General features: G+C 38.8%; 2 protein-coding genes and 2 long non-coding RNA genes across 8 annotated transcripts; 3 read left to right on the top strand and 1 right to left on the bottom strand.

Annotated features, from left to right (window-relative positions):
- Positions 1-31,842: 31,842 nt before the first annotated feature.
- Positions 31,843-32,478, top strand: PLAC1 (placenta enriched 1; the record flags this gene model as incomplete). The annotated part of the gene is made up of 1 exon (XM_081278216.1): positions 31,843-32,478. The coding sequence occupies one exon, from the start codon at positions 31,843-31,845 to the stop codon at positions 32,476-32,478; it is 636 nt and encodes a 211-aa protein (XP_081134342.1).
- Positions 32,479-51,012: 18,534 nt separating this feature from the next.
- Positions 51,013-121,609, bottom strand: HPRT1 (hypoxanthine phosphoribosyltransferase 1). 5 transcript variants are annotated; one of them, XM_081278195.1, is made up of 10 exons: positions 121,405-121,609; positions 110,200-110,306; positions 108,415-108,598; positions 101,204-101,269; positions 97,083-97,100; positions 93,835-93,917; positions 83,474-83,520; positions 83,227-83,303; positions 52,348-52,500; positions 51,013-51,300 (listed from the first exon to the last, which is right to left on the bottom strand). In XM_081278195.1, the coding sequence occupies exons 1-10, from the start codon at positions 121,429-121,431 to the stop codon at positions 51,271-51,273; spliced, it is 792 nt and encodes a 263-aa protein (XP_081134321.1). In that variant the 5' UTR covers positions 121,432-121,609; the 3' UTR covers positions 51,013-51,270. The 5 variants fall into 5 exon arrangements, with proteins under 5 accessions (XP_081134321.1, XP_081134322.1, XP_081134325.1 ...); XM_081278196.1 differs by having other exon boundaries at positions 51,013-51,288; XM_081278199.1 differs by lacking the exons at positions 51,013-51,300; positions 52,348-52,500 and adding an exon at positions 81,765-82,195 and having other exon boundaries at positions 121,405-121,606.
- Positions 51,346-61,993, top strand: LOC308639869. Its single transcript, XR_014020126.1, has 3 exons — positions 51,346-51,603; positions 53,492-53,570; positions 54,342-61,993. It is a non-coding gene; the product is annotated as an uncharacterized lncRNA (long non-coding RNA).
- Positions 121,610-123,657: 2,048 nt separating the features above from the next.
- Positions 123,658-127,780, top strand: LOC308639764. The gene is made up of 4 exons (XR_014020117.1): positions 123,658-123,905; positions 125,316-125,368; positions 126,375-126,904; positions 127,125-127,780. It is a non-coding gene; the product is annotated as an uncharacterized lncRNA (long non-coding RNA).
- The last annotated feature ends 16,399 nt before the right edge of the window (positions 127,781-144,179 follow it).

Here is a 144,179-nt window from a genome sequence, read left to right as displayed (position 1 = left end):
TGGAGAAGCTGTGTGGTACAATGGCAACAACCACGAGGAGCCCTGAACTCTGGTCCTAGCTCTGTTAGCAATTAGCTGTCATTCCAAGTGAGTCTTTTAACTAATCTATGTCTTGCTTTCTTCGGCGGCTATAAAGAAACTGTTTATATTGGGAGCAATGGTGCATGCCTGGAATCCCAGCAACTCAGGAGACTAAGGCAGGTCTGCAAATTCAAGGCCAGCCTGGCCCATTGAGTGAGATTGTCTCAAAATTTAAAAAAAAAAAAAAAAATTAAAGGGCTGGGGATGTAACTCAGTGGTAAACACCACTGAGTTCAATCCCCAGTACCCCAAAAAAGAAGAAAAGGAAATTGTTGAAGTTGGTGATTTTGTCCCTTCCAGATTTAAAACTCAAAAATATAGTTCTTAGCTTCATGTTCAACAAAGAATCATTGTGGTTATGCAAATAATCTAATTTTATAATTTTCTTTAGGTGTAAAAGGGATAATAAATATCATCTCATTCCTTTTTCATACAGATGTAGAAACCAAGACCTAGAAAGGAGAAGGAATTTGCTCAATTAGTGCAGAATCGGGGTTAGAGATCAGGTTTCTTGCCTACTAATCCAGTATGTTTTCCACTACATTTATTTTTAAATCACAGTAATACATGAACATAGTTTAAAAAAATCAAAAAATACAGAAGAGGTTCTAATTTAAAAAAAAAAAAACAACGTTTTCTGCCCCATCTCTCTACACCTCTAATCCCACTCCTCAGAGGCAAACATTTTTAACAGATTCTCTTTTCAATTCATCTGGTGATTACTTTTATATCTCTAGTATGTTTCTACTGCTATTTCTTGATTTATCCATTTCAGACCATATTTGTTGACTCTATGCTATAAAAACTAAGAACAGTATTCCCAACCAACTTTTTGTTCCACCTTCCTATGTTTGATAATATTTTTATGAGACTTTTTGATTCACTTTTAAAAATAGAATCCAGTAAAATCTACGTTTTTGGCATGCACTTCTATAAGTTTAGGCAAATGCATAAAATCATAACTACCACCACAATCACTATATGGAACAGTTCAGTCACCCCCAAGGAATTCCCTCATGCTGCCCTTTGCAATCAACTCCTCCCTTTTGCCCAACCCCTGGAAACCACTGATGTGTTTTATGTTCCCACAATTCTGCCTTTTCCAGAATGTTCTAAAAGTGGAATCATACAGTATGCAATCTTTTGAGACTTGAGATTCCCAAGCTATTTGTTGTGAAGTAAACACAAGGCAGTAGGTAAGGCAGGCTTCAGAGCTGGACAGATCCCTAGCAACACACACACACACACACACACACACACACACACACACACAAATATATATATATATATATATATATATATATATATATATATATATATATAGGCAGAAAGCAAGATTGAGTGGGAGACTGATAGAGGGGGCGAGGGCAGAAGTTAGCGAACAACTGTTTGCTGAGGTGCATTCTTTCACCCAGCATAACTTTTGATGTTCATGTATCATTAGTTCATTCTTTTGTGTCGCTGAGTAGTATTCCATTGCTGGGATGTACCACAATTTATCCATTCATCAGTTGAAGTATTTTTGGGTTTCCAGTTTGATAGTATTATTGTTAGTTATTCCATAGATTACTTTTAACTTGAAATCATATACTTAATCCTCTGTATCTTACACCATCATCTACTACATATTAAGTAGGTCTTCCTTTTCAAAACAGTAAATGCTTTTGACTGATTTCAAAACATGACTCTGTTGTTTTTCTAGTTTCAGTTTTAGGTGGATTTGGGGATGTGACTTTTCATGGGGGTCAGAAGGCTTGATTAAATGCTATCCAGCAGTCCTATTGAGGGCTGCAGGCATTGTAAATGACTCCTTTGGCATAGGGGACCTTCTCTAGTACCAGACGTGCTTGTAGCTGGGAAGAAATACATGTACTTTCTGTTCTGACCGTTGCTAACTCAGGCAGTAATTTTTGGGAAAAAGACCTTTCTTCATGTGGATTTAAGCTTTTGTCTGTCATGCTTTTTCTGTTCCAGCTGCCTTCACCAGCGAGCACAAAGCCACATTTCAAGAGACTGACAAATTATCCCCAGCTGCCAGAAGGAGGTTAGTTTTCTGTGTGTTCTGTGTCCCCTTCTCTGATAACCAACAGGTTAACTTTCTAAAGGGAACTAACAAAAGAAGAAATTGTCCTTTCACCCAAATAGAGTGTTTTTGCTTTTTTTTTTCTTTGAAAGATGTGCATTTGTAATATTCTTATCCATTCCTGCTCCAATTTACATTAGTGAACACAGTGTAAATGATCATGACCCACCCTCTGTTTTTTGCAAGATTCACATTAACCATTCCCTTTTTAAGAAGTGCTTGTAAGATTGAAATTATTTGTTTAATTAGCTAGTATGCTGTCTTCCCTCAATGAGTAGCCATTTAAAAGCTGAATGATGTCAGCCTGGTCATGGAGATTTATGTATAGTTATATTCCGCTTGCATTTTGAACTGTCTTTGTGTATGTTTTAACTGTCTAGCACTTACATAGCATAGCAGGAGTGAATCTAATGCCTAGCATAGTACCGTACATATACTAGGTGTTCAGTAAGTGTCCTCTTAATTAAAATTATACAAAATAGTATCATGTATACACAATGGAGTATTCCATGTTAATGAAGTGAGTCAGGCCTTCTCAAACACTAATGGGAATGCAAATTGGTAAAACTCTCCCACAGGGCAACTTGGAAAAATATGCCAAAGCCTTAAGAATGTTATTATCCTTTTACCCAGTGATTCTTTCCCTAAGGAATTAACCCTGTTTTAAAAAATACAATTACTATGTGTTAATCAAAATTTTTTTCAGTATGTATAATAAGCCAAACTACATTCTACTGTCATGTATAACTAAAAAAAATAAGAAAGAAAAACATTTTCATATTAAAGGGGAGGAAATGCTAACTACCCTGATCTAATTATTACCCTTTTATGTATTATCAAATTATCACACTATACCCCATTGGTATATGTAAAGTTAAAATGATAATTTTAAAGATAAATAATTAAAAATAATAAGAGAGTTCAATCCCCAGTATCAAAAAAAACCCCAAAACTAATAATAATAATACTAATTAGACGCACTAAATCTATACTAGAAAATTCACTGCAGCATTATTTAAAGCAGAAAAAAAAAGTGGAAACATCTTAAGTTGTCCATACTATGAAATCCTAGGAAATAACATTTATGTTACAAAATTCTACATAGTTATTTAAAATCATGTTTAGAAGAGTATATAATGACATGAGGAAATGCTCAAATTAACTGGAAGAAGGGAGGATATACAAATGAATGGGAGATATGATCTCAAGCATGTGTGTACGAAGAAGAAAAAGACTGGAAGGAAATAAATAGAAACAACAATAGTTATCTCCATGGGTGTGATCATGAATGATTTTCATTTTCTTATTTTTCTCTTATTTTAAAGTCTAAAAAGTTTATTTTTAATTTGAAAGAAATAAGTACTGCTTTTAATAGATGGAGGACATATATTCATAAAATGTAGCATTGTTTCTTCAACCACAGTTTTAAAAAAAAACAACTCTTCACATGCTGTGTGGACAGTCATACCAGTGTTCAGTTTCCAGAAAGACAAGACCCAGAAGTCTTTTCATCTTTAAGTGTTCTGAGTTCCAGTTCGATATTGAAAGACAATCGTGTTCATCCTTTTCTCTGTCTAATTTCATTTTCACCCTTCCCTCTGTTCCTTCCCAACCCTTTTAAAAATATATTTTAGTTGTAGATGGACACAATACCTTTATTTTATTCATTTATTTTAATGTGGTGCCAAGGATCAAACCCAGGGCCTTACACATGCCAGGCAAGTGCTCTACCACTAAGCTACAACCTCAGCCCCCCACCCCTTTTTAAACTGTCCAGATCTGTGGAACAAATGTTGAGCAAACTGGAAATAAATAAACTCCAGTGGCTTTAAGATACCACAAAGCCCTCCCTTCCTGTGTACTAATGGCTCCCTGCCCATTATACTCCCCAGAGTAGAGTATAGCATGAAAACTGAACACGTTCAAAACAGAGAAAAACTTAGGAAGTCTGGAAAGATTGAGGCACACTTGTATAACTTTCTCTCCCCTACTTAACTTCATGTAGTATAAACTGATGGACTCCATTAGGGGGAAAAATTCTAAGTAAAAAGCCAGTCACTGAAAGCAGATATATTAAGAACTGTTCCTGATTCAAAGAAGTCACAAAATCCTAGGCCTTTTAAAGCAGGAAAGGAAACATTCCAACATGTAGAGGGCTCCTTCCAAATACCTGATACTTATGTTGATCCAAGTGTTAATTCGTTAAAAAAAAATCTACCAATGCACCCCATTTTATAGATGAGGAAACTAAACCCAAAGAGGGATTAAGAATTGTTTTAAATCACATAGTTTTTCAGCTGTAAAGTTTAAGACTGGGTTCTATATCTTCTGGAGACTGTCAGGGGAAAAGATGGTGTTTTCTGGAATAATCTTTCTCTCAACTCTGAATATTCTAAATACTTACTATGCCCTTGTACTTGAATGTTTTCCTAATAGCTCAAGCTCATCAGGCACAAAATCAAACTCATGGTGTTCCCCTTGTTTTCCTGACATCCAAGATTTAAACCAAAGTCTGTTAGATTCCCCTCCAGCACTTTGGTGGTACTGAGGATTGAACCCAGGGCCTTGCATATGATGGGCAAGCACTCTATCACTGAGTTACATCACCAGTCCTGAACCAGAGCCTGCTTGGCTTTTTATTCACTTTAACCCCTAAGTATTTTACAAGTCCAGTCAATTTTCTTCTAAAAAATACCTCTAGATTTTACCCTACTGACAAGACAGCTCAACTTGTACCTCCTTAAGAAAACCCTTCTTGACTACTTTGCCCATACTGTTGCCTCTTTTCTGGCTTTATATACCACTTCTAGCATACATCACACAATTCAGTTCAACACTTGCTATCCAGGGGCAATTAGCAGCGTTCCTTCACCCAAACAAGTATCTTCTGAGTGTCTACTATTTGCCAGGCCCTGAGATGGAGAAGTCATTTTTCTTGTCTTCCCAACTAGATATTAAATACCCTGACAGTTGAGGCCACATCTTTATTCACAGCCTCTTAAATATCCAGTCTAGGCAATACTGAAGACTTATTAATTCAAGAGCAGTACAAACCCAAGGAATCTGTCACCAGCTCAGCAGCTGAAAAACTCTGGGGATACTTTAATCTGTGGTTATACCTCAACATCTCAAAAGCTTCATGAGTATGATCCACTCAATCAACAAAGACAGTATATTAAAATGTGGGGTTTTAACACTATACCTTCAGGGCTAAGTGAGAAGATTTAATAACTAATCTGAAATGTGAAATCCTAAAAGTTAACTACATTCTGCTTCCAGGAAGGTGGAATAGATATGTTTTTCCCTATTTCTCTCATTAAGTATAACTCAAAAAAAATTAAAAAGTACAACTCAAAACCCTGGACATTATATATAAAATAAATACAATACACACTGCATGCATCTATACAAATGTCACACTGTACCCCCTTAGATACATATAATTACTAAATGTTGATATTTAAAACAAAAGAGAAGATGACTAGCCAAGGATCTCAGGACCCAAACAATGACATAGTAGTGAGTTTCTTGGGCTTTCTTTTTGATTTATATACCCCAGACTGACTTCTGGGAAAACCAGAATTTAAAAAATCACTAATAGGAGAATATTTTTAAAGGCCCAACAAATGCTTACTCATTATAAACAAAGAACAAAGACAGGAACAACCTAGACAAGAAAAATTTTAGACAAATACTACTCTATTGTAACCACACCACATGAAAATCTGTGCTGCCCCTAGGCATGGTAGCAACAGCTGACTAAAGAACCTCAATTTGTGTCCAAATCAGTCAGTAACAAGGTAACACCTCTCCTTTTTTTATTTCTAGAGCATGTAAAAAACAAATCAGCTAAAACAGGAGATTTAAGTAAAACCCAGAGTCTCATAATATAATTTCCAAAATGGTCAATATTCAGTTGAAAATAATTCATCATACCAAGAATCAGGAAGATATCAAGCTGAATGAAAAGGACAGACAATATATGCTAACACTAACATGACTAGATGTTAGGATTATCTGACAAAAATTTTGAAACAGCTATCATAAAAATCCTTCAATGAGTATTTACATGCATTTGAAACCAATCAAAAGAACAATCTCAGCAAAGAAAAGTCTCAGCAAAGAAAAAGATATAAAAACACATAAAGAACCAAATAAAAGTTTTAGAGGGTTGGGGTTGTGGCTTAGAGGTGGAGCGCTCGACTAGCATGCGTGAGGCACTGGGTTCAGTCCTTAGCACCACATAACATAAAACAAAGTTATTGTGTTTACCTACAAATAAAAAATAAATATTTTTTAAAAAGTTTTAGAACTGAAAAACACAATGACAAAAATGAAATCTCAGTGGAGTGACTGATTCAGTAAAAGAATGGGGAGGACAAAGAAAAAAATCAGTGAACTTGAACATATAGCAATAGATGGTAACACATAGAGAAAACAGACTGAAAAAATTAACAGAAATTTAGGGAGCTGTGACTCTGTTACAAAAGATGTAACATTCATGTCATTGGCGTCCAAAATGAAAGGAGAGAGTGGAGCTGAAAATTATTTGAAAACATAATGCTGATATTTTTCCAAATTTGGCAAAAGATATAAATCTATTGATTCAAAAAAACTTAGAAGCCCAAAGAAGTCCACACTAAGACACATCATAGTCAAACTTCTAAAAACTAAAGAAAGAAAAAAGTCTTAAAGGAAGACAGAGGGAAACAATGATTTGAATGACAGTAGATTTCTCATCAGAAATCACATAGGCCAGAAGGAATTGGCACATTTTTCAAATACTGGAAGAAAATAATTGAAACCCATATACCACAAATATATCCTTCAGGAGTGAAAGGGAAATCAAGACATTCTCATATGAAGGAACATTAAGAAAATCTGTATCAGACCTACACTAAAATATAGCTAAAGGAAGTTCTCTAAATAGAACAGAAATTATAAAAGAATAAATCTTGAAACATCAAAAAGGAAAAAGAACACAGCAGGCAAAAATATGGATGAATACAATGGACTTTCCTTTCCCTCTTGTGTCTTCAACATTTTGTTTGATGGTTGAAGCAAAACTAGTAACCCTGTCTGATGTGGTTCCAAATGTATGTTAAGGAAATATTTAAGACTCAAAACTGGGAGATAAAGGGACATTAATAAAGATAAGATTTCTACAGTTCACTCAAACTGGTAAAAATAACACTACCAGTACATTGTGATAAGTTATGTATATATACACTATAATACCTAGAACAACCATTAAAAATCTATACAGAGAGACACACACTCATAACCAGTACCAATTAATCAAAATAGTAGTCGCACAATATTCAAGTATCCATAGGAAGACAGGAATATCAAAACAAAAAAACAGGAAACAAAAAATTAACAGGCATACTTACACCCTAGCATATAAATAATTATGTTAAATGTAAAAGATCTAACTATACTAATTAGAAGACAGATTGCAGAGTGAGCAAGAAAAAATGACTCAATGATATGCACTCTATAACATATTCACCATAAACATAATTATATAGGGAGGTAAAAGTAAAAGAATGGTAAAATATGGAGCTGTGTCTGTAGCTCAGTGGTAGAGTGCTTGCTTGCACATGTGAGGCACTGAGTTTGATCCTCAGCACCACATACAAATAAATAAATAAAGGTATTGTGTCCATCTACAACTGAAAAATTTTAAAAATAGGAAAATATATGTCATGGAAACAATCATAGGGAAGCATGAATGTCTACATTAATGTCAGATGGACTTCATAAAAAGAAAATTACCAGAGACAGAGAGGGACATTATATAACAATAAGAGTCAATCCAGTAAGAAGATATAGCAACCCTAAATGTATATGCACTGAACAAAGAACTGTTTGTAAGGAAAAATATGTGCAGCAAAAACTGAGAGAACTGAAAGCAGAAACAGACAAATCCTCCATTGTCATTGGAGATTTCAACACTCCTCTCAACAGTTGATAGGTCAACTAGACTGAAAGTCAGTAAAGAGATAGAACTCAACAATACCATAAACTAACAAGATATAATCAACATTTATAGAGTACTCCATCCAATACCAGCAGAAGACACATTCTTTCCAAGCACCCATAAGACATACCCTAAGGGAGACTACATCTTGAACTATTAAAAAAAAAAGAATTGATCAAGATCATTGTACTGTCATGTGTAACTAATTAAAACAAATAAAAAAATAAAACATTTTTGAAATCTAAAAAAAAGAATTGAATAAACCTTAAAGAATTGATATTGTACATTGTATGTTCTATGATCATAATGAGGTCAAGGTAGAAATTAATAACACAAAGGTAACAGGAAGATATCCAAATACCTGAAACTGAACAATAATATGGGTCAAAGAGGAAGTCTCAGGAGAAATTTTTTAAATACGTTGAACTGAATCAAAACTAAAAATACAATATTTCAAAATATGTATACCACAGCAAGAGCTGAATTTAGAGGGAAATTTATATTACTAAATTATACATTAATGAAGAGGAAAGGTATTCCACTGGGATAATTTCTACTTCCTTGGTAATTCCCACTTCCTTAAGGCCTTCAACTGATTGGATGAGGCCCACACACATTATGGAGGCTAATGTGCTCCACTCAAAGTCTACCAATTTATATTGCTAATCTCATCTCAAAAATACCTTCACAGCAATATCCAGACATGTTTCACCAAATATCTGGGTAGTATGACCTGGCTAAGTTGAGACATAAAATTCGGCATCACAAAGCTCAGTTTAAGTTTCATAACTTAATACAAAAATTAACTGAAAATGGATCATGAACTTAAATGTAAAAACTATAAATTTTTTAGATAAATAGGGGTAAAACCTTCAGAATGTAGGATTTGGGCAAAAAAGGACTTAGACTTTATTGCTTTCTCTTTTTGTGCTTTTAGCATTAACTGGACCTGATCCAGTTTTTGAAATGTTAATATTTTACTTTGTGAAAAGAGATGAAAAGACCCTGTTAAGAGCTGTAGCTCAGTGGCAGGGCACTTGCCTAGCATGTGTGAGGCACTGGGTTCGATCCTCAGCACCACATAAAAATAAACAAATAAAATAAAGATATACTGTGTCCATCTATGACTAAGAAAACGGGGGAAGCATTTCCACCACCACCCCTTTTAAAAAGAGAGAGAGGTGAAAAAAACAAGCTAAAGGATGTGATAAAATATTGGCAAACCATGAATCTGCTTAATGAGTCATATCCAAAATACATGAAGAACTTTTTAAAAACTTAAGAGTAAAAAAGTTCAATTAGCCAGGCACAATGGTGCATGCCTATAATCCAGCAGCTCCGGAGGCTGAGGCCGGAGGATTGGGAGTTTAAAGCCAGCCTTAGAAACTTAGTGAGGCACTAAGCAAGTCAGTGAGACCCTGTCTCTAAATAAAATACAAAATAGAGCTGGGGATGTGGCTCAGTGGTCAAGTGCCCCCAAGTTCAATCCCCAGTAACCCCCCACCCCCCAAAGTTTTAATTAGAAATTTGGCAAAGAACATAAAGATATGTTTTACCAAAGAGGAAATATGGGTGGTAAAGACACTAAAAGATGCTTGCCGTCATTAACTATTAGGAAATGTGAATTAAGATCACAATGAAATATCACTACACACTTATTCAAGTAGCTGAAATAAAAAACAGTCACAATACCAAATGCTGACAAGAATGTTGAGAAACTGGATCTCTCAAACATTGCTGCTGGGAATCTGAGATGCTACAAAAACACTCTGAAAAACAGTTTGGCATTTTCTTACAAAACTAAACATGCAATTACAATAGGACCTAGTAATCATACTCCTGGGCATTTATCCCAGAGAAATGAAAACTATGTCCACATAAAATCTCATATATGAATGTTTATAGCAGCTTTATTTATAATAGGAAAAAAAACTAGAAACAACCAAAATTTCCTTTGATAGGTGAATAGTTAAACTATGGTACAATGAAAGAAATGGACAACAATTTGGATGGACCTCAAGGGTATTTTCTTGAAGGACAAAATTATTTGCACAATCTCTGCCTCTGGCTCCCTCATCATTGCAAACATTCTAGATTCAATTCCTTAGGATTCAAAAGACAATTTGGCAAAAAGAAGCACCCCAGGTGATTTCAATTTTGCGGCAGTGTTTAAGAAGTGTTGATCTCTAAGGCGATATTTCTTAAGTACTATCACCCCCCATCTACAAGACACACATGCACACACATTTCCAAGATGACAGAATTTTCATGCAATAGGACTCCTGACCCTTGACTCATTTTCTAAGATGAAAGATAAAGACATATTGAGCTGTGCTGTGATGAGGGGGTGGGTGATGGCTGATAGCAGTACAGGGGAAAGAGTAGCAGGGGAAAGAGAACAAGAAACTCCACAGAGATACAGGGAGAGCACTGTTTCCACCTAGACTCCAGCATTATAGCTCTGGCCTTGGCCATTCCAGTGGCATGTAGTTTACCCCCTTCCCCATCTGCAGCCCCAACACACAGTCTGACAGCTGATGCAGAAGTGTCTCTTCCTTTGGGAACCCTTGCCAGAGCCCAAGAGTAGGTTAGATCCCTTCTGTTATACTTTTTTCTTTCTTTTCTTACTGTACCAGGGGTTGAATTCAGGTGCACTTGACCACTGAACCACATCCCCAGCTCTATTTTGTATTTTATTTAGAGACAGGATCTCACTGAGTTGCTTAGGGACTCACTAAGTTACTGAGACTGGCTTTAAACTCAAGATCCACCTGTCTCAGCCTTCCCAGCCACTGGGATTACAGGCGTGTGCCACTGTGCCTGGCGCTTATGTTATATCTTCTTATACAACTTTTGTAGCATTTATTACTACTATAATCACACATTTTTTAGATGAACTATTTACTGTTAAATAACAGCATTCGATTTTTCATTTCATGTCTGTGTCCCATTCGGGACTATAAGGTCCATGAATGTGGGAAACTGGTCTTTATTCCCTTTTGTATAACTATTAGGAAATAGTTATACAAAACATAAAGTACCAAACCAAACATAAAGGTGCTCAGGACATGATTGTTGGATGAATGAAGGGAGGGTAGCAAGACCCTGACTCAATTAAGCACACTAACTCAAAGTCATATTAAGGAAAATAAACTTTGATTTTTATTTATTTTCTCTCTTACAACATTAAAAAAACATTTTCTATCCCAGTTATTACATGGAGCAAGCTAAATAGATATGTGGACATCCCAGAATAAAATGTATTGTTTACCTACACAGGCAAATGATAGTAAAGCAATACCTTCCTACCCTCGGAGTCTGGAGGCCCATTATATGGGTTTTTTTTTTTTTGTAATTTTTTTAGATGTTGATGGACCTTTATTTTTTTCATTTATTTATATGTGGTGCTGAGAATGGATCAAACCTAGTCCCTCACACATGCTAGGGAAGTGCCCTACCACTGAGCCACAACCCCAGCCTACCCATTATACATTCTTTAATATATGGAATTTCAAGTCCTGAAATGCTGCATATAAAATGGTGGATATTAGCATTTATGTGTCCATCATTGCAGGGGGTGGGGGGTCTTTCCACCTACCAAGGATTCCTTGAAATCAGCCAGTAGAGGCCACACATAAGTTAATGGAAACATTAGCTAGGTTTAAACATTGGTATGTATCAAAACTCATGGTTTCCATTACCTATATTTATTTTCCCCAATGGAAAACTGAGTTGGGTGAGCAGAAAGAAGTAGAAAGCAGACTTCACTTCAGACTTTGATCTTGGGGCCCAAATGCTGGTCCTCATACTCCTACAGGTTTTCCTGTCCCTGTCACTCATATTTGGATTCCTCCCTGTCACTGAACTAGGCAACACAGATTCCTCCAGTGGGACAAATGGGGAGAGGGTGCACATATTATGAGTTGGTACATTTCAGGGACAAGTCCAACCTGTTTAGCCCTTCACACAACAGCTTTGCCTTTTCTTCTCAATATGTCATGATTCAGCCCCAGGCCACCAAAGCTCCCCCCACATCCTGACTCCAGTCCCTCAAAGGGACACAAGGTCATTTCTGGCTGAGTTCCACACTCAATCCCCAAGTGACAATGAAAATCACTCTCCTCACAGCCACCTGATACCCAAGTTGTTGCTCAATCCTCCCTGTTCCCACACCCAGTGTTGCTTGAATTAGCTTTTCTCCCTGGGCCCCAAGTAAGTCAGCTTTTCCGCAGCTGCTTTTCTGCTTTCTGCTGTTCTTGATTGAATCAATCCCTTCTCCCAAGTTTTTCCTTCTCACTTCCTCTCGCTTGTGTTTTCTTCATCCTTAAATCATTTATGGGCTCCCTTCTCCCCTTTCCACCATGTCCTGATCTGATCCTTTTATTCCTCGTGCCCTCACCCTGCATCAGCCCTGGTCCTGCTCTCTACCCTGGTCCTTTACCCACCAGCAATTTGCATTGGATTCCAGAAATCACCTCAGTCTCCACTGCACAGAGGAGCAAACTCCAGAAAACACAGAATAGGGAAGAGGTTTGGTACTTATTATTAATGACTGTAGGTTATAATTTATTATATATTTTATAAAGAACAGGAATATTTTTATTATATGTACATATACTTATTTTATTGTATATATAATAAAATCTGAAGTTTGCCAGCACACAAAAAAAATGATAACTGTTTAGGGAGATGGAAATGCTAATTATCCTAATTTGACCATTATACATTCATACATGTGTGGAATTGTCACACTCTACTTCATAAATACGTACAACTTAAAAATAATCAATGATAAAAAAGGTTTAAAGTGCAAAATACAAATATTACCAAGATTTTTATTAGTGCATTTGAATTATACAGAATAATGGATTTCATTGTGACCTTTTATACATGCAAATAACAGTCTTCCATCCTATCCACCTCCCTCCTTCATTACCCTCCCTTCACACCCTCTCCCCCTTCCCCCATTTTACCAAGTTTTAAGGTGAAGAGTAGTTTTCAGCAAAACAGCTAGAGCTGGGGGTGGCTAATCAAATCATAACCAAAGAAAATCTATTTGAGGACATTTTATAACACTTTTTGTATATGAAACTTATTGAAAGTTCTCCAAGAAAGACTTCAAGTACCAGAATATTATAAATTGGGCTTTCTATGGTCAACCACATCTTTTCTAAGTGTGGAAGAAAACTGTCCCAGTTCATAAAAACAAGAAATACGTTGACAGTTGCTTTATTCTACATGACACTTGTACCCCATTTTATAGCTTAGAAAGGAGAAGAAAAGAAAAACAACCTTTATTTTAATCCCCATCCTCTCCCCACCCTGACCGCCTCATTGAAACCTGGCAAATCTCATAAATAACCTGAGGATGCCAGAGAGCCATGACAGAGGAGGCCATCCTAAGAATCACATGAATGAAAGTTGGTAGACATTGGCAAACATCTTGTGGGCACTTCCCTCCCCCCTTAACTATTTTCTGTGCTGTGCCTGGGCCCTCTCTTCCTGAAATGGTTCAGGAAAACTGAGAATTTAAAGGGCTTATCCACATAGCTCGGTGGAAAAGAGCTTGCCTTGCATGGGTGAGGTCCTGGGCTCCATCCCCAGCATCACAAATAAAATAAAGGGGTACCCTTCCTGAAGTATCTGGGCATTAACAGGGTCCACGGGGAGAGGCCTTATAAGAGAATTTATGTTTCTTTGGGGAGAGAATAAACTCTGGAGTCCACTGGACTGGCCTCAAGTCCTAGTCACTCCCTAGGGTGTGACCTATGTGGGCAAGTCATCTAAACTTCCTGGACCTCAGTTCCTTCCCTCTGGTAGGGGTAGTAACAATGCCTACCTTTGTGAAGTGTAAACTGGGTGAGACCCAGAAACCCCTAAGTACAGTGCCTGGCATATTGTTTGTGCTCCACAAACATCAGTGAAGAGAAAGAGGGAAGGGAGAAAGTGACAAGATGACCTTGGATTCCCCTGAAAAGAAGGGACCTGCCTGCCATGCCTTTTTCTCCTGCCAAGGCTTTTCCTAGCCCAATCCCAGGGCTTTTTTGTGGCCCCTCAGGGTTAATGCTGGCACTTTGTTTCCTAAATCACAGGTGTGCTGTTCTGGGCACCTGGGTGGAATGTCACTGTCTCCTTACTGCAATTACCAAATGGCTTTAAGGGTATTGCTGTGCATTTTTTCCCCAAATGAAGCCTGTGCTTCTATTTGCTCACAGTGAATTTTAAAATATAGAAGATGATGAGCTTGTTTACTAAATAAATATGCAGGTTTGGATCCATCTGTCATCTCCTCCCTCAAAGATGCCCTTCCCCCCTCCTCTGGCTGTGGGCTTCAAAAACAGGGCGGGCAGTGGGGTAGGAAAATGCGAGTTGTTGGTCTTCTTGGACCCACAAATTATTTACAGAGCACAGGATTTACAGTCAGGAAGGTTTTTTTTTTGTTGTTGTTGTTGTTTTTTTACAGAAATGGGCAAATCCTAGATGCTCTCTATGTATACAAACCTCCTTTCCAACATTTATGAAAGGACACTTTAAACTTTAAATGAGAGCCCTGTTCACAGTACATTCTCAATACCAAGTTCCATCAACATTTCATATTGAAGGGGAGGAAGGAGGTCACATGGAATTGCCATCTTTGGGTCCCAACTTTTCCCCAATAATGTGTGACTCAGGAAGTAGGCAAAGGGCCTTTCTTTGCACTCCTGGTTCTCCCCCTCAACTCCTGTGCATCTGATGTCGAAGCATAAGCTAGTAGCATATACGGAGGAATACAATTCAATGCAAGGTCAGGTCAACTTGGACACTTCCATAAGGAAGTTCAAGTTTAAATGCTACCCTCCGTAGAAGTAGTCCCCTTCCAACTGCTGTCAACCAGCTACCTAACTAGCTGACCTTAGGCCAAAGTTACCCCCACTCAGGGTCTCTACCTCAGGACATTATAAACACACTCCCTGGGGCTTATTAGCTGGGCAATTTATAGATCTCCCTCCTTCTCAGCACATGTGGAATGAGATAAAGCAGAAGTTTGCTGAGTCAGACCCCAATACCAGATCCAGCCAGAAATGCTGCGAATATGAAACCAATCAACAAGTTACATGTGTTAGAAAGCCCTGGCTTAATGGCTCCCTTTAAAATGATTTTACTACAGCATGAAGGATACAATCCTCACCCTCTTTTTCCAATTCCTTGTTGTTTTTATTTGACGAGAACGGGGATGTTTTTGTCTATTTTGTGTGTCATTTGCAGAATTTGTGGGTAACAGGAGGTTGGGTGTGAAATCGAGGCCAGAAGCTTACAGAAAAATGAAAGGTAAAGAATTGAGAGTTCAGAATCCAAATCATTGTTGCTTCCATGGTGAGAGGTTGTCACACAGGCAATTAATCGGATGTATATTAATTTTCTAGCAGTGTAGTGTGAAAAATCAGCACATCAAATGAAATATTTAACACCCAGGAAAAGCCAAATGCATATTCTGCTTGTGTGTCCTTCAGTGATATTTTTATGGAAGGAAACCTTATTTGAAACAAATGTCTGAACAGAAGTTGGGTTTATGAAGGGCACTGAGAAACCATGGCACATAAAGTTTGAAAATGTTGCCCATAAAAAGCATAATCCTCAGCCCCAGATCCTTTGATGGTTAGCATGCACATTCAATGTCCATGTTCATTCACCTTTGTGTAAAAGTGTTGTTATTCATTTGCAAATCTTTCACGGTAAAATCTGGTAGACCCAGTGATGCACGCCTATAATTCCAGTGGCTCAGGAGGCTGAGGCAGGAGGATTGTGAGTTCAAAGCCAGCCTCCCCAAAAGTGAGGCACTAAGCAAGTCAGTGAGACCCTGTCTCTAAATAAAATACAAAATAGGGCTGGGGATGTGGCTTAGTGGTCGAGTGTCCCTGAGTTCAATCCCCAGTTAAAAAAAATCTGGTAGTCATATTGTTTACATGGTGTTGAATAAGAAATGGTAGATGACTAGTGTATGCATTGTCTGGCACCCCTGCACGGTCTCAGGACAAGAAGGAAACCTCAAATTGAAGGATGGGATTATATCTGTATATCCCTTGAGGTGCTTCCTGAGACCAGCATTAGAATGAAGCTCTGTTTTCTGTCCCCAGTTGAAAAAGTCAGGTGTTCTGAGCCCAAAACCGGGACGCCCCCTGAAAGCCTCTGTCTAGGTATCTTGAAGGGGAATTGTAGGATGTCACATGTGACCTTTGCAAAAGGAAGGAGAGAGCTGGGGTTGGCCACAATCCAAAGCCAGGGAGGCCCCCAAGGCAGATGTCATGGAGGCAGAAAAAGTTTGCCACCACTGTCATCTCTGTCTCTCTCTTCCCAGATGCCTGCCCGCCGTCTCTTTTTTCATTCACTTGTACATACATTCCTCAAGTATTTACCGAACACCTATTTCAGGCATGAACCAGGGCAGGAGTATACAGAAGACGTTTGTTTTCTCCTCTCCCTTTCAATGGGTCTTCTCTCCTGCTCTCTCTCCCCATAATTCAGTGGTAACAGGGGTGGATGCAAGAATATCCAAAATTTGTCCCTGTAGGAGACATCTGTGCCAGGAATTTCCAACAACCCCCAAGGAGAGTGGCAGATTGATGGCACTCTAGTTGGGACTAACCAGGGAGTGGAGGAGGTGGGGGCAGAAGGAGCTCTGTAGCCAGGCTGTCTGCCTGAGCCTATTCTATAGCTTCCATTTATGTGACCCTTGCTCTGTGCCAGGCCCTGTACGTGCAGTTTCTCATACCTTCTTCAATATCCCAATCCTATGAGGTTGCTGTTGTTAACAACTGTCCTCTGTTTTATATGAGGAAACTGGAACCAGGAGGGGTAAGTGACCTGCCCAGGGTCACACAGCTAGGAAGTGACAGAGCTCCAATTCAAGTTTAGGTCTATATATCTAATATATCTGAGTTTTTGAATGCCCAGGCATAGAAAGGATAGTCTAGTAGCTCAGAGCCTTTGTGTGTCAAGAGAGACCCGATAAAACTGCACTGTTTTTATTAGCTATGTGGCCTTGGGGGTTACTTTGTAAGCATTGTTTTCTTCTTGTGTATAAAAGGGCAATACTAATAATAACAATAATACTTTATAGGGTTGTCGTGATTATTAAATGCAACAATAAAACCAGACACAGTGGCACACTCCTGTAATCCCTATAGCTCGGGAAGCTAAGGAAGGAGGATTGAGAGTTTAGAGCCAGCTTCAGCAAATTAGTAAGGCCCTAAGCAATTCAGTGAGACCCTGTCTCTAAATGAAATATAAAAAGGGCTGGGGATGTGGCTCAGTGGTTAAGCACCCCTGGGTTCCTGACATATAAGTGCTCAATCACTGTTAGTTATGATTTAAAGTATTATTATTTATATCCCTAGTGCCCTGACATTTTAAGAATTCAGATGTGGGTTTTTTAAAAATTTTTATTAGTGTATTATAATTATATGTAATAGTGGGAGTTGTTATTACATATTTATACATATGCATGATCAGATGTGGTTTAGGTATAAGAAAGAACATGTTGTGCATGCATGTAATCCCAGTGACTCAGGAGATTGAATCAGGAGGATTGTAAATTTGAGGCCAGCCTTAGCAATTTTGACCCTGTCTCAAAATTTAAAAAAAAAAAACAAAAGTGCAGGGGATATAGCTCAGTGGTAGAACACCTCTGGACTCAATCCCTGGTACTATAATTTAAAAAAAAACTCCTACTTAAATATAAAATACTTAAAATTTAAAAATAGAAGGAAAAAATAGAAATAAGCAAGAAAATAGATTAAGAGCTTCTAAAAGGTACTCCGAATGCTGTTTCTGTAGGCAGTTTAGCTAAATTTCTATGTTCAACAATAACAATTTGAATCATAACTAACACTGGTTGAGCATTTATATATCAGGAACTATATTAAACAATTCCACACTCATTGCCTCATTCCCAACAAATTTATGAAGTATTATTGTTGTAATATTATTCTCATTTTACAAAGGAAGGAAACAATGCTTACAAAGTAACACCCATGATTACCCAGCTAGTGAAAAAACAGCAGTTTCATTCTAGTCTCTCTCTTTTTAAAAATATTTTTATTTTATTTTTTTATTTATATGTGATGCTGAGATCGAACCCAATGCCTCATGCATGCAAGGCAAGTGCTCGCCCACTGAGCTATAGCCCCAGGCCCTCATTCCAGTCTCTTGACACAATAAAATCAGCCCACCAGGACCTCATTATTTCCAAAATTTTTCCCCTAGAATTTCTTCTCACCATTTTTCTGTTCATCTAAATTGCACCTACTTCTGCCCCATGAGGTAAGCTAAGTCACTATCTCTTCCATAAACTTTCCTTTCCTGTCCTCCTCACCAAGATCACTTCTTATCCCCAACATCCAGTTAGCCAAATCTAGGAGTCCTGAGGACATGTCCATATAGGGGCACTCAGAACCAGAATACTACTAGTACCAAGTTTCCAGCCACCCTTGTACATTCAAGGAAACTTAAGAAGAGAAAGTCAAACTCTCACCCCTTGTACTTAGAAATAATAAATCTACTTAAAATGTTTTTTAAAAGATACCTTCCAGTTCAACAATCTCCTTACAAAAAAAAATCTCTAAAAGAGGCTTAAAGAGAAGTTGTCCTGCATGAAAAATCAGGTTATTTTATAAATAACATTAAGGTGATCCTTTGAGCTGGGCATGGTGGTACTCACTTATAAACTCAGTGACCTGCATGGCTGAGGCAGGAAGATGGCAAGTTTGAGGCCAGCCTGGGCAACTTAGTGAGACTTTGTCTCAAAACAAAAAAAAAGGGGTGGGGGGTTGGGAGGGAATTTGGGGTTGTAGTTTAGTAGAGCTCTTGCCTAACATGCATGAGGCCCTGGGTTCGATCCTCAGCACCACATAAAAATAAATAAATAAAAGTAAAGATATTGTATCCATCTATAACTAAAAAGATTTTTTTTAATAAAAGGGGGTTGGGAATTATAGCTCAGTGGTAAAGCACATCTGGGTTCAATCCCCTGTACTGCCACCCTCCCATACACAAAAAGGTGATCCTTTTGAGAGTGTTTTTAGATTTAGATCACTAGTGAAGGTGTATTTAAAATTCCATGTTCCCTGACAAATTCAGTCCTTCCTATTTCTTTAGTCAGCTCTTCCCTACCTAGTTCCATAGCACAACCACCAAAGAGCCAGGGCAGCTGCCATTTTGTGCCAAGTCTCCTTCCATTTTCCAAGCAAGCAAAGGAGAGAGAGTGTCTGACTTACTTCCCCATCTCGTATGGGGTCATGCTCTTTGAGGACTTATTCTATTTCACTGTCTACCTCTCACCAGTCAGAAAAATGAGTCTGAACAACCCATAGAATGAGCACCTGCTTCAGTCATTGCCCCAATGTGAACATGCTAATCCCTGGATTTAGGAGATGTTTGCCTTCCACACAACACAGCCAGGCCCTTCTAATGGAACAGCACTTCTGGTTTTAATACCCCAGTCTTGATTTCTAACAGGTGGGTGCCACAGTTGTTCAGCTCTTATTATGAGCCAAGTTCATGGCTCAAACAATATAGGATTCTTCATAAAGAGCCTGAGAAACTACCAGATGGTATTACAAGGGGAAATAAGCTCAATTCCTTTCTCTAGTACCTCAAGCCAGTGGTTTCAACCAGGAATAAAGAACACCTCAGTCCTGCTGTTTTCTTCAAACTCACTAAGTGGGTCCTTTTTTTTTTTTAAACGAGCACTAAAGTCTGTAAAAACGTAACTAATTTCAGAGCACAAGGGCCGCCTAGCTCCAGCTGTTTAAAACATGGCACTAATGAAAAAAATCACCCACTGAATAGATCACTGGCTATCTGTACTCCCCCACCCCCACTCCACCACTCCCATCCGGGCTCTGCCTGCAATGTCACAAACATTCAGGTTTAGTAAGTAAAGACCAGCATTTTTTTTCAAAGAAATGATGAAATCAGAGAGACATAATCTCTGTCCTCAGGGTGGAATTAGGAATATGTGATTCTCCATTTCTGCAATAAGTGTAAGACTTTGAGAATGTGCGGTACCCTTTTTTTCATCAGGAAGATTTACTGGGTGAGATGGCAGGCCATTTTTCATAGTTTGGAGTTGCTGTATCTAGTGGCTTTGTGCAGAAGCCATACATATTTCCCTTGTCAAAACAGATTGGGAGATGTCCCCAGGTTCATCATACTCTAGATATGCATAAAGCTCAAGGAATAAATGATGTGTATATTGAAATAGGGAATGGCAGTTTGCTTTCATAAGTCTAAAATATAAGGGGTGATATACAAATGATGATCTAGAATTATCTACTCTAAGTACCTCTGAATTTCTGTCCTTCATTTATTGCCTCTTTTCCCCTCTATTTCCCCTTCTTGAAAAGCTATTATCTTCCCCACATCCGTCATCACCCTAGATTCAAATTCCTTTAAACAGCCTTTGCCTCTTTTTTTTTTTTGTACTGGGGATTGAACCCAGGAAAATTTGGCCACTGAGCCACATCCCCAGCCCTTTTTATATTTTATTTAGAGACAGGGTCTCACTGAGTTGCTTAGGGCCTTGCTAAGTTGCTGAGGCTGGCTTTGAACTTAGGATCCTCATGTCTCAGCCTTCCAAGCCTCTGGGATTATAGTCATGGGACACTGTGCTCAGCTCTTTGCCTTCTTTTGAACATTTTCTCTGTGTTTACTTTCTACACATTGCTGTGTACCAGAAAAACAGCTCTGCAAGCTCCATGAGCATAGCACAGGCTTTTTAATCCTGTCTTTGCCATTTACTTAGCTTTGTGTGTTTAGTGAGTTTTCTCACTTTTCTAGTTCTCAATTTCTTCTTCCTCAAAATGCCTCTTGTAATAGAAGTTCCTATGCACAGAGTCAGAATGAGGATTAAGTGAGATACTGCACACACAGGCCTTGATACAGTGCCTCCATAAATATTTATCTCCTTCCTTCCTTCTGCATGGGAATCTCTGTTTCTACAATCAGGCAACTGCCTCTGAGGAGTAGCCTTATCTAGTGCAATGACTCAGTTTTTGTCTTTGTTCCCATTATTTAGAAGTAAAAAAGAAAACTTTTAAAGTGTTTTTTTTTTTTTTTTTTGTACCAGAGATTGAACCCAGGGGCACTTAACCACTGAGCCACATCCTCAACCCTTTTTATATTTTGTTTTGAGACAAGGTCTTGCTAAGTTGCTTAGGGCCTCAATAAATTGCTGAGGCTGGCCTTAGATTTGTGATCCTCCTGCCTCAGCCTTCCAAGCCACCAAGATTATAAACGTGCATCACCATAGCCAGCTGAAATTTTTGAGGGCACATGGAAAAGTTCTTCATGTCTTTGTACAAGACAAAATATTCAAGTTTCAAAATATCCTAATGGCTTATTTACCTTGAGCTTCCTTTTGCTCTTTCACTGCTGAGGACACTCCAACTTGGTGGAAGGTGGGCCATGTGGGAAATTAAATGGCCCTTCTGTATCTCTATATGCCAATATGTGTTTTGGGATGGATTTAAGCACTGGCAACTTGGCCTGAGGAATGGCTGTTTGGTTGAAGCAGGGCAGGTTCATAAATAGGTGCCCAGAGCTCTTAGAATATGGGGATCATCTGATCATCTTGGAAATGGTATCCTCCCAGGGTTGAGCATTTGTCCTTGCTGTCCTGAGTTTCATCAATGGAGCCTTCCATTCTAGAGTATTTGTTTTCTACCTAATCAGGCTCCACTTTCTGGAAAGTCACAAACTATACACTAAACTGGTGTCTCCCTGGGTCTGCCCTTCCAAGTGTGTGATGAGGGCTTCATATGAGAGCTAAGGATACACTGTACTTTGTCTTGTCTTTTTCAAAGTTTAGTTTAGAATAGAAGTTTTTGTTCCCGCCCCTCAGTGCCATCTTACAGTTTCTCTCATCTTTCTCCAGCAATGGGAAGTTGCTCCCAGAGTCCCAGTGTGCTTTGCTTTGCTCCTAAATAACACAGCCATCAGACACTGAAGCAGATTTCTCCATGCATCTTGAACAGTAATCCATAGGCCAAGCTACTTCAGGACTTTCCCTTCCTTTCATAATGATCAACTCATAATAATGTCTTGTGATTGAGTATGCATTCTAAAGGGAGAGAGAAACTAAGCAGACTCATGGAAAAGCCTGAGGCCCAAATTGACTCACCCAACCTTGATCTTGGCCAAGACTCTCTGTCCTTCTGGGGCCCTATTTCCACAGCTTTAACATGTGACACCTGCCTTTGGGGACTTTATAAGACAGCTGCAGGCATTAGGAGGGATAACAGAAGGAAGTATACTCTATTGGCAAAGGGAATATCTGTACAAATGAAAGATATCCAAATTAAGAGAAACAGGCCATATTTTTGAGATTTGATGCTATACATAACCCAGATATGTTCACAAAAGCTTTTTTAAAAACCCTGAATTTGGGCTGGGGTTGTGGCTCAGTGGTAGAGTGCTTGCCTAGCATGTGTGAGGTTTGATTCTCAGCACCACATATAAACAAATAAATGAATAAATAATGGTCCATCAATAACTGATAAATTTTTTTCAAAAAAATCCCTGAATTGGGGCTGGGGTTATAGCTCAGTGGTAGAATGCTCACCTGGCACATGTGAGACACTGGGTTCAATCCTGAGCACCACATAAAAATAAATAAATAAAAATTGTATTGAATCCCCTTACAACTAAAAACGATTTTTTAAAAATCCCTGAATTTTGTAATTGCTTAAAACATTTCAAAGAAGCATAAATATATTTTTATTTTACTTTATTTATTTTTAATTTATTAAAGATGGAGAGTCACAAGTTTGAGGTCAGACTCAGCAACCTTGTCTCAAAATTAAAAAAGGACATAGGATGTGGCTCAGTGGTAGATCACCCCTGTGTCCAATCCCTAGTTCCCAGTATCAAAAAAAAAAAAAAAAGAGGGAGAGAGAGAGAAAGAATAGAAAAGAATGGGTGAGAGAAAAGGATAGTGATATTTACCAGGAAAATTATCCATCGTGTGTGGAGATGGGATCAACTGTAAAACACTTTTGGGAAAACTCAGGATGGAAGATGTGGAAATAAGACCTGAAGTTGGCCTGGATCTCTTAGTCGAGTTGCCAGAGTAGAAAACCCAGCCCAGAGTACAAGGAAGAGACAGAGAGGGAAGGGTACAAGGAGTATTAGCTCTATTGGGTGTGGCTGGCAAAGAACCAATAAGAGAGGGTAATAGGTTGGGCAGATGTAGAACCCTTGGCATCAACGAGCCCCACAGACTAGAATCTGGGCCTGAAATAGCAAAAAATAATATTTACTGATTACTTATTAAGTCAAATATCATAGTAGACCAAGACCCTTTTCCTTAAGGAAGTTACAGTCCACAGCTTAAAGAATGGGAAGAGGGCTGGGGATGTGGCTCAAGTGGTAGCGCGCTCGCCTGGCATGCATGCGGCCCGGGTTCGATCCTTAGCACCACATACCAACAAAGATGTTGTGTCCGCCGAGAACTAAAAAATAAATATTAAAAATTCTCTCTCTCTCTCTCTCTCTCCTCTCTCACTCTGTCTTTAAAAAAAAAGAATGGGAAGAAATAGTAGGAATCAGAGCAACAGCAGCAAACAGATTTGGGTTCCTTCTTGTCAGTGTGCATGTTTGTGTCTGTCCATCTATCGCCCCCTCAGTGTGTGCATGCATGTTATTCGCTGGTCTCACAGTATCCCAGCCACATAACAATCCATCTTTACCTACTCCAATATGGATGCAAGCCTCCCAAATTGTAGGCTCACTAAAAACGACTGACAGCCTTCCCATCAAAGGAAACTTTTCTAAACTTTTTCTGCCTCTCGGGAGCCAAAGGATGGTGAGTGGCCTCAGTCAGGGTGTATACACATGCACCAAGTGGCCACACTCTGCATGGAGTATATGCACAGTAGCTTTGGATTAGAGAAAGATGCATACTGGTCAAATCCGTTAAAAATCAACCACACAGCGTATAAAGTCAACTGCGGTTTGATTTGGACTTAGGCCACCCATAGGGGATCATATATGTGCACCTCTCTTTAAGCAAACTTGAACCCAAGAATCCCAATTTTGAAAGGGAAAGAGGAATGTGCCTGACCATTTTTGGAAGCCATCTAGAGCCCTCATTTATTGACACAGGTGCATCAAAGAGATGGTGAAGTCCTGGAAGAGCATCTGAGCCAATCCTCTGCCTCCTGATGGTAACACCCTGAAATCATCTCAGGCAAACGGGTCTTTATCTGGTCTGGGCAGACTTCCAGAGACTTCTAATGGGTTAAAAATGTGGCGGTGGTTGCTGTGCAGATGAGAGCCCTGCACAGACACAAACCTGCCTTGTCTTTTAAAATGAGAAGGGACTCTGGGGCTTTGTGGCAAAGGGTGTAGTTTTCTGAAAAATCAAATTCAAATAAATGATTAAATTAAAACATAAACTGAATTAGGGACATGCATTTGGGATTTTCCGTACGTTTTATGGAAATTAGGGAATACATCCCTTTGTTCAAATTTAAAATTCAACCAACTTAGCTTCTCTACATGAAAGAAAAGGAGTTCCCATGACCTGAAATTTGCAATTTCCCCTAAAGTATAGCTTTCTGAATTTATTTAGAAATATTTATGTTCAGCTAGGGCATGGTTTACCCTTTTCATGTAGGCTTATTATGGTTTGCCTTCACATTGGACTACTCAACTTTTAGTAACCAAATTTGTGACCCAACGAAAATGTCTGTCTCTTACAAGGAGCTCGGACTCCTATTTATTTCGCAACCTTTATTTGTGTATGAGATGAACCATGACATTTAAACTATGCTTGATAGCTTAACAGATTATAAGAACAAAACCAGATGGCCCAAACAAAAATAATGCTTTGATTGCTTTCAAATTCAATGTCAAAAATTAAAAACAGCTTTCAAAAAGCCTTGACTTTTTTTTTTCCAGAAATGACTGAAACATATATATGTACATATACCCCCCCAAAAAAAAACTAGAAGGATGTAAAACAAAAATTTAACATCAGTTATTTTGGGGTTGAGGAGGAATTGTTCTTTTCTATTTCTCCCAAATTTTCTACAGTTAGAAATCCCCACCCCAAAAAAGAAACTAGAATGAGAAAAAAAATTTAATGACTGTGAAAAGTTTAATTTTAATGAAGTCTTTTTTAGGATTCAGTCAAGGTGTTTTCCCCTGTTGAGAAAATGGGCATTGTTAAGCATTAGCAGTTCATAATTCTTCTTCCACACAAAATGATGAAAAACGTGCAGTTACTTTAACACTGCTTCATGATGATGGAAAACTGAACCAGTCCCAGAGTCTTTAGAATGAGTGTGAATTCTACAAAAGCAGTTATTTCATTTTCAAACTCACTTTAATGTACCTTCAATATGATTAGTATTAATCACAATCCTCTCTTTCCTTGAGAACAGTGCACATGCTAATTCTTTAAAACTGGGCTATAAAAGGACCTCAATTTAAAAATGCTCTCGAACCTTGAAATAGTTTGTAGGACAAAGTGAGAATGTGACTCTGTGAATTTCTAAACTACAGACTTTACCAAGTGTTGGGATTCTTTTTTGCCATTCTTGTTTTGCAAAAGAATATTCCCACTCAGATTCATTTTTTCTTCAGATCAGCTGCAAGAGTGGACGAACTGCTACAAATCAAAATCCTGACAGTTATATTTCCCTAAGATAATTGCATGCTGCTTCGGAGTTTCCTTTTCCCCTCTGTTTCCCTTTGTTTTGACAACAAGATTCTGGGAAAACAATATACAAATGATAACTAGGCTGTCACGAGTATATTGAATTTTAAAAATAAATAACTGTCGACCCCAAAAGCTTCCAGGAGCCTATGGAGTGAGTTCTTTTTCCAAACTGTTACAAAACCAGATGTGGAAATGTTTAGCTAATTCCCCTCCCCATTCTCCATGCAAAGAGTTTATACGTGTCTGGAATGGCATTAGAAGCGATGAGGAGGTAAGGATCTTGTCTGCTTTCAAAGAGATTTGTGTTCAACTTCTCACTCTGCTCATTAGTATCCCCAAACTGATTTGGATTTCAGTATGTGTCTATTTTAAACTGTTTTAAAAATATTCATTTTTTTTTTAGTTGTAGCTGGACACAATATCTTTATTTATTTATGTGGTGCTGAGGATTGAACCCAGGGCCTTGCATGTGCTAGGCAAGCGCTTTACTGCTGAGCCACAATCCCAGTCCCTATTTTTTAAATATTTTCTTCCCAAGATTAAAAATACTATGTTTAGGCTAATATTGAACCCTTTTTTTGTTGTTGTTTTGTATCAGGGATTGAGCCCAGGGACATTTAACCACTGAGTCATATCTAGCCCTTTTCTATATTTTATTTAGAGACAGGCTTTTTTTAAAAAAAATTATTTTTATGTTTTTAGTTGTAGATGAACACGATATCTTTATTTATTTTTATGTGGTGCTGAGGATTGAACCCAGTGCCTCACAAGTGTGAGGCAAGCACTCTACCACTGAGCTACAGCCCCAGCCCCTAGAGACAGGCTTTTGCTGAGTTGCTTAGGGCCTCACTAAGTTGCTGAGGCTGGCTTTTAACTTGTGATCCTCCTGCCTCAGCCTCTCAAGCCACTGGAAATACAGATGTACACCACTGTGCCTGGCATAATATTCAACCACTTTCTTGTAAGACATTAAGACAGAGTTCCTAGTGAAAAAAATTAAAATCTATTTTTTAGCAATTTTGAAATATACAGCACATTATTATTAATTATAGTCGCCACACTGTACAATAGATCTCACAAACTTATTCATCCTAAATGAGTCTTTGTACCCTTTGACCAATGTCTCCTCTTCCCATTCACTTCTCTCACCGCAGGTCTCTAGTAACTATTATTCTTAACGCTCAAGTTTTAGAAGTATGTGAGGTGTAGATATGTCAATTAGTTTGATCTAATCACTTCACAATGTACATTTGTATCATAATAACACATTGTTCCCCACAAATACTGTGGGTCCTCAGTATCCATGGGTTCCACATTCACAGAAGGAATTTTGTGTATGTGAGTGGAGGGCAATATAGGGGATTGAACCTAGAGGTGCCTTACCAATGAGCTACTACACCAGGCAAGTTTGATTTTAGATTTCACATTTATATATTTGATATATTTTAATTTAATTTTGTTTAAACTGTGAGGTGAGGTCTGAAGTCCCTTTCTCACAAATGGTGTTGGAGTATGGGGGTGAGTAGACATGGAGCTGTTTACAGGTAGAGTCGGTTTTGTAAGATAAAAATCATTTTTTATTTTTGGTATTTTGTTTTTAGTACTGGGGACTGAACCCAGAGGCACTTTACCATTGAACTACATTCCCCAGCCCTTTTTATGTTTGGTTTGGTTGGCTTTGAAGTTGCGATCCTCCTGTTTCAGCCTCCTAAACTGCTAGGATTATAGGCTACCACACCCAACATGGAAATTTTTTTTAATCTTACATCTGTACTGAAAACATACAGAGATTTTTCTAAAAAATGCTTTGGGGGTGGCTTTTTCCCTCTTTTTTTCCCCTTCTTCTTTCTCCTTCTTTCTTTCCTGAATATCATCTCACAGCCTGGACCTCTCTGTCCTGAGTGAAAACATCCTGTAAAGGCCAAGGAAACAACCCTTTCAACCCATTTGGGGTTTCTCTAAACAATGCAGTATCAGGACTACTTACATAGCATTTAAATTGTATTAGGTATTATAAGAAATCTAGAGGTGATACAAAGTATACTGAAGGATACATGTAGTTCTTTGCAAATAAATGCCATTTTATATATATAAAGGACTTGAGAATCTGTGGATTTTGATATCCTTGAAGTTCCTGGGAAGAATCCCCCATGGGTACTGAGAGATAACTGTATATATGAAACTATCTGTCAATTTTTTAAAAATCAGTGCTCAACTTTATAAACAACATTTTTAGCATAAGAATATATGATAGTTAAGTAGCAACGCTTCGTTCCTCTTAACTTTGTTTGTGCCAGTCCATTCCATTTCTATGTATAAGAAGAAAATAGAACTGGATGTGGTGGTGCACTCCTGTAATCTCAGTGGCTCGAGAGGCTGAGACAGGAGGATCACAAGTTCAAAACCAGCTTCAGCAACAGCGAGACCCTGTCTCAAAATAAAAACAACAAAAGGGCTAGGGATGTAGCTCAGTGATAAAGCAGCCCTGGGTTCAATCCCTGGTATCACAAAGGAGGAGAAAAAAGAAAAGCAGACTGTTTTGTTCTCATATCCAAGATCTTGAATTTTGCTAATCTGACTGGTTATGACTCAGTGATACAGTGCTCGCTTCACTTGTATTTATTCTCAGTGACTAATATGGGCATCACTTCAACATACATACTTGGATTTTTCTAAACTTAATTTTTTTCATATTTATTTTTTAGTTGTAGTTGGACACAATACCTTTGTTTTTTTTTTTTTTTTTAATTTTTATATGGTGCTGAAGATTGAATCCAGGGCCTTGCACGTGCTAGATGAGCACTCTACCACTAAGCCACAACCCCAGCCCTTTCTGAACTTAATTTAAAACACAGATTTGATTGCAGGGGAATGGAAATAGAGTTTATATTACCAAAATGAAACATTTCATGATTTTTTAATGTAAAGGATTTATCAACAAATAGGCTTATTAGGGAGTTATTAAGGGGAGAAAAAGGAAGAAAAAAGTCTGCTAAAGGAACTAATGGGGAATGTATATGCATCAGCCACATTTGGAAAAACAGAAAGCTGCTTGTACTGTGTTGCTGCAAGGAAAGTAAACATTCTGCATCCAGGTGCTATGAGCAGCTGTGGGTCTGCCCAGCCTCTATAGCTCTGTTCAGGACTGTATGTACCAATGGTTTGAGCCCTGCTTGGTTAGACAAAAGCATCTCAGCTCGATGCAGGGCAAATTTGCAATCAACTCAAAATGGGGCTCTGATCATACAAAACTGAGACCTGCTTTCTAATGGCCCTGACACCAGAAGCTGCACAGTATTTCCAAGGTGAGCACTCCTGTCTTTGAATTTATTTCTTCCCCAGTCCCCAACTTCCCCTCAGTTCCGAATATTCCTGGAGACTAACTAGAATTCTGTCCACAGCTCCCAGACTGCTATGCCTAGCCCCACCTAGGGTTAAAAATACCTTTCAGTTTGGTGACCTCACAGAGCCCTCTCTTCTGGCTTTTCCTTCCCATCTCTAGCCCCTTGGCCTTCCTTTTCCTCTGCCTCCAGTAATCAGAGGTCACACTCTCCCTCCCTCCTCCAGGTCCCATTCTGCCAGCACATCCCAGCTAGGTGTTAGAAAAGCCAGCTGATCTGATCAATTCACACAGTGTTGTGACAGCCTTATAACCATCCCCCAACACACAGATACACAGCACAGCGCGCACACACACACACACACACACACACACACACACACATCCAACCTCCCCTTCTCTCGGAACTGTAGGCAGCTGGGGAAGGGAAGCTGTGTGTTTTGATGACTTATACTTAGCAAACAGGAGCCAGTCTCAAAAGTGAGCTAAACATTAGCAAGCTCATTAGCAAGTGCATTGCACTGTCCTTCCCATCTCCCCTTCTTCAATCTCACCTCGGAGTTGCACAGCCTGAAATGTGGATGCCATTGACTTCTTCATAAAGTTTTTTAAATATATTTTTTAGTTGTAGATAGACACAATACCTTTGTTTTGTTTATTTTTATGTGGTGCTAAGGATGGAACCCCGTGCCTCACATGTGCTAGACAAACACTCTACTACTGAGCCATAGCCCCAGCCCTGATAGTTGTTTTTCTGAGCTCAAAGATATGTTGTCACATACACAGGAGTCTGTTTTTTTGCTTGCATCACATAGCAATCCACTCCAGGCTTTAAGAAAATCAGTGGAAACAGATTCTATCCTGTCCTGTCCAAGTTTGGAGATTTGGCCTAAATGAATCCCCAAACTCAGTGATGTCACCCAACCCCTTCCTTCAGCCTGATTCAGAGTAGGGAGGTAGTCTAAAATGATTGCTTGGGCGTCAACTGTCTTGTTTCTCCGAGAATCTGGCCATTTTGTACCTTTATTTGAATTATCCATGAGAGGGAGAGGGAAGAGAGCAATATAGGAAACATGCTTAAAGAGGGAGAGGAAATTGATGGTTTAACTCCCCAGACAAGAACAGCCTTCACCTTAGGCCTCAGTTTGAGTGTTTGAACAACAAAAATGGGTTGAAAAGATTGTTTCCTTAGTCTATTCAGGATGTTTTCACTCAGGACAGAAGGGTCCAGGCTGTGAGGTGGATGATTAGGAAAGAAATAAGGAGAAAGAAGATGGGAAAGCTGGGGATCTAGCTCAGTTGGTAGAATGCTTGCCTCGCATGCACAAGGCCCTGAGTTTAATCCTCATAACACCACACACCAAAAAAAAAAAAAAAAGGGAAAAAGAAAGGGAGAGGGAGAGAAAGCTACCTGTAAAGCATGCTTAGGACTAAGTGGTCTCCTTTAGATCAAGACAATGGTGTTAGTAATGAAGAGGTGATTTTCTTAGCTTACCAAAGAAACTTCAGCAAAAATCCCACATCATAAGTGGTTTGTTGCTTTAACTATTGAGTCATCTAGGACTAGTTAGGACTAGTTCCCATCAGAATTTACTTGTTTTGTTGTTTTATTTTATTTGTTTTGTTTTGGGGGGTGAGGGGACAGGGTTCTTGTGTGTGTTGCTGCTGTTCTATTTTTGCTTTGTGAAAAATGAAAAAACTGCCCAAGAAGAGTCATGAATGAACAAAGGGGAAAGGAAAGAACTGGGCAGAGTCTTTTGGCTTCTCTTTATACCCCAACACCCCCAAGAGAATGAGGAGTCATTAAAGAGAGAGCCGAGAGTGAGCTGTCCTCATAAACAAAGCATTTCATCCAGGCCAGTGTACTTTGCTAGACGGCCCCTATGCTATGGTTTCCCTTAAAGAATGCAGCAAATCCATCACTAGCAAATGAAGAGAAAGAGCTGCATTTTTGAAACTGGGGAAAGAGGAAGAAAGAATGTTTGGAGATGCTTTTTATCCCAAGACTTTTTTTTTGCACATAGTAGGCACTCAATAAATATTATAAAAATATGAATTATTTTAAGCAAGGGTTACTTATCTCTTCTTTACTTAACTGCAGCTGGGAACAAAAGTGGAGCCCTGCCCTTATGCATAGAAATTTCCTTCTAAATTTTAGGCACTTTGAATTTGATATATCATTTCCACTTTTAAAATGAAAACTGAGTTGGACATTTGATGTCCTTTCTTCCTTATTTCTTCCTTCTTTGCTTTTCACCTCTTTCTGACATCATATCTTAGACACTTATTATCTTTTTGTGTGTGACTGGGGATTGAACCCATGGGTACTTAACCACTGAGCACATCCCCAACCCTTTTTAATATTTTATTTAGAGACATGGTGTCACTGAGTTGCTTAGGGCCTTGCTAAGTTGCTGAGGCTGGTTTTGAACTTGCAATCCTCCTGTCTCAGCTTCCTGATTTGCTGGAATTACAGGTTTATGCCAGTGTACCTAGTTCTTCTTAGTGTTTTAGGAACAACCTTTTGCTTAAAAAAATCATATTTGAATGTTCAATAGAAAATAAGCTGTTACCTCTTGTGTTTTTGTGTGTTCTAGAAATCCTTGTTGGAATCCTCCTGCTTCCTGTGGATTGTCACCTGACTGGCTGCAAAGATGAAAGTTTTCAACGTGGTCGGGGGCATGATCTTGTTTGCCTCTCTGTTTTCAGCCTGCTCTGGGCAAAATCCCATGACTGTGCTGTGTTCCATTGATTGGTTCATGGTCACGGTCCACCCCTTTATGTTGAACAATGATGTCTATGTACACTTCTATGAGCTGCACTTGGGCCTGGGTTGCCCCGCCAACCATGTTCAGCCACACTTCTACCAGTTTACCTACCGTGTTACTGAATGTGGCATCAGAGTCAAGGCTGTCTCTCAGGATATGGTTATCTACAGCACTGAGTTGCACTATGCTTCTAAGGGTACCTCCTCTAAGTATGTGATCCCTGTGTCATGCGCTGCCCCCCAACGGTCCCCATGGCTTACTCTACCCTCTCCCTTGAGAACAGCCAGCGATAGTGCAGCCGCAGCCAAGAATGGTGACACGTACTATAGCGTGTTCAGCTTGTCACAGTCCAGCGAAAGGCCCAACTGTGACTGTCCACCTTGTGTCTCTAATGATCGGCGTACCCCGGCCTCACATAACCAAGCAGAGGCTGAGGAGACCCATCCTGTGCGGTCTTCTTACTTTCTAAGTGTTTGTGAAGACTGGTGTCTTCCCTCAGATGATCTGATTGAACCCATGTGATAAGTATGGGGTCTCTCCTGAAGATGCCATTTCTAGAATTAGTTTGTAGTATTTTCTGATATCATATAAATAAATGCCCTGTGATCCTCTTAAGAGCAATTTTGAGAAATGGCAACTCATGATAACTTCTTGATTTTGTATTTTTATACCTTTATAAAGGAAAAAAAAATAAAATTCTGGTAGAATGAAAATACCAGTTGGGCATTTTTATTTAACAAACACATATACAGTTTTACTACAAGCCAGGCACTATTTACATGGTTTACAAATATTAGTGTCTGTTCTCTCTAGGATGACTTCTCTCTTATTTAAGTTTCTCCAGGAAAGCTTTCTCCATCTGTCTCTCCATCTGTATAGTCATTTTTCTTATTCTGTGTACCAGTAACATAACTTAGTGACATGCCTTTTTAGTTTGATCATTAGCTATATCACTTTTCATGCATGCAAAGCATGTGCTATGGTTTGGATATGAGATGTACCTCCAAAGTTCCTATGTTAATAGAGGAATATTCAGAGGCAAAATGGTTGGATTGTGAAAGCTGCTACCTCATCAGCCCATCCTAGTTTGAACGGACTAATTAGTGGGTGGTAACTGTAGGCAGGTGGATCATGGCTAGAGGAGGAACGTGCCCTGGAAAGGTGTATCTTCCCTGCCAAGCCCTTTGGCCATGATATTCTACCTTACCTTAGGCTCAGAGCAATGGAGTTGGCCAAACATGAACTAAACCTCTGAAACCATGAGCCAAAATAAACTTTTCTTCGTTTAATTTGTTCTTATGTATTTTGATCACAGTGACAAAAAGCTAACTCAGCATAGGTTGCTCTGGTGATTTTCACCAGTGGTTCTAAGAATCATACACATCACATTCCACTAGCTAAGTGGTAAGTCCCTGAAGTTCAGAGCTAGGTATTATACTTTAGACACAACCTGATAATACTTTGAAAGTTTTTGTCCCCAACATATATGATCATAAAAATTTCACCAAAGTTTGGATTCCATTAGCTTTCTCACAGGCTTGGGGGGAATAAGTAAATTTTTCAATAAATATTCATTTTTTCAGTGCTATTACATACTGGGCATGGCTCTAGACACTGAGAATATGTCATTGCTCAGAGAAAGACTCAGAAATTGAAGTCAGTCACACTGCTAGTAAACAAGTAGGTAAACAAAGATAAATTCAGATAGTGACACATGCCATGGAAAACTTTAAATAAAGAGAAGAAAACTGATGAAAGGGCCAGAGTATGGTCAGATGAGTGTGGTCAGGCAAGGCCTCTGAAGACTCGTCATTTGAAATTTTTTTTTTCTACCAGGGGTTGAACCCAGAAGCACTTTACCACAGAGCTATATGCCCAGTACTTTAAAAAATATTGTGAGACAGGATCTCACTAAATTGCTGAGGCTGGCCTTGAACTTACAATCTTCCTGCCTCAGGCTCCCAAGTTTCTGGGATTACAGGTGAATTGAATCTTGAATGTGATGAAGGAGTCAGTCCATTGATGATCTAAAGAGAAAACATTCCAGATAGCAAAAGCATTTCATTGAATCCTTACTACAACTTATGAGAAAAGTACTCTCATCACACCTATTTTACAAATAAGGAAACTGAGCCATAGAGTGATTAAGAAACATGCAACTATTAAGAATCTGCTTTCACAATATCATTATTGTACATTACAAGTGCATTTAATTTTGATTTGTCAATAAAAATTTTTAAATAAAAAGATGACATTTTAGCACAACATTTGCACTTGTTAACATTGGCTAAGTGCATTCGATGAGTAGATATTAGAAATGCAGTCAGGATAGTTGAAGAAACACAGTGGTTCATTTTAAAATCCTGCCCCTTCTGGAGGAGATCCAGGTAATGATTCCTGAAAGCAGTGAATTCATGGAGCAAGTATTTCTCGCACCTTTCCTTTCTGCCAGGCACTATGTTAGATGCCAAGGATGCAATGGAAAACAAATCTAATCAGGATGGGGGACTAGGTACAGAGTCTAAGGAGCTAGAGGCTATAGAGGCTATTGCAATCCAGAGAATGGGCTTGTGAAAAGACATGAGAAACTGGGCCAAGGTCATCAGACAACGTACAAGAAGCCCAGTCCAATACAATGGAGGCATGGTGGAGGGACAGATGATGGTGGTGAGCAATGGGGCCAGAGAAGCAACAGTAGATGAAACTATGAAGAAGAGAACTAGCACTTCCTGCCCCATCCTCTCCTCACATTATAGATCATTAAACACTAAAACAGATATATGCAACTTGGCAAATAATACTAAGCACATCAATACTACTATGTTCGAGTTAAGATTATTGTGTGCAAATAGAGCATTTCACAAGTACAAAGGACCATCTTTGCAGCAACACCCTGGAGTTGTGTGTAGTATATCAGCCTTGCAAGACACTCAAGACGACCTTGGTCACAATAGTAGTTCCCATGTGCCAGATGTGTTATTTGCAGGATCTTATTTAGTCCTGCAACAACTCTGTAAGGTAAAGTGATTTTTCTGTTTTATAAATGAGAAAACTGAGGCTCATAGAAATTAAGCTTGTACAGTGAGTAAACATCACTGGGACCCAAATCCAGGTTTTCCTAGATCCAATATATATACTTTTTGCCTCTATACTCAACACCTCGTCACACAGAAGAGAATCTTCCATGAGTACTGGAAGATCCAGGAATATTGGCTAGTTAGAAGTAGGCAGTGGGCCTGCTCTTAGAAGATGAAGATAACTTAGCTAAGCAGAGAAGAGGGAGAAGAACATTCTCTATGATCATAAGCATTGAGACAGGGTGCACAAGTATGCTATGTTGAGGGAGGACACTTAGGAGGCACTGGTTTTCATCTAGGTGAGGAGAGATGAGGAGAGCGGACAGGGGAAGGAGTTGGAGAATAGGAAGAGAAGAAAGGAGAACTGTTTCCAATGAAGAACAACAAGACTTCATTCATTTTAGCCTACAGGAAACAGTCAAATGTCATATTCAGCTCCACTTCTGATATAAATTGAGTAGAACAGGTGAATTTGGAGCATGAAAAGCTCCAGATAAGGGAGCAGAGACGTCTTCATGAAGACGTAAGATTTAAATTAAGGTCAGATCTGTCTCACTGGATATATGTAAAAAAGAAAAAGATTAACTCAAAGAAGTCATTTAGAGTCCTAAAGTCTCAGAAGACATGACCAGCTCTGGATTTAAATAAGGAGACTGAGGTGAGAGTAGAGAATAGGGGTGAAGATGAGTTTGAGGTGATAGTGACATCCAAGTGGATATGTCCAGAAATCAGCTTGAGAAATGGAGCTACAACTCAAATAAGGGGTAGTTATTAGAAGATTAGGCCTTGGCGGGGGGGGGGGGGGTCATACAACGCAGGTAATTAAGACCACAGAATCAGAATTCCCAGATATTTGATCCTCCAAAGAGAATTTCAAAAAAGGTTGGAGAAGAACAGACATGAAAGAAGACAGAAGAGAAGTACCAGAGAGAAGGAAGGAGAAGTATCACTCATGAAATTCTAAGGAGTGGGACTCTAGTCTCCAGTCCAACAGACAAGCCAAGATGGGGTAAGCCTCAGATTCATAGAATTGGGAGCCTTTGAACTGGCCCTTAAATGAAAGTCGAATTTCATCAGGTGAGGCAATGAGAACAGTAAGAACAAACATGCAAATAAATACTGTGGTCAAGATTCATATTGGAGGTCTGGGGTTGTGGCTCAGTGGTAGAGTGCTTGCCTCCCATGTGTGAGGCACTGGGTTCAATTCTCAGCACCACATAAAAATAAATGAATAAATAAAGGTCCATCAACAACCAAAAAATATTTTAAAAGATTCATATTGGAAAAAAATCATATTTTTCATGAGTTGACATTCATTCAGTACAATTAAGCATGATTTCAAAATTCAATAGTAATATATGCACTTTTGTCTTCAATGTCTCTTTACTCAGTAAAAGTGCATTTTGACCATTTCAGGTGCATATTTGATCTACTCAATTGTGTGCCTCTTGTACCTGATCCCTGGCTCTTATTCACTTTGTATTTCTCTTACATAGTAATTGCTGAAGATATATAGCAGGTGCTCTATCCAGTTGGCTGAATGGCTGACTAGTACTAAGAAAGGGCCTGAGAGCCTATAAAAAGGGAACAATTCTAAAAATTCGAGGATCAAAATATCTTAAGAAAAAAACTGTACTTTTTAAGGCAGATTCTCACTAAGTTGCTGAGGCTGGCTTTGAACTTGCAATCCTCCTGCCTCGATCTCCCAAGTTACTGGAATCATAAGCATGTATCACTGTGACTGGCTTTAAAAAACTGCATAATTTTAATTGACTAATTTATTTGCTTTTTGAAACACCACTTCAGAACAATGGCTCCTCTTATTGTGGTAATGTTCATTTAATTTTTTAAAAATTTTTTCCCTGTTGTAGACAAAAACAATACCTTTGTTTTATTTATTTATTTCTATGTGGTGCTGAGGATTGAACCCAGTGCCTCACACGTGCTAGGCAAGTGCCTCACCACTTAGCCACAACCCCAGCCCCATTTAATTTTTAAGGTGACATGATTTATAAATATCCATCACATAGTGTTCATCATATTTGCAATCATAATAAGAAATGTTTTTGCCATCAGAAGAAAGGAGCATCTTCACCTATCAATCTCTGAGAAAGCCAAAACTGTCTAAAACCATTTGTTATGCTAATTGCTTGTCAAATATTTAAAAATTAGAGCCCTAATGAGGTTTCCCACCCATGAAAGGAGGCTCAAAATCATGTTCAAAATTGTGTTCTTGTAGCCTAAAAATAGCAAACCAAATTAAAAAAAAAAACTGCGTAAAATATATGTCAATGTTAAGGAAAAAAGTCTTTTATCCCTAAATTTGACTTCAATGTATAACCCATTTTTTAAATACTTTATTTTATTTATTTATTTTTAATGTGGTGCTGGGGATCAAACCCAGTATTTCACACATGCTAGGTAAGTGCTCTACCACTGAGCTTCAACCCCAGCCTTGTCTAAGCCATTTTTAAGATATTAAAAATGCCCTCATCTTTCTATTCCTCCACCAATAATGAAAGCCTAGTCAAACATTAACTAAACACAGTGCTGTTCTCTCTCTCTCTCATCCCCCTCCACATACCATGTTCATAAGAAATACATTATCAAAGGACAAGTGTTTTTTGTAAAGAGAAGGCTGACTTTCACAGAAACGTCTGTTAGTTCTAATTAGTGTTAATCCCTATGATGGATCTCAACAATATCCTGTTTAAATTGTAATTATAGTTGTTTATTCCCAAAAAAGAAAGAGAGACTTTGAGTCCTGTGATTTTTCTACAGCATTTTTTTAAGAAGAAAACAAATGAGGTCAGATTTCAGCTTCTAAACTCGAATTGGTTATACAATTACAAGACCTCCAGTATTAGTTATATATTGATGAATAACAAATTACCCCCAAACAACAAGGTTTCATTGTCCCCCAGGTTCTGTGGGTCAGGAAACCTGACCATCTTAGCTGGGTGCCTGTGGCTCAGGATCTCTTGTAAGCTGCAGTCAAGTTGTGGGCAGTGGTTGCAGTTGTCTCAAGTCTCATTTGGAGCTGGAGAATCCACTTCCAAGCTCACTCAAGTGGCTGTTGGCAGGAGATGTCAGTTCCTCTCTTATGGCCTTCTCCATAGGCTGTTCAGGTGTCCTCATGACAGCGTGATATGAAGAGAGAGAAGGAAAGGGGAAGGGATGACAAGAGGACCTGAGTCAGAATGCACAGGGTTTTTGTAACCCAATCTCAGAAGTGACATCCCATCACTTCTGCCATATTCTATTTGCTAGAAAAATCTCTAGGCCCTTGTCCACACACTAGGGGAAGGGATTATGCCAGGGTGGGAATACCAGGAGGTGGGAGTCAATGGGGACCACCACACACATACGGGCTGCTACCATATCTTCAATCTGATTATTTTTTTAAAAAATATTTTATGTTAGTCATAGTTGTATATAATACCTCTATCTTATTTTTATGTGGTGCTGAGGATTGAACCCAGGGCCTCGCTCATGCTAGAGGAGCGATCAACCGCCAAGCCACAACTTCAGCCCTTTCAACCTGATCATACAGGCAAACTCCACAAGCACAACATTCTTCAAATGATTTACGTTTTTTTTTTTTTTATGAAAAGTATTTATATAAATGCAACACTGTTTCAATTTGTTCATGTAAATACATATGGCAGGACACCGACTGAGTGGGAAAATATATGCTATCTCACTGCTGCATCTTTGCCTCAGTTACTTTTTCCTTCTTTAAGGAAATTAAGTCCTACTAGCTGCAAATTACAGGACTGACTGGTGAAAATCATTCCATAGAAAGTTCTTATTGAGACTAGGACCTGTAATCCCAGTGACTCAAGAGAAAGGAGGATCACAAATTCCAGACCACCCTGGGCAATTTAGTGAAATCCTGTCTCAAGATAAAAACAAAAGTTCTGAGGATGTAGCTCAGTGGTAGAGCATTTGTCTAGCACATATGAGGCCCCCCTCCCACCATTCCATCCTTAGCCCTGCAAACAAAACAAAACAAAACAAAACACTCCTACTTAGTTGTTTTGTTTTGTTTTTCTGGTACCAGGGATTGAACTCAGGGGAACTTAACCACTCAGCCCCACCCCCAGCCCTTTGATATTTTATTTTGAGACAGGGTCTTGCTCAATTGCTTAGGGCTTTACTAAATTGTTCCAGCTGGCTTCAAACCTGCAATCATCCTGCCTCAGCCTCCTGAGGTGCTGGGATTATTGCCATGCACCATTGTACCTGGCTCCTGTTTAGTTTTGTAAGAGGATAATTGATGTAGCTATTGAAAGCCAAAATTTAAAAAGTGTACAACAAAGTGAAAATAAACACTATAAATAATGATACTGGGAAAAGCTCTAATGTTATTTATAATGCTACCCATATTGGTGATAATAGAAACTCAATAACCCTCTACTGTAGAGGGCAGGGGATATGGAGCACTTGCCTAGCAGGAGTGAGGCCCCATGTTCAATCCCCACCATTGCATAAATAAATAAATAAATCCTGTCATGGAAATGGAATTAAGATCAGGCCAACAATCCTCTAAAGTAATTCACAGTGGGGTGGGGGTGGGGGGCGGAGGTGAGGGCTCCATGTAATTACAAACCAATGTGCCTTCCAAATCTATAGTTTCTATGTCCATGGATCCAAACAACAATGGATCAAAATATTTGGAAAACTTTGAATCTGTACTAAACATGTACTGAATTATTTGTTCTGGTCACCATATCCTAAGCAATGCAATATAACAACTATTTACATAACATTTACATTATATCAGCAATTATAAGAAATCTAGAGATGATTTTAAAATATATGGGAAGCTGGGTGCGGTGGTGCACACCTGTAATCCCAGCAACTTGGGAGACTGAGGCAAGATGATTGGGAGTTCTAAGCCAGCCTCAGCAATTTAGCAGAGCCCTAAGCAAGTCAGTGAGATCCTCTCTCTAAATAAAAAATAAATAAAAATTAAAAAGGAAGATGGAGATGTGGCTCCAATCCTCAGTACCAAAATAAGCAAATAAATAAATAAAATAAAACATATAGAAAGATGCACATAGGTACATAGTCATATACTATGCTATTTTACATAAGGGACTTGAGCATGGAGGGATTTGGGTAGCAGGACGGACTGGGGTCCTGAAACCAATCCCTTGTGGATACTGAAGGGCGACTGTGAAATGTATGTGTATACATAGGTATGCACATGTATTATGTATATTTACATATTTTCCAGTGCCTAAGCATAAAAGACAGAGTCAGGGAGCTTTGCTTATTGGTTTATATGTAAGTATTAATACCATGCTCCTTTCTGCACTCTACTTCTCCTTTTTTTAATTTTTTATTTTGCTTTATTCTTACCTAATTCAAAACCATCTGGTTTGGACATTGGTGAAGTTAGTGAGACTTAACTAAAGGGTAATAATGCATGAAATAAGAGTGACTCACAGAATTATTAAACACCAGTAGCTGAGAGGGGCTAACTTGGCATAGGCAGGTGGTGGGATAGGGGGGAGGGAGCAAGTTGCCAGAAGGGAAGTGACAAGCCTGAGTGGGCTACAGAGCTTTATCAGCATTTATTTCTAGATGTTCTCTGATCGGCATGGGGAAATTGTTCTGAGTCAGACAATTAAGTGCTATTCTACAATTATTAGCAAGAATATTTAAATTGCCCAAGTTATTTTTATGTTGTTTTAACTTTGTCATACACACCTTATTATAGAAACACTGCATTAATGTAAATGATTCACCTTTTAAAGTAATTTTTAAATTTTTGACTTTTAGCCAAATTCATATTTCCGTGTGTGTGTGTGTGTGTGTGTGTGTGTGTGTGTGTGTGTTTGTTTGCTGGGGATTGAACCCAGGGCCTTGTGCATGTAAGACAAGCACTCTACCAACTGAGATATATCCACAGCCCTAAATACATATTTCTATCAAGAATTGTCTTAAGAAATATCAGTACAGTAGAGAAAGAAGAATAGGGGGAGGGAGAAGAGTAGGGAAGGAGGGCAACAGGACATGGATGATTTTCTCAAAATGAACCCAACTACTGTGTATAAATATAACACTCTAGTAAAAGAATATTTTTAATATCTGTCTACAACTTAAAACACCACACACAGACATCTTAAAAGTGTTTTTTCAAGTGATGCCCACATAATATTTATTCTATTTTCTAAACTACATTTGCACAACAAAGCACAAAATGAATCTCAGTTGGGGAGAAAAGAGACACGTTTTAAAGCTATAGGGAGGCTGGTTTCCTTGGGTCAGAGAAATTCTGGCCCTTCTTACTTCCAAGGGTGGGTCAGGTTAGGAACAAACTGACCCCAAAGTAAGCCTCAATGTCATTCCTACACTGACTCCCTGTAATAATTTATAGTTTATAATCAAAATAGAATAATCTCTCCAAAAAATCTTGTGCTTTCATGGTTCAAACTACAAATGGATTATCATTTTAATTTCATATTTCATCTGCTGAGTTTTCATTCTACTAAGGCGAAGAAATTCCACTGTTAGGAGAGATGTACTTAAGCTCTAAATAAATGGTGATATTTGAGTTACAGCAAGCACAGGGAATATCTAAGTTGCCCAAGTTATTTTCAATGTTGTTTTAACTTCATGAAAGTATTTAATAACAATTTTTTTTAACAACTGCCCATGAAAAAGAACATTATCCAGTCAGAAGCACTGCCACCACCACCAAAAAAAAAAAAAAAAAAACAAAAAAAAAACCAATTAGGCTCAATCTAGAAAACATACACTTTCAGTCCTTTGTTCCATCAAATTAGCACATGACAGTAAGTTTCTGGATTTTTCAAATTAATATTTTTTGCCTGATGTTTACTGGCATTTTAAAACATATTTTATGAGTAGCTAAAGAGGAAATAAATTAAAGGTCAATTAAAATCAAATCCTAGTGGAGACTTTTCCTGTGTGCATGTGCAGGTGTGTGTGAGAGAGAAGAGGAGGGCTCGGGACAGGGGAGGGGAGGAGGGAGAGAATAGCTGGAGGGAGGGTCTAGCACATTCCTGATACATAGTTGGCATAAGTAAGTAGTATTTTTCCACCATTTCTCTTCCCAAATTACAAAATTCATTCGTGTGTGCCATGGACACTGGGATATTTCAATTATTGAGAAGTTTACCATCATTTGTAGTTCATAGGGTTACCATTTAAGCTAAAAGTTGAAAACATTGGTTTCTTACACCATACTCCTATGTAAGGTCCTTTAAATGTTCCATATATTCCTACAACTGAAGTCAAAACTTCTCTGCCAACTTCCAGTCCCCCCCCCACATACCATTATCTGACCTCACCCTATTTGCCCAACTGATTCCCTAATAGAAATTCTCGGCCCAGCTAGGTCTATCTCCCTTTAGCTTTTTTAATACCAGGCCCCTAAAAATGTTCTTTGCCCTGTTCCATCCAAATTCCACCTTCCCTTCTAGGAACAGCTTGAAATTTAAAAGTACAAAATGATGGTGATAGTTTTTCAGGAGAGGGTTTATATAGTAGTGAGAAGCTAATTTAAAAATACATGAATTCAATATTATTGCAAGTGATACATTCCAAATGTCAGTCCCAGATGGACTTCTCTTAAGCCAACATGTTTGATGGGGTTAAACAACCTTTGTTCAGTACCAAAGGTTTGGAAATTCACCAAGCCAATGATTGAGGATGTTTGCCATTATCTGAGTATCAACAACATCACAACTTGTTCTCATTCCTTCTGTTTCCTATGTATTTAACAAATATGTATTGAACATCAACTGATGGAAATTATTGCACCTGAAGTCCTGAGAAGATACCTTCAGATAGACATACCCCAACCTCTAGGAACTCCTGGCTGCTAGTAAGACCCTCTCAACACAACTAGCTTCATTGAAGTTCTATGACAAGACAGGATAGAGGCAGTTAACTCCAACTGTGAGGCCATCTAAGAAGCCATCTGAACCGGGCCAAGGAAGTATGAGGAAGGTGCACCTGGAATGTCTGGGATGCAACCAGGGAGGCTGATTAGAGCCAGGTTGGAGAGGGCTTTGAATACCACATTATAGAGTTAAGCTTTTCAGTTGTGCAATTTTTGTTCAAAGGATTGATATGATCAAAAATGCATTTCAGGGGCTGGGGATGGGGGTCAGTGGTAGAGCACTATGGCATGTGTGAGGCCCTGAGTTCCATCACCAAACGCCGTAGAAAAAGTGTTTTCCAGGCAGAACTCAGGAATACACTGAGGTGCAGAACTCCGTTGAAAAATCAGTGGGGCAGCATAAAAGTGTCACCCTGATGACCTAGTAGTGACAAGTTGAGGGTTTGAACTTGAAGACAAACATTGGAATGGAGGGGAAGGATTTGGTATTCTTTTTTTCTTTTAGCTTCTCTCTTTCTCTTTTGCGTTGGCCCTTACTCTCCACCTAGTTCTTTTTATGATGCCTATGGCCTAGGCATTCCTGGGGACTGTACAACAAAGAAGCTGTTGAGCCCTAGGGGTTTAGGACAAATGCTAAAATTAAAAACTAGATCCAGAGCCAGGGTGTGGTGGCACATGCCTGTAATCCCAGTGGTTTGAGAGACTGAGACAGGAGGACCATGAGTTCAGCCTCAGTAACTTAGCAAGGTGCTAAACGACTCAGTGAGACCCTGTCTCCAAATAAAATACAAAATAGGGCTGGGGATGTTGCTCAGTGGTCGAGTGCCCCTGAGTTCAATCCCCAGTACCCCCCACGCCGCCCAAAAACACAACTGGTTCCAGATTTCCATTTCCTTTCTCATACCAATGAATGAAGCTTTTTCCGGTCGTTAACTACTGTAAATCCTACCCAAGATTTATTACAAGGATTGGTGGTGTACCTCAGAGGAGTTGCCTAGCATGTGCTAGGCCCTGAGTTCAATTCCCAGCAATGCGAAAAAGAATATTTTAAGAGACAGGAGGTAAAAGAAATGACGTTTTCCACCAGTCCTGTAAACTCTGCTAATTAAGCCCCCCACCCTTTCTAATACAAGCAGTCTGTGATGGCAACAAGAACAAGAACTTCAAGTAAGTTCTGGATAGTTCAGTGTTAACAACTTTCATGGAAATGTTTCAGTTATCTATATTAACTTTCTCTCCTATGTTTCCATAAAGTAGTTTATGCTTTGGAATACACACAATTGCACCTTGGTTTTAAACAAACATAGCATCCCTCATCAGCCTTAATTTCCTGTTCCATCTTCTTTTTTCTATCCAGTAAGATATTATTTGCCCCCAGGAACATTTTCCCTTTACATAGCAAGATCCTGAAAGTGATGTCATTCAGTCTTGGCAGAGCACTGTGCTTTTTACTGGACCTCTTTGGGCTGGTCACTTGTGGGTTTGTTTGTTTGTTTGGTATTTTTTTTTTCAATTTTTAAAATTTAAATGGAGAAACCAACTGTCCAAATATTCTTCAAATATTTCAAATATTCCCTGAACATGAGTACATTTGATATGTTGACATTAATACATACTGGAGTTTCTTTTCTTTTCTCTTTTTCATAATTAGGTAAGACTCCAGGAAAGTGCTAGAAGTATAAAATTAGAAACTGATCACTATAATTTTATGGAGAAAACAAGCAACCAAATCTAGCCCACGAGTACACCTGAAGTTCTGTTCTAGACACCATGTACACAAGAGATGGATTTTCCGTCTCCAAGTCCCTGTCATTGCATTTTGCTCTGTCAGTTCACATTCTGTGCAAAGGACAGCAAATCATGCCCACTTAGGACAGTCACACTGTAGGGCCAGTACTGTGTTAAGAGAGAGGAAGGTTATCCTATACCCCTATGTTGTGGCCCTCTTTTGTGCAAAGTCTGATCATTTCTGTCATTTGAGACAGTCTTTGATTTAATGGGCAAAAATCCAGAAGTAATTAAGACAGTAATAGTACACACCCAACAAGAAAAACATGCCGTGTTTAAAGTAGAAATCCCAGCAGTTGAAGGCTGTGATTCTGCATTTCTGTGGAGGGAAAAGAGATCTTGAGATCAAAAGCAAAAGCCATCATTGACTTACTAAGCTCCTTTTTGGCAGAAAGGAAAAAATTACTAATTCACTCTACATTTTTCTGGTGAGATCATGGTGGTGGGAGAAGATATGAAAAATTTCCTCAAAGTTTGAAGGTTTGCAAATAACTATTTTTTATCATGATTAATTTAATAAAATAAAATAAAAATCACCAAAGGGCACTATCTTTTTGGTTTAATCTTGTAGTAGGTCAGGCAGTATTATATAGTCACTAGTCACTACTAGCCTTTGCTTGAACCCTGAAAAAAAAACTTTATAAATTACACAGTAGAAGCTTCATAACACAATTCCAGTTGTTTTCTTTCTGTTAAATCTGTAACTCTATCCTGATTTTTATCTCTCTGAAGACTTCTGGATATTTACAACATAAGGAAAGTCTTGTTTCCCTAACTCAAGGCCTTGGTGAAAACATAATCATAAAAGGCATTTCTATTTAAACTAAAAACTGCTAAGTTCTAGAAATTTACTTTGTAATTTCAAGAAGTTTCAATTCAACTCGATTCTATAATATTTATTTCCAAAGATTCATTCATAATTGTTTTGCAAAAAAAATTCCCAAAATTATTCCAAATTATTTGTTATTCATAACCTCCTTATTGAATATCTCCAGTCTAGAACTAATTTATTTTTTCTCATCTGTGCCTTCAGACTATTCAAAGCTATTGCTAAACTCCTTCCCTGGCTTACTATAATTTTTTGTTATCAAGGTAATTTCTGAATCTTACGTGGAAGAAAATGGAAAAAAAAATATGTGCTATTTTCTTGAAAATACTCAGTTCTAAACAGTATTTCAGAAGTGACCAAAAAACAAAAACCAAAACAGTAGATGATGTGTGCGATTGGTTTGGAGCTCTTAGCGCTCTGTAAAAAGTCTCCTGCCTCCGCAGTTGGAGGCCTCCTTAACACCCACGTTGGTGAGCTGTGTCCCCCTTCTAATTCCAGGATGAGCTTCTGGACACTTTTTAGGGCAATTTATGTCCTGTGAATTTTCTGAAGTTGAGAAGGGCCTAATAAATGAGAAGCCATTTGCAAAATCAGGGTTTGTTTCGGAGGTCCTAAGAAAATCCTCGAGACACCATATTTGAAAATATTTGAAGACTGTTCACTTGAGTAAATACTTAAGCCTGCCCTCCCTCACTTTCTCGGGCCTGTAGCCATATTACTCACCCTCAAAGAATTCATCAATATTCAACTGGCTTGCTAATTTGCTGATGTAGCAAAAGGAGTTTAATAAAGAAAGCTGTTGCCATTTTTCTTTAGAGGACATGCCACAAACTCAACTTTCATCTTACAGCGGGAGAATTTTCTGAATTTAGGTAAGGTAATGAATGCTTACATGCAGCAACCCAAGTAAATTTGCACACCAAGCTGAGCCTTAAAAAGCCCAGAGAAAGCCTTTCACCCCAAGGACACAGGGACTTTATAAATGATCTATCTGAGGATTTAGAAGCTTGTTCTGTCACGTCTGGCAGCCCGGCAAACTTTCAGCCATGTCCACGAAAAGATTTTGAAGATGTTAATAGGGGAATTTTAGCTCTTAGTATCAGTTTTTAGCGCCCGCCGAAATCGTACACGTTATCAGCCGTTTTAAAACCTTTCCTGAAAAGAAAATCTTGGTCTGCAAAATCTTTTTGCTTAACTTCTCAAATCAACTTTGCAGACCCTAGAAGACTCCACTCTTCTGCCCTCTAGCCCCTTCGCATCCAAAAAAACCCCACAGACGCCGGCAAAAGGCTGCGGGCGGATTGCACGCCTTGAGTCTTCAAGATCGCCCTTGCAAAGGAAGTCAATAGAAGTTTTGACATCAGTTCTACAGAAATAGCAGTAAAATGCATGCGAGAGTTAAGTAGCCCAAGAAAGAAGAACGGAGCACCGCGGAATCCGTGGTTTTATTTTTGAATACTGATTTGGTGTGTGTGCGTGCGTGCGCGCGCGCATTTCACTGTTGCCGTTTTCTTTCGGCACCTGACTTTTCTTCCCACAGCCCGCACGCGGTTCTCGATTATCTGGTGAACAGTCTACCAGCTGCGACAACTTCGGCTTCCCTGGGGAAGCGTAGGGGTTCCTGGCCACTGCCGCAGCTATAAGCGCGCCGCTCAGTTTCCTGCGGTCGGCGAGTTCCCTTATTAGTCCGCTGGCGCAGCAGAGCCTATCCGGTCAGAGTCGGGCCCCCGGGCAGCAGAAAGACTCCAGAGAAGCAATCCCCAGCCTGGGTCTCCAGGCAAGCAAGCTCCGCAGCTCCTCCGCAGCTCCTCCGCTGCTCCTCCGCAGCGCATTGTGCCCGGCTGCCCACCTGTCTGGGGTCCCCATGGCCACTGCGGGCCTTCGTCCCTTGCTCTGGGCCTTGTCAGCTTCAGGCCAGCGCTACCCATTGCTCTTCCCGTCCAGATCCCACTGAGTTTGAGCGCTGCTGGCTTAAAGATTTGTCCCACCCGGGACAGGGGGTAAAAAAGAAGCCGCGTTCATTTTCCACGACAGCGTACAGGCACTGTTTTATAAGGGGTTTTTCTCAAAAATTTTATTGTGACATTTTGCAAATATACAAGAAAATTGAAAGAAGAGTACAACGAATGTCTGTTTACCCCCCCCACACACACACACACCAGGTAGCAACTAATGTTAGTATACTGCGACTTTCTCTCCCCCCCTCCTCCATGCGTGTGTGTGTGTGTGTGTGTGTGTGTGTGTGAATGTGAGCGGATGTTAGCTGCATCATTTGAAAATTTCAGACATCGTGACGTTTCACTTCTCTACACTTTGGTATGTATCTTTTGCGGATAAGGACATCATCCTACCTTCAATGCCATTCTCACACCCATTAAATAACATAGGTCCCTAACAGTATCTAGCATCCCAGAATAAGGGCTCGCTTTCTCTCCTGTTTCTAAGTTTCAATTCCCTTCAGTTTCCCTTCTTGGACTGCACACATGTATAAAATATTGCTCCCTTCCTCCGGGACGTGCCCTCAAAATGGACCATCAGGACCTAAGGGGGCTCGTCCAGTTCCAGGGACTTTTCTAAAGAGAGCTTTGTAGCGTGATCAGGTCAGGGGAGTCCCAACAGATCGGGACTCAAACGCGTGGCGAGAGCGTTACGCTCACGCAGTCTGAGGTCCCTTGTTTCATCTCCCAAATCATTTCAGACATACCCAAGAAGCACAACTCAAGAGGCTTCGCTCAACCACCCAGCAGCGCCTTCCTGGCAACTCAAAGGACACCATGATAGGACCAGTGAGCGCAGGGTGGCTTCTGTTGGGTGGGTCTCTGGGTGTGCCCTTGGCTTAGCCATACTCTATTTTCCCTTTTTTTTTCTCCCTGGACCCCTGCTATTCTGCTCTGCATTCGGTTATTATGGGCGCCCTGTGTCCTTCTTGGCCCTCACCGGCTTGGAGCCAAGGCTGTGGCGCTGAGCGCCTGCATAACTCCCCCTTCCCTACCGCTCCCTCTTTTCCCCTCCCCCCTTCCGCCCCCGGGCCCCAGGGAGGAGCGGGAGAACTGGGGGGCGGGGAGCTTGAGCACCGCGTGGCCACGCCCCCCAAGCCGGCTTTTTCTAGGACCGCTCCGGGAGCCTCTCTGCTGGCTGCTCCTGCTCGCTCCCTGGGTGCGCACCGCTCCTGCCCTGCGCTCTGCTCAGCTCTGCTCGGCTCCGCTCCATTCCGCGTCCACCACGCCTCTCTCCGAGCTTCGGCCACAGCCAGCGGAGCGCGCCCGCGGTGCCGCCACCCCAGCCCCCGGCTCTGGGTGCCTGTTGCTCCGTGCCAGGCACCTCGCGCCGTGCGATCCCACCGTCTCCCAAGTCCTGTTCTCTGCCCTGGCCCTCGCCCTCTCTCGCTGTTTGTCTGTCGGTTTAGCTGTCTTTCCGCCTCCCCACCCACCTTTTCCTTCCTCCCTCTCTCGCTTGCTTGTTCCTTCGCTAGCTCTCAGACGCGGCGAAGCAGCTTCGCAGGAAAATCCCAGAAACCTTTGCAAAAAGCTTACAATGAAATTTAAGAAGTTCTTCGATTTCGGCGCCATTTTCGAGTGGAAAGAGAGGTGACATGCGATTTTTTAAAAAGGGACTTGTTGGCTGGCGTTTTTCCCCAATTGTAACGTTGGTTATGGGAGACTGAAACAAGTCTAGTGATAATTCTGAAAAAAGTTTTGTGTCGCTTTGGGGTGGGAAAACACGTTTGAGGGTTGGGCTTGGGGGGTAATAGACCTTTAAAGTGTTCATCAAGTGAGCGTGGCCGGGAAAATTCTCAGGAAACGGGCTGAGAAAAGTTAACATTGGGAGGGGCTGGGAGAGAAAACTGAGTAAGGGACAGTGACCGACTGTCAACCTCGCCCGGGTTGGAAACGACCTGTTTTGACGGAATGTAAATGGGTTTTTGGTGACTCGTATTTGTAAGCAGTAAAATATGTCTTGGGAAGAAATGTGAGAATAATTTTGCATTGCCCTTCCCGAATTACAGCTTTCAAGATTGTTTAGTTTTCCCTGTAGGAAACTTGACATTGGGAAAGTTTGGCCCGAATGCGCACAGAAAAAGCGCACCATGTGTTTGGGGTGTGGGGAACAAGATATTTGCAAATTTAAAAGACAGAACGTTTTAAAATATGAACAGAGGAAGAGGCGTATTCTTTGGCTCTTAAATCATTTGGTCAAACACGTTGCAGTTCAGAAGGGGGTGGGGCTATGGCAACTCGAAAGTATCGATTCTTTGTCTATTGTATCAGCGAATGACCCTCTCCTGATGTGACAAGACTCCTCTTTGTACTCTCTTTTCGTAAGTAAATTTCAGTCTCAGGGGAAATTCATAAACTAGGGGATCGAGGTGGCTTTTTTTGGATGTAAGTCGTTGTACAGTCACTGAGAGAGAAGAAAGGGGTTAAGAGGAAAGTATTAATGAATTCGATTCCAGTGAGTTCACGAAGCAGTGTGGAAGGACCTTCGCCTTTGATACCTATGTTATTTCGAAGGAACTTTGCTTTTCCTAAGGAAATGTTAAATTAGGAGTGATTTTAACCTCTGATGGGATGACTCACATATTTGTGCAGGACATAAAATATTTAATTGGGAGAAAGTTATGGACTTATACAGTATAATCGTACATTTGCTAAACATGTTTTTTTTTTCTTTTTAAGGGCAACCAACGACGTTTTTCCTCCATTAATCCCAAAGGTCAATGTAAAAATCGTTAATATAGCCAAAGCAAGATGGAATTTAGAGATGCTTAATTGTCCCAATTTAGGAAGTGGCATTAAATTGTAATTAATGACTTTGTTTATCATGATGAAAAAAGTGTATTTGTTAGTAACACATCTCAGGCTGTTGTTTTATGAATTTTGTACCTAATCTCATTAAGTACTCTGCATATTTTATTAACTAATAAATAGGACACAACATTCATTATACTGGTTTTAAAAAACCCACATAATTTTAAAATGAAACAAAAACACATAGCAGATTTGGTTACTTTAAATATCTACATTTATCTACTACTTGTACTTAAATGTATTTTGATTTTCAAAGCTACAATGGTTTTGTTCTTTTAACTTTTAGGTTTGTGATTCCAGGTTTAAGGGTATTTTTTTCCTTATGCTTACTTGAATATTTTGTTTTAAAAAAGGAGAAGAATGCATGAATTTATTGCTAATATATGTCCATTTTGAAAAGAAAAAAAGTGGTATCTAATGAGTTAATCATTAAGGAGCATGCACAGTGCCGGCCATTTCAGGACGTGAGTTTCTGTGGAGCTGCTTGAGACAGGAAGGAGTGATTTGACATCAAGAATTTAAACTTTTTGATTTGTGTTTTGATGGGTGACAGTGATAGGTGTAAATCACTTATAAATAAGTTTGAGTCCCCGGTTTAAAAAATTATCTCTCATTCTTTGCCATTAAAAAATAACTCAGAGTGATTATTGCCTTTAAATCATCCGTGTTTATTTTCAATAAATTAAAACGGGGCTTTTTAAAAAATGGGGACAATTAATGAGAAATAATATGCAGCAGGAAGAAGTTTCACCAAGACCTTGAAACTGGCAAGAGTTATGCTGATGTTGCCAAATTGTCTCGATTTATTTAATCTTATCTTTCGTGTATTTTTCAGAGGTAAGATTCTCTTCCATCCTACCATCACCCATCGCTCTGCATTTCAGCACTGTATTCATCCTCCGAGGGGAGGGAGGGAATCGAGAGCCACACCCTTCACTTTGCCTGCAGATCCTGGAAATCAAACTGCGAAGTTATTAAAAGTACGTTAATTGGAGGGCCGTGTCTTAGTCCTTTACTTCATCCTCCCAATTGGGCGGGGCAGGGTGGGGCTTCTTTCCTGTCACCCATTCTTTCTTCACCCGCAGGTATCCCACAGTACTCCCCCTTCGTTGACTCCGAGGGGATGCAGCAGCAATTCATGTTTTGAAGTGCTCTAAATGGTTCAAAACGTGAGGCGCTGCTATACCCCCTCGCGGGGAAGGTTGAAGGTGGGGATCTGCTGGATATGACCAGGACCCGTTCCCTGCAAGGCAGCTTTCAGAACAGGTAGGTGGGGCCGGGGGGGGGGTCTTCTGTCTTCTTTGTTTGTCTGCGCCCTTTGCTGCCCAGGCAGCACCGCCTTAGTCGCCTTAGAGGGGGAGGGCTACACTGTTCTGCCAGACTGGGAGGGGCACCAGGTCGGGGTCGCTCGTATGCAGGCAGTTCACATTGAAAACGAACCTGGTGCCCGGCACTCAGCACTCAGCCGTGCCCTAGCAGCGGGAACAGTACTGCAGTGATCCATTGGTGCCCTGGAGTATTGTTCCTGCTGCCAGGATAAGTCTGGGACTTTTCTACGGCCCACCACCCAGGTAAGTCGCCTGCAGCATCTGCCCTGGGAGCAGCGACACACTCTTGGGACTAGCCAGTTTGTCCTTCAGGAAACGTTTGCCTGCCTGTCTTTGAATACATGACTGCGTGTGACAAGCTTTATTTTAGTAACCTTTTTGCCTGCCCAGGTAAAGAAAGCTGAAATGATGGGGGGCGGGGGGGGGGGGGGAGAAAGCCCTTTCTGATGACCTATTAGAATGCCACCCACTGGACATCGAGGAAAGCTCATCTTAAGTCCCCAACAAGGAAACAGGTGGGGATGTGGGAAAGAAGTAAGGGGAGGCAGAAAGGAGGTTGACTGCCAGCTACCCCTAATTCTCTCAGCGATTCCTGGTAAACCGGCTCATGTCCTTGTGTGGAAAGCACTTTTGACTTCAGGAAAGATTATGGGGCCCTATTCCCGCATCTCCCCTTCCTTACCTCTACTGTGCTGCGGGGAGCTTTCCTGGACTTCAGGTATCCAAGAAGGATCAAGCGAGGCCTTTCTGGAGGGCAGGTGAACCCAAGGCGATGTGGAGGGCAATGACCCTTCCCTAGGAATCTGAGTCTGCGGCCAGCAGGGACTGCAGTGACCTGAGGACAAGGCCCCGCAATGAGGCTCTGTGTTTCTAACTTCTTTTTTCCGCCTCTCCCCAAATCGGGCCCCAGATTTCTACCCCGAAGGTGCGACCCCAACCACACCTTTGTCACTCTAGAAAAATCACAGAAGGTCCCACTGGAAAGGCATTAGCTTCACAGCTCAGGACAGCACCTGAACTGTCAATTCAGGGGCCCTTCGTGATTCCAAACTTATGGGCAGGTGCTATCGCTAATTAATGCTGCACATCTGCACCTCCACCCCTCATTTGACTGGCCCATTAAGCCTTTGGTGAGAAAACGGGGGAGGGGGATTGTCGCCTAGGAACTTCACAGTTGACCTAGAAAAGAGGACTATCCCTATGAAAATCACTTTAGATCTGATTTTTTTTTTTTTTTTTTAAATCTGAGGCCTGGTCAGGTAAATGACTACTGGCAAACTACTAAGGGAGGTGTGGAATCTTTTCCCACGTCTTTTTGTCATCTTAAAGGACAAAACCAAAACTTGCACACGCACACACATAACCCTCTTGTTGCTATGAGACACCTTGTACTAGTCTTCTCGAGGGGCCGGGCGTGGGACCCTAATTTCCAGTTTGTGGGGAGACCCGAGGTTCCCAGTAGTCTAGAGCGGAGAGTCTGGCTCCAGCCGCGCGAAACATTTGCTCTCCCAGACTCCCTTGCGCCTGAGCAATGCAGTGCGCGAGGGAGGCTTGGGTCCCTTCCAGCCAGCGGGGTCCCTCAGGCTCCCAGGGGCACTGCGACTTTGAGACCTCTGCAGGCTCTTGACTCCCTAGCCGCTGCGCTGCTATTCCCGCCCCCAATGGCCAGGGCCCCTCCAGCCCGCAGTCCCCGGGCGCGAATGGCGAACAGGTCCGCCTTCCATTGCACTGGGGGTTGGAATAGGGCCACCATGAGATTCCCCTTCTGCAGCTAACCAGCTTCCCTTTTTTTCCTTCCCGTTCTGTATGGTTCTCCTTCGAGCCAGGAGAGAGTGCCGCCCAAACTTCCTGGAGGACCTTGTCCACGTCATCTGGCTCCCTCCAGAGGGCGCCTGCAGGATCCAGGTGAGGCACTGATTGCGATTGATTGCGTTTTCGGACCAGGAGGGGAGGAGGGCAGGGGAACGAGGGATCCTAATTCGGGGGCGTTACCTTCCAGAATCTGGGCGGCCTCTCTCAGGGCTCCCAAAAGGTGCCCAAATTGAGCTCGTCCACACAACCCCCTGATAGCATGGTGCCCTTCTGACTTAAAACATTCCTTCCACCTTTAATTACACAAGGTTGCAGTATGCCTAGATTTTCCTCCAAGGACAAAATTCTGAATAAAACAATATTTTAGCCGAACATTTCTGTGTCAGTTAAGAAGATGGCAATTCGTTCCAGACTATAAATTCTCATTAACAACTCCCTAAATTATTTTTAAAAATTGTTTTGTTTTTCAACATTGCTAAATGTGCAACATAATGTATGGGAGACATGTAAAGTGAATCACTGTATAGTCAGCTGATTAATTGATCCAGCTTTACCACCCTCAACTAGACACCTTTCCACTGTTTGCCCAATTTTTCCCAACACATGGTATTTGTTAGTGAGGAAGCTGCTGGACATAAGGCATTGTATAAAGTTCATTAGACAGATGTGCTTCTTAAAACAGGAAAAGTTTGGCCTAACTCTAAATCTAAATAGACATTTCTATAAGTTGGGGGACAAGATATACAGGTTACTTTGATAAAGTAGAATTAAACATAATTTTGTAAAAACTTTAATCACAAGAATATTTTTTGAAGACATCCAACATCTCCAGTTAGCAGTACTGATTTTTTTTTTCCAATCAAGGAACACTACATCAACACTCTTGGCGGGGATCTGGACATGGAAGACTCCTGTTTCAAGAAAATATAATCATCTTTCAAAGGCTGTAACTTATATGCATTTCTAACTCACTAGGTATTGAAAACCACCCAAGTGTCCCACCATAGGGGAGTAAAATAGAATCAATCACTCAGTGTAATATTATACATCTTTAAAAATGTTATTGGAAAATGTTATATGATCTGTAAGTTAAAAGAATCCTCTCCCACCATTTCTTCCTGCTGTTCCCCCACACCCATGCTTCTTTGTAAAGTTGGCATGTAAATTTGTTTTTCCCACCAAATGAGTCAGTCACAATGGGAATGTCAATTGATTTGAACAGATGTGTGTCAATGTTACGTGGAAAAATAGATGCCAATAACCAGGGCCACAGGAAAATGCAGTGGTTCCAACTCTGTAACAATTATACCTACACACAAACAAGGACAAATGTGGAACCCCAAACAGGAAAACAGTTGCATATTCTCCAGTGTGGGGAGATGGAAGGATTGTATACTGCTTTTGATTTCAGTTAATACAGGCAATGTCCAATTAAAAAAAAAACCCTAATAAGGACTCTGCATTGCAAATTATTTTGCTGAATGTTTTAAAACACCATGCCTGTCAACCCATCAAGGCAGAAGGAACCACAGGGGATTGGGTTTGTTCCATGAATCCTGGACTGTAGAGCTCAGGGCAACATTGGAAAAAACATGATCCTATTAGATGGGAGTTAACAGGCAGCTTTCCTGAGAGACTGTGCAAGAGGAAAATAAAAAGAGGTTCAAAAAGCATGCTTGAAGCCAGACACAGTGGCCCATGCTTGTAATCTCAGCAACTGGGGAGGCTAAGGCAGGAGAATGGCTCTTTCAAGGATAGTCTCAACAACTTAGTGAGACCCTGTCTCAAAATGAAAAATAAAAAGGGCTGGAGATATAGCTTAGTGGTAAAGCACCTCTGGGTTCAATCCCAGTAAAACACACACAAACACACACAGCATGCTTGGGGAAGATCAATGAAAGTTTATTGACATAAGTTAAAGTCTAGGACTATATCCAAGTTGGCATAAATTTCTAAAGATCTGTCTTTCCGTTGGCCTGCAGTATTAGTCTCATAACCCTAAAGCTTCATATACACTTTTATACTTTAAGTTATTACATTATTCTCAAATGAAAAACAGAAAATGTGTATCTCCCTGCCTCTGTACCCCCACTCATGCCCATCCATTAGTTAGTTACTGCTTACTAAATGAAGAAGGATCTCTGGATTCTTTCCTGATAACCACCTATCCCTGGGTCCACAATTGATCTCTTTAGTAAATTCAAAAGGGCTTAAGCCCCATGAGAATAGTAAATTGAGTCATTAGGGAGGAGCCCAGAAATAATTCTGCTTCCTGTGGTTGCTGCAGCCCTGGAGCTCTCCCCTTAAACTATTGAGCTCTAGAATCTGAGCAACTGGTGGGAGAGTGGGGTGGTGGCCCTGCCTTCAGCACTAGAGTCAGGAAGCCAAAAACAATGCATGCAGCAGGCTGCGACTTGGTTACTTTGAACTCTGGCTCTCCTGAGGCAGCACCCTCACCTGTTCTCAGTCCCCAACTCCACTCCTGGCCAGACCCTTGTGGCAGAGATACAATCTTCAGATTCATCATAATTCCAACATCTTGCTTTGTATGGTGCTTTTACCTACTTTTCTAGATGCTTTCCTATCTGTTATTTGCGGCAACCTTGAAAGATAAGTAGAGTAAGGCAGAGAAAAACAATTACAAACAGAAAACTAGGATTCCTAGAGGTTAAGGACACATCAGAGACTAGCTTCTAGGACCTCTTCCTCTAAATCTATTAATCAGAACTGACTACACAGTAGTGACTGGAGTTGAAGTAGTTAGTATGTTTTGTTAGAAAATTTTCAGGTTAAGCTGATTAGTCCAGGTGAAACTGATGATCTGGACACTTTCTGGGTGAGGCCCATGATTAGCCTCAGTTATCACTAACTAATGATTGTAACTTACCCAGCTGTGTATACAAGTCAATGGGCACAAGCCAAAAAAGTATGATTTAAATTCATTTGAAATCTTTAGCCTATATTTAATATTTTCTATAGATTCAGCCAAATTGAGGGAAAGCAAATGGAATGCCCAACCATAATTGTTAATTTAGTCCCTCACTCAATAGTACCTTTTATGGCTGTGATAACTGTAAAAATGACCTAGAAGCCTGGAAAATGCTTACAAGTTTTAAAAATCAGGGCCAGAAAATCCCACAGACTCCATTAACTGAAAACTAGGAGCAAAAACTGGAGGGAACATACAAAACAAATATTCTTGTTGCTTAATGGTGGTAGAATAGGACCAAAAGTTTCTCCTTTCTGTACTTTTCCATGTATTTTTTGTTGTTGTCATTGTTGTTGTTATGCTATGTTTTTTTTTCTTTACACTGTCAAACATAATTCTCTAAAAAGTCTTTAGGGGTCATGGGCGATACAGCAATTTTGGGCGAACGATGCAGAGACCTCAGACATCTCGGGGATCATCATGTCACGAGATACCACTGTGCACTTGTGACAGATTGATAACTGAAAGGTCTGGGAGCCACTCATCTTCATAGCAATATGTATTGTAAGTATTACAAGATCAATCTATGAAAAGATCAGGAGGAAATTGGGTGCCATGCAGTGGGGAATTGAATGGTATTCTCATAGGAGTTTAGTGGAAGTGTCTTTATCTTTTTTTTTTTTTTAAGAGAGAGTGAGAGAGGAGAGAGAGAGAGAGAGAGAGAGAGAGAGAGAGAGAGAATTTTTAATATTTATTTTTTTTTAGTTCTCGGCGGACACAACATCTTTGTTGGTATGTGGTGCTGAGGATCGAACCCAGGCCGCACGCATGCCAGGCGAGAGCGCTACCGCTTGAACCACATCCCCAGCCCAATCTTTTAAATTTTTATTTAGTGAATTGAAATTTATACAGGGCATGTGATTTTATATTCAGGCTGGGATGTTAAAACGAAGAATTTAGGCTCAAGAAAACAACTGGAAATACATTAGCTGTAAGCATTATAGACACAAGGTCATCTTTAATGTGTTGACTCCATACAAGTAGCCAAGAAAAATATGAAACTGCGTGAATAGAAAGTCATAAAACCAGAAAAATATTTTCATTTCAGTATTTTTAAGGATGGAAATTGAGACCATCCTGAATGGCCAACAACAGAGGATTGACTAAATAAAATACAGTGTATTTAATACAATGGAATAGGGTGCTTTCATCTAAAATAATATTTCTGAAAATAACTTTTGTGACATAAAAATGTACTCACGGGCTGGAGATATAGCTCAATTGGTAGAGTGCTTGCCTCACATGTACACAAGACCCTGTGTTCAATCCCCAGCACCACCAAAAAAGAAAAAAAGAAGTATGGTAAAATGTTTAGTGATAAAAGAAACACTTTTTTTTTTGTTTTTTCCCTTCTCTGAAATATAAGTACATACAGAGCATTCTATCTTCATAGTTTTGTATCAATCTCCAGATAAAAGGCTAGGGGGAAATACATCAACACTTCATAGTGGTTATCTCTGAGTTATGATCTAATGTGTGATCAAAAAAAAGATGTGAGGGGCTCAGTGGTAGAGTGCATGTGTGAGGCCCTGAGTTCAATCCCTAGCATGGGGAAAAAAAAGATGCTGAACTATTTTTGCGATGTGTTCCTAATATGTAATAAGAATGTATTGGGAACATTTTGCATTTGTAGTTTTGTATCAATAATATGGAAAAAAGGCCAGGAAGAAGTAAACCTAAAGTCTGAAGGTGGTTACCTCTGAATTGTAGCACTATAAGAGATCAAAGAAAGATGCTAAACTGTTTTTGCGATGTGTTCCTAATATGCACTATGAATATATTGGGAACATCTTGCATGCATAGTTTTGTATCAATATACAGGCAAAAGGATGGAGGGAAGAAACAAAAAATAAATCTAGTAGTAGTTATCTGTGGATTGCTTTCATACTAAAAGTAAGGTGCAGAATTATTTTTGCAATATGTTCCTGAATATGTAATATAAGTATATATTGGGGACATTTTGCATGCATAGTTTTGTATCTCTCTATGGAAAAAAAGGCTGGGAAGAAATATAACAAAATGTGAACAGCAGTTATGCCTGAGTTTCTAGTATCATAAGTGATGCTTGTTTTTCTTTTTATACTTTTATGTATTTTCCAAGTAATTCTTGTATAAACAAAATGTGTTACTTCTACAGCAATAATAAAGCTTATTTTATTTTTAAAAAGAGTTTGTATTAAGTTCTCTTAAGAAGTCTGAATCCTTGACCTGGGGATGGGGGGAAAATTCCTGTTTGAGCATCAGTGAACCTAGAATACATTTTCAACCTATCTTGGAAAACCTTGCAAAGCTTCAGTTGGATTTACAAGTACAAATGTGTCTTTCCATTTGCTCTTGGCAAAAGAAAAAGTCTACTTTAAAAATATAACCATGACAGAATAATAATAGTAATATTGCTAAACAGACTGCTATCTCCTGTCTAATCAAAGGAACACTTTAAGAAGTAAAGAAAGTTGAAACAGGCTCCTTTTCCTCTAGGAGCAATTCAGGAAGGCGGTGCTTGGATACTTGCCCAGGGTCTCATGACACACTTGCCAGTTTGGTACACACCTGCATGCCCCCTGCATTTCCCCACAAATTATGTCAAGCTCAATTAAATTGGGTTGGAGGGCACATGTGAACTTGCCCCCACCCCACCTGCCCATTTTAAGCAGTCCTTGCTCTGGTAAGAGATGAGACAGAACTATTTGGTAACATACCCAGCCCATGATCTGACAAGGCACCTACCAAAGGTTTTAATATCCCTCAATTGTACCACATTAGAAGAGGAACTAGGGTTCCCCCCAACCTTCTAAAATCACTCTGGGGGAACTGTTTTCCCCCAAAGAATCATTCCTACTCTAGCAAGTCCATATCACTAGACATTATTTTCAAAATATATCTGTCATACTCCTTAAAGCTGAAGTCGCACTCGTGAGGCAAAACTATTCAATTATAAAGAGATATTCAGGGGCTGGGGCTATAGCTCAGTTGGTAGAGTGTGTACCTCACATGCACAAGGCCCTGGGTTCAATCCCCAGCACCAAAAAAAAAAAAAAAATTCAGACCATTCTTCCTGTGTCTTGATGCTATATGCCCTCATTCTGCTTAGCAATAAATAACTACAGCTCAACTTGTCCTTTTGCTGAAATGTGTATGCTTCTCTTTTAAGTTTTTCAAAAGCATTTTTCCTTATCACATTATATTAGAGCATATTGACTTGGTACCTAGCTCTGTACTCCTTAACTTGTGGGAAGAGAGAAGGATGGGAGAGAAGAAAGGGTTAAGGCAATCCTGAGCCAGAGAGGCCTTGAACAGTGGAATTCCTTCCTCTGTCTGCCACCTGGTACTGAGCAGGAATCAGCTGGGGCTTTGACCTTCTTCTGAGCCATGTCTGATCACACAGAAAACTTGCTTTGCTAAGCTCAGTGATCCAAGTGGCCTCCTCTCCCCTAGGCCTCAATCTGGTTACTGGTAAACAAAGTGTGTGAAACAGGGTTAGAGTATGGGTGGGACCCTTTCCTAAAGGACAGATCTCATTTCCAGGCCTGAGAAAGAGAGAAATCCCCTGATTTGAGCACTGATCTTAACCCTTCTCATTTACCAGTGAAAAAAAAGATCCAGCTCCTGAATTTCTGAATCAATAAAAATTTCTAGAATTTGGTCAGTGCAGAGTGCACTCCTCCTAGTTGGGAGTATTCCAAGAGAGGCTGGGGGTGGGGGAGGCAGGGAGGGAGGGAGAGCTTCCCTTTGCTAACAGATCAATCCGACCCTCATTTTACAGAAGAGGAAATCGAGTTACAGAGAGGAAATAACTCACAGAGAGAAGTCATGCAGAGAATTGAGGGCAACGATAGAACGTGACCCTTCGTCTTCAGGGCTCTTTCCAGTATAATACACTGGGTCTAAAGGACAAAGGGAGCGACCCAAGACAAGGATGTGGGACTTGATGTGGGATGCGAAAAGCAGAGAGGACAGGGGAGAACAATCCAGGAAGGGGGAGCATAGCATGAATACAGCACAGGCAGAAATGGATGCTATCTGTCACCAGAGTAGTTAGAAGATAGCCTGGAGGAAACTGTCAAGATCAAGTCTTGCTTCTCCTCATGGCCTTTGCATACTTTTAAGGGTATAACAGGGTTTCAAGGGGTGCAACAGCCCCTCCTCCCCCAAATATGGCAAGATTTCTTAGGGCACAGGTTTAATTCAGTAGTGAAAATTTTAAAGCATTGCTTTTCTGTTAAAGTGAGCACAGATTTAAAAAGATAAAACCGAGACCTTAAAATCATTTCAAGCTTGTTACAGGCTCCTCCAGGCTGTCCTGGGACTCACACTCCAGTCTCATGCTGACGGAATATTTATGCACTAGTCTCCAGACATTTGGCTTTTTGTTTTTCCTGCCAGTACCAGATTCTCCTTGTCTTCTGATAACAGCACCCCTCCTGGGTTCTTTCCTTTTGGGGAACTGCCCCTCCTCCACTGCAATCAAGGGCTTTTGCAAGGGCTGCCAATCAGGCTCCCACCAGGCAAGAGACCCAAGGTTGACCAATCATAATATTCCATCCTCCTTTCCCTGGTGATTGCCCTAGAGAAAATTCACGTGACCCCAGCCTAATCAATCAGAGTACTTGCCTGGGATTTATTTCTTTTTTGAAATACTGAAATGGATGGAGTCTCTCTTCTGAAGTTTCTAAACCTGGTGTTGCATCAAGCTAGGCCCTCCCTTACCCTGTTCTACCATGTCCACTATGGGAGGACCCATACCAGGAGAGGGACAGAGACAGAAACACAGGATGATGTTGTTTGTGTCCCTGGACCCACACTGTTCTGTGTCCAGCTCCTCTTCCTTCCCTCTGTTACCAGAGCACATGTTTTCCTTTTTAAAATTTAAGCCATTTTATTTAGTTATTCCACAAATACTTAACCAAAGTATTCTAAGTGCCAAGCACCATTGCTGGACCTGGAAATAGAGTGGTGAATGAAAGAGGTGTTTGAAGACCCTGCTCTCCTGGGTTCAGGTGCTAGATTGGGCCATGCTTCTGTCACTTGCAACTGAAACAATGCTGCCTGCCAGATCAGGGAAGACTTAACATGCTAGCTTAGAGACTATTACAAGCAACAGGAGTCTGAAAAACTTTTGAGCAGAGGAATCACATGCTCTAGATTTGAGGCTGAGCCAGGTTGGAAGGAGTGACTACTGAAGGGTTGAAATGTGGTGGTGGTGGGGATTCTGATTTGCTCAATTAAAAAAAAAATATTCTCATGAATCAAGGTATCTGGTGTGAAATCTAATTCTGAAGGAAAAGAAGCTCTCAGGAAGTGTTCCAGCCTTCCCTGGTTTGCTCCATTTTCTTGTCCTTTGCCAGTGCCCTGGACTGACACTGGGCTTTGGGGCCCACTCAGCACTGGATTCCCGCCCCCAACACACACACACACACACACACACACACACACACACACCCCTACACCTATCTGCACATGGAGTCCATGTACCACTGACAGTAACTTGTTAGCTGAGGGGAAGGCTGTTGTCTCCCTGCCCCAATCTACTTACTTTTATGACCCAGTCCAAGTGCTTCCTTCTTCTGAACCTTCTTTTAACTCTTGCCAGTGTCCAGTGTCCAGGCATTTGCTCAGAGAATATGATTTTTTTCGGGTGTGCTTTCTGCAATTCAGTAGGGTTATTCATACTAGCCAAAAGGTAGAAGCAACCCATATATCCACTGATGGATGAACAAATTATATCTACAATAGAATACCATTCCGTCTTAAAATGTGCTATGGTTTGGATAAGTGTCCCTCAAAGGCCCATGTTGCTAAAGGCTTGGTTCCCAGCCTGTGGTACTATTGGGAGGTGGTGGAGGCTTTCAGAGGGAGATTCTAGTGGGAGAAAGTTAAGTCATTGGTGGCATGCCCTCAAAGGGGATTGTGGGGCTCACAGTCTCTTCCTTCTTCTCTCTCTACTTCCTGTTATGAGGCAAACAGCTTCATCTGCCACCTAATCCAGCTATGATGTGTGTGCTCCCTCACCACAGACCCCAAAACAATGGGGACAACCTACTGTGAACTGAAACTTCCCAAACTATTAGCCGACACAAACATTTCCTCATTTTGAATATTTCAGGTATTTGTTACAGAAGTGGAAACCTGACTAACACAAAAAGGGAGAAAAGTCTGACACATATACTACAAATGAACCTTAAAGACACTATGCTAAGTGAAATAAGGCAGACACAAAAGGACAAATATATAATTCTACCTATATGAGTTTTGTGGTTGTATGAGTATTCAAACTTTTACAGACAAAAAGTACAATGGTGTTTGCCATGGCGGGGGGGGGGGAGTAGGAGAGAGAGGGGTGTTAGTCATTATGCACAGAACTTCAGTTTTGGATGATGAAAAAGTTCTGGAAATGGATAGTGGTGATGATTGCACAACAGTGTAAATGTGTTTAAAGCCCCTGAACTGGACACTTAAAAATGATTAAAATGGTATTTTTTTCAGTGCTGGGGTTTGAACCTAAGGCTTCATGAATGCTAGGAAAACAAACACTCTACCACTGAGCTACATCACCAGCCTGAAAATAGTCACTTTTATGCTATTACGTGTATGTTACCATAATGTTTAAAAAGCGCAAGAAACTCTCTGAGATAATAATAACTAAACTTGGGGCAGGGAGGGCAGATGTGGCTTAGCAGTAGAATGCTTGCCTAACATGCATATGAATAAGGCCTGAGTTCCATCTTTGCACTGCAAAAACAAATAATAATAATAACAATAATTTAAGAACTCATGTTTTCGTGAATTTTTTTCTACACATGTGTTTTTTCTGATTTTGTCCTATAGATGCCCTATTAATTTAAAAATATTTTAAGATATTTTGAACATAAAGCATATAAAATAATAATGCAGATGTGTATAACTACTCAGCTTTAACAACTTTTAACTTTTTTCCACATTTGCTTGATATATTTCAAGTCTTTATTATGTAATATTTTGTATATACAATATTATTTAATTTGTATGTAACATTAAAATGCACACTTGAGAACCCTTCATAACACCCACTTCAAATGTAGGGTCCTATACCCATATTTTTGAATGTACTTGCGTCCTTCCCCAGGTCACTCCCATGCCTTTTGCTATTTGCATCTCCCTCCCCAAGAAACACTATCCTGACTTTTGTGTTACTCTTCCCTTGCTTAGAAAACATATTCAGCCACACTTGTATGTACCTCTATTCTGGCTACTTATTGCTACTTCAAAACAACCTCAAACCCAGTCGCTTCAACAGCTATTTAATTATACCTCCTGATTTTATGGGTTAGGAATTTAGGTAGTGTTCTCAGCTATGCAATTTTGGTATTTCACAGGGCAGATGGGCTGGGCTGGATTGTCTCCCTAGAGTCCTCTTATAGGTCTGGAGTCTTAATGGGGAGGGTGAAAGGTGGAGTTCAGCTGAGACTGTTTCCTGGGTATAGCCCCCACAATGACTGGGTGGTACAACTTCTTTTTTGGTAGCTCAAGACTTCCAGAGTGTTCTAAGAGAGCTAAATAGAAACACAGAGCTATGTATGACTTTACTCCAGAAGCTCTGGAACTTCACTTGTGCTATTATGTATTGGTTCAGCAAGATTCTTAGGCCAGGATGGATTTAAAGGGAGGGGACTTAGCTCTGCTTCTTAATGGGATGAAAGAATTTCTGGTCATCATTATTCTACCACAGTCCCACAAAATATGTTTTTGATGCCAGATGGTGACAGGGGCCCTGTATAGGCTGAGCATTCTATGACAAATGCCACCTCATTTAAGCTTATCCTGATATCTTCTTTTTCTTCTTATTCTTTTTTTTAACTTTTTTTATTATGGAAAATCTCAAACATAAAAAGAAGAGTGTGTGAACCTCACATATCTCACATATACTCATCACTTCAAAAATTACCCATTGATGGTTCCTCTTGTTACAGCCATATTCTCACCTACATCTCCCATTCCCATATTATTTTGAAACAAATCCCAGGCATTAAAGCCATTTTATCAATACATTTACTATGTGTCTTAAAAAGAAAAGGACACTTTAACAAAAACATAACCACAACACTACTATTATTATTCCATATTTTGTAAAACACAATAATTCCTTAATATCAGTGGAGATTCAACTAGTGTTCAAATTTCTAATCATCTCTCAAGTGTCATAGATGTGGTCATATTTTAATGTTTGTTTGATTGGGATCCAAATGAAGTCTAGATATCACTACTAGTGGATATTTCTTTAAGTCTATCTTAAACTATAGGTTCCTCCTTTATGATATTTTTCCTTGCAATTTATTTGTTGAAGATATCAGGTTTTCTGTCCTGTAGAGTTTCCCCCTAGTCTGGAATTGGCCATTTGCATCCCTGTGAAGTCATTTAACTTGTTATTCAGTCTCATTCATTGCCTGTAAATTTTTACTTGACTGTATGGGTTCGAATAAATTCCTGTTTGATTTTTCTCATAGGTAGAATATTCTGGGCTGAATACTCTCTCCAAAAGTCATGTCCATCTGAAACCTGTGAATGTGACCTTATTTGAAAATAGGGCCCTTGCAGATAAAAATCAAGTTAAAGATGAGGTCCTATTGGATTAGGATTCCCCAAATCCAATGACTGCTATCCTTATAAGATGAGGGCAATTTGGAAACAGACACATATGGAGAGAAGACCATCATGTGAAGATGGAGACAGAGATTGAAGTTATGATGCCATCAAGGAAATCAAAGATTGCCAGCAGTTGGGTTGAAAGTGTAGCTCAGTTGTCAAGTGCTTACCTGGCATGCACAAGGCCCCGGGTTCCATCCCCAGTGGAAGGAAGGAAGAGAGGAAGGGAAGAGGAAGAGTTAAAGAAGGATCTTCCCCTAGAGACTTTGAAGGGGCATAGACTGTGAGCACCTCAATTTTGGATTTTTAGCTTCCAGAACTGTGAGAGAATAAACTTCTATTGTTTGAAGACACTCGGTTTATTATACTTTGTTACAGCAGACACAGGAAATTCATAAGGTGGTAGTTTCTTTGTCCATCTAGAAGCATTTAATAGACAAGCATGGTGGTGCATACCTGCAATCCCAGTGACTCTGGAGGCTAAGGAAAAAAGATCTCGAGTTCAAGGCCAGCCTCAGCAACTTAGTGAGACTCTGTCTCAAAATAAAAATAAAAATGGCTGGAGGTATAGCTCAGTAGTAAAGCACCCTGGGTTCAATCCCCAGTACCAAAAAAAAAAAAATGCACATAGTATCTGGTTACATCTCTTTTTGTGATGCTGCCATTGATGGTTAATTCTATTATTATTTTCTTATTTATTAGTCAAAACATTTATATAAGGAGAAATATCTCCTCCTGTACAAACAGTGCCACTGACTATTCAAGTAGTCAGTGGCGCTGTTTGAATAGGAAAAACAGTACAAATGCTTGCTTTTCTTATTTTTCCTCTTTTTAAAAATCAACAATGAATTGCTTTTCTAGTATCCTCCAACAGTGAATAATAAACTGAGTTTGTTTTTATTTTATCCTTTTGGTACAACAAAATGTTCCATTCCAGTCTCTTTTGTATACTTCTTGACCCAGACCTTGAATTAGCAATTTCTCCAAGGAGCCCTGTTTCTTGCAATGGGAACTGATGATTTCAAGGTCACCATCTGACCCTTGCATACCATATTTCAAATTACAACCAGGCCCTTACATCTGCCTCTCAATCCCCTTTACCTTGCTCTGTTTTCCATAGTACTATTCTCCTCATGATACACTGGATAACATATATATCTATTAGTTATTGTACACACCACAAGAGTAGAGATTGTGAGCCAGGCTCGGTGGCATGGGCCTGTAATCCCAGTGTCTTGGAAGGCTGAGGCAGGAGGATTGCAAGTTCAAAACCAGCCTCAACAAAAGTGAGACACTAAGCAACTCAGTGAGACCCTGTCTCTAAGTAAAATACAAAACAGGGCTGGGGATGTGGCTCAGTGGTTGAGTTCCCCTGAGTTCAATCCCTGGTACCTCCTCCCTAAAAAAAACCTATTTGCTATGGAACTTTTTTACAATGCATAATGAATCCCATGTATCCAGTACCAACAATTAATCATAATATCATAATCATAAACATAAGGGCACTGTAGTTTATTCTGTATCTGCCCTATTCTTCCCATTTCATTGGATTATTTTCACAGAAATTTCAAATGTCAACATTTTATAATACATATTTAATATGGCCCTCCCTCATGTTTGCTTCATGAGGGCATGAAGGACTGTTTTCACTTTACTGTTGGATTCCCAATCTCTAACTGTGCCTGGCACACAGTAGGTTCGGTAAGTACCCATGGAGTGAACAAATGAATTGGATATATAGAAACGTAAGTGAAGGGGAACAGGAAGGTATTCAAAATACAGTAAGATAAACTGAAATCTATTTCCATGCATGTATGAGCTTGTCAGGGTGAACAGAACTACTATATATAACTATAAAGCTCCAATTTAAAAATGAGAAGCTGGTGAATAAAAAAAAAAACAAGTCAACAAATTTAAGAAACACACAATAAGATTCCTTATTTTCAGATACAGACTGCAGAGGAAATATTTAACTGAATTTTCAACTTTTCTCTCAGGATTCAATATGAAAATATTGTATTTACTATGACACATATTTTTGAAGATTAGATTTCCCCCCACCCAATGCTAGTGATGGAATCCAGGGCCTTGTGTGCTAACAGATACTCTACCACTTGGCCACACCCTCAACCCCCAAAGGATGATTTTGGTTCCACCTTAAGAAGCTAACCCTAACAGCATTTCTGTGTGTGAGTGTGTGTGTGTGTGTGTGTGTGTGTGTGTGTGTGTGTGTATGTGCATGCTGGGGTTTGAACCCAAGGCCTTGTGCATGAGAGGCAAGCACTCTATTAACTGAGCTATATCCACAGCCCCTTTCTTCTCTTTTCTCCCTGATTTTAATTAACAAATATTTGTCAATGAAATTAATGCAGGAAGGAACAAAGTAGGAAGTACAAGTCCTGTGTACCTGAGGTTAGGGACAGAGGAAGGGCAGGCACATTTTCACTGGGGCAGCTGTGGCACACTGATACATCATAACAGCTGGGTTAATAGGGCTCCTTCTAAATGTCCCCAGGGATATCTTGGCTACATCAAAGTCTCGCATCCTGTTTATGTCCTTTAGCCTATTATTTTTCTAGGAAAATACCTTTGCATATGCATTTTGTTTAATTTTTAAAGCTATTCATGGCTCAGCACAGTGATGCACACCCATAATCCCAGTGACTCAGAAGGCTGAGGCAAGAGGATCATAAGTTCATGGCCAGCCTCCACAACTTAGCAAGACCTTGTCTCAAAACAAATTAAAAGGGCTGAGGATATACTTTAGTGATAGAGTACCCCAGGTTTAATCTCCAGAACCACAATAAATAAAGAAGTAAATAAGTGCTCTTTGTGTATTAAATTTTCTTGCTTGTCAAATATGTAACTTTTTTTTCCTCCAAGTTATTGCTTGTGTTTCCAATTTTGTGGTGATTTCTGCCATTCTGGAGTGATCTTTACTGTGGTCAATTCTATCAATACTTTGCCTGTGTTTCTGCCTTAGATATCATGCCAAGAAAGGTCTTCCTCACCCTAGGATTGTAAAAATGTTCACCTGCATTTTCTTCTGGGCTGCTTTGGTTTGATTTTGTCATGTTTAAACTTTCAGGGCACTATCAACTTTTTTGGCAATAATACACATTTATTGAGTGATTATAATATGCCATATTCTGTTCTAAGCACCTTACTTTGAGCATCTCATCTGAAAGTGCAGTAGCTCCAGAGGTAGGGGCTGCGGGAGCCTGTTTCACAGGTAGAAAACGTAGGGACAAGGAGTTTGTGTACTTATCCAGAATTAAACTGCTGGGGAAGCCCAGTCATCTAGTGTTGCAGCCTACAAGGGTTAACTGTAAAGGTTTAAGTCAGTATATGTAAAGTATCTGGAGTAGGACAATCAATAGAAAGTAGCAGATTCAAAATTATTACTGCATTGTCCTCATAAACATGATTTCCGATGGCTACATTTATTTGAAAAAATGCATCTTTTAAAAGTTTATTTATTTTTAAAAATATTTTTAGTTGTATATACCTTTATTTTAGTTATTTATTTTTTATGTGGTGCTGAAGATCGAACGCAGTGTGTCCTCACATGTGCTAGGCGAGCGCTCTACTACTGAGCCACAACCTGAGCCTATTAAAATTCATTTTTAAATTTGTGATTCCTTCACAAGCACAAAAAGCCTTTAGAATCCCATGAGAATACATAAAACCATTAAAAAAGAGTTATCAGTGAATTTTGGAAGGACATACACCAACATGTAAAAAATTTTGTTGGGTAGTGGAATTCCAGAGTATAAAACAACCTTTGTCTCCATTTCTAGTTTTCTAGAAAGAGTGTGTCTTTATTTCCTGACGAGAAAAATAGCCACAGTAACTGCTATATGTATGTTTTTAAAAGGCTGTCAATGGGAGGAATCAGGCAGGATCTAGAGGGTGACACAAGGTTAGAAGAAAAATTTCTTTTTCTTCCTTCTTTCTTTCTTCCCCCTTTGGTACTGGGGAGTAAACCCAGGGACACTTTACCACTGAGCTCTATCTCCTGTACTTTTTACTTTTTATTTTCAGACAGGGTCTCATTATGTTGCTGGGGTTGGCCTCAAACTTGTGATCCTCCTACCTCAGCCTCCTGAGCCACTGGGATTATAGGTGTGCAAAACCATGCCTGGCTCTTTTTCCTTTTTCTTTTGATAACCTGGGAAGAACACAAAGCTTATAGAAAGGGTCAATAGAGAGGGAGATTGTGGCTCTCAGGAGCAGCAAAGGAGAGTTGGGGAGGGAGCAAGGTCTGCCAGGAGGCAGCAGGTAAGATGAGATATACTCTGTATCCATACTATTATATGAAACAGAAAGATTAGAAGATGTAAAAATGTTAATACTAGTGTTGGCTGCATTTTAATTCTGTTCTGTATTTTTTTGTCTCCTTGATTTTTCTTTCTATATATTCCTTTGCTCTTGATATGTGATTTTTAAACCTGGAGGAAAATGTTTTTTAACATGAAAACAAAAATAGAAAATCTGTTTCCTAGTGTAGAAGCATCATAAGTTGGAGGTAGCTGATGGAGGCGTGAGGCACCTGATTCTAGGCCAGAGGCCACCCTGGAAGAACATGTGACATGTAACACACAAATTCTGGGGCTTTCCACTCTCTAGTGTTCTATCTTTCCAGGTGAGAGGAAATACTAAACTAAACTCTTAACTTTTCTCTCAGGATTTGAATATGCAAATATTATATTTAATATAACAAAAATTCTGTATAAAGATGATTTGGGTTCCTGCTTAGAGGCTCACTCTGTCCAACAGGTTTATTCTTTTTTTCCCCCTGATTTTAAGTAACATGGTTATAAAAGAAGATTAAACAGTGCAGAAAGGAAAAAAGTAGGAAGTAAGAGTCCTCCAGACTGGAGGCTGCTGCTACTTTCTGTCATGCCCACCATTGAATAATTTCATAATTTTATCCATTTCTTCTAAGAGGGACACTTCCATTTTAGTTTCTCAGATATTGGGATACCCATTACAATTAGTGGTGTGGTGTGGTAGATTATCTGCCCTGTCACCCACATATCCCCTTCTAGAAAGATCTTTTTTCCATGGTGGCTGAGAATGTTGCCAGAAAATGGCCCTCTGTGAGTGGCCAACTTTCTTCAGAATCACCTCTATTGAAAAAAGCCACTTCAGCAGAAGAGATACCCCAGTCAACACAGGGTTATAATATGTCAAAATACATTCTACTGTCATGTATATTTAAAATGAATTTAAAAAGAACTTAAAAAAGAAGCAATGCACTCACAACAATGTAGAGCTATGCTGAAGGCATGTCATCCTAACTTCTGGACTTTGCTGAAGGGATGGGGGAAGTTTTTGGTGCGACTGCTTTGCAGCTCAACCCCTAGATGTGCCTCATCAACCCTACTTCCTTCTGCCCTCTCAAAAGGATCAATTTCAAAAGCACTTTTTTGGTTCCAGTGATTGAACCCAGGGGCATTCAACCACTAAGCCACATCTCTAGCACTTTTTATTCCTATTTTTTTTTAATTGCTGAGTCCACCTTTAAACTCACAATCCTCATGCCTCAGCCTCCCAAGCCACCAATGTGCCCGGCTCCAAGGGTATTTTCTTTTTCTTTTTTTCTTTTTAAATTTTTTTTAGTTGTTGATGGACACAATACTTTTATTTTTTATTCATTTTTTATGTGGTACTGAGAATTGAACCCAATGCCTCACACATGCTAGGTGAGCACTCTGCCACTGAGCCACATCCCCAGCCCTCCAAGAGCACTTTCTAATACACTTCCGGCATCCTCACCTTCTCAGTGCTTCCTGCCCAGAGGACCCAACCTGCAACATATCCCAAATTAACCGGCAGCATTTTTCATTTTTTTTATTGGTACATAAAATAATGAGGGGCTGGGGATATGGCTCAATCGGTAGCGCACTCGCCTGGCATGCGTGCGGCCCCGGTTCGATCCTCAGCACCACATACAAACAAAGATGTTGTGTCCACCAAAAACTGAAAAACAAATATAAAAATTCTCTCTCCTCTCTCTCTCTCTCTCTTAAAAAATAAAAAATAAAATAATGATATACCATGTGATTGATAATATCTTAGATTTGATGAAACATGGAGATATTTAAACTAAATATGTGAGTTTGTTAAAACTATATTTCCCCCACGATCCTCATTTTTACCTTAACAAGCACAAAGCTTCACATTCTTGGCACTTGAGAGTAGACGTTATATCTGGCTGCTTCCCCAGCACCAATTTCTCACTTCTTCCTTCCTCATTGAATCCTGATTTTGTTCCATGTGTTCCAGGGGAAATGGGCTCTAATCTTAGCTCCAGCAGTGGGCTGGACTGGGCAAAGGGCAGTCCAGCCCCAGTTGCCAGTGACAGCTTAAGGAATGGGCATGTGAGCCCATTCTGTCCAGTGAGACTACAGAAGAGAGTTTCACCACTTACAATAGAGTTGACAGAACTGGGCATGGCAGTGCATCCCTGAAATTATAGCTGCCTTAGAGTCTAAAGCAGGAGGATCACAAGTTTGAGGCCAGTGCCAGCCTCAGCAACTCAGCAAGATTCTGTCTTAAAATTAAATAAAATAAAAGGGCTGGAAGTGTAGCTCAGTGGTAGAGCACCTACCTAGCATGCACAAAGCCATGGGTTTCATCCCCAGCACTGCAAAAAATAAATAAAACAGTTGACACAGAAAGCCTTTCTTGAGGAAACCTTACACAGATTACTACTAGTTGTTCTCATCTAACCACAAGAAGGACCACCCTTTGTTATTTCCTTTTTGCAGAGGTGGGCCTTTGTGCATGCTGTGCACGCACTCTACCACTGAGCTGTACTCCCAGCCCAGGACCAGCCTTTAAAAGAAGAGGGCACTCTGGACAGCAGAGCCACAGGATGGCAAGCGCATGGGTCCCTGGCTTCATATTGAAGCAGTGGATCAAACTGATCAGGACTGAGCTACCTCTGGACATCCTGCTTATGCAGCCAATAAACTCCTCTATTATCCAAGCCAGTTTGAGCTAGGTGACCTGACTGGAAAATCTGTAACATCCTAACTGGCAGAAAGATCCTTACAATAACCCCAATCTACCCATCTAGCTTTCTCCCTTATCACTACATCTCTGTCACAACCAAATGAGGCTACTCACCATTTACCCCATTGCCCTGTGATTTTTTTACACCTATCTGTTGGCCCAAGTAGACCTGCTGGCTGAAAGCTTTCCCTTGCCTGCCTTCCTGTCAACCTTTCCTAAAGTCTCCCTTGGAATGTTGTTTCTTCCTGGATGCTCCAGTCTTCCCCTTCCTGTTCCCAGCAAGCACTAGCCGTGCCTTTCTCTTCCAGGCCTGAACCTCAGCTTTGTCTTACATTAGAGTCACTTGTATACTTGACCCCAAGCCCCTTGAGGGCAGGGACAGTGTGTACTCATCTTAAGCCTGAGACAACCAGCACAGAGCCTGAGACACAAAATTATCTACCAAATTTAGTCACTCCTTTAGCCCATGTCACCCTAGACAATTAGACAATCACTTTCTATTCATAGAAATGTGACCCCACATTTTGAAAATGGAGTCAGAGACTGACTGAAGGCTACATCTCCCTCCAGGTTCTAACCAAAGATCTGTTGGTCCCTTGTGGACCTTTTGTAACCACACAGAACACCTGAATAGCTAAAACAAGGTTCCCACAGTTATCAGAATGCTTGCAGAGAGGTGACTTCAGAAGTGCTGAGCTTCAGGAAGACACAGGTTGAGGAGGGCTTTGACAATTTTAAGAAAGAGGAGGGGGCTGTGTAGGTCAGTGGTACAGTGCATTTAGCATGCACAAAGCCCTAAACTCAATTCTCAGCACCAAAAAGAAATAAGAAGGAAGGAAGGAAAGGAGGGAGTGAAAGAAAGAGAAAGAAGGAAGGAGGGAAGGAAAGAAGGAAAAAGAAAGGAGAGGTGAACAACATGGTGGTTTACACACTGACCCTAGCATCAGAAAGATCTTAGATGGAGTACTGGTTGTGTACCAAATACATCTGTTCTCTGGGACTCAGCTTCTTTATCTAAACAATGGGGGTAATAACAGTACCTTTCTCAAGGGCTTGATGTGAACCCTGAATGAAGCAATATATACAAAGTGCCTATAGGAAATACTTGGTCAAACTATAACTGCCATTCAAAATGAGCCTAGCACTGTGGTGTATACCTGCAATCCTAGTGCCTCAGAAGGCTGAGAAAGGAGGATTGCAATTTTGATAGCCTCAGCAATTAGTGAAACCTTGTCAAAAAATAAAAAGGTCTGGGGATATGGCTCAGTGGTTAAGTGTCCCTGAGTTAAATACCAAGTATCAAAACAAAACATAGAACCCCCCCCCCAAAAAAAACCAATAACAAAACAATAACAAAAACAAAACAAGGAGAATGAAGCCCATAAAATGGATGGAAAAAAGACTGGAAAGTAGGGGTAGTGAGGAGAGGATGGGAAGGATAAGGAGGGAACAAAACTCCTCTGGGTAGAACTTTCTGTATACCTCTTATTTATTATACTTCACTGTAATAATGAATGAAAACTAGGATATGGAGAATGGGGGCCTAATTGAAATACAAATGCTAACAAACCAAACTGCACCATAGTACCATAGCCACTTTAAAAGCGATAAAGAAGAAAACAACAATGATTTTGAAAAACAATGTGCTTGATTGGATACTGAAAGCTTAGGACCAAAAGATCTGTGTATAATGAATTCTGGCTAAGAAATCTGTTACAGGTAAATGTAACTACTTTATAATACTAGAGTTAAACAATAAGGGACAAAAGTGCACATAATGAGAGCCACTTTTTCCACTGTTGAAGAAAGAAATTCTTCAAGAAGAAATAAGGAAAAAGGGAAGGCTAGAATGAAACTGTTGGTGTGAATTAGAGTGGATGGCAGTATGAACTCATTTGTATGTTAATGTTTATGATAAACAGGCACAGAAACAGAGATGCATATATGCATGGCTTGGTATGCATGCTTTTATTTCCTAGCTTTATCCCCTGGGAGGACCTAGAAGCAATGACAACCCAATAGCAATGAGCACACTCAGTGCCCAGATCCTGGGTTCTAATACCATTCCCCAAGATTCAGGACAAGAAGTTCCAGGCAGAAGAATCCACATGCAAAATAACTGAACCTTCGATTTCAGCATTCTCAAATATTATATAATTAAAGAAAAGAAAAAAATTTAGGAAAGGAAGTTCTACTGAAAACTACCAAATTTGAAAGTCACTTTAGCCCTGAATCATAATAAGGAAGTCCATTAGGAAGTATGTCCTTATTGTACAAAGAGAAAACTTGAAACTTAATTTGACAGTTTATCAATAATGTTTGAAGTTACAAATAATAATGAAAAAAACATTAAAATGTCATTATTTTAGCTGAATGCAGTAGTGCATACCTGTAATTCCGGTAACTTGGGAAGCTGAGGCAGAAGGATGGCAAGTTCAAGACCAGCCTTGGCAATTTAGCAAGACCCTGTCTCAAAATAAAAAATGAAAAAGGAACTGGGGATGTAGCTCAGTGGTAGAGTGCTTATCTAGCATGCTTGAGGCCCTGGGTTCAATTCTCAGCACACTAAATGAGTAAATAAGGGCAAGAAATGTAGCCCAGTGGTAGAATACCTGTGGGTTCAATCCACAGTACCACAAGAAAAAAATTCACACTTTAAAATGGTAAAGAGTGCGACCACTCTGGAAAGCAGTATGGAGATTCCTCAGAAAACTTTGAAAGAACCACCATTTCACCAGTCATCCCACTCCTCGGTCTAAACCCAAAGGACTTAAAATCAGCATACTACAGGGTCATAGCCACATCAATGTTTATAGCAGCTCAATTCACATTAGCTAAACTATGGAACTAACCTAGATGCCCTTCAGTACATGAATGGATAAAGAAAATATGGCATATACACACAATGGAATATTACTGAGTCATAAAAGAATGACTTTATTACTTTTGCCAATAAAAGGACGGATCTAGAGACTTGTTCTAAGTGAAATAAGCCAATCCCCAAAACTCGGTCAAATGTCTCTTGGATTTGCGGATGCTAACATATAACAAAGGGGGGAAAATAGAAGTCCAGTGGATTAGACAAAGGGGAATGAAGGGAAGGAAGAAAAATAGGAATAAGAAAGACAGTGAAAACAGATTTTTAAAAAGGTAAAGAGTACACACAATCATTCATGCTAAAAAGTCTTTTTTTTTTTTTGTCTAAAGTTGCCCACAGGATTATAAAATAAGTCAGAAAAAAAAAAAAGCAACCTGAAAAGCACATTGGAGAAACTCTGCAATAAGTCTTCACAATGTTGTCTAGTGCCAGAGGAAGGCAATTTACATTCTTAAAGATCAGTTGTAACCTCAAAAAGCTGTGTTTAATATAAGTCATTTGGAATTATTACCTCCAATGAGCCTAGTGCTTTCCTCAATGTATCAGTGTATGACTTTCTACACAAGACTTGCACATTACAGGTTAAGTAGAACTGAACTAAGAGGGCAGATTCTGGAATAAAATTGTCTCAATTCAAATTCCTCATCTGCCACTTATGAGCTGTATGATCTGGGAAAATTTTGCAACCTTCTGGACCTGCTTTTCTTAATCTATAAAGATGGGACAATTGAAAAAACTAAAACAAAACTTCTTTATCAGAGTTCTCTTGAGGATTCAAGTGTTTAGTACAAGCCAGGCATGGTGATACACACCTGTAATCCTACTGATATTGAAAACTTTCATCTATGCGGGTAGTTTTCAAACTTTCAAGTGTACAAGAATCAGTTGGGGGCTGGGGATTTAGTTCAGTTGGTACAGTGCTTGCCTCACATGCAGAAGGCCCTGGGTTCAAGGTTCAATCCCCAGCACCACACACACACAAGTATCAGTTGGGTTGGGGGTGGGGCATACATCTATAATCCCAGTGACTTGGGAGGCTGAGTCAAGAGAGTCACAAGTTCCAAGGCCAGCCTCAGTAATTTGGCAAGGCCCTCAGCAATGCAGTGAGACCCTGTGTGAAAATTTAAAAAATATTAAAAGGGCTGGGGGTGTAGTTCAGTGGAAAAGCCCCAGAATTCAACCTTCCGTACCTGCCCTCTCAAAAAAAAAAATTACATCTGTAGTAGATCTTTTTATCATTATTCCATAAACAATGCAATCTAACAACTCGTTGTGTGGCATTTTTGTTGAGCTAGAACTAGGCATTATAAGTAATCTGGAGATGATTAAAGTGCACAGGAGGATATGCCATGGATGTCTGCACATAGGCCTCGTAGATAAGGTCAAGTACAGCCTGGCTTGTCTTGGAGCAATGCTCCATGATCTTCACCGAAACATGATAACATGAACAATCTTGTGAGCAGCTGTCCCAAGGCCATTTGTCACCCACCTCCCTATCTTGTGGGGGCTGTCATGAGGCAGTTTCTCATCTGTCTCCCAGGCTCTGAAGGTATGGAACTTTTGACCTTGCCTTTCCACATAGGGTACAGCTGCAGGCCATAAAATCATTAAGCTGGAGTCTAGAGCTGACTCCCCCATGACAGAGTAACCCACCACTCTCGTGGTCCTCTGGGACTAGAGATATGGGGAATTGACACCTTGCTTTTCTTGGTCATGCTAAGTAGTAAACCATCTGTATGTACTTGGGCTTGTTTCTTTCCCAACTAAATCTATGGCAGAATGGCAAGTCCAACTGAGGAGCTATAGATGTTGCTAAAGACCACTTGATGGTACTAAAGACTATTAGGAAAATTAAAGAGGCAATTAATGGAGAGAGACTTTGAGGCTGTTAGAGAGGGAGGTCTGGACAGGGTTCACCAAGGTGACATAACTGTGATCCAGCCATGTTGATGGGGGGAAGAGAGGAGATTGGAAGGAGCAGTTACAGAGGCCCAAGGCAAGGGGGAGATTGGCAAGTTTAAGGCACTGAAAGGATGGCAGTGTGGTTGAAGTGAACAGGAGAAGGATAATTAGTTGAGGATTATAGAGAAGCAAGCAGGGGCTAATTAACACATGGGTCTGCAGGCCATATTTGTTTTTTTCAGTTAGTAGTTTTCTTAGGTGTTAAGCAAGTGATGTGATCTCATTTATATTTTCAAAAGATTATGCTCCTCCCAAAGGAAAAAAAAAAGTTATTAAAAATTAAAGATCACGACCACTGCAGGGCAGTCTGAATAGTAAGGAAGAGTGAAAGGGGGACCAGTTGAGAGTGCTCTGGCTAAAGCTGTGCAGTGAAAGAAAGTAAGAGGAGGGATTACAGAGCCTGCTCAGCAGGCCTGTGGGGCAGTGATGTGACCAGGGTGAGAGGCGGGGAAGAGCAGATTCTCCATCAGTGAAAGGACTTTGTAGTTGGGCACGGTGGCACACATACCTGTAACCTCAGTGATTTGGGAATCTGAGGAAGGAGGATTACAAGTTCAAGGCCAGCCTGGGAAACTTTACAAGACCCTATCTCAAAACAAAACAAAAAGGACTGAGGATGTGGTTGAGATAATGTGCCTCTGAGTTTCATCACCAGGACTAGAAAACAAAAAAAGACTTTCCTTGCAAAATGGGGAGCTATGAAAGCAATTCTAGCCAAAGAGTGATTCAAGTTTGACCATTTTAAAAAAAAATTTTAATATTTATTTTTTAGTTTTTGGCGGACACAACATCTTTGTATGTGGTGCTGAGGATCAAACCTGGGCTGCACGCATGCCAGGCGAGCGTGCTACCGCTTGAGCCACATCCCCAGCCCTTGACCATTTTTTTTTTTTGAGATGGACACTTGCTGTGCTATCCATGCTATCCTTGAGCTCCTGGGTTCAAGGGATCCTACTGCTGGAGATCAGGACAGAGGCCACTATAACAATCCAGGTAAGAAACTATGACCAATTTTTCATGGCAGCTTCGCTTCACTAAATCTCTTCTCTCCACTGATTTGGTCATTAAACATGTAAGATGGTCTCGACCTTCTCTGGGAAATGTGCTGTAAATAAATTAATGTGCATAAAGCACTTAGCATAACATGTGACATATATTAAACATATTAAATAATTATCACTGGTATTACTAATATTTTGAAGCCCTTGCTTTCAGAAGAGCTCTTAGAGGTTCTTATGCCTTAAAAATGCAAATAAATTCTGCTTAAAACCCCCAGGGCCTTCACATTGTAGAATGCAGAAAAGTCATACTCTGCCATAGCCTTCAAGGTCACCCATGGTCAGGGTCTGGACTTCCTCTCTGGTCACAGGTTCTACCACTCTCCTGTCAAGTACCTCAGATGGCTTGTCACTATCTCAGCTTCTTTTGCTTGGCTATTCCTACTGCAAGGAACTCTTTTCTCCTAGCTTTTCCCTATAGCTGGTTTCTTCTCTAATCCCTTTCAGCCCAACCATGACCTTACCTAATCACTCAGTTTAAGGAAAGATGCCACTCTTCCGGACTTAGCACATTGTTTTTATAATTTCTTTACAGCCTGTCACTATTTGAAATGCTTCTGTTTACTATTCCTTTCACCAACCAGACTTAATCTCCACAAAACCAGAAACTTGCTTGTCTTCTCTAGTACTTGGAACACAAAGGGGGCTGTGTGTTTCTAGAATTTCAGATGCAGGGAAGGACATCAGTTGATTGACTTTCCAAGCTAATGGTAGAGCAGTAGGTCAGGTTATCACAAATCATTTATACCTGGAATTAAAAAGGAACCCACCAGTATGTACTACAGGTCGTCTTCTCTCTTTTGTTTTCTTTCTTTTGCAGTACTGGAGACTGAACCCAGGCATGTTTACCACTGAGCTACATTTCTACCTTGATGCAGGGTCTCACTAAGTTGCTGAGGCTGGCCTTGAACTTGAGATCCTTCTGAGTCTCCCAAATACCTGGAATTATGGGTGTGCACCACCCATGCCTTCCTACAGGAATGATTCTAAGCATTCAAAATAAAGGAATGCACAAAGGGTGCTACACACACAAATTTTCCAGATAACTAAGCATTAACACTTTTTTAGATGGCGATATTCCTAAAATGTACACTTTTCTATCTCCCTAAATAGACTTAAATGGAATTTCATTTTCCTTTATTTATGAACACTCCTTCTACAGGGTTGTAATGAAAGGGAAGCCCTGAGGGATTACTAAGGTGTGATGTTTTTAAAGGGTTTATTTTATTTTATTTTATTTTGGTACTGAGGATTGAACCCAGGGGTGCTCAACCACTGAGCCACATCCCCAAAACTTTTTTTATATTGTTTTAGAGACAGGGTCTCACTGAGCTGCTAAGTGCCTCCCTTAGTTGCTGAGGCTGGCTTTGAATTTGCACTCCTCTTGTCTCAGCCTCCTGAGCCACTGGGATTACAGGCGTGCGCCACCATGCCTGACTCTAAGGTGTGATATTTATGACCATTTGCTCCTATATTAAATGGCCCTGGGAAAATAATTTTTTCTAATTTTACTTTTTCTTTCCTCTGGACTATCAACCTGAAAATGACTCTGGCTCTTTTCAGCATGTCCTTTCCCCTAATTTATAAATTTGATCTGTTCAAAGTTGATTAAAGAAGCTGGGCATGATAGAGCATACCTGTAATTCTAGCAACTCAGAAACTGAGGCAGGAGGATTGCAAGTTGGAGGCCAGACTGGGCAACTATCAAGATAATCTTGAAATAAAATCAGCTGAGGATGGAGCTCAATGGTAGAGCTCCCCTGAGTATCCGTAGTACTGCAAAAAAGGTTAAAAAATAAATTATTAAAATTGTATTCCTAAAATTCATGTTAAGAAAAGGTCTGAGGTGGACATGTGATGCATGCTTATAATCCCAGTAGTTCAGGAGGCTGAGACAGGAGGATCACAAATTCAAAACCAGCCTCAGCAATTTAGCAAAGCCCTAAGCAACTCAGTGAGATCCTGTCTCAAAATAAAAAATAAAAAGGGCTGGGGAGGTCACTCAGTGGTGGAGTGCCCCTGGGTTTAATTCTGGTATGAAGAAAAGAAAAAAAAGGAAAGGAGGTCTGAGGAATGGTGTTTTGATAAAAAGGGAATTCATAATGGTTTGGTAAAGATGCTTTTCTTCCTGGCAGTTACATGCATTTCAGGTTGGGTTGGATTGGGTCACCAGTTAAACATTATACTTAACTACAAACTAGAGTTTGAATCAGAAGGGGAAAGTTTAGCTTCTTCATGATATTGACCCAAGAATGAGGCAAATTGAGGTTTAAATCTTGGTGTTGCCACTTGGTAGCCATGTACCTAACATCCTGGAACACTCATTTGATTTCCAGCAGAGATCAATGCTGATGAAGCATTTGCTATGTGAGGCCACTGTCCTGTTTTACCTGCACTGTGGCAACTAATTAATGATCAGGTATTCACTGTAGCAGGTAATTAATCCTTTGCTATTCACTCATTCAATAATCCATGAGCTTCTACTAGTCGCAAAGCTCTGATCAAGGCACTAAGTATACATTAATGAATAAGACATATGACAGTATCTGCTTCTCTTATGGGACTTGCATTCTAATAGGGGTGAGAGTGGAGTATAGATAGTGAACAATAAATGCAAATGTAAATCATATGCCATATTATTGGGTTATACCACTCAAAACTGCCAATAGTTTTTTATCTACAAAGATGGTAATTTCATATGGTTCAACACAGTAGAAGGTAACAGTATGATCAAAAGGAGAGTAAGGAGGCTGAGCAGTGGGAGCAGGATGCACTATTAATGAGGTGACATTATTAATGAGTTGACACTATTAATGAGGTGACATTTGCAGGGGGAAGACATAAGTCAAAAGTTATTTTGTGTATTGCCATCACATTTCTTAGATTTTTTTAAAATTTTGGTACCAGAGACTGAACCCAGGAGTGCTTAACCACTAAATTACATTCCCAACCCTTTTTGTTTTGAGACAGGGTCTCACTAAGTCTTTAGGGCTTCCCTCACTAAGTTGCTGAGGCTGGCTTTGAACTTGTGGTCCTCCTGTCTCAGCCTCCTGAGTCACTGGAATTTTAAGGTGTGCACCACCATGCCTGGTTGATTCATGTTTTAACATTGACCTCAACCTTAAAGGTTATAAAGGTCAAATAAGATAATAGAATTGAAATATTTTCTCAACAAAGAAGTTCTATGACTAAAGAAAATTGTTATTTAACATTATTTAAAGCTCCCTACTTTATTGCTGGGAATTACAGCAAATTTTGAAAGGAATAAATATAGCCAGATGGCTCACAAGGTTGCTAGTTCATACCTCACCTGCAATAGAAAAGCAAGTAGGAGTTCTGGTGTAAAACTATTCCCCTGCTCCCAGAAAACAAAGGAGATTTTGTTGTTGTTCTCTAGTCAATGATTATGATTAGGTATAATGATTAGGTTATAACAGGACATGTCTAAAAACAATCTGTTGAGATGTGGCTGAGATCACAGTCTGAACAACTTCAGAATTCCAAGAGAAAGGCATGTTCTGTTGGCAGAGTCAAATGTGTCAGAAATTTAGTCTCTGAAGGAGGTAGGAACTCTGCTAGCTCCACCAACCCATTCCATCATAATCAATCAGTACTTGCTGTTTGGGAAAGATAACCATTAAACTAGCTACTAAAACTTAAAAAGGTAACTAATAGAAACTATACTAAGTTAATCTACAGAGAAAAGATAGATATGTATAGGTTATCTTAAAGACAGTCCTTGAAAAATTAAAAAGTGGTACATTTTTAAATTCATTTATTTGCATTTAAAAGGAACTGTTGACAAAGATTCACCAGAAATAATCTGAACAGGCGGGAAGATATAGTCAACACTACTGAAACAGGTTTATTTGACTGAACAAAGCCTCTTAGATGCTGTCATTGATGTGAAAACTGCTTCTTACTTTTCTAATATACATATGGTAGTATAATTAACAATATTCAATCACTTCTGTTCTTTCCTGAATATATAAAAATTAAAATACCAATTAAAAAACTAATATATCTTCTCTTTCAATGTTTCTTACAGATACAATTTCAATATTCTCATTTAATAGTGGTGTAGTTTAAGAGATTTTTTTCATTCACAAGTTAAACAACAATCCATCAACCGATAGTCTCTAAGCCCATAGTGCAAATTAAAAGTTCAGGAATGCAGCAACCGAGATTTCTAAAAATACAAAACAGATAAAATTCATAGAAGGTTCATGCAAAGAGCTTTACTAAGCAGATGGCCACAGAACTAGAACATTTGATGATTTTACTAGTGATGTCAATGGGACTCCCGATGTTTCTGGACCCAACTTGAACTCTCATCTTAGGCTTTGTATTTTGCTTTCCCAGTTTCACTAATGACACACACATGCTATAAAATAAAAATTCAGAACTTCACATTAGAAAAGTATTCTGAAATGAAAGGCAAGAAAAGCATGCTGGGTTCTTAGTAAACAAACAAAGGTAGTACTATTGTATGTTAGGCCAGTAACTTAGGAAGAGTGTCTTTTGGAGACAAAGCAGTAGTCTGTCCCCTTAGTTTGATTTATTTTTTATCTTAATATGTAACTGAAAAACAAAGCATGGAATTATAGGTATATTGATCTATTGATCTAGGGGCTAGGGCAAGTGGTGAAAAAAGATGAAATAAAAAACCTGCTCATTGGGGCTGGGGTTGTGGCTCAGTGGTAAGAGCGCTCATCTCGCACACACGGGACCCTGGGTTCGATCTTCAGCACCACGTAAAAAAATAAATGAGTGAAATAAAGGTATATATATAAAAAACCTGCTCAAGATAGTGTCCTTGGTGCAGTCTTCCTAAATCTTTCTCAATCACGTTCATAAACAGACCCATGGGACACCTGCCTCCAGAGGTGGAGGCGGGTATATGAAGGAGAGTGAATTAAAAGACTTAAACTTGAACATCTATTTCTTATTTATAACTACATTTATCATCTGAAATAATAATGAGACAGTTATTGTATATTAAAGCTGTTCAACTATTTCAGCCAGCAAGAAGTGTCACCCTAGCCTGGCCAAGTTCCAGCTTGAAGGACGTCTGTACTTGACTACAGCTTTATGTGACTAATGGGAACCATCAGTCTGTTCAAATTACAAGGTGCTGGAAGGAGAAAACAATTCTTCTCTTTCCTAAATTTTTATGTGGGTTTTGAAAAATGAGAGTGAGGAAAAAAAAGCATTACTTACATTCAAGTCCCTGAAGTATTCATTATAGTCAAGGGCATATCCAACAACAAACTTGTCTGGAATTTCAAATCCAACAACTAAAAAGAATCATAATTCATCATTTAGGTACAGAAAATCACTTTCAAATTTAATGCTTACAAATGTTCCTTGTCTAAAAATTTTCTCTAAAGCAACTCTAAGTCACTACATGTACAATTTTTTTAGGTTAAAGATAGCTAAATGTTTGATAAAAAAGTAATCCACTTACAGTCAGGTCGATATCCAACACTTCTAGAGGTTCTTTTCACCAGCAAGCTGTTAAATACAAAGTGTGACATGTGGCATATGGAAACACTATAAAAGGGCACTACAAAAGAAGACATTAATGTTCCTAAATAGTGTTTAATTTGCATTTATCATACCATGTTAGTTTTAACATATATATAAAAAAAGACTATAAAATGGAGCTGTCCACCTGGCACCTCATAGGCAGTTCTGAGAGTTGCATCCTAACCGCTCATGTGTCCAGTGAAGGACAGCTAATCAGGAGGACAAATGTGTGGGGAATGTCAATAAGCAAAGATGAAAGGGCTCTGGGTCCAGGGTTCCTGGAATCCCCACAATGTAAAGGGTTTAGGAGAGCCAGATGCAGTGGCACATGCCTATAATCCCAGCATATCAAGAGGCTAAGACAGAAGGATAGTGAGTTCAAAGCCAGTGTCAGCAATTTAGCAAGGCCCTAAGCAATTTAGCAAGACTCTGTTTCAAAATAAAACATAAAACAGCTGTAGATATGGCTCAGTGGTTAAGCACCCCTGGGTTCAATTCCCGGTAACCCCCCCCCCCAAATATTTGGCTTACAAAGAGGAACTTTAAGCCAAAAATAACTAGCATGCTAAAGGAACCAATTCTGGGCAGGGAGAAGACAGTGTGGTGGATTGAACCCAGGGCCTTGCTCATGCTAAGAATGCATTCTACCACTGAGCTATATACCATCAGTGTAGAAGCTAATTTATTAATTTATTTATTTTTGAGACAAGGTCTCACTTATTTGCCCAGGCTGGTCTGGAAATCTCCATCCTCTTGCCTCAGTCTCCCAAGTAGCTGAGAGCCACACCCATCTTAGAAGTAAATTTTTTTTGGAGGGTGGTACTGGGGATTGAAACCAGAGGCACTTTACCATTAAGCTATGTCACTATTCCTTTTTATTTTTTATTTTGAAGTAGGGTCTCACTAAGTTACTAAGGCTGGCTTTGAATTTATGATCCTCTTGCCTCAGCCTCCTGAGTTGCTGGGATTATAGCCATATGCCACCACACCTGGAAAAGTAAATTTTTTAAGTAATTAAAATTTTAATTGTTTGAATCTTGCTGGAAACATAACAATTTGAAGTGATTTTTTAAAAAAAATATTTGATTACACTGCTATTATTATTAGGTATTTATAGAAATTGCTAACCTGTATATATGATTTGATACAATTTACAAAATAAGCCATACTTGAAATGACTCAGCAAATATAAAGTTAAATGTTAATTGCTTTTCCAAAATTTTTTATCTTCAGAGGAAGTTGCAAAAAAAAAAATACACAAGGGTGATCCCTAGTATCCTTGATTCAGTTTCTTCTATTGTTGACATCTTTTTTAACTACAGTAGATTATTACAACAAGGACATGGATACTGGTGAACAAACTGACTCTGTCCAGATTTCACAGGTTTACAGGCACCATTTGTATATAATTTTAAGGCAATTTTATCACGTGTGGATTCATGTAATTGTTACCAAAATCAAGGTAACACAAGGTTCCTTCTAGTACTCCCTAATGCCTGACAATCACTAATCTGTTCTCCATTCCTATAATTTTGTCATTTCAAGAAAGTTGAATAAGTGGAATCATAATATGCAACTTTGGTACTGGCTTTTATTGGCATAATTCTTTGGGGCTCATCTAGTTACTCTGTGTATCAATAGTTGATTTCTTTTTATTGCTGAGTATGATGGTATGGGTGCATTACAACTTTGTTTAACCATTTGCCTTTAATTTTAATGATTTACCTATCACAGATGCTGCCACTATGAGCATTCATGTACAGGTTTTTATGTGCACATAGATTTTTATTTTCCTGGGATAAATGCTCACTAGCCCCCTTAGGTTCTTATGGTACTTATATGTTTAGTTTTTAAAGAAACTGCCAAACTATTTTCCAGTCTGGACATGTTAGATTATATTCCTTATCAGGTAACTGCTTTTTACTTTCTAATTTAGGTTAAACAAATTAGTCATTCTTACCCCTGCACTGAATAAAAAGAATAAGCTTTATACTTACTCATTTTACATAAAGTAGATATGCATATAAAACTTAAACAGATATATAAAATATCTGTGATAATAAAATCTCCTGGTAGGAGAAGGATTAGAGAAAAAAGTTGAGAAACACTGATGTGGGCCACCTATGATCTAAGTATTCTTTGAGCACATAACATCTCCAGCAACGCAAAAATTCACTAACATGCTTGTACAGGCAATTAGAAAACCTCTAAAGATAAACTGCTGGCATATGACTTATTAGTAGGTGTATTCTGATTCAGACACTCAACAGATATGTTGATCTTTCAAAACAGGTTTATAAAAACAAGTTATATCATTCAGGAAAAAAGAGATAAAAGATCACTAGCTGAACCCATCACAAAAATTACATATTGGTTAAAGATTTAAAAATGAAAAATGTAATTGTATAAGTTAACAAAAAACCCAAAATGGGCTGGGGATGTGGCTCAATAGTAGAGCATTTGCCTGGTATGTGTAAGGTCCTGGGTTTCATCCTAAACACCACCAACATCACGCCCCATCCCCACCCCCGCTGCTGCCAAAAAACAAACAAACAAACAAACAAACAAACAAAAACAAAACAAGAGATGTTACTTCTAATAAAAACTTAAGTGGCTGGATGTGGTAAGAGCCTAAGGCAGGAGAATCACAAGTTTGAGGCTAGCCTTAGCAACCTAACAAGACTCTGTCTCAAAATAAAAAATAAAGGCATTGAAATGCAGCTCAATATAGAACGTCCCTGTGTTCAATCCCCAGTACCGCAAAACAAAACAACAAACTGTACAATTTAAGGTAGTAAGAGCATTAATTGTGCCAGCCCTGGGTTTGAATCTCACCTCTATAGAATACTAGCTGTATCCCTGGGCAAATCCTTACACCTCAGTCTCCTTATATATAAAGTAGAAGCAATGTTACCTCAGAGTTGTTGGAGGATGGAAACTATAAAGTAGGGATAGACAGAGAATCATAAAAGCGAAAGAAAATAGCATGGATATGGCCAAGAAGTGATGCTAGTTTAGAAAAATGAAGCAGGAACTGTAAAATTTCAATGTGGACTCCAAAACAAGATGCAGCATATATCACTCAATTTTAGAAGTTCCAGATCTCCAGGGCCCACTCCTTCTTACTACTTCCTCACTCCTCTTTGGGATTCTTGGTCAATTTTGCAAGGAGGCCACAAAATTTCTACCTTGCTACTCAGGACAAGTTGATACAATTAGCATGTTGAAAAACCAAATGTTAATAATACAAACAGCCCTACATATCTATGGTTTCAAAAACAAAAATAGGAGGGTAGATGGCAGGTTAGAGGAAGTATGCATTTCCCAGGAGTTCCTCAGCACAAGATTTAAATGGTAGGAAGACTGCTCTTTACCTAAGGAAATTCACTGAAAATCAACACTGGATAGCAAAATAATCATAGAAATACAAAAGTTGGAAACTTTGAACAAAATATAAGAACTATACATTAGAGACATGCCAGCTCACTGCAGATGGGAAGGGGAATAGAGCAGAGAGAAAATAATATAGCAAACAAAATGGGCTTGAGGAACCATGGAATAGAAAGCTAACCTTAACTAATCCAGAGATGGTGGGGAAAGATATTTTGAAAAATAATTAAAAGTCAGTTAGCAGGCTGGGGATGTGGCTCAAGCGGTAGCGCACTCGCCTGGCATGCGCAGGGCCCTGTTCAATCCTCAACACCACATAAAAACAAGAATAAAGATATTGTGTCCACCAAAGTAAATAAATAAATAAATATATTTTTTAAAAAGTCAGTTAGCTAAGGTCCCCATAGTCCAGCTGGAATCAGTGCTGTGGCAGCATTTTTGAGTGGCTGTGTGGTATCAAGTAGAGGCTGGAGATTGGGAATTCATAGAGGAAGTTGACAGCCTGACCCAGAAGATACCCATTGTGAGGGTCATATTGTATCTGGACCAGCATGACTGAAACAGGTGCAGAGGTCTGTGCCTAGGACAATACAGGCTGGGGATACTGAGGAAAACTCCCCTTGTTGCTAGAACATCTGGAACATCTGGAAAGATGGTAGTCAAACAAGTCTGTATTCCAGGTCTGACCCTAGGTAAATCACAACCATGGGGATGAAATATCTGAAGCCAGTCAAGGTTTAGACTCCTTAAGCTAAAAGTGGAAATTCTGGGAGGGCTGAGACCCAGATGGTGCAGCCGAGATAGGCATTTGCCCAGCAAGAGGTGGGTGTGAACCAAATCTCAAATACCTACCAACAGAGTTCCAAGGGTAGGTCAAGATGAATCTCTAGCTACTGGAATTTCCAATTTAGAACTCTATACCAGCCCCACAGTTTTTAGCACTCCCCAGTCTATCCCCTATCTTCTAAGGGAATAGGATGCTGACAGCTACTACAACCAGCTTTGGAACCTAGCAAAAACAGCTGGCAGCCTGGGGAGAAACACAAAGATGTGAGACTTCACACTGTCCTAGACCTAAGGGTTAGTCTCCAAAACTAAATTTAAATACTGCACACTAGCATAAGAAAAATATATCCATCCTCACCATAAGTTTTGACCACCTCAGTGGAAATCCTTTTCTTTTCTCAATAGAATTCTTTTCCTATTCCCCCCTTTTCTGCTTTTTCTAATTTTTAATTTTATTTTTATCCTATTTTTAAAAAATTACTTTTCTATTCTTTTACTTTTTTCCATTCTGTGTGATTATGTGTGTGTTATCACCATACATATATGTGTGTGTGTGTGTGTGTGTGTGTGTGTGTGTGTGTGTGTTATCACTACACAGATAGGTTTGAATATATATGTATATTCATACAATTTCCTTTTTCATCCATTAATTACTTAGCCTTGATTTGACTTTGGTTGGGTAAAATTTTACATGGGTTTGTTTTAATCTTTTACTTGTTTGTTTGTATACTTGGGTTTTGTTCCTTATTAGCTCTTCTTCACTCATTTCCCCCATTAATAAATTTTCCCGATCCCCTTTCCTCTCTTTAGTTTATTACTTTTAGTTTTTTACTTCTCCATCTTTATAGCCATCATCTGCTACCTACCTTCTACTTCTCCTCTGTTCATTTTTAAATATTTCAAACATTTCTCTAAATTTCCTACCATATTTTCTTTTCACTTAAAGAACTGCAATTCCATTATCTGATAGAATTATGTAGTTTATAATTTCTGCCTTATTCCTGTTGTTGTTATTATTAACACAATGTATGACATAGGAGACACCTGTTGGTTAATGTCTGACCTAGTTCATGGCTGTTCATTGTTGGTGTAAATGTTAAATGCTGACTCTACCATTTCTCAACAGATGGTAATTAGTGTTATAGATCTCAAAGTAGACACTGGACATTTATTTTAAGGCTATACATCATTTATTAACATTATTGCTAGTCCTTGCTCCCCCTTGCTCCAAGAGTTGAAAAGTGATTGGGATACTTCATGCCCACAGAGTAGAGATCCTGTTGATGAGCAACACTTACAACTCAGCCAATAACAGCAAACCTCACTCTGTAGACAAGCTAGCCCCACTCAAGCCTCAACAATACTTCAACATATAGAATAGGGGAAAGAAAAATCCTAAACCAACAATCAGATCCCAAATACAACAAATAGAAGGGGATCTCATTCCTACTCCTGGACATCTACTCATACAGAAAAAATAAAAAGAGAGAGAGAGAAGTCTCTAGACCAAAAAAAAGAGATAACAACCAAAGGACACACGTATAAGAGAAATAGTAATCCAACACATCCGATGTGCAACTCCAAGACCTGTGAAAATATGAGGAAATAGGCAACCCCCCCCCACAAATTCACAGTCCCCCCAAAAATGAACCCACTGAAAGAGAAGTGGATGAAATTGAGAGAAAGTTGAAAAAATATTAATTGTTAAAATGTTCAAAGAACTAAAAGATCTAAGGAATGAATTAAGAGAGCAAATACAGGAGATGAAAAATCATTTTGAGGGCTGGGGTTGTGGCTCAGTGGTAGTTTGCCTAGCATGCATGAGGTACCGGGTTCGATCCTCAGCACCACATAAAAATAAAGATATCGTGTCCACATAAAACTAAAAAATATATTTTAAAAAATCATTTTAATAAAGAAACAGAGATACTGAGAAGAAACCAATCAGAACTTCTGGAAATTAAAGACATAATGAAATCAATTTAAAAATTCACTTGATAATATCACTAACACTATAGGTTGCATAGAACTTCAAGCCTCAAAAACTGAACTTCAGATCTAAAAGAGTGTATGAACTTGAATACTTCATATTCAATAAAGAAAAAAAGATCATGTGACTCTGGGACAACATCAAGAGATTAACCTGAATCACTGGGACAGAAGAGAACATGGCTAAAGGCATTAAGAACCTCTTCAAGGGGCTGGGGTTATGGCTCAATGGTAGAGTGCTCGCCTAGTAGGCATAAGGCACTGGGTTCGATCCTCAGCACCACATAAATATAAAATAAAGATATTGTGTCAACCTAAAACTAAAAAAAAAAAAAAAAAAAAAGAACCTCTTCAATGAGATAGTAGCAGAAAAATTCCCCCACCTTAGAAATAAGACATCCATATACAGGAGACATATGGGACCGCAATATATAAGATCAAAAAAAAAAAATATATATATATATAATCAAAATGCCTAACATAGAAAAAAAGGACATATTAAAAGCTGCAAAAAAAAAAATCAAGTCACATTCAGAGGCAAACCAACAAGGCTCACTTCTAACTTGTCAACTCAGACCCTAAAATCAAGGAGGGCCTGGAATGAGATATTCCAAGCTCTAAAAGAAAACAATTGCCATCTAATATTGCTATATCCAGAAAATCTCTTTCAGATTGATGCAGAAATTTTAAAATTCCATAATAAGGATAAACTAAAAGAGTTCATAACCTCTAAGCCAGCACTATAAAGAAAACTTAATGATATACGACCCACAGAGGAACCCAAAAACAATCCACAAAGCTCCCAAATAGATGAATAACACTAGAAGAACAACTAACTAAATGAAAATCAAAACAATAAAATGCTTATAGCAAACTAATCAAAATGGCAAGAAATAATGATTATTTAACCATAATAACACAGAATGTAAATGGTCTCAAGTTCCCAATTAAAAGACACAGATTGGCAGAATGGATTAAAAAACAAGACCCAACTATATGCCATTTCAAGAGATTCATCTCATAGGCAAAGGAATTCATAGGCTGAAAGATATTTATGCCCCAAATGTCAATGCATCTAATTACATAAAAAAATGCTTCTTGACATTAAATCCCAGATAGACACCAATACAATAATACTGGGTGATTTCAACACATCCCTATCACCAATAAACAGATCATCCAAACATAAAATCAATAAAGATATGTCTGAAAAAATAATACTATAAATCAAATCTTTTCTAGCCACATATCTGACAGGGAATTAATATCCAGAATATATAAAGAACTAAAAAAAAACAACAACATGATGTCAAAAAACCCAAATAACCCAATTAATAAATGGGCAAAAAATAAACAAAAATAAAAACTAAACAAATTTCTCAGAAGAAAAAAAACCACAAATGGGCAACAAATACATGAAAAAATGTTCAACATCTTTGCAGTCAGGGAAGCGAAAATCAAAATTAAAGATATTTCATCTCACCCCAGTCAGAATGGCAATCATTAAGGATATAATTAATAAATGCTGGCAAAGATGTAGAGGGAAAGCCCATGCAATTTTATGTACAATTATAATGCAACAAAAGCAAAAAATTGAAAAAATTGCATCTGTATTAAATATACAGATTTAATCCATCAATATCCCCTATACAATGTAGCCAAACAACTATTTATGTAGTATTTACTTTGTATTTGGTATTACAAATAACCTAGAAATGCTTTATTATTTTTATTTTTTCCATTTTTCATTCATGCATTATAATTGTCCACAATGGGATTTGTTGTTACATGTTTGTACATGCACACAGTATAATCTTGCCAATATCACTCCCCAGCACTTCCCTCACATCCCTGACCCTCACCCCAGCCCTTTCCTCTACTAATCTCCCTTTGATTTTTGTAAGACCCACACCTACTTTTCCATTTTCTTCTTTAGCTTCCACATATGAGAAAATATACTACCCTTGACTTTCTGAGTTTGACTTATTTCACCAAACATAATGATCTCTAGTTCCATCCATTTTCCTGCAAATAAAAATTTCACTTTTCTTTATGGCTGAATAAAACTCCATTGTGTGTATGTGTGTGTGTGTGTGTGTGTGTGTGTGTGTGTGTGTATCACATTTTCTTTATCCATTCATCCATTGATGGGAACCTAGGCTGGTTCCATAACTTGGCTATTGTGAATTGTACTGCAATAAACATGGGTACACAGTTATCCTCTATGGCATGCTGACTTTAATTTTTTAGGATAAATAATAAAGAGTGGTAGAGCAGAGTCATATGGTAGTTTCATGCCTAGTCTTTTTTTGGGGGGTGGGGGTACCAGGGATTGAACCCAAAGGCACTTAACCACTAAGCCACATCCCCAGCCCTATTTTGTGTTTTATTTAGAGACAGGGTCTCATCGAGTTGCTTAAACCCTTGCTAAGTTGCTGAGGCTGGATTTGAACTCATGATCCCCCTGTCTCAGCCTCCTGAGCTGCTGGCCATGCCTAGTCTTTTGAGGAACCTCCATACTGATTTTCATAGTGGTTGCAACCAACAGTGTAAATGTGTTCCTTTTTCTCCACATCCTCTCTAGCATTTATTATTATTTGTATTCTTGATGACTGTCATTCGCACTGATGTGCGATGAAATCTCAGCGTTGTTTGGATTTACAGTTTCCTAATTGCTAATGATATTGAACATTTTTTCATATATTTGTTGGCCATTTGTAGTTCTTTTGAGAAGTATCTGTTCAATTCATTTTCCCATTTATTAATTACATTATTTGGTTTTTTGGTATAAAGTTTTGGGGTTTTTTTTTTTTTTTGGTACTAAGGATTTAATGCAGGGGTGCTTAACCACTGAGCAATATCCCTAGCCCTTTTAATTTTTTTTTTAAATTTAAGACAGGGTCTCACAACGTTGCTGAGGCTGGCTTTGAGCTTGTGATCCTTCTGTCTCAGCTTCCCTAGTCGCTGGGATTATAAATGTCCATTACTGTACCTGGCTGGTGTAAAGTTTTTTGCATTCTTTATGTATTCTAGATATTAATCTTTTATCAGAAGAGTAGCTATCAAAGATTTTCTCCCATTCTGCAGGTTCTTTCTTCACATTCCTGTTTCCTTTGCTGTGCAGAAATTTTTAAATTTGATGCAATCCAATTTATTAGCTCTTGGCAGTATTTCCTGAGCCTCAGGAGTCCCATTGAGAATGTCATTCCCTATGCCTATATGCTGGAGTGTTGACCTTGTTTTCTTCTAAGAGTTACATAGTTTCTGGTTTAATTCCTAGATCTTTGATCCATTTTGAGATGATTTTTGTGCAGGGTGAGAATTAAGGGTCTAGTTTCATTCTATATGGATAACCAGTTTTCCTAGCACCATTTCTTAAAAAGGATGTCTTTTTTTCCAATGTATGTTTTTGGCACCTTTGTTAAGGATCACATGACTAAATAATGTGGGTTTGTCTCTGTGTCTTCTATTCTCTAACACTGGTCTATGAGTCTGCTTTTAATGCCAATACCATGATGTTTTTGTTTTATAATTCTGTAGTATAATTTGAAGTCAGGCATTGTGATGTCTTCAGCACTGCTTTTTTTTTTTTTTTTTTTTTTGGCTTACAACTACTTTGGCTATTCTGAGTCTTTTATTCTTCCAAATGAATTTTAAGTCTGTTTTTTTTTTCTAGTTCTGTGAAGAATGACATTGGAATTTTGATTGGGATTGCACTGAATCTGTACATTGCTTTTGGCAGTATGGTCATTTTAACAATATTAATTCTGCCTACCCATGGATATGAAGGGTCTTTCCATAGAGATGCTTTAAAGTATATGGAAGGATGTGCAAAGGTACCATGCATATACTATGCCATTTTATATAAGGGACTTATGTGGACTTTGTTATTGGAGGTCCTGGATTTAATCCCTATGAATACTGAGGGATAACTGTATTAGGCAAGAAGGTAACCATAATGAAGGGCTTTATTAACACAAAACAAAACTATTTAAAAAGGCTATTTTCTGAGTCTTATTTGGGATTACGTTGCATTTTGAAGAGAAAATGACAGCTGAGAACATTTACCCTGACAAAGAAGTAATCAATTCTCCAAATGAAGAAAAAATACTTATTTCAAAATGTCATACATACCTTGCAACCTTAACCATCTTTGGATTATACTGCTTGACCAAGGACAGCAAAGTTTGCATTGTTTTGCCAGTGTCAATTATATCCTTTTAAAAAAAGAAAAGATATTTAAATGCCAAATAAGACCAGGATAGTTTTAAATTTAAAGTCACTGTTCAAACACCAAATACCAGAACCTTAATGTTCTGGTACTTCCCCATAGCATAATGCCATCTTTTCTTGTTTTAAAATTATTTATTTATATATGACAGAGGAATGCATCACAATTCATATCACATATATAGAGCACAAATTTTTCATATCTCCGGTTGTATACAAAGTATGTTGACACCAATTCATATCTTCATACATGTACTTTGGATAATGGTCCCCATCACATTCCACCATCATTTCTAACCCCATGTCCCTTCCATTCCCCTCCAACCCCTCTACTCTACCTAGAGTTCGTCTATTCCTCCCATGTTCCCCTCTCCCTATCCCACTATGAATCAGCCTCCTTATATCAGAGAAAACATTTTCTTCAGTGCAATAAGTCTCACCAAAATTTACACACTAGGATAATCTAGAAACTATAAATCATATGGCCTTCAGAAAGTAGTGGGAATATCATTCCCCAATATTGGATTCTCTAGGCATGATAAAGAGATCAGTGACAGCAAATATAATATATACACATATGCTTCATTAGAAAGTTATGATGCTGTCATTCTTTATAAAAGATATTTTAGATTTTTCTTCATAAATTCAAGATAGGGATTTTTTTTCCCCAATTTTCTGATACAGTTAGTTCCACTTTGAGAACATTGTATGTACCATCTTTAAAGGTATTCAAATTAATAAGGTTTTACTATACAGAATGACTTTGTGTTAAAGTGAATTTTAGGTATTTATCACAACTAGAAGATTTTTTTGTTTTCTCTGATATTGAGGATGCTAACACACAATAAATGGAGAGGGAAGAATAAAAGTTCATTGGATTAGACAAAGGGGAATGAAGGGAAGAGAAGAAGGATGGGAATAGGAAAGACAGAATGAATTGGACCTATCGTTCCTATGTTCATATATGAATATACCACCACTGACACTCCACATTACGTACAAGCACAATAATGGGATCCTAATTAGACTAAGTTATACTCCATGTGTGTATAATATTTCAAAATATACTATACTGTCATAAATGTCTAAAAAAAAAACAAAAAAAGTAGAACATTTTTGCTGGGAGTAGTGGCATACACCTGTAATACCAGTGACTTGGGAGGCTAAGGCAGGAGGATTGCAAGTTTGAGGCCAGCCTCAGCAAAGTAGCAAGGCCCAAAGCAACTTAGTGAGACCCTATCTCAAAATAAAAATAAAAAGGGCTGGGGATGTAGCTCAGAAAAGAAAATAGTCCCTCAGTTCTACAATTAAAAGAAACTAAATTCTGTCAACAACCTAAATGAACTTGGAAGAGCATGAGCCACAGGTGAGACAGATACCTTGATTCAACCTGATGAGACCCTGAGCAGAGGACCCAGATAATCTGTACTTGGGAAGTATATGAATATATGCACGAGAATATTTATCAACATTTCCAGTTATCATACCTCTGGAAATGAAGGGAAAGTGAAGAAATGGGACTTCAGGTGTATTATGTATAATTTCTTTTATAAATCTTTTGTGGTACATGCATGGGTTTTGAACATACACTTTTCTGAGTTCAAAATATTTCATAATTAAAAGCAAAAGGGCCCAATGCAATGAGGAGGGAAAAAGTGTCAAAGAAGGATTTGTGGAGGTAATTTTTGAGCTGGGTTTTAAGGATTTAAAGATGGCATAAGAAGGAAGAGAATAAATAAAAATTTTAAGGGAAGAAGAAAAATCTGAGGTGTAAGAAATAAGGAACAAACTGTGAAAACAACGTAAATGCCTATCAATGATGAATGGATAAAGAAAATGTAGTACCTCCATGCAACTGAATACTATCCAGCAATGAAAACGAATTGACTACAGACATCCCACAACATGGATGAACCTTGAAAGCACTGAGCTCAGTGAAAGAACCCAGAAACAAAAGGCATATACTGTGAGAGTTCATTTATATTTAAAATACCCAGGATATGCCAATCTTCAAAACAGAAAGTAGTTCATCAAATTGCTAGGGGATGGTTGTGGGGACAATGGGAAATGATAGCTAAGGAGACTGAATTTCTTTGTGGTCAAATAAAAAAATTCATAAACAGTTATTTAAAAATAAAAAACAATCAAGGGCAGAAAAATGGTGGTAAAGGCTCTAGGAAATGGTGCCAAGTCCAGAGAAAATGAAAGGAAGATATTGGAGAATTAGGTTGATTATGTATATTGAGGCTACAAAAAGAATTCAGTCTAAAGACTAAAGAAAGGGTGAACAGGCTCTGAGTATGAGGCATGATTATTTGTAATCAAGTGGTTTGCCACATTAGAAGTTTGTAGAATTCAGTAAGGCAGAAAGATTGAATAGGGAGACCAGAGATGAAAAATAAAGAGGTGTAAATACAAGCTGTTAAACAGTGATAAGTGATCAGGGGGAAAAGTACTGAAGGATAATAAATTGAGGGGGTGGAAACATGAGATTTTTATACATGACGGCCAGGGAAGGCCTTAATGAGAAGGTAAGGTTCTTAAAGCTTAGCATGCAAAACAGAATCACCTGAAGACTTGTTAAAGCATAGCCTGCTGGGCCTCATCACAAAAGTTTTGATTCAGTAGGTTCCTGGCTGATGCTTTTGGTCTAGGGATTATGCTTTGGAAAGTGATGATATGAAATTTCATTTATTACTGGTAACCTTAGGAAACTACTTAAGCTCTCTATGCTTATTTCTTTAGCATACAGAATAGTACCTGGCAATGTAAACAATGGATAAATTTGGCTATTATTACATTCAAATGGAAAATAGAATATAAATTACAAATATTATTTTGTACATTCAAAATGTTGCTTAAGAGGAAATTTAAGCAAGACCCTAAAGTTAATATGTATGGACGTGTATGTGTCTGTATGTATACTTGTAACATGTTTACAAAGAAAAAAATTCACAACAAAAAGAGGAAATATACTATCCAGCAATGAAATGTTTTTTCTATTACCAGTAAAAATTCACTTAGTCTTTACAAAACACAAGCCCACCATTAAAACTAATAAAGAGGAATTTCTTTCCCTGACTTACCTTTAGGATGATACACAATAACTTAGAAAATCAAACACTATATTAAAAATCAATGTAAAAACTTACTTCAACAATCAAGACATTCTAGAAGAAAAAAAGAAAAATCAGTGTAGTGAATCAGTATTTCCAATAGTAAGTGAAATTATATGATAACAAACTCTTAGGAAATTATCCAAATTCTTGTTTTTAATGACTGTATCAAGCCCTTCCTGAAACCATTTGGCCATCTATTGAAATGTGGAAGTCCTTAACACTGAATTTTTATAAATAAAATTTGACCCAAGTGTTCATTTTTATAAAATCCTTTCCTTACTTAATGCAAGGTCTTGGGCAAGACATGAAATTTCTCTAGGTCTGTTTCCCAAATGTAAAATGAGAAACTTGAACTAGTTGACTTCTTATTTGTCTTCTGATACTAATATTCTAGGACCTGTAATTTGTACAAAAACTCCAAAATCGTGTGTTTAACTTACCATATAGAATATAATTCAGAATTCATTTTCCTATTAGACTTATACTAATGTGGATGTATCCATATTTTTGGACTACACTAAAAAAGATATCAATACTTCCTCCCACTATAAACCTTCACCCTACTTTCTACATCTCAGAATTTTATAGCTGGAAGAGTCCTTAAGAGAACATACCATCTAATGATCATTTCCCAAAGCAGAGACACATTCTATCTGTTCTTATAGAAACGAGGAAACATTATACATAATGGTTATAATCATCGCCCCAAGAATATCCACACCATTTTATTTGTCATTGTCATTGTACTCTGTCACACAATTATAGCATCAGAATTTTAATGTTCTATATTCTTTTCTAAACTAGTGATTACCAAAGAAGGGCATACAACATCCACTGTTACATGAAAAATTAGAACTTTTTTTAAACTTTACCTTGATGGGAGATACAAACAAAAGATTAGAGAATCACTGCTCTAGGTATTAAAATTATAACCAAGTAAAGCTTCAACATTTCTATATCTCAAAGAAGTTTACCATTGCAGACAATATCTTTCACAAGCCTGAATAGGTCCAAGCACAGAATGAAGTAAGGCTAGTCTGTAACTTTTGGCAATTCACACTACTTCTCTCACTCTCTGATCCATCCTCAGTGGAACAGCTAGTAGAGACAACTGCAGCCTATTTTCTAGCGTGTTCAACAGGTAGGAAAAATATACTTAAAAGCTATGTTCAAATGAATCCCAGTGTAGTATAAGGAATACAAACATTGGAGTTAGATTTTTCCTGATTCAAACTATGGCTCTGCCACCTAACAGCTGTATGACTTGAGTTTCAACATCCTTCTTTACAGAAAGGGACAATACCTCCTTCACAGGATCGTCATAAGGATTAAATGAAATAATAAATATAGTACTGCAGCAGTAGATGCTTAAGAAGCTAGTTCCCCTCCTTTTCTCTTATCGCAACTAATTTGTCTCTTCAAAGACACTATAATTTAAATCTCTAGGAAAACTGAACATAATCAATGACTGGACCAATAACTTTCACCACTTACTATGTGGTTCTTTCTCAACATTTCTCTACCCTAGATAGCATATTTGAAGGATAACACATTCCCATCAGTAACTATGGCTCACTGTGGCAGTGATTTGCACAGTGGGATAGAATCACGGTTTGAAAAACAGCATGGAATTATAAAACAGAGAAACTGAATTCTAGCCCTTAGTTCTAACACTAAGTCACTTTACAACTTGATTAAGTCATAACCATACTTTCTAAAATGGTTTATACAAGCCAAAGTCCAAAGGGATTAAATATTTGTCCAATATAAAATCTGTAGTAGAGTATGATTCCAATATTTCTCACAAAGAAAAGAATGATAATTGCCACATTAAGAGCTTACTTTATGTCAAAAGCTTCATCCCTACTTAATAAATGAAAATAATGAGGCTAATAATTCAAATGACTTGTTTAAAGTTATAAACATAGGCAAGTGGAAGAGAAGGATTTGAACAAGGTATATTTAGGGCCCAGAGCCCATATCATCAAACATTAACTAGAGAAAAGGGGGAAAATATATACATATGTATCTGTATACTGTATAAATTTTGCCAAAAGAGCTAAAATGAAGCAGAAGTTTTAAATAACCCCATTATCTCACCACCAAGAAATAACTTCACTCAATTTGTATTTCTTGATTTTTCCACAATAAATATGCTTTACTGCAACTATCACAAAAAGTTATTTTAGAAACAGAGACCTATTTAAGATCACAGAGCTACATAGCGGGACAGACCCATTAAGTGGAAAATGCAAGGTCAAACTCAATCACTGAAGGCCTTGAAGGCTAGACCTTTTATAATCAGTGCTAAAACTGATTAGAGAAGTAAGGGTTTCAAATGACTTTTAAATAAGGACAAAGCATGCTAAAAGGGGAGGAAGACAGGTCTGGTAGTTGTATACAGAATGAAAGGAGAGGAAAAGCATCAAGAGATAACAATTTCTCCTCTGAAGTTTTCAAAAGATGCTGAGGACAACAATAGATTGGCATAACCCTGATACAGGACCACAGAATTTCACACAAGTGTGTTATGTTAAAGTTTTCTTACAGATATTCAGTTAAATAAGCAGTGACCATTAAGATCTACAAGACAGGGACTGGGATTGTGGCTCAGTGGTACAGTGCTTGCCTAGCATGCATGAGGCACTGGGTTTGATCCTCAGCACCACATAAATGTAAAATAAAGATATTGTGTCCACCTAAAACTAAAAAATAAATATAATTAAAAAAAATATCTACAAGACAGAGGAAGGGGGGGCTGGGGTTGTGGCTCAGCGGTAGAGAGCTTGCCTAGCACATGTGAGGCCCTGGGTTCGATCCTCAGCACCACATAAAAATAAATAAATAAAGATATTAAAAAAAAGACAGAGGAAGGAAAGAACTTCAAGTGTTTGCATTAAATTTCAAGCTCTAGGGGCTGGGGATGTGGCTCAAGTGGTAGCGCGCTCGCCTGGCATGCGTGTGGCCCGGGTTCGATCCTCAGCACCACATACAAACAAAGATGTTGTGCCCGCCGAAAACTAAAAAATAAAGATTAAAAAATTCTCTCTCTCTCTCTGTCTCTCACTCTCTCTTAAAAAAATAAAATAAAATTCAAGCTCTATCACTTACTGGTTGTGTGACTTTGGAACTATGAGACAGTTTTTCTGTCTCCTAATTCCATACTGCTTGAAACTATGACTCCATCCCTTAATTCCTTATATGTAAAATGGGGATAAAATCTCCTTTACTGGGTTGTTGTGAAACTTTTCCAGGACTGATGTCTTTATATTTGGCACAGGTCTTATAAGCAAACAATAACTGGCAGCTTTTTAAAAAGCAGCATTCCATCACTTTTCATGGATTACTCAAAAAAATTTTCAATGTGTAAAAAGAATTAAAGAAATCAAAGAGGAAATTTAAAAATACCTTGAGGCAAATGACAATTGACAGCAAAATCAATACTGGAAAATATCTGAAAGAATTTTCATGTATTAATAAAACTCTTTGAGCTGTAATCCTCACACACCTCAGCTAGTAGGGAAGCTGAGGCAAAAAGGACTGCAAGTTTGAGGCCAGCCTTGACAGGCAAGACCCTGTCTCAAAGTGAAAAATAAAAAGGGCTTGGGAGAAGCTTAGTGGTAGAACATTTGCCTAGTACACATGAGGCCCTGGGCTTGATCACTAGTACTGCCAATGATTAAAAAAAATAGTTAAAAAAGCTTTTAAATTATGTCTGAATCTATGTAGTGTACTTTTTACTTGAAATTGTTGTAAAAGCTCAATATATATCATTTAATCCTTGATTCACCCCTACCTACCTATCTTTGGAACACAGACAATTTAAATAACCTGTTGTTTCCCCACTTGTGGGTTTTCCCCCCCAGTGATGGGAATTGAAACCAGGGATTTGAGCATGCTAAGCAAGCACTGAGCTAATAACTCCAGCACTCCCATCTATAATTTCTGAAGGATTCCAAATTAGATTCCTACAGAGGAGGGAACAGTACTTGGCAATATAGGGAAAGATAATTAACCTAGATTGCTTCCAAGGGTTAAATAACCCTTGTTTAGTTGTATTATGTAAATTGCCTCTCAATATATGATTGAAAGCACAGTGTTATTAACTGAGTTTTGGAATAAAATACTCTGTTTTTCCTCTTCAAGATACATACCTTTCCAGTTAAAGTTGAGAGATCATCTCCACCAATTACTTTTATGTCCCCTGTTGACTGGTCATTCTAATTTAAAAAAAAACATATATGAATATGTGTATCTTAAGTATACATAGACTTCAAATTATCAAATGGAAGCTAGAAGATTAAGAAGTTAGCTATGTAGCTATGTAATGTCCACAGCATTATGATATTCTAAATGATATGAATTATAAAAATTAAGTTTCCAGAAATGAATGACTAAGTAACTTTAAAGTAGAGATTAGTAAAAATTAAAAAGTCCTAATTGGCCATTACTGATTTGATGTCCTAAGAGTCCTAAAAATAGGATACAACCATTTTTGAGGGGACAGTATTACAGCAGCCACCCATCATCAGTTATGGTCATTTCTGAACCAAAGGGAAATTATTAGCATGACAGGTATCTGGTTCTGGCCCTGTACCATCACATGAGTCAAGCAAGTTGTAAAGGTTGGTCTATTATTACATCTAAACCCAAGGATATGTCCTGAAAAGTCTAGACCAGTCCCAGGTCATCTTCAGCACTGTCTGGGAAACTAAGTCTTAGTCCTTTAAGGCATACTGCTTAGGCTCTCAGGAGTTTCAAAGGGGGGGATATAGTTGGTGGAAATAATCAAATATGGATGTGCTGGATTCAAGACAGAAAACTTGGGTAAAAGAGTACGGGCTTGCCCAATCAGACAGCAAACCATACCAAAAAGCTATGGCAATTAAAATGGTGCAGTACTAGCACAGTAATTGACAAGGAGATCAAAGGACAAAGTAGAGTCCAGAAACAGACCCAGAAATATATGAGGATTTAGTATATGATAAAGATAGTATTTCAAGTCAGTAAGGAAAAGATGAATTATTCAATAAATGGTGTTTGGTCAGCTACTTATCCATTTGAAAAAAATAAAGTATGGTCCCTACCTCACAGCATTCACAAAAATAAATTCCAGATGGATTAAAATCTAAATGTAAAAAACAAAGCCATAAGTGGACTGGAAGTAAATGTAGGAAAACTTCTCAAATTCTTAGAAAAGGTAAAAACCTAGGCATGACATGTATCCAAACTGAAAAAAAAAAAAACTATAACAGATATTGGGCTCCAAAATAAGAACCCACAGGAAGATGAAGAGTGAACACAATTACATACTTTATAAAAAAAACCCAGAGCATAGAAAATACCCGAAAAACAAATACCCAAAGAATGTGATTCAATTACTCATCCATGCACACAAAATTAAGCCTGATGATACGCTGAGGAGAAACAAGCAGTTTTGTCATTTGTGAGAGTATAAAGTTGTGCAACCTCTTTTGAAAAGGATATGGCACTACCTATTAAAATTGTAAACATGCAGGCTGGGATGTGGCTCAGTGGTAGAGTGCTTTCCTAGCATGTGTGAGGTCCTGGGTCAGAACTCCAGCACCACAAAAACAACAACAACAACAAAAACCAGCAATCAACACTTCCAGAAATTGATACAACAAAAAAATTAACAAATATGCAAAGGTACATTCAAGGATGTTCACTGTAACAATTATTCCTTAAAGAGAACCAACAGGCATAGTGGCCCACACCTGTAATCCCAGCAACTCTGGAAGCTGAGGCAGGAGGATCACAAGTTGTAGGCCAGCCTCATCAACTGAGATCTGTCTCAAAATTAAAAAAATAATAATAACAAGGGTTGGGGATGTGGCTAAGTGGTTAATGCCCCAGGATTCAATCCTTGGTTTAAAAAGAAAAAAGAACCAACATGTCTGTTAACAGAAAACACACACACACACACAACAACAACAACAACAAAAGTGACTGAGTAGTAGACCAGTGTGTTGCCTATGAAACCATTTTTGTTTAAAACTACTCCCTGTTGGGCTGGGGGTGTATAGCTCAATGGTAGAGCAGCAAGCACTTGCCTAGCATGTGTGATGGTTCATCCTCAGCACTGAAAATATAAATAAAAAATAAAACACCATATAATGCTAGGTGCAGTGGCACACGCCTATAATCCCAGCAACTCGGGAGGCTTAAGCAGGAGGATGGGTTGCATGTTCAAAGCCAGTCTCAGAAACTTAGGGAGGTCCTAAGCAACTTAGCAAGACCCTGTCTTAAAATAAAAAATTAAAAGTGCTGGGACTTATACAGATCAGTGATTAAATGCCCCTGGGTTCAATCCCTGGTATCAAAAAACAAAACAAAACAAAACAAAACAAAAAACCCACCATATAACTATTCCATGTTGTAAACTAAATGCATGACTTTACAATATCAAAAGACCCTTGCGTTTTACCTCTCATCTTAGGGAAATTACAGATACCCCTTATTCTAACTAACTTAAAAACAGCATTTCAAACATACAGAATTGACTAATAGGAAAAAAGGGAAAAAATTGAAGCTTTAGATGAGAGTCCATAATGTTAAATAATTCCTACTATAAACTTGTTAAATATTGCCATCTTCTGTAGGAATGTGGTATTACAGTCCAACTCCAATTGGTTATTTTTTAAAAAGAAAAGGATGAGAGTAAATATTCAAGAACTATAGTGCAGAGTCCTAGAAAAATACCCATGCTCCAAAGACTGCAATGACAAGGCAAAAGACAACAGAATTCCAAGCATGCAAAACACTGGTGTTCCATAACATCCAAATCTCCACACTTCTGTTGGACCCAAGGTTTTTAACTTATGTTTCTCCTAAGGCTTTTTTCATGAAAATATAGCTACCCTTTAAATAGAGTTTAATAAAAAAGAATTATTTAAGACTAACGATACAGTCCACTTGCTGGAAAATGGGTATAAGTGACCAAATTGCATCCATGAATCAATTATCCCATGTGGCTGGCCGTGGGAACTGCACCAACTTTCCTCCCTGACAAGCTTCCCACTGCCTCCCTTTACTGGGTGCCTCATAAATGCCTCATCTTTATGGTGAAGTCTGAGATGAAAAGACTGGGATGGGTGAGGAGAGAGCCCCTGCCTTTCAAAGTTGCTTTATCTACCCTAAACATCCTTTTTTGTCACTTCTCTCAGCCAAAGTCCAAGTTATCTTTAACTCAGGATGCCACCATCAACTACCTAACCTTCATTCCCAGAGAAGCTCTTTAGGTCTACAAATACCCTTAGTGCCTTTCTTTGCTTTTAAACTTTTTTTTTAGTTGTAGATGGACACAATACCTTTATTTTATTTATTTATTTATTAGTATGTGCTGAGGATTGAATCCAGGGCCTCACACATGCTAGGCAAGCACTCTACTACTAAGGTACAAACCCAGCCCCAGCATCTGTCTTCCTATGTCATTTGGCATCTGAATGAAAAAATGAGGATAATAGGAAAGAACTTTGTTCCTGTTTGTCCATCCCTAGGAATTTTTGAAAACTTCAAGGTAGCAACAAGAACTCCAGTTTTGGGACTGGGGATGTAGCTCAGTGGTATAGCACATTCTTAGCACATGCAAGGTTCAATCACTAGCAGCCCTGCAAAGCTCTTCCTTTAAAGGTGTCATTATTTTTATTCAATTATTTTAGTAAAAAAATACCACAGAAATACCTCAAAGTAGAAGAAACACATCTGCATACTATAGATTGTTTCATTTTTCTAATACCACAGTCGTAGGATCAAAAGAAGCCATCAAGGGCTGGGGCTGTAGCTCAGTGGTAGAGTGCCGGCCTCTCACATGTGAGGCACTGGGTTCAATCCTCAGCGCCACATAACAATAAATAAATAAAGATATTGTGTTCATCTACAACTACAAAAATATTTTTAAAAGGCCATTAAATATATAGCACTATTTTTCATTGTCCTAAGATGCACATTTACATTTTAATACCCCTAAAATCAACATTATTATAATTGATGGCACCATAAGCGTAACTGGAAATGTTTTATATTTTAGAAGCACAAAAAATAGTAGTAAGTCTTAACCAACATCGACTTTAATTTAATCAAATACGGTATCTGGAATCTCAGGGTACTTCTCATCTAGTCCCTAGGCAAATAAAATACTACCTAGCTATTCTAACTACAAGTACATGAACTATAATAATGTGTGTTTATACAGAGAGAAAATTCTTTAAAATATCAGAAAGTGTATGATCTTTAAAATAATATTTTATTAATTAGAAAAATAAAATTTTTATTTCAAAGAAAATACAGATAATGTGTGGACATTTTAATAGATATTTTTATATTCTGGGAATATTTAATAATTCATGAAGCATTTTTTTAGGATTAATACTTATCAGGCAGCCTTTAATTCATTGTTTCAAATTGGTCAAGATCAGCATATAAAATCATACTAACATCAATATTACTAATGCTACAATTTAGCATTTTAATTTTATCGTTTTATCAAATTAAGTCGTCTGGTTTTTTTTTAATGTGTATGTGAACACCTTCCATGACAAGCTGCTGAATTATTAAATAGGTTGGAAATGTTACTTCCAATCAATAGAGTATCTGAATAGCTTTCTTAATTTCTACTGTTTAGTAGAAAATCTTACAGAATTTCACATAAAATATAATGGATTTTTTCTATGCAAAAATTAACATAAAATGTCTTGAGGCTGGGGTTGTGGCTCAGTGGTAGAACGTTCACCTAGCATATGTGAGGCACTGGGTTTGATCCTTAGCGCCACATAAAAAATAAATAAATAAACAAAATAAAAGGTATTGCGTTTGTCTACAACTAAAAAAGAAATTCTTTAAAAAAAAGTCTTACTTTTTTTCCCCTTTCCCCTGAAAAAAAAAGCAAGACTTTTTTTTAAGAATAATTAAAAAAAAGTCTTGCTTATATTTAAGACTTCATGCTTTTTTATCCATTAAGGAGTTCAGTTTAATAATCCTCTAAGATCTAAAACTAAAAGTAGAAAAACATTAAATGTATAAAATAGAATTAGAATTTCAGTGTTTCTACAGCTCCAAATTGCTTTTATAACCATAACATTTTAAAAAATATGAAACTCCCCTAATTTTGCTTGTTTTTGCTTTCCAAAGAAAGAACATTTTGCACAAATCCCCAAATATGAATCATAAAGTAATGATTTATTTTGCATGGTGGGGGGAGGCTAAACAAGTCCAAAAACATAAATCGTATCATGGACTGCAAGTACATGTTTTTGACTCTTAGCAACAATGTTATTAAAGGCTGGTCAGCTATAATGCCAGCAACCATACTGACAGAAATTAAGTCCTAGTGCAAACTATGAACCAATCAATTAGTAATTTCTGTTGAATAAGAATTCACATTTTGTTTAATAAGTCATTAACTCAAGCAAGGCTTTGGAAAGTTAAAAGTTTACAAGTAGGAAGTAATGTCATGATACATGGGTATAAGGGGTTTGATAGAATAGAGAAGAGGTCTATGATAATACTTAAATGGTTGACCAATTACCCACAGAACTGATAAAAATGTGGAAAAACTTGTGCTTGATGTGTGCCCAAGGAAAAGGCTGCTAAGAAGTTTGTCATGTGAAACACAGCAGAGGACACAGCTATAAAAGGTCTCTTGGAGACATTTCTTAAGCTAGTCCCTCAGTGCCTGTTTCCCAAGCTGTATGTGAAGCTACATTACTGCATGAGCCCCACCATTCACAGCTAGGTGACCAGAAACTTATCTTGTGAAGCCCAGAAAAGATCAAAACCCTGCCCCAATGTCTGAACATGCTAGAGCTACCCCATGATCTCCACCAAAGCCCATGTAAGGAGCTGAATCACTGAGGACTGAGGAAAAATTATCTTCTAGGAAAAAAAAGGAGATCATACAAAAAAACTGTGGAAAAGACCAGACTTGAGTCAAATAAATGATTAATGGAGAGAATGAAGGTTGAAATTCAAATGAAGGAAGTGTTCTTACTCTCTATAAAAGTATGAACGAAAGGTGAGTTTCTATAAAGATGGACTACAATACTAATTCATGAATCAGCAAACACTGGAGTTATTCTAATTTTTGAAGAAGTTAGGAGAAATCTCTGTAAAGGAAAAATTTAATTTATAGGAAATACAATCGCAACATGAAACCAGAAGCAAAGTAATAAATAATATAATAATAATAATAATAATAATAATAATAAAGTAATAAATAATAAAATAATAATAAAAATTAAAAATTCACACAATCCAAGAAATTGTGAATTATAAAATTAACACATAAAGATCATACTGATTTTGTTTCATCAGTGTCGATACTGTAATATATTTCAGATTCTGTACACAGGTAGACTAATTACAGGTCAAAATTGGTTTCTGCCACCCAGGAAACAATTGTTAACCTTATTAAGCAAACCTAGCTCCACATGACTTATGACTGCCCCAAACCAATCTAGTTCTGCATAGGATATATATTACAGTAAGCAGTCAAAAAACATTCCTTGGGGCTGGGGTTGTGGCTCAGTGGTAGAGCACTTGCCTAGCATGTGTGAGGCACTGGGTTCAATTCTCAGCACCACATATAAATAAACAAATAAAATAAAGGTTCATCAACAACTAAAAAAAATATTTTTAAAAAATCCCATAAGTCTCAACAGCAATTCATTTTTTTTTTTTTTGGTCCTGAGGATTGAAACTAGGGGGTGCTTTACCACTGAGCTACATCCCCAGCCCTTTTTATTTTTTATTATGAGACTAGGTCTGGCTAAGTTGCCAAGACTGGTCTTCAATTTGTGATCCTCCTGTCTCAGCTTCAAGTTATTCAAAATACAGTTGTGTGCCACTGTGACTGGCTCAACAGCAGTTCTTTTTTCTTCTTCTTCTTTTTTTTTTTTTTTTTTTTTTTTTTTTTTTTTTTGGTGGTGCTGAGGATTAAAGCCAGGGCCTTGTGCATGTGAGGCAAGCACTCTTAACAAATGAGCTATATCCCCAGCCCCTCAATAGCAATTCTTAAAAGGAGTTTAAAAAAAAAAACTGGGCTTAGTGATCTACAACCATATTCTCAGCATTCAGGAGACAGAGGCAGGAGGACTGCTTGAGCGCAGGAGTTGGTCTTGAAAAACAAAACAAACACACAAAAACTATAAAATAAGTACATAGCCTCTTAGGTGACTAGTTTGAAAAAGATAATACTTGCTTTGATGTGAATTACTGATGGGTATATTTGAAAAATACCACTTTAACCAAGTGAAATGAATATATAAGTATAGTCTGCAGAGCTTTAAAGAAAATACAGGCAAACTAGAGCTGTCATTTAAAAAAAAATAATATCAAATATACTTACACAGTAGCTCTTCAGTCTGATAAAATCTACAGTCATAGGAATGGATCTATCACTATTTCTATTCAGTGCTTTAATGTAATCCAACAGGTCAGCAAAAAATTTATAGCCCCCCTTGAGCACACAGAGGGCTACAATGTGATGGCCTCCCATCTCCTTCATCACATCTCGAGCAAGTCTTTCAGTCCTATGGAAATAAAATCAGGGATTTAAAAGAAAGTTCCATGTATTTAAGCTTTGTAACAAACATCTCTTAAGCACTAAACTTCCATAAAACACATCCATTGTCCCATGAAGTATACCCTTACTTTACAAAGCCAAATTAAAATTTGAGAGCTTCAAAAATCAGATACACTGAACATCTATTATAAAATTTAAAAATGCATAAAAAACAAGGTAGAATTTTCACATATTAGATTGGCAAATTCTGATTAAATGATATTTGTCTAATATACAACATTAAAAGAGATTATGGGAAAAGGACACTGTCATATGCCACAATGTGATACAACTTTTGGGAGGATAATCCGCAGTACCAAAATGTTTGATAAGCCAGGCATGGTGGGTGGCACATGCCTGTAATCCCAGTGGCTCTGGAGGCTGAGGCAGGAGGATCAAGAGTTCAAAGCCAGCCTCAGCAACTTAGTGAGGCCCTAAGCAACTCAATGAGACCTCTGTCTGTAAATAAAATACAAAATACAGCTGGGGATGTGACTCGATGGTTATACACCCCTGGGTTCAATCCCCAGCTCCAACAAAAACAAAAACAAAAACAAAAACATCTTCCCCTTGACCCAGAATTTCCACTTGGATAAAGCTAAGCAAGTGCCAAAACATATGTAAAAGAATGTTCCCTCTAGTATAGTCTGTAAGAGCAAAATAACGGAGAGATCTTAAGTATCCATCAATAGTGGACTTGTTAAATGAGTTATGGTACATTCATAAGCAGAATGCTACACAATCTTTAAACTAGGAGATATTAAAAAAATGATAGCTATAAATGTAATAATATTAAAAACCCAATCAATTTTAGTACTGTACATAGTGAATATACATGTGGCAAAATTCATTCATATATAAAAAATACACACACAGCCAGTGTCTAGAGGGAATGCATACAGGTGGCAGAGAAATCTTTACTCTTTCCATTTATAGTCTCCATAGAACATTATATACCATAAATGCATTGATATTATACTTTAAATGTAATTTTTAAAATAAAAAATAGCCACACACAAAACGCAAGTATTTAAATACAAAGAAAGGTTGTTCATTACAATTCATTTGATGGGGGGCTGGGGTTGTGGCTCAGTGGTAAAGCACTTCCTTCACATGTATGAGGTGCCAGGTTTGATCCTCAGCACCACGTAAAAAAAATAAAATAAAATAAGTAAATAAAGGTAGAGTCTACAACTAAAAAAAATTTTTAAAAAACCCAATTCATTTGAGGGGAAATTTTCAAGCTAGATATATATAATAATCAAACACTGATCTTGCCTTTATATGATTCAGTCCCATTACTCTGTTCAGGACTGGGAAATCAGACTCTGACTAAAGTTCATTCTTCCAACCTCACTTCAATGTTGATTTTACTCTACTCCCTACAGATTCCCACTACACCATGACTTATACTGGGTAACTAGTAAGTTCTACTATTTTTTTTGTTTAAAAAGTGTTTATTACTTAACAAGTTGGCTTAGTTTATATCCAAGTATGAACTACTCAACAGTTGCTGACACATGAAGTTAATATAAGAAAAAGTAAATTTCAACTTGAGATCTTACTAACCTGTCCATAATTAGTCCATGAGGAATAAACACCTTTTCCAAATCTTCAGCATAATGATTAGGTATGCAAAACAAATCCAGGTCATACCCTGGTTCATCATCACTAATCTAAAAAAGAAATAAGAGATGTTTTAATTGATAACATTAAAGAACACAAACATCCAATTAAAGATAGATGATAAACCTTAGTTTGCCAGAGAAATTTAGGTATGAGATAATAACAAGAACTGTTAATTTTGTAATATAATACATTGCAGTTTTTTAAAGAATTTAACCTTTATTTTATTTGTTTTTTAATGTGGTGCTGAAGATCAAACCCAGTGTCTCACACATGCTATGCAAGCACTCCACCATTGAGCTACAACCCCAGCCCCATTATAGTTATTTAAGAAAACCATATATCATAAGACATGAATAATGAAGAATGTATTTTTTGTGTATGTGGTGCTGAGGATCAAACCCAGGGCCTTGTGCATGTGAAACAAGCCCTCTACAAACTGAGCTATATCTCCAGTCCAAGAATGTAGAAGTAAAAAACAAAAAACAAACAAAAAAAAAACAACAAAAAAAAACATGATGTGAAATTTCCTTTAGGTCACAAAGTGAAAAAGAAAAATTATAAGGAGGTAAGATAAATGTGGCAAACATTGGTAATATTAAATGAGTGATTCACTACATTATTCTCTTCACTTTTGAGTCTATTTAAAAATTTATTTTAAAAATTTAGTACACTATAGTCTAATAAGTTAATATGCCATACAGAACAAAAACTGCTGTGACCCATCTCAAATACAAATAGCCTCTTTTATCTCAAAGTAGAGGAAAAACAAATACCAAAAAAAGCTAAATGATCCTTTAAAAACTCAAATATGAGATTATAATCAAATCATGAGGTGCCTTTAAGGTAGATACTCCAAAAGTTTGAATAGGAACACATATTGGTTGTCTTGGTATGTCCCAGACCTCACATACAAAATATTAAACCCCAATAATGTGGTACCTGTGGTGACAAAATGTACTTTGATTTTTTACAAATATTGTATATACACCTACCCCCCCAAAATACAACAAAATTATAAAACTTGTTATCTTTGGAAATGAGTTATACTGATTTTATTTAGTTCTTTACACCTCAAAAAGTATAGGACACTTTAAAAAGATACTTTAAATTGTTGGGCACAGTGGCATAACACCTGTAATCCCAGCAACTTGGAAGGCTGAAGCAGGAGGATCACATAGAGGCCAGTCTCAGCAATTTGGCAAGACCCTGTCTTAAAATTAAATGGCTGGGGATATAGTTCAGTAGTAAGGCATCCTTAAATTCAATCCCTAACCCCTCCCAAAGAAGATACATTAAATTAAAGTGAAATATTCAAAAGCTTATTTGGGGAAATAAATCAAGAAGGATTATAACACTATATATCCCATGATATTCAAAACTACCATATTTAAGTTGCTGGTGATATGGCAGCTTTCAAGAAATACTAGCCAAATCATAATGAAATCTCAATCTATCAGTTAATACCTATCAAATACTTCTTCCTGAAGTTAGCACTGTATTAAGTGCTTAAGGACAAGTAGTTTGACTTTTAATAAATCTAAAAATTACATATGAAAGGTTAAAATATTATTCACATAATCCAGTTAGATTCTGAGTTTTCTACTGCTGAAAAATTGAGTTCCATGTTGTCTCTTTTTCAAGCCTAAAAGCTCCATTTTGAGTTCAGACTTTGGTGGGTTTTTATATGTTGTCAGCCTGTAGTACTTCAGCAGTCAATATTTATTTGTTTTTAAACACACATTTTAATTAATAAGCAGAAAATTTTTCTATTTGGGGGAAAAAGGATTATGCCAAAACCTCTAAGATTAAGTGCTAATATATTTGCTAAACATTCATTTCATGTTTACATCAGAACACATTTACTAAAAAATTCAAAATGGGACATTTGTGTCATGCACAAGAGCATTCTAAGAACATTTTACAACATGTACTGAGTTTATAAATTTTATAAACTGAAATTTAGTTCAAGTTTTGAACTAAACTTGATAGAAGACAGACTGATTTTATAAGACAATACAATTAACATTCATGTCAGGCTCATCAGAATATATCTGCATCACCTGACAAGAACAGAAATATACCATTTCATATTGCCTTAAAATCAAGATCCAGAGTACCAAAATAACTCCCTTGAAACTGACTCACCCTTTTTCACCCAATTACTCACTGTCACAAGTCCAAACTAAGACTCATCCAGGATTCTTCAAAGACTACTGTATCTATAAAAATGGGTCAATGCCTGGCTACAGGTTCTACAAGTAGTCTAGGAACTTGGGAATCTGGTTTCAAAAAGTGAATGTGAATTCTGTCTAACATTCATCACAGACATATAGTTGAAGAATACAGACAGATCAGCAGGGATGTACTCCAAAATAGTAATTCTATCTCTGTCAACACAACAAACTGATTTCTTAGTGGTTTTTGTTTTTTGGTGGTGCTGGGGATCAAACCCAGGGCTTTGTGCATGCTAGGCAAGCACTCTTACCAACTGAGCTATTTCCCCAACCCCCAACAAACTGATTTCTAATTCAAAGGTTTTGATCCCAATCAAAATGGACTTACATGTCAAAGAGTAGATTTGTTGTTTTTTACTGAATCCTATATATTTTTAAAGATTTATTTATATTTTTTTGTTTCAAGTATAAAAAATGCTAATAAAACTCTTCCCAAAAGGCAAGAATAAAATGTATAAAACATATATCCCTTGAGGGGCTGGGGTTGTGGCTCGGTGGTAGAGCACTGGCCTAGCATGTGTGAGGCATTGGGTTTGATCCCTGGCACCACATAAAAATAAAAACAAATAAAATAAAGGTATTATGTCCATCTACAACTAAAAAAAAAATGTATCCATTGAAATTCTTTAGTCACAATTTTGTTTTATAAAGTCACAATTTTGTTTTATAAATGGATATTTGTAATAACTAGGCACTACAAGAAAATCTATATATAGGGGTGTATATCCTCTTTTTCTTTTTTTTTTTTTTTTGGTACTGGGGATTGAACCCAAGGGTGCTTAATCACTCAACCACTGAGCCACATCCCCAGCCATTTTATATGTTATTTAGAAACAGGGTGTTGCTGAGTTGCTTAGGTCCTTGCTAAACTGCTGAGGCTGGCTTTCAACTTGCAATCCTCCTGCCTCAGCCTCCTGAGCTGCTGAGATTATAGGCATGCACCACGGCACCTGGTGTATATTTTTCGTGTGTGTGTTTTTTTTGTGGGGGGGGGTAATGGGGACTGAACCCAGAGGCACTCTACTACTGAGCTACATCCCAAGTCTCTTTAAAAAAAAAAACTTATTTTGAGACAGGGTCTCATAAAGTTGCTGAGGCCTTGAACTTGGCAATCCTCCTGCATCAGCCTCCCAAGTTGCTGGTATTACAGGCATGTACCCCAGTCCAGATATATGTATGTATGTATGTATGTATGTATATCCATATCTATCTATCTATCTATCTATCTATCTATCTATCTATCTATCTATCTATCGCTGGGGATTGAACCCAGGGCCTCTTGTATACTAGGCACATGCTCTACCACTGAACTACAACCCTAGCCCTAGAACATGTATTCTTTGTACTTACAGAGTATATACTATATCATACCTATGAGAAGGGATTAAGTTTGACACAGCTAACCTCAATGAGCTTATAGCAGATTAGATGACAAGATATGTATATGAATAACCATAGCCTGCTATTAAAAAAAAGTTACAGGTAGTATTGTGATAGTGTAAGAGAAATCAAACTGACTTGGGAGCCTAACATGCACCTGGACCACTGCTATGAAATAACATATAAGAGATAAAATAGAACAAATGGAACCTCAGTTTTAATCATCCCAAACAGCATAACTTCATGTTTAATAGGTCCAAGAACTTCAATCTCTATAAAAGCTAGACAGAAATATACAAGGTGACCTATAATCTTATTAGCTAATGTGACATTGGCTAATATCTGATATTAATCTCATCTTATATGGAACAGTTAAAATCTAGTGGCTGCTTTGATAGGAAGGGTTAGAACTGGGGATTACAATATAATTACACAAAAATGCATTCCATTCACCTTGATTAGGCACAGTGCAATAGGTTTTATGGAAGATACAAAGATTATTTTATATTTACAGCCCTTCAAGAATTTATTATCTAGAGGGAAAAGCATAATACAACTATACAGTACAATAAAATTATAATCTGTAGCAAAATCTGATAAGCACATAGATGTAGATTATCAAATGTAGTTATATATGCACTAAACATAAACCTAGGACCCAAGGTTACTCAGCACTGACAATTCTCTCCATAACCAATACCAAAGTTTTGTTGTTGTTCTTTTGGTACCGGGGATTGAACTTAGGTGCACTTAACCACTGAACCACATCCCCAGTCCTTTTTTTGTATTTTAGAGACAGAGTCTCACCAAGTTGCTCAGGGCCTCGCTAAATTGCTGAGGCTGGCTTTGAACCCACAATCCTCCTGTCTCAGCCTCTCAAGCTGCTGGGATTACAGGCATGTGCCACTCCGCCTGGCTAGCAATCCCAATCTTAAAGTAGTCTTTATATTCTGTGGCCTTGATTATACATAGTAAAGACCACCACATGGCTAATGTTGAATCAGCATGGCCTTCTAAATAAACTAAGTGATAGTAGTGCCAAACTTTCTATGTGAATACAAATCACATGTTTTATTATGTGTAATGTGGTGTTGCCTGTGGTTATTACCAACACTTTCTAAAAGAACTATTAGTTTGCATAGGCATCATAACAAAATACCATATACTGGGTGGCTTAAACAATAGAAATTTATTTCTTATAGTTCTGAAGACTGAGAAGTCCAAGTTCAAGGTGCCTGCAAGGTAGGAATCATTCTGAAGCCTCTTCATTTGGTTTCTTTCTGGGCCTTCTCACTGTGTGTTCACAAGATCTCCTCTATAGCAAGTTCTCTGGTGCCACTTCTTACAGGTGCACTAATCCCATCAGATCAGGGCCTTATCCTGCTCTAGCCCTAATTACCTTCCCAAGACCCCATCTCCAAATACCACCACATTAGGAGTAAGGGCTTCAATATGTGAATTTTACGGGAGGGGGAAACACACAAATGCTCAGGCCATAACAAGCACCCATCATAAAAATGACTACAGAAGAACACAAAAAGGTCTTGAATGACTTTGAGGGAAGAGCCCAATTCAAAATATTTGGGGAGTACTCTGGAATAGCTGCAGTAGTAAACATGGAAAGGTGGTTTTCCCCCAGATCATTTTCCCACTATGGCCATTTCTGGCTACACTGGAAATAAAAAAAAAAATACAGGTTATGACAGCTCTGAATTGTTTACTGTTATCCACCTAGTTCAGAAATCTAAATGCACCTCCTTGAAGCTCTAGAACATAGCTTTCACATTCTAACCTATTTGTGTTACACTTGTCAGTGATAAAATCTGCACAGATACTTTTCTACCTTTTGTCTAGAATTAAATTAAATATTTTGGTATTATAAATTACTGAAATCATTTTATTTTCCAGTAAAAGTGGCACTACAAATTCTTAATAATTATGTTTGTTACATTGGTAATAATGACCTTCATGTGAAAACTCTTGTGGTTCACACATAAAATTTCTAATTATAAAGATATATTACCTTAAATTATAGTAAGCAAGGAAATTAACCCAAGCTAATATAAACCTTGCAATATTAATTTATCATCTGTGACAAGGACTGCTTAAATCTCTTTGTGGTAAAAAAATGACAATGTTTGTGGTTCTGAACAAGACAAAGCACAAGAGAGGAAGTGAGTCTTAAGTTACATGAATTAAAAGATGTACACTAGATAAAATACATTTGATTTTATTCCTAATAACCAACAATACCTCCAAGCTTCTAAAATGACAGAAACCACCAGGTGGCATATTTTTACCTTTTATAATTCAGATACAGTAAAATTTTCAAAAACTATCAAAATAGATAATATGCCATTCCCTTGGGACACTCTGTATTAACTTAGGTATTATAAACCCAAAATTATGACTTACTGATGCAGATACTCCTAAATATAAAAATAAGCTAGTAGTATGTTGATATTTCAAGTTTATATCATTTTTACAATATATGTGTGTGCACATACACACACACACACACACACACACACACATCTTCCTTGTGTTCCCTCCTAATGCTTAAACCACTATAAGCATTAATTTTTTTATTAGAGCATTATAATTATACATAGCATTTGGGTTCATTCTGACAAAATATTACATACAGGGAATTTGATTTCAATCCCCATTCTTTTCCCCTTTCCCACCCCTCCCCCATTCTTTCTCCTCTCCTCTATTGATCTTCCTTTCACTCATTTATTTTTCATTGGTATTTTCTTTTTTTTAAGAGAGAGAGAGAGGAGAGAGGGAGAGAGAGAGAGAGAGAGAGAGAGAGAGAGAGAGAGAGAGAGAGAGAGAAAGAGAGAGAGAGAGAGAGAATATTTATTTCTTAGTTTTCCGCGGACACAACATCTTTGTATGTGGTGCTGAGGATCAAACCCGGACTGCATACATGCAAGGCAAGCGCGCTACCGCTTGAGCCACATCCCCAGCCCGTCTTTTTTTTTTTTTTAAAGAGAGAGAGAGAGAGAGAGAGAGATTTTTTTAATATTTATTTTTTTTAGTTCTCGGCGGACACAACATCTTTGTTGGTATGTGGTGCTGAGGATCGAACCTGGGCCGCACGCATGCCAGGCGAGCGTGCTACCGCTTGAGCCACATCCCCAGCCCTTTCATTGGTATTTTCTACATATACATAAAAGTGAAATGACTTTCAGTACATTTATATGTATGTAACATGATATAACTGAATCCTTTCCATATTTCTTCCTCTTTCCCTTCCTTCCCCTCTCTCATTCTTCTTCAACTTCACAGATCTTCCCTATATCTTTATGATATCTGATTCCCTCCCTAACCACCTTCTTTCACTTATTTTGCTCTAGCTTCCACATGAGAGAAAACATTAGGCTCTTGATTTTTTTAAGTATGCCTTACTTCACTTAGCATGATAGTTTCCTGTTCTATCCATTTACCATCAAATGCCATTATTTCATACTTCTTTATGGCTGAGTAAAACTTCATAGTGTATACATACCACATTTTCTTGATCTATTCATCTATTGATGGGCATCTGGGTTGATTCCATAATTTTTTTTTCTATTGTGAATTGTGTTGCTATGAACACTGAAGTAGCTATATCACTATGGCATGCTAATTTTAGTTCTTCTGGATAAATATGGAGTGTGTCATATGATGAGTCATTCCTAGTTTTTTAAGGAGTCTCCAAACTGCTTTCTACAGTGGTTGTACTAATGTGCAGTCCTACTTGGTATCAAGATTATGATCATAGTGTCATGTCAAACTAAAAATGTCACCACTATTTTGGCTGTTGAGAATATTTAACTGGGAATGTGATTTTCTTTAGCTATAAAGGGATGTAGTACCAGTTTTTATTGATTCATTAATATGTGGAAGTTCTGAAAAAATTATATACCACATAAAAATGCCAATTACTACCATTAATATCAATATTGACAGTTGTTATTTTTCTGCCAGTGCTACCAAACTAACGTTTAAAATAATGTGCTACAAATTAGAATTCAAACACTTCAAATTGTTATGGAACTATAACTATCTTCAACCTTGTGCCTCTGAAAATTTATATATATATATATATATATATATATATATATATATATATATATATATATACATACACACACACACACATACATACACACACACACACACACACACATATCTCCAAAGTGAACATGTTTATTATTCCACCATGTACATTAATAAAAGATTATGGTATTTAGGTAAATTCATGTTCTTATACATGTAGTAGTTATGGGTTCACTTGCCAACGTGGGTAATAATGTATTCCTGAGTCAAGAATTGATTTCAATTCTTTTCTTGGTAGTACTGAACACAGAGCCATGAACGTGCTAGTTATATACTCCCCAGATCTTTTGTTTTATTTGAGACAGGATCTCACTAAGTTGCCCAGGTTGTCCTTGAACTTGTAATCTTTGTGCCTTCTGAATTGCTGGAATTATTGGCTGTACCACCATGCCCCAGTTTGATTTAATTTATTCTTCTTATTATTATTGCAATAGTGGGTATTGAACCCAGGTGGGCTTTATTGCTGAGCTACATCCCCAGCCTTTTTATTTTTTATTGTCACTAAGGCTGACCTTGAACTTATGATCTTCCTGATGCATCTTCCTGAGTAGCTGGGATTATAGGTATGTGTCATTCTGTCTGGTTAAAAAATAAAATTTAAGGAAAAAAATCTTTAATTAAAAAAAAAAAAAATTCCAAGATACCTCTTTTCTGCTGATCTGGTGGGTCCTTTTCTCACCTTTGCCACTTTGCAGATACAAACAATAGACAGAAAACAGTTAAGATGGAACTGTATGCTAGGCACTGTGGCACACAACCATAATCCCAGTACCTAGGAGGCTGAGTCAGGAGGATCACAGTTCAAGGCCAGCTTTAGCAACTTAGTGAAACCCTGTTTCAAAATAAATAAAAAGGGCTGGGGACATCACTCAGTGGGAAAGCATCCCCAAATTCAATCCCAGTACCCAGCCACTCCCAGTAAGATGGATTTGTAGTGTGCATGGCACAGTACTCAATTCATAGCAAGAAACCCCTAAGTTGGGCTGGCATTGTGGCTCGGAGGTAGTGCGCTTGCCTAGCCTGTGTGGGGCACTGGGTTCGATCCTCAGCACCACATAAAATAAAAAATAAAGATATTCCTATTTAGATTTCAGGGCTATCTTGGGACCTTCAGATAAATGTGACTCCCCTCCCCAACAGCTTCAATTATTGATATTCAAAAGGTTCATGATTTTTAAGTTAAATGTGATATTTTCAGCAGAAAGAATGTTTTTTCCTTTTTAAGTTATGACAAATTCTATTGAATATTTTAAGTCTAGAAAAAAGATGTGGTAGTATAAAAACAAGGGGAAATTGTAGCGAAAGAATTAAAACCACTTGCAAAATAAACATATTCTCATGTGATACTTGAAAAAAAATATATTGTGTCCACCTGTAACTAAAAAATACTTTTTAAAAAAAGAAGAAAAAAAGAAACCCCTAAACTGATTTGCTCCATTTCTTCATGATCTGAAAGTATAATTTTGGCCTACACTTATAGACTAATGTTAGTTTAAACCCTGTTGATAGTAAAGAGACAACTGTGGGTAAAAAAAAAATGCACCATTTTACTCATCCTGTAAAAATCACTAGCAGATGACTGGAGGTATAGCTTAGTGGTAGAGCATGTGCAAAGTCCTAAGTTTAATCCCCAGTATACACAGAAAAAAATCAGTAGCAGGGTAAGATTTACATTCAGTTAGTACAATATTACATTTCTAGCACTACCATCCTGAAGCTTAGAAGATATAGGCATATAAACTATATCTGATGTTTCACATTAATTTACAAAAATTCAGAAACTCCTTCTGAAATGAAAAAAGTAACACAGTTTCTATCAGGCAGGTCCAGGGTCAATTTCATCAAAGTGCTGTAGGGCACTACCATGTGTGTCCAAGGTCATTACTAGTTACTGTTTATCTACCTAATATGTAACTTTAGGGCATTTACATTAGATAAAATCAGCAAAATATTTATTACAATGCTTAAGAGATGCTAAGTATTTAATAAATATCTATTATTGTCACTCCTAACTTATTTTTTAGAGGTTAAGAACAGAATCTGGGGAAAGATAAATAAATTTCTTGATTTTCAAACAAAACCATTAATAGCCAGTTTTAGCAATGATAACTAATTCTCTGTATACTGGTGCAGGCATCATAGCCCTAAGCTAACTTAAATCCATTAAGAATACTCCTCTTTATGTTAAGTCACAATGCCTAATATAAAACAAAGTCTTTTCTTTCTTCGGGTTCAAGTGATTATTTATTCACTTAACAAACCATTACTGAAAACTTCCTACTACTAAGGCACTGTATATGTTGGAGGTATAGTTGTGATTCCTAACTTTATAATGTTTGTTTAGGGGCTGAGGTAGCTCAGTGGTACAGCATTTGCCTAGCATGCCCAAGGCCTTGGGTTCCATACTCAGCATCACAAAAACAAAATAAGTTTAAATGGGAGAGACAATCAACAGGTACCTAGGAAAGAAATTGCTAAATCAACAATGACAATAATCATATTAAAGGAGGCTAAGGCATTTAACTGTCAGGAGGACACAGAGCTTTGGCTATTTTAATAATCATGATCAGAAAGGTTGGGAAGAGGTGACAACAATTTAGCTAGATCAAAAAAAAAAAAAAAAAAAAAGAACCAATGAGGGTGAAGACAAGATACTAGAGGCTAGTTGTGGTAAGAACGTCCTTGAAAGCAAAGACCAGGATTGTATTTTTAATCTACGCAGCATCAAAAGAGCACAGGGTCCGGATTCAAGTATATCTGAAATCAAGGCCTGCTACTTCTGGGCCGTGGGAAAATGACCTGTTTTTTCACTAGCTTCGTGGTGTGTAAAACAGGCTCGAAAAGGGTTACAGGGGCTGTTGGGAGGATCCAATGAGGCAATGCGCATTCCCACAAATATGAATTATAGCATCTGCAAAATGAAATGTAAAGCCCAGTTCCCTCCACGCCCTCCCAATGGGCGTTTTCGGGCTGAGGCTCCCTCACGAGACGCTCAAGGACTTCACCACCGCCCGCGCCCCCAAACTTCCAGGGAAGGGCTTCTCTAGAGAAAGCTCCCACACTCCCACCCCGCCTCATCATTCCAAAATCAGCCCACGGCTTCTCCCCACAGCATGCTCGCAGGCGGCACTTGTCAACCAAAACGCCATTTCCACCTTCTCTGCCCACACGCAGCCCTCTTTTCCAGGGCTCTCCCAAGAAGGGACCCACCCTAAACCCCGCCATTCTGTCCTCCCTGCCGCCCTCAAATGACGTAAAGTCAAACCAGGGAACCTGTGACCGCCTCCGCCCCCCGGGGTTTCCCCCTACACCAAGGCCCCCAACGCGCAGTGCGGGCCTGGCGCCACAAGGCTGGGCCGCCGCAACTCCGCAGCTGGCCAGAGCCGGGCTGGGCCGGGCTGGGCTCGGGAACCAAATTGCTCACCACGACGCTAGGGCTGCGAGTCGCCATCACGGAACCGGCTGACGTGCGGCTGACGGCAGTCTGAGAAGGAGGAAGCCCGCGGAGAGGCAGAAGAGGCGGCGGGGGCGCTGCAGGAGGTGGCACAGCGCCGGAAAGCCAAGAGGTTTGTCCTAACCTCTTCGCCGCCGCTGTCTAGGCAACCGCTCAGACCGAGGAAGAGGCAGGCCCCGCCCCAGCCCCGCCCCCTCCTGCGCCGCCCGCGTGCTCGCCAGCGCGCCTCCTCCGCTGGCTACCGGTTTCCACGCTCACGAGGTGGCCGTGGGAATTTTCTTCCGGAAGAGCCGGCGATTGCTGCTGTGCAGCTTCTGTCTCTCTTTCCCTCAGCCTCCCATTCAGAGGATCCCCAAATTCTCAAACCTACCTCTGCCCGCATTGTTCCTAGTTGTCCTAAACTGAACACCAGCTTTCAGGTTTCCATCAACACAGGCGTCCCCTTGCCAAGACCTTGTACTACATTCTGGCTTCCATTTTCCTGATTCTTGGCCCAATGCTTTCAAAAACCCTTACCTGATTTTAAGAATTGAGACCTAAAGCCCCAGAGGCAGTCAGATCAGGGTACAAATCTGAAACACCTGACAGCTTTGTAACCAACTGCAAAATCAGACTCTGAGCCTCTTTTTGCCTCATAAATAGAATGGGCAAATAACAGTACACCAACAATATTTTTATGAGGATTAAAGGTGAGTGTAGTGTATGTGTTTTAGTACTTAGGAAAGTACACAATGGGAACTATTGCTATTAATGATTTTTATTTTTGCCTCCACAATTTACTACATGGGATTAGAAAAAAATCTGTCCCTCAAGACTCTCAAACAGATAAAATAAGCAATCAACACTGGCTTCTAGTGACACCATTTCTAATGTCCTCACCTGTAAAACTGTAGCACCCACTGAAGGTGTTTCTTCCTTCTTTTGAATGACCTCCTGCACCTTTTGAAAATTAACGGCCTTGCGGGTGGCCTTCTTCAGGCCCGCCAAGAGGCAGGATGTAAAAAGGTCACGAGACTGTAAGCCTCCAGGGGTGTTGTAATCCCACAGGGGATCCTGCTCTGGGACAGCATGAGGGCCCGTGGGGTGGTTGGGATTGGTCCTATGATTTTCATCAGCATGGGCTTGGGCTAGCTCCCAGACCCGGCGCCTTTCCTCGGGGAGAAGTGTATTGGCCAAGAGCATGTAGATGTCATGATGAGTGAGGCTATATGCTTGCAGGACCCACTGGAACTCCTGAATGTAAGTGGTGGGGTCAGTGGTGAATGAGCCTAGCTTCCTCTCTAGCTGACTAATGTCCGACATGGAGAAGGGCACATGTACTCTGATGACACCCTCGGGACCAGCTACCTCATGAAGGGGTGCGATTGTTTTGGGGGTGGGAAGGAGTCCCTTAGACCTGGTAACAGGAGGACTGAAAGAGGCAGGCTGCGGACAGGAAGGAGAGGGAGGGGAAGGGGGTGTCTCTGCGGAGGAGGAGGTGGAGGGCGGAGGGGAGGGGGATGAAACGGAAGGCTGAGGATCCGTGGAATCAGGCAGAGGAAGAGGAGGGTATAGCGGGAGAGATGGGGCGGATGGGGCTGGGGGATAAGGTGGGGGTTCATCTGCCGGGTTGAATGAGGAAGAATCTGCGAAGTAAGGAGTAGAAGCAGGGGAAGAGAGGGGTTTGCAAGCAAGGAGGACTTGAGAAGGAGAGCAGGAGGAGCAGAGAGCAGGGTGCTGTGCGAGAAGGCTAAAACCTTCAACGCAGGGAATTTCCCTCCACTTTTTCAGGCGCCAGCAATAGTTAAAAAGGTCCCGGAGGAGGTTTGAATCTAAGGAGCCTTCTGGAGGCCAATGATTGCCATTATCCAGTGGATATGTAGGCCAATCTCGGGTACAGAATTTGATTAGAAGTTTGGGCTTGATGTCTGCTGTGAGGGAGAGTGTGGCCAGATTTTTTATTAGACATTTGAGAGGTGAGGCTTCAGGTACAGACGAAGAGGTGCCCATAGTCACAGGGAGAGATGGAAGAGAGAAAGAGAGAGAGAATAAGAGTAAGCGAGAGAGACAAAGGGAAAACCCGGGCTGGAACGGTTTCCTGGACGCTCAGGGCGAACGGGGGTCAAGTGGGCGTCCCCAAAATGACCAGCTGTCGCAAGGAAATACAGAGGGCACTACCAGTGAAGTGCGATCTGTGAGACCCAATGGGGTCGGAGCCACGGGCGACCTGACCTCAGGAAAGTTTTTGACTGCAGCGAAAAAAGTCAGCAATGAAAACAGAGCTCCAGCTCCGGCAGAATGCAGCTCCAGGCTGGGAGTTCAGCTCCCTGAGCAGAAAAGCAGCTTCAGCGGGACACAGCAGCCCCGAAGGACACAGCAGCTGTAGCCGGCAGCGGCAGCGGAGGAGGAAAAAAAACAGAGAGCCTCTCGTGTAAACTCAGAAGCCTCACGCCCCAAAGGGAAACGGATCGCCAGAGGGTCCACTGTGACCGGTAAAGGTCTTAGTGGGGTGGGTTCCCTCTTCCCTACCGGGTGTCTGGAGTGTGATCACGGTCACAGTACCAGTGTAAGCCCGAAGGGAGTTGGCGAGCCGGGAAAAGGGAAACTTACCTAGGTCAGATCAGGGTGAGTGCAGGGAGCCAGCGTCTGAAAAGAGCGGACCAGGGCTGAGTGTCTCTGCGGAGCTGGGGACGGGACTCTTGTTAGAAAGAGCTCACCGTATCGGAGCCACGGCACCAGAATGAAAGAATTCCCCACGCAAAGACACTTCGCCGGGAGAATTCCAATTTTATTGCAAAAGGCTGTGTGCTTATATAGAACTAAAGGGGAGATGGCAGGGCTTAGATAAATGGCAGGCCACCCGTTTATTGGCAAGTTCTTCCAGATATCAGCTCCGGAGTCCAGGAATTAGTTCTGACTGGGGCTAAGGTTCCCCGCCAGCGAGATATGAAATTGGCGCCGGCGGGAGAGTTCACACGGGGCGGGAACTTTTCGCGCCACTGCAGAAAAGAGGAAGGTAGGAAGAAGAGGTCCTTAGGCGCCATGTTGGGGTTTTTCTCTGGGGTATGGCTGCCGTTTATACTTTTCCCAACACCCACCACAGTGCGATGGTAGTTTTTGTGAAACTGGGCAAGTCATTGCACTTCTCTGAGCCTCAATCCTTTCCATCTGAAACATAACAATAAAACTAAGCGGGGTGGTACATGCTTATAATCCCAGCTAATTGGGAGGCAGAGGGAGGATCACAAGATTTTAAGGCCAGCCTCAGCGAAATAAAGGACTCAAGTGTAGCTCACTGACAGAGTGCACCTGGGTTCAATCCCCAGTATACCCCCAAAAAATGTCTAATAGAGTACTTGGTTCAATACATTATAATACCAATGTCCAGTGTTTCATAATTTTGCCTTAACAGTTTGTCATGATATTTATCCCCCTATTCTGTGTAAGGTTTCTTATTCATTCTTCTGTTGATAAACATTTAACCAGTTGCTAGGTTTGAACTATTACAAATAGTTCTGCTATGAACATTTTTATGTGTCTTTTGGTGAATATATGAATGCTTTTCTATTTGGCATAGACTTTGAAGTTTGTATTAGCACATTTTCATTATTTAGCTCCTTAACATTTTTCTCTACCTAGAAGTTAATTCTGAGAACTTCCAGTTATATATTTGTCTCCAGATACATGTGGATTCAACTACCATATTTGTTTCTAAATCAGAAACACAACTATTCGGAATCCTTCCAGCTTGCTTTTGGCTTGCCATTCCTTTCTCCAAATCCAGATATTACTGTGTTTTAACAGTAGATTTGAAATAGTGAGAGCCAGGTGATTGCATAGACAAAGAAACAGTATAACCAGTCATTCTATTTGGTAACTTGGAATTTTTATTTGTATTTAAGATGGAAAACAGCCAACAGAGTGCAATCTATGAAGATGTAATACTGTGTTTTTAGTAAGTGAAAATCTGGTTCATATACTAAATACTTTACTGAAATTTGGACATATTTAAAATTGAAAGTTATTCTTTTAAAATTTTTAATTGCTTTAAAACTAAAGATGAAATCAACAAAATAATTTTACTGGGGCTGGGGATGTGGCTCAAGCAGTAGCGCGCTCGCCTGGCATGCGTGCGACCCGGGTTCGATCCTCAGCACCACATACCAACAAAGATGTTGTGTCCGCCGAGAACTAAAAAATAAATATTAAAAATTCTCTCTCTGTCTCTCTCTCCCCTCTCTCACTCTCTCTTTAAAAAAAAATAATTTTACTAACTCTACATGATTTTATTGAAAATCTTTTTGTCATATAGAGTAGGGTCAGGTTGATGGGTACAGTGGCACATGCCTGCAATACTCGAAAATCAGAAGGCTGAGGCAGGAGGATCACAAGTTTGAGACCAGCCTCAGCAGCTTAGTGAGGTCCTAAGCAATTTATTGAGATGCTGTCTCGAAATAAAAAGGACTAGGGATGACTCGTAGTAATTAAGTGCCCCTGGGTTCAATCTCTGGTACCAATAAATAAATAAATAAATAAAATAGAGTCAGGGATATAAAAAAAATCTACTCTGGTCTGGCACCATGGCACACACCTGTAATCCCAGTGGCTTGGGAGGCTTAGACAGGAGGATTGCAAATGCAAGGCCAGTCTCAGCAAATTAGTGAGGCCCTAAGCAATTTAGTGAGACCCTGTGTCAAAATAAAAAACAAAAACCGCTAGCAATGTAGCTCAGTGGTATATTGCCCCTGGGTTAGACCTCACTACCTTCCCCCACACAAAAAAATCTACTCTGACTGAGGATGTAACTCCGTGATAAGAGTACTTGCCTGGCTGAGGCCCGAGTTTGCCACAGCACTGCAAAAAGAAGAAAACAAAAGATTTTCCTTCCTCAATATGCTTTTCCAGAAATAATTTTGTAATATACTTGTTTGAACATAATATCAATTATTTCTGCTCCACAGGTTTCTTGATTAAGACCATGACTTTATCATGGTGCTGTGCTCCTCCAAAGTTTATATTTCTATTAAAAAAGTTATTAACATAAAAATACTTATTGTATGTTGAATTCTTAAACTGAATTGACAGTAGCTTTCTCAATAATGTCAGAGGTTTCACCTTCATCAGAATCGATCTCCATAGCTTTGAAAAATTGAACTATTATTGGAATTAACTGTGATGATTGTGTGTGTCAACTTGGCTGACCACTAGTGCCTAGATATTTGGTGAAACATTATTCTGGATATTTCTGTGAAGATATTTTTTTTGGATGAGGTTAACATTTAAATCAGTGGACTCTGAGTAAAGCAGATTACCCTCCATAATTTGTGTGGGCCTTATCAGTGCATGGCCTTAACACTACAAGGACTGACCTCCCCTGAGTGAGAAGGAATTCTGCCAGCAAACTGGCTGTGGATTGAAACTTCAACTCCCTGTGTCTCCAGCCTGCTGCCTACCCCATCAAATTTAGGACTTACCAAGCCTCCACAACAAGGTGAGTCCATTTTTAAAAATCTCTCTCAGTATAGAAATAGATATATCTAAATATGTATGCATATCCATCCTGTTCTGTTGCTATGGAAAACCTCAACTAATAGAACTGATTTTCTAATTGAAGAATATATAATGGCATCAATATATAACTGGCACTGCTTGTAAAGTTATTCTGCAAATAGAGCTACTCATTGAAAGTATTGCTTCACTTTTTGTCACAGGCAAGCCAACTTGAAATGGAATATGAGGAAATGAATTTTGAAGAAAAGTTACTGATCTAAACAAAAATGATTCACAGAGCCATAAAGAAATGTCCTCTCCATAGCAGCACCTCTTGAAATCCTCATCTTTCGCTGGGCATGGTGGTGGATTCCTGTAATCCAAGCTACTTGGGAGGCTTTGGTAGGAGGATCACAAGTTCAAGGCCAATCTCAGAAACTTAACGAGACCCTGTCTCAAAAATGAAACATAAAAAGGGATGGAGATGTGGCTCAGTGGTTAAGCATCCATGGGTTCAATACCTGGTACTAAAAAAAAAAAATCATCATCTTTAGGCATGGGTTTCTTAAAACAACTACAGACCTTGAGATAGATACTGATACTTTCCCTTCTCTTGGAAGACTTGTTTTCTGGTTTTCATGTGGTTGGTGACATCATTGTGCCCCAAGAGTGCATGATGAATGCTGACAAATGTTTTGTGTACATTACTCAGCCATCACCAACTTTATTGAGAAACAGATTTGGTGGTTATTTTTTTATTAATTATGCACTTTAGTATTTGAACTCATATGCTGAAAGACTTGACTGCAAAATTTAAAAAATAAATACCAAACAATTAAATAATGGAATGTAGATTTGTGCCATATAAATAATGACAAAATCATTGAACTAAGAGCATTCAGACTCCCAGCTATATGTTCTATGGCCCAACTCCTCTGTCTATATTTCCTGAAAATATTTTATGTACATGTAAAAAATATAATTTCCTGCATCCGCTGGCCTACTGTCTGGTAGCCTGGTAGCTTCCTTTATCTTGCAGGCTTTGGCATGTGTACAATTGGCTGGTACAGCAGCTATCAGCAAGGGGCACAATGGGCAATAGTCCCTCACTCCCTTCTGGGAATGGAATGAATTACTTGTCCTTAACCCCTAGAGTCTTGAGTATCCTTGTTCTGTTATCAGTGAACACCCTACTGCTGTTCTTGGGCAGGAGTCATTACATTATATCTGGAGATTAGGAAAAGGGAGAAGAGTTATCACTATTGTCTTTGTTTAAGCCTGTTGTGAGAACTCTGGTTCTCTGTATATGCATCTCCCAAGCCAGCAGAAACTGGAATTAAAACATTGTGATCCACCAGACCCAGCCTGCCTTATTTCAATGTAACCATTATATTAATACTTTAATTCTTTAGAAATTAAAAAATCTGGGAAAAATGAAAAATTGGACAAAAGCCTGGAAAAACCGATATAAACTGGGACTGTCCTAGGAAAACTGGGATGCATAATCCTCCTACAGTGGTATAAGGGTGGGATGGGGAATGCTTTCCAAAGCTGCTCATGGCTGCTCTTAAACTGCAGGATTCTAATCTGATTGCAATTTAGTTCCTCTCCATTTCTCACTGGCCTCACTAATTGTGCTTTAGACTGTTGGAGACCTCCGGTTCTATGGGCTACCACCCTGTTCCCAGTTTCCTTTACTTTAGAATTGTGTTTGGATCCCTTCTGAACCACTGTCTCCTCAACTCCTGGAGGTCCTTTGTACTCCTCTTAGTCTGCTTTGCCAAGATGGCTAAACCACACCCTGGCTTAACTTCACAGCCTGTTTTGTCAACTAAGCTACTGAGCAATATTGGAGAAAATCCCACAAGTGTGGCGATTGGTAGGTAATCTCTACACATTCATAGTCTTCAATCTTAGCTGGGTCCTCAACACCCCTCCACAGTTCTTTCCAAATCCTTGGTCAGCTTCCTTTTGACTCCCCTCAGTGATGCTCTGAATATTCTTCCTCATTTAACCCCACTCTCAGCAATCTAAAAAGATCAGTTCAAACCATTAATTTACAAAGAGATTGAAGAACTTGGGAATGAACCCCATCCATTCGCATCTATACTGCTTCTTCCCCTGTTTCCTCCAGGCTCAGAGGTAAAGTGTTCATAAAGCTTACTGGTCACTTTTGAGTTGGTTGGAGTTAGTCTGGTTGGTAAAACAGGAGATGGCATTTGGGGACCACTGCCAAGTTATGTCAATTTTGTTTGTTTTTCTCCTGGTGCTAGGGCTCAAAACCAGGCCCCCATATGCGCTAGACAAGCACTCTACCACTGAACTATTATAGCTGCAGCCCTCTGAGAAGCTACTTTTGATCACAGCTGAGTTTATGCTAATAAATGACTTAGAGTGGTGCCCCTAGATAACCTCAGGATGGGGCTAGTGATTGAGTGTTAGCTGGTTGGAACTTTCACACACACCCCCAACCAACCTCTGGCAAGCAGGGAGATTGAGCTCTAAAAAAACTCTTTTTTTTTTTTTTTTGGTTTTGCTGGGGGTTGGACTCAGAGACTCACACATGCCAGGCAAGCACTTTATCACTGAGCCACATCCCCAGCCCCTAGAAAAAACTCTTGAACAATAAGATTTGGTGAGCTTCTGGGTTGCTAAACACGGAGGTACTGGGAGGGTGGTGTGCCCAGAAGGCATGAAAGTTCCATGCTCCCTCCCCTATCTTGCCTTGTACATCTCTTCCATCTGGCTGTCTGCATTCTTAGTAATATCCTTCATAATAAACTAGTAACTTAAATGTTTCCTTGAATTTCATGAGATATCCTAGTAAATTAATTGAACCTTTGGAGGGAATAAGGGAAACTCCCCATTTATAGTTTGTTGTTGGAAGTACAGGTTATAACCTGGGGCTTATAATTGGCATCTGAAGTGGGAAAAACAAGCTTGTGGGAACCAATCCCTTAATCTGTGGGTCTTGATGCTATCTCAATTTATAGGCCATCCAGCTGGTATCTGCTGAAGAATCTCTTGATATATGTGAGAAAACCTGTATATATCTGGCACCAAAATTGCTCTGTGCTATGTTGAGTGAGAGGGATAGTTTTTTTTTTCCCCTAGTACAGTACAGTACCTTACACCTAAACCATCTTTAGAGTTCTCCTAAATGGGTGTGGAGTACCAAAGACTTGCTCCCTCCCCTTATAGGATTATAGGATCACAAGCCAAAAAGGGGGAATGGGCCGGGTGCAGTGGCACATGCCTGTAATCCTAGTGGATCAGCTTTGGAGGCTGAGGCAGGAGATTATGAGTTCAAAGCTAGCCCCAACACAAGTGGCACTAAGCAACTCAGTGAGACCCTGTCTCTAAATAAAATACAAAATAGGGCTGGGGATGTGGCTCAGTTTCTGAGTGTCTCTGAGTTCAATCCCCAGTACCAATAAAAAAAGGTGGGGGGATGGGGCATGCCTTAGAAATAATTAAGTATGGCGTGGTGATGTAGCTCAATGGTAGAGCATTTGTCTGGCATGTGTAAGACCCTGGGTTCTACCCCAGCACTGCAATTAAAAAAAAGAAGAATTAACTATGGTTAACTATGCACCATATATTCTTAATGAACAATAGACTTTACCTATATAAAACTAACCTATAGTTTTAAAACTACAGTTTATTAACTATAATCTATTAAGTGTTATTTTAAAACTATAGGTTAGTTTTTTTGTGGGGGGGGTTACTTGGGATTCAACTCAGGGGCAATTTACTACTAAGCTAGGATCCCCACCCCTTTTTATTTTTTCCTTATAACTTTTTTCCACATTTTTAAAATTTTGTTTTAGTTGTAGTTGGACACAACACCTTTATTTTATTTTTATGGGGTTCTGAGGATCAAACCTAGTGCCCTGCATGTGCTAAGTGAGTTCTCTATGCCTGAGCCACAACTCCAGCCCTTTTTTCCACATTTTTGATGAGTGTATTATAGTTGTACATAATGATGGGATTTGTTGTTACATATTCAGACATGCACACAGTATGACAATAAAATTTGGCCAATATCCCTCGTCAGCACTTTCCCTCTCGCTCCCCTCTTCCACCCTCTGGTCCCTTTCCTCTACTGATCTTCCTTTGATTTTCATGAGATCCCTGCCCCACTACCTTTCTTTTCCTTTTTCCTCTCTAGCTTCCACATATGAGAGAAAACAGAACCCTTGACCTTTTGAGTTTGGCTTACTTCATTTCACATAATGGTCTCAAGTTCCATCCATTTTCCTGCAAATAACATAATTTCATTCTTCTCTGTGGCTGAATAAAACTACATTGCGTATATAGGCCCCATTTTCTTTACCCATTCATCTGTCAATGGACACCTAGTCTGGATAGTTAGGCTATTGTGAATTGTGCCTCAGGCCCTTTTTAAGTTTTTATTTTGAGCAAGGTCTTATTAAGTTGCTTAAGGCCTCAATAAGTTGCTGAGGCTGACCTTGAATTTCTAATCCTCCTCTCTTAGCCTCCTGAGCCACTGGGATTACAAGTGTGCCACATTAGTGCCTGGCTACAGGTTAGTTTTATACAGGTAAACTGTTATTGTAATGAATTATATCTTTTCAAGCAGGGCAGTAACAAATTCATGTTCATGTGTAAGGGTTAACAAAGTAACAGTTAACAAAATGATTTGTAAGGAAGATTTTATTAATATGTTTACAATACCTCTATTGTTTGACAGGCACTTATAGCATACACTTTACATGATAGATTTTAACACCCAGGAGATTTATGATGTCTTCACTGTTGATAATATGTTCTAGCCCTCAGGGTTATCACACACTAAATAGTTACAGGCAGGTCCATTAACTCATGTACTATTCCCTAATAGGGTATTCTTCTTTCTTCCATTCTGATACTTTTGGTTATTAAAATAAATGAACCAGAACCATTTGGTGTTTCTATAGGTGACCTCTGCTCTCTATTTACAATTGCCTGAAGGTGCCTGTTACAAATTAGATAGTGCTGTCCAAGATAGTGGCCACTAACCACACAGGTGGCTATATAAACTAAGTTTAAATTAATTAAAGAAAATTTAAAGTTTGGTTCCTCAGTTCTACTAGGCACATTTCAAACATTCAATAGCCACTTGTAGTTAGTATGAGACCGTGGCAAATAGAATATTTCCATCGTTGCATAAAGTTCTGTACAGTTCTGGGCTAGAAAATGAGTCTTTGGGAAGGGATGACAAAGAACAATCTCAGAGCCTCAATAGGAAAGGCTATGCTAGAATCAGGCTTCTCAGTGTAAGCCAATCCTGTTGCCAGGTGCATAAAACTGACAGACTGTTTCAGACTGTTTCTTAGTGCACCTAAGACTAGAGATTTCCAGGACTGTTTTAGCCTAGAGGCAGATGGCTTTGTGAAGATAGACTGCTATTACACAAGGAAAACAAAACCAGGACTGAGAAAAATTGATAGGAAGAAATCTAGTTGTGGTGATTTGTCTGAGAATCTTATGGGAATTATTTTTTATGTTCTATTTTCCAAGAGTCATAGACAAATCCCTATTTTTTTTTTGCTCCACTTCCAATCCTGGGCTTACCATTACATGTCAAAGCTATTATGGCTCTTTATTTATTTATTTATTTTTACAGTGCTGGGAATGGAACCCAGGGCCTCGCTCATGCTAGGGAAGTGTTCTGCCACTGAGCCTCCAACCCTTCAATGCCATTGTGATAACCATATTCTCTCAAAAAGTCATTATCAATGGACTTCCAGCCTAAATTTAAAACTTTTACACCAGAAGCATGATTTATTCCTTGGCCAGTATGTTTATTTTGTGGAGGGGGTGCTCTTAAAGAAACTTCTAAGGGAGGAAACAGAGAAGGATAGAGAAGGGGAGAGAGCTGAGCAAGTTTATGGCTTCAGGTAAAGTTTAGTCTTGGCCTGATCCATAGGTGGAATATCTATAGTAGCCCTGCCTTAAGGCAGGGACCAAGAACTTTGTATCCTAGAATCATTGCCGAGCCAGGAAGAGGGGGAGCAGAGGAAGAGGAACAGTAAAGCCATCAGGCAAGGAGGAATACCAGAAAAAGTAAAAGGGTAAACTGCACTTAATGCAAATGTGGGCCAGGGACACTAGCTGGTACAGGGACCTGAGCAGAGCACCAACAGCATTTACTACCCTCAGGTCCATAGGCTACATGAAAGAGATACCACTAAAAATGAGTTATGGGATTATATTTGGAAATACCTTCCTAATATAAGAAGCCAGTTTAGAGGAAGATATCAGCATGAATATAAATAAGCTAATAATAACTATGTGTACTGTATAATTGTGATTATGTCTAATTTCCACCATCTGATGGAAATTTAAAAAATAATCAACTAGGGCTAGTAATGTAGTTCTGGGGCAGTGTTGTGTGTTTAGCATACTTGAGGCCCTGGGTTCAATCCCCAGCACCAAAAACAAAAACAAAAAAAATGCAATTGACTAGGCAATAGATGAACCTTTGGCCAAATAACTTGTTTAGCTGAATACAGATAAAATTCTACGGTGTGACTGTACCATGTACAGCCAGAGGAATGAGAAGTTGTGCTCTATTTGTATACAATGTGGTATCAAAATGCATTCTACTTTCATGTATAACTAATGAGAACAAATTTAAAACATTTTTTTAAATATTAAAAAGAGTTTTTAAAAATTCTAAGAACATGATACAGGAATGTTTCTACTATTTTGTGTGTGAACTTTGTGTGTGTGTGTGTGTGCGCGTGCGTGTGTGTGTGTGTGTGTGTGTGTGTGTGTTGCTGGAGTTGGAATCTAGAGTCTCATGCATGCTAGGCAAGTACTCTAACACTGAGCTGCTCCAGCACTCCTATGTGTGAATTTTTAAAGGTATAATATCTGATCACTTTTCTAATAATAATTTAGAAAATGTACCTTATTTCCATTATTTTGATTGTATTCTCTGATATTCTTATGTGGATTTGGGTATGATTAAATTAGTATAAAACTACATTGATGAACTGTGCCGGGTGATAGAAACCTCTAATCCCAGTGACTTGAGAGGCTGAGGCAAGAGGTTCGCAAGTTCTAGGCCAGCCTTAGCAACTTAGTGAAGCCCTAAGTAATTTAGCAAGAACCTGTCTCAAAATAAGAAATAAAAAGGGCTGAAAATGTGGCTCAGTGGTTAAGTGCCCCTAGGTTCAATTCCTGGTACCAAAAACCAAACAAAATGACAAAAAAAAAAAACCTCTCTAAAACACCCAGAGTAATCAGCATATTTGATTTTAGACAGTCTATTAGAATTGTTTAAAATATATGCAGCATATAATATATAGATAGTAATTACATATAAAATGCTTTGACCTCTTTATATGCCCTAGAGATTAGTGCTCTATCTGATGTGCACGTGGTAAAAATTTGCTCTTAAGCTGTAGGCTCTCTATTCACCTCACTGATTGTTTCTTTTGCTGAGAAGCAGCTTTTTAGTTTGAATTCACCCCATTTATTATTTCTTGATTTTTAATTCTTGCACTATAGAAGTCTTATTAAGGAAGTAGGGACCTAATCCAATATGATGGAGATTAGGGCCTACTTTTTCTTCTATTAGATGCAGGGTCTCTGGTTTTATTCCTAAGTCCTTGATCCATTTTGAGTTGAGTTTTGTGCATGGTGAGAGATAGAGGTTTCATTTCATTTTGTTGCATATGGATTTCCAGTTTTCCCAGCCCCGTTTGTTGAAGAGGCTATCTTTTCTCCAATGTATGTTTTTGGTGCCTCTGTCTAATATAACTGTAATTATGAGGTTTAGTCTCTGTATCTTCTACCAAGATGATTTCCAACAAAGCCCTGAGGGTGTGTATTTGTGCCCCCAATCTGTGCAAATTTAGTTAATAGCAAACAATTGCATTTACCACTGCAGAAATTTAAACACTGGATGTTTTAAAACAACCAGGGATTATTGTTAAAAATCAGAGGGCTCAATAATAGTATTGTGATCATATTTTTTTAAAGTCTGTATTTTAGAGATAGAGGATGAATGATATCTCTGGGAACTACTTCAAAGTAACCATGATATGTAGGGGAAGGATAAGCAGGGGTATATCTGAAACAGGATGGGAAATTAACTGATAATTGTTGAAACTGAGTAACATGTTCATGATAAAAAAAAAAAAAAACTTTCTACAAAGCATTTAGCAACATGAATCAATAGGCTTTTAAAAAAATGTGTGCAATCCTTTGACTTAGGAATTTCTGTTCTAGAAATTTATCTTAAGGAAGTAAACAAGAGGAAAAAGCTGTAAGTACAATAATGGCCAGATAAGCATTCTTTTTAGATATTTATTATCCATGTTTATGTCTTATAAGGGGAAAAAAGTGTTGAGTACGGTGGCACGTACCCATAGTCTCTCAGCTACTTGGGAGGCTGAGGTGGGAGGATTACTTGAGCCCAGGACTTCTGGGCTAGCCTGGGCAACACAGCAAGACCCCTGCCTCTTATTAAAAAAGAAGGAGGAAAGAGAAATGTTATTTCAACAAAATAAAAAAGGAATCTATGATAAAGATATAAGATATAAAACAAAACAGAGGCAGCTGAGGAGTGAAATAGCTCAGAAAGTCAATTTCCTTTATTTGGGGCATCTTTCTATGGAAAAGGTAGAGAATAACCCTGAGAACTGAAGAGGGAGAGAGTTCTCTCTAACTTGTCTGATCCCAAAATAGTAGCATATACTCTTATCTCTAGATGTGGTTCTTTAAATATCCTGATGGCTACCCAAGCACTACTCCTTTTCTTTAAGTTTTCTGACCCTAGGTTTAGACCTTCTTCAGACACCCTGAGGAAGAATTGCTATTTCTGCTGGTATGTTTAATTTTAAAAAATCAAAATAACAGAAAAGTTGCAAAGAAATAATACACCCCCCTGCCTTTTTTTTTTTTTTTTTGTACTAGGGATTGGATGCAGAGATGCTTAACCACTGTGTCACATCCCCAGCCCTTTTCCATATTTTATTGAGAAATGGGGTCTTGCTAAATTGCTTAAGGCCTCACTCAGTTGCTGAGGCTGGCTTTGAACTTTCTATCCTCCTGCCTTTGCCTCCCAAGCTGCTGAACAGGAGTGCACCACCACACCCGGCCATCCCTTTGTTCTTAAACACTTTAGTGTGAATTTTCTAATTACAAGGACATAATTTTTTTTCTCTGCAGTGCTGGGGATAGAACCCAGGGCCTTCCACATGCTAGGCAAGTAAGTGTTCTTTACTGAGCTACACCCCTAGTCCAAGGATATTCTCTTATGTAATTACAGGACAGTGACTACAAGCAGGAAACTAACACTGACAATATTATCTAATATTCAATCCACATTTACATTTAGCCAATAGTCCCCAAAACATCCTTCAAGGAAAAAGAAAATTTATTTCCTGAATCAGGCTCCAATTCAGGAGTGAGCATTACTTTTAGTTGTTATGTCTCTTTAATCACCTTTAATCTGGAACAGTTCCTCAGTCTTTATTTTTCAAGCCATTTTTTTTCTTTTTCTGAAGAGTTCAGGCCAATAGTTCTGAAGAATATACTTCAATTTGGGGTCTCTGCTGTTTCTTCATCACTACTTGCAATAGCAAAATAACAACATAAAATCTGGAAACTAACTGTCCAATAATAGGGAATGATTAAGTAAACTACATCCACAAAGTGGACTATTATTCAGCCAATAAGAATGACAGAGTATATTTACTGACCTGGGAAGATAGTTTTATTTTTTATAGTTAAAATTTTATAATTTTATGTGAGAAAAGATTAATGTTTATAAGAGCCCATTTAAAAAATAATTATATATATTTATATGTAGGCAGAGAATGTCAGAAATATTCTACAAAATGTATAATAGTGACCTATGGTAGTAGGATTATGGGAGCTTTACTTTTTTGTTAAAAAAACAATAAAAAGCACCGCTATCTGCCATAAACCATTTAATTTCACTTAAGATCATTTTATCTTCTGAACTAGGTTAAGACAACCCAGTGGTTTATAGGATATTGCCCCCATTTTGACAGATGGTTGGGGGCTGAGAGAAGGGGAAAGATGCCTTGCCAAGAGTTACTTGTTGAATAAACAAATGGGACTTACTTAAACTAAAAAGTTTTTTCTCAGCAAGAGAAACAATAAGAGAGGTAAATAGGGAGCCTACATCCTGGGAACAAATCTTTACTCCTCACACTTCAGATAGAGCCCTAATATCCAGAGTATACAAAGAACTCAAAAAATTAAACAATAAGATAACAAATAACCCAATCAACAAATGGGCCAAGGACCTGAACAGACAGAGGAGGACATACAATCAATCAACAAGTACATGAAAAAATGCTCACCATCTCTAGCAATCAGAGAAATGCAAATCAAAACCACCCTAAGATACCATCTCACTCCAGTAAGATTGGCAGCCATTATGAAGTCAAACAACAACAAGTGCTGGTGAGGATGTGGGTAAAAGGGTACTCTTGTACATTGCTGGTGGGACTGCAAATTGGTGCGGCCAATTTGGAAAGCAGTTTGGAGATTCCTGGGAAAGCTGGGAATGGAACCACCATTTGACCCTGCTATTGCCCTTCTCGGACTATTCCCTGAAGACCTTAAAAGAGCATGCTACAGGGATACTGCCACATCGATGTTCATAGCAGCACAATTCACAATAGCTAGACTGTGGAACCAACCCAGATGCCCTTCAATAGATGAATGGATAAAAAAAATGTGGCATCTATACACAATGGAGTACTATGCAGCAATAAAAAATGACAAAATCATAGAATTTGCAAGGAAATGGATGGCATTAGAGCAGATAATGCTAAGTGAAGCTAGCCAATACTTAAAAAACAAATGCCAAATGTCTTCTTTGATATAAAGAGAGCAACTAAGATCAGAACACGGAAGAAGAGCATGAGGAAAAGACTAACATTAAACAGAGACGAGTGGGGTGGGAGAAAGGGAGAGAGAAGGGAAACTGTATGGAAATGGAAGGAGACCCTCATTGTTACACAAAATTACATATAAGAGTTTGTGAGGGGAAAGGGGAAAAAAAAACAAGGGGGAGAATTAAACAACAGCAGATGGGGTAGAGAGGGAAAATGAGAGGGAAGGGGAGGGGGGATAGTAGGGGATAGGAAAGGTAGCAAAATACAACAGTCATTAATATGGTATTATGCAAAAATGTGGATGTGTAACCGATGTGATTCTGCAACTTGTATTTGGGGTAAAAAATGGGAGTTCATAACCCACTTGAATCAAATGTATGGAAGATGATATGTCATGAGCTTTGTAATGTTTTGAACAACCAATTAAAAAAAAGAGTTACTTGTTATGAGTGCAAAGAATAAAATTCAAACCCAGGTTTTTCAGACCATAAAGCCCTTTCTCCCTACCACGCATTGCTTATGTGTGCCCTTCCTGGAGGGCAGAACCAGGAGAACCAACAGGTGAAATTTGCAAGGAGGACTTTTTTTTTTTTTGAGGGGGAGGTTCTGGGGATTGAACTTAGGGGAGCTTTTACCACTGAGCTACAGCTGCAGACCTTTTTATTTATTTTGAGACAAGGTCTTACCAGGTTGCTTAGGGCCTTGCTAAATTGCTAAGGCTGGCCTCAAACTTATGGTCCAAGGAGGGCATTTTTTGAACACTATAACTGGCCAATCCTAAAGTGGGTTGAGTTCTCTGTACCAAGAAATGTTTGAGTAGAAAGCAGATATCATTCAGGGATATGGCAGAAGGGGCTCCTGGAGGAGAAATATGGTGGGGCTTGTAGTGTTGTATATAACTCCCAAGCTTTTGGTCTCACCACTCTTTTTTTTTTTTTTTAAAGAGAGAGTGAGAGAGGGGGGAGAGAGAGAGAGAGAGAGAGAGAGAGAGAGACAATTTTTAATATTTATTTTTTAGTTCTCGGCGGACACAACATCTTTGTTGGTATGTGGTGCTGAGGATCGAACCCGGGCCGCACGCATGCCAGGCGAGCGCGCTACCGCCTGAGCCACATTCCCAGCCCCTCTCACCACTCTTTATTTGGTGATTTTCACAGGTTTTATATGTAGGTATGATTTTTATCTTTTATTTATTTTTACTAGGCAAGAATTACATATGTATATATATACATAAATACATTCTTTCTCATGTGCTTCAAACTTAGAGTTGTCTTTACCATATGGTATTTTTCATAAACAAGTTGGTTAATCAACTCCATTGCTCCTTTACATAATTGGCCTCAATTTCCCATTTCTCTATTTTCTTCCATACTTTCACACCTGGATGCCTACAGTTCACCCTCTTATAACTGGGAGGTCTTTCCTTTGCCAAGAAAGTACCAGATTTGGAGTAGACTGCTAGTCAATTTCTGCTAGAGGTTAAGGGTATAGGCAGATAGTCCATGTAAAGTCAGTTCTGAAAGAATTTGTCAATCTTGGTCTTATCATCTGATGTGTTACTTCTATTCTTGGGTCACTTGTAAAAGCAGATTAGCAGAGGACCAACTGACAGCACTTGGACTGTCAGGAACATCAAACAGAGTCCAGAAGACAAGAACTAGTAAAGACCTGTTGGGTTTTGTAATCTTCATGGAAAATTTTATTGGAGTAGTTTTAGTGTAGTTGATAAGTGCAGGTGGCTGAATAGAAACAAGCACAGAGGGTTGAGGAACCAGCAATTTAAAAAAAATGAAAGTGGAGATGACAAGTGTGGACTGGACTTTCAAGAAAATGAGAGAAGTGGGGTAAAAGTTGGAACTGAGGACACAGGTACAAGGGATAGTTTATTAGGGGATGGGAGAGTTCTGAGTCTGTGTTTTGTTTTTTTTTTAAGAGAGAGTGAGAGATGAGAGAGAGAGAGAGAATTTTTAATATTTATTTTTTTTAGTTCTCGGCGGACACAACATCTTTGTTGGTATGTGGTGCTGAGGATCGAACCCGGGCCGCACGCATACCAGGCGAGCGCGCTACCGCTTGAGCCACATCCCCAGCCCCTGAGTCTGTGTTTCTTCCCCAGATCATCAAGTCTGAGTCAAGTTCCCCCACCTTTTTTGTGGTACTGGGGATTGAACCCCCATGGTCTCATACATGCTAGGCAAATGCTCTATCACTGAGTTACACTACCAATTCTTTTTATTTTTAGGAGTCTTGAAAATTTGCCCAGGATGGATTCTATAACGTCCTACTTTTAATCTGCATTTTATAAATGAGATAAGAGGTAGAGTGGTTCAATAAATCAATAAAACTTAAATGGAATTTGAGCCCTGGCCACCAAATCTAGAGTCTATATACCCACATTTGTAATAGTTTCTAAGTACAGTGGGGAAAGCAAGTAAGTAAAGGACTAAAGACTGATGTGGAGAACCTAAGACTAAATACTAAATACTTGTGGTATTAGTCTGCATAATTGTGATTTTTCCCTAGCAAGTCATCTTCCCCAGCTGAAAAGGTAAGCTGATCTCTAGGGATAGGGATGGTAGTGTAAAAGGGGATAAGAAAATTGAGAGAAGTGAGAAGTGGCCAGTAGTGTCAAGAGGTAATGGAAAGCCAGGTGTGGCTCCCAACTATAATCCCAGCTACTCAGGAAGCTGAGGCAGGAGGATTGCAAGATCATGGCCATCCTGGGCAACTTAGTGAAACACTGTATCAAAATAAAAATAAAAAGGACCGGGGATGCAGCTCAGTGGTTGAGTGTCTCTGGGTTCAATCCCTAGTACTGCCAAAAACAACAACAAAAAAGTAATGGAGGTGATTTACCATTACATCTAGACTGAATAGAAAGAATGGAGGCCAAAAAAGTGCTCAATAAAGAAAAAAAAAAAGAAGTAGTGATTAAATTTCTGATGAACATGGGCACAGAGCAGAAATTAGGAAGCTAGGCCAAAGGTTAAAATAAGAAAGTAGAATCTACCCTAGCTTATCATCAGTAAGAAATGAGAGGACAGATCCAATAGAATCTGAGGAATTTGGCAGAAGTGGATGTGGAGATCAAAGTAGACCAACTATAACCTTATTGTCTGAAGGCATCACTACTAAACAGCTAAAACTCAGACTAGGAAAATCTAGTTTGGGATTCATGCTTAGGTAGCCAGTGGATTGGATAGAAATGTCCTGAAGGAGTTGAGCCTTAGCATTGGACTGTGACTGAGTGAAGGATATCCATGTGGAACACACAGATTACAGCTTGTAGCAGATCATGGTTATGGGTGAGAATAATATGGCAAAGACCGGAATACCAATGCTATGGCTTCGATAAGTGTCCCCCAAGGGTCTACATGTTAAAGCTTGGTCTCCAGGGTGGGAGAACTTTTAGGAGGTGGGGCCTAGTTGGAGGAATTAAGTCACTGGGGGGGTGTGTCTTTGAAGGGGATTGTGGAACCCTGGTTTCTTCCTCTTTACTTACTGGCTGATTAGCTGGGCGGTTTTGCTCTACCATGTACTCCAACTGTGGTTTGCTGCCTCATTAGTTGCCCAAAGCAATGTGCCACTTGATTTTAGGCTAGACCCTCTGAACTGTGAGCCAAAATAAATGTTTTTTTTGAGGCAGGTCTTGTAAGGTTGCTGAGGCTGGACCCAAATTCCTGGGCTCAAGTGATCCTTCCACCTCAGCCTTCCAAGTATCTGTGACCTCAGGTATGCATCACCATGCCTTCTCTTTATAACAGATATAATTATCTTTGGTATTTTGTCAGAGTGATAAAGGTTGACTAATACAACCAAGGTCACGTAGGTTAGGGGTAGGGACAAGAGTCAGAAAAAGGAGTGGTCTTAAAGGGGTGGAAATTGAGGTAAGAGTGTTTCCAGGAGGGCATCAAAGGAAAAAAAAATGAATAAAGATGTGATTGTTTCAAGTTTTGTGTTGGATCTTTCTAGTAAGGGGCCCATAAATTATTGGCTACATTTCCACATTTCATGGAATAGAGTGACCCCAGCTATTAGAGGTGTTCCAAAGACCATAGTAAAAGTCCATAAGGCCTTTGTCTTCTACCCTGCCTCTTCCCAAGGGAGAAGGAATATCTGTCAAGCCTTCTTCCTGAGCAACATATGTTTTCTTTAACATTCTCTCCTTGCAACCCCAGCACACTGGCTAGCTGCCCTAAGCCACTGGGATACATGGGATAGGTTGACATGCTTAAGAACCACTCTTCTAATAGATGTCCAGAAAGAATGTTGTATTTGAGGATAATGCCAAAATTCCAGCTCTCTGATCTGTAAACTTTTCAGAAACCACTTATCTTTTGTGCTTGCTCTCTAATCAAGAACATATGAGACCAGAGTTCAAAGAATTATTATTTCCTGGTAATACTAAATCAATACTAAATATAGAACATAATCCTATTGGGCTTAAGGATCAGGAACATTTGAAAATAAGCCTTTGTGTTAAATTGTCTAGCTAATTCCTGAAATGAAAATGATAGCAGTTCACATGACTACTGCAGTTCTAAGTTACAAAAAGAGTTTTCTAATGAAGTCATCCTACTTTGTTGCTCTTCCTTCAAGATTTAATTATCAAACCTATGAAGAATCAATAGAACAAAACATCAAAGGTTGGGTTACTGGTTAAACATTTAAATTTTTTTGTAATGTTATACATCTGATTTGTCCTTTTCAAAATAGTTTCACTAATTTAATTAGCACAAGTGTGACTTGAGAATTAGGAAAAAACAATTTTCATGTGACATTATTCACCCTTGACTACATTCAATTTATTCTTTATTTAGAAACTTCCATGCTGGCTGACCAGCATAATTGAGTATCCATGTTATTTTTATAAGTAATTTCTTTTCAGACATATAAGCAACTGTTGCTTGAAATTGCTACATGAGAAAAAAAATTCCTAGTAAATGAGCCAAAAGCATCAAATCAATTTTTCAGGTTAGTCTTAGAATTTATTCATGCAAGGCCCATACACGTAGTTGAAAAGCAGAAAGTTCAAATGAATTTTTTCTTTTTTTCCCAAAATTGACCAGCTGTTATACAAGGCCATAATTGTAGGGATAAAAGCCATCACATGACAAATAAAGATCATAGAAGTTCTGCAACAAAATAGTACATGACCCCTTCAGGTGGACTGAACTGAGCCATAGGTGACCCTGGACACAGAGAAACAGGTTCACCTGCCATCAGTGGGCAGTGATGAGCAATCTTTTGCTTTTCAGAAATTAAGAGGAAAGGAAATGATTGCCTGATGACTCCTGTTTATCATACATATGAAACCTAACCTTTTGATTGAATTTATTTTACAGATGAAGGATAGTGCTTGGTTTCCCAAAGATAGCTCACACATCACTTTGAAATGGTCTATATGGGTTTCACAATAAAATCAAAACCCTATGGACTGTGTATGTTAAAAAAGGCACCATACCTCTTTTCATTAAGAAGCACTCTTCTGAGGCGGAGGAGCAGGCAAGCTTAATCATCATGGATGATCTGTTGACGTGGTACAAATTTTGTGGATGGTAATTCTTATCAAAAATTAACTGTATATACACTTGATTTATCAGCTCCACTTCTAGAAATTTAGCCTAAGAAATTACTTGCATAAGAACATAGGGTCGTATGTGAGAACTAGACAGGCATGTGCTGAAACACCACAGAGTTGGTGCTGCTTAAAAGAATGAGAAATCTGGATGTACTAGCACCTTGTAATGTGTTCAAGTAAAAAAGACAAGGTATACAACTTAATAGCATGATCCTATTAATGTGAAAGAACTGGGAAGTAGGCTTGTGAAAAAGGGGGGAATATTTTCACATTTTGCTTTATATACCTTTGTGTATTTTTATATATATAGTTTTAGTTGTAAATGGACACAATACCTTTATTCTATTTGTTTGCTTTTATGTGGTGCCAGGGATTGAACCCAATGCCTCCCACATGGTAGCAAATGCTCTACCACTGAGCCACATCCCCGGCCCACCTTTGTGTATTTTTTATTTTGTGCAATGGCCATATATTAGTTTTTTTAAAAAAAATTTGAGGTAAAATTCATAAAAGATAAAATACAGTCTCTTAAAAGTGTATAATTCATGGATTTTAGTATACTCTCAACATTGTACAACCATTGACAACTAATTCCAGACATTTTACCATCCCCAAAGAAATCCTGTTAACAATTACTCCTCATTCCTCCATCTCTGTAGCGCCAGGTAACCACAAATCTTCCTTCTGTCTCTGTGGATTTGTTTCTCTAGAAATTTCTCATAAGTGGAATATCATATGTGATCTTTTGTGTCTGGCTTCTTAGCATTTCTTCAAGGTTCATTCATATTGTGGCATATACTACTTTT

This window comes from Spermophilus citellus (assembly GCF_964194105.1).
Source record: "Spermophilus citellus genome assembly, chromosome: X".
NCBI lineage: Eukaryota > Metazoa > Chordata > Mammalia > Rodentia > Sciuridae > Spermophilus > Spermophilus citellus.
The sequence above is the reverse complement of the archived record's forward strand: the minus strand, read 5'-3'. Positions and strand labels throughout refer to the sequence as shown.

What these genes read in the sequence shown, in the direction of transcription:
- HPRT1 (XM_081278195.1), bottom strand. Translation starts at nt 121,431, where the DNA reads ATGGCGACTCGCAGCCCTAGCGTCGTG. An exon ending in AAGATGGTTAAGGTTGCAAG is followed by an intron (nt 83,521 to 93,834) that starts GTATGTATGACA and finishes TGTATTTAACAG; the next exon opens with CTTGCTGGTGAAAAGAACCT. An exon ending in CTCCCCGCAGCACAGTAGAG is followed by an intron (nt 51,301 to 52,347) that starts GTAAGGAAGGGG and finishes ATAACTTCGCAG; the next exon opens with TTTGATTTCCAGGATCTGCA.